Raw genomic sequence first — 137,034 nt, 5'->3', positions numbered from 1 at the left:
CTTGCGCTGTCCCTGCCCCATGCCTGCCAGGGGCCCCCGCCCTCCCTAGGAGCCCTGGGTCTGCTCAGCTGCGTCAGCCCGTATTCCTCCAAACCACCCCCTCGCTCTCCATCCCCAACAGCTGTTCTAGGGGCTTCCATGCCCAGTGCCCCGGCAGACAGTGGCTCTGGCGGCAAGGTCCACACCCACACCCCCTGCACGGACCGGCACAGTCGGTGTGAGGGAACTGTTCCCGAACCAAACAGAGTGAAGTTTCCGCACCTGCTGGGAACGGGCAGGGGTGGGCAGGGGAGCGCGGCAGGGTCAAGACCACCGCCAGGAGGGCAGGGGAGGGTGACAGGGGCAGGGCCAAGGCCGGGAGGGCAGAGGAGGGCAGGGGTGGGTACAGAAGAGTGGCACGTGCAGGGCTGCAGCCAGGAGGGCCAGGAGGCAGCAGGGGCGGCACCGGGACACTCACACGATGAACTCAGACAGGTGGCACCACTTCCAGACGTCCACTGTGTGCATCATGTCTGCGAAAGCCTGCCCGCACTGGGGCAGCTTCTCCAGCATGCGCGTCTCGTTGCAGCCCCCCACTCGGGGACACCCACCTAGAGAGGGGACAGTGTGGTCCTTCCACTGCTAGGAATGGTTTGCAAGGTGACCCTGGGGCCCTCCTGTGACATCCCCCCCACACCCCGCCCTGCAGGCAGCTGGGTCTTCCTCCCTCACCTGGCCTCCCGTGTGGCCCAAGGAGGTGGAAGCCAGTGCAAAAAGGGCTCCACATGGGTGTCACCAAGACAGGACCTCCCATGGCTGTGACCTCCCACAGGGTGGGGAGACAAGTCAAGGGAGGACAGGGGATGCACCTCCTGGGGGTCCAGGAGGCCGAGAACAGACAGGGGTGTGATGGGGGTGGGGAGTGGGTCCCACCAATCAGGGATGGCAGAGAGGCCCCACTGCAGCTCGAGGGTCAAGGGTGCCCAGAGCATGTCCCCAGAAAGATCCACAGGGTCTGCTGACCGTCCAAGACCATGAGGGCATCGGCAGGGGCCCTGCACATGTGAACCAGTGTCCTGGATTGCATGAGGCCCAGGGCCAACGTGACACAGGGACTCATGTTCCAAAAGCTGAGGCCAGATCTTTGGCCGCCCTCCCCCCAGGCTCCCCCAGGATTCCCAGCATACCCCTCCCCACCACCTCTGCCCCCAGATCCGATCCCTCCACCTCTACCTTCCCCCAGCTCATCTCCCCACCTACAGTGCCCACCTGTCTCCTTCAGGACCGGCCACCCTCCCTCCCCAGGCACCCTTCCAAGTGTCAGGCCCCCCTCATAAACTTCCCTCCCATGACCCCTGCAGTGTGTGTTCTGGGGTGTGTGCATACGTGTGCACGTGTATGTGTGTACACAGCCCTGCCACCTGTGTCCGGGTATCTGTGAGTGTATGTGTACATGCGTGTTTGTGTATGTGTGTGCTTGGACGGACGGCCCTGTCGTGTGTGTCCTGGCACAGGGTACTGTGTTGCAGGAGAAACCACGGGGAAGGAAACAGGAGAAAGGCCCACACCCAGAACCGGGCAGACCCACGCTCACACCCAGCATCACTGGTCACCAGCTCACCTCAGTTTCCCCATCTGTAAAGTGAGGGAAACAGGCCGTGCTGCACAAGGGGGCTGTGCTGACAGGTGTTAGTCATGTGCCCACAGAGGCTCCCGTCTTCACCATGTCATTACTATAGGTGTTTGATAATTGCCGGCTGCTCCCTCACTCCCCTAACCACCAGCGCCTCATTGGTATTCCGAAAAGACTTTTCGAGAGAACGAATGAATGAATGAATGATCAGGTCCTGAGGGCAGCAGCGCAAAGTTATGGTCACGTGTTCTACCGAGTGCTGCTCCCTCTAAGCGCAGGAAGTGCAAAAGAAATGTCTGTTACCAGGAAAGGCAGGTTCGGAACCACTCCGATTCTGCCCTGCAGGCCAGGTAGTCCCCACGGGAGGCCACAGTCCTCCTGATGCTCCCACCACACAGACCCAGAAGCCCTTGCCGGCTCAGGGAGGGGCTGTGTGTCATACAGAGGGTGGGCCCGTGACCACAAGGGCACTTCTGGGGGGACAGAGGAAGGGAAGAGTGAAGAGGACAAGGCAATGAGAAGTTTTTCTTAAAAATTAAGTCCAAAAGGAGACAGATGAAAAGAGAAGAGAAAAAGCACTGATGGTAAAAATGATAGATTTAAACCAAACCACGTCAATAGTCAGATTTAGAGTCGATGGTCTAGCCACTCCAATTGAGAAACAAAGATTGTTAAATGAGATCAATATACAAGCCCCGACCATAGCTGTTCACAAGCATCCTACTTTAAATAAAAAGACTCAAATACATTCAAAGGAAAAGGATGGGAGAAGACATATGCTGCTACTAATCCAAAGAAAGGTGGGGTGGTTATATGAGTATTGAACGAAGTGTCTTTCAGAGCAAAGAATATCACCAGAGATAAGGAGGGGCTTTCATAATGATAAATGGTTCGATTCACCAAAAAGACACAGCAATGCTAAACATGTATGCACCTAATAACAGCATCAAAACACAGGAGGCAAAAATGGACACAACTGCAAGGGGAAAAATGAGAAATCCACAATTATAGCTGGGAATTTGATACTCCTCTCTCAACAATTTACAGAACAAATGAATAGACCAAAAAATCAGTAAGAACAGTGGGAAAGTGCCTAGTATAGATAGGAGGCCATGAAGTCAGAAGGCACTGTGCTTAGGGGGTGGGCGTCCGTGGTTCTTAGGGGTGAAAGAGAGGCAGTGTGGTTGGAAAGGTGGCTCCCAAGCCAGACTGGTGTGCAGGCCTCCCAGGGCAGTTTTCTCTTTATTTTAATGTTTATTTATTTTGAGAGAGAACACGCAGGTGCAAGTGAAGGAGGGGCAGAGGGAGAGAGGGAGAATCCCAGGCAGGCTCCACACTGTCAGCACAGAGCCTGATGCAGGGCTTGATCTCACAAACTGTGAGATCATGACCTGAGCAGAAATCAAGAGTTGGACACTTAACCAACTGAGCCTCCTAGACACCCCAAGTTTTCAACCCCAGTGCTCTCCCCCTGAACCCAACCTCAGAGACTTTGCATCACAGGGTCCCAGGCAAGCAGCAGCCAAGACCCAGGCTTACGTGCCTTCAAGAGGAGCCTCGCCATCTCCACAGAGTGCCCTGTCCTGTCAGGTCTCCCTCTCAGAGGCACTTAAAGACAGAGTCACCACGCGGGGAAGGGCACCCACCTGCCCAGTAACACGATGGGGAGTCCAGCCCAAGCCACCTACCTGCAGAGCTGCCCCCAGGGGCATGTCACACCAGCCTGGACTTGACACCCTCATGCCAACCCCATCCTTGGTTTGCCTGAGGAACAGCATCATGCCTGCTGCCCCCATCCCCCCGGTTTAAAGACCCAAAGGAGGGGCGCCTGGGTGGGCCCAGTCAGTTAATCGTCTGGCTTCGACTCAGGTCATGATCTCATGGTTCGTGAGTTCAAGCCCCGCGACAGGCTCTGTGCTGACAGCTCAGAGCCTGGAGTCTGCTTTAGATTCTCTCTCTCTCTCTCTCTCAAAAATAAATAAACATAAAAAAACAATATGCTAAATATCTCTATGTAAAAAAAAAAAAAAGGCCACAGGAAAAGTGACGTTCTCACAGCCAAGTGCAGTCAACATGAGCCAGGGTGTGCAGAACGGGCCTCCCCCCACCCTGCCCAGCTGCATTTGCCCAGCCTTCTGGCAGGAAGGCAGCCCCGGGTCCAGGGCCACGTAGGCCAGGTGTTAGTGACTCTGGGGAGTGCAGGCCCCCAGGGGCCACGCGGCGGGGACAATGATGAAGCCAGCCTGTGTTCCTGTCTCCCATTGCCGCCCTATTCCAAAGGCACCTTTCTCTGCAGCTCCCCAGTGGGTGTCCCACCATGGGTGCTGGAAGCCCACCAGCATTCCCCACACCCGGTGCTTGGAGCCATCCCTGGGCCTGGCCTTTCCCTCGTGAGATCATCTCAGCATCCCATCCAAGTCTCCCACACGGGTCCATGCCGTCACCTCCTGCCAGCCACTGCCACACCTCCCAACAAGAGCTTGCCTGGACTGGACCCCGACACCAGGACCTGCTCCTCTGGACCCCCTTGTCCCCAGGACCTGGACCCGGAGCCCCTAAGCCTGGAGCCCCTGGACCCCCCAGCGTGCCCTAACCACCTGCTGTCAAACCACTAAGACCCAGCTCAGCGCTTCCTCCCTCTTGTTCTCCTCTTCCCCCTGCCCTTGGGCCCCCTTTCTTCCCTCCCTCCTCCTCCTCCTTCCTGGATCAGAGTCTCCATACCCCACAGCAGCAGGAGCTTGGGCAGGGCTGGTCGGAAACGTGCCATTAAGGACCGCAGGCGCGCTGTGCAGGTGCCAGGACAGCGCCACCCCTGGGCCTGCACGAGGCGGGCACCGCGGGACACCTGCTGGACCAGCCAGAAGTGTCCTGGGTGAGGGAGGGGGCGCTCTGGCATCATTTCTGGTGCACAACCTGGGCTCCCGGAGAAACCCAACAGCCCAGCCAGGGTTATAACAGAAGGTAGAGACGCAGCCTCCTGCCAGGGAGCCGCCGGCTGCATCAGTGGCGGGCTTAGGAATTCAAATGAAACACAAAACTGCTTCCAATGGTCCGTCGGGGAAACAAAGAGAAGACAGGTCTGTGCTCCTTCTGTCTCAGGGTCTCCCGGGCTCCAGGAAACGAGAAGCAGCCTAAAGGATGTGTTTCCCGGAGGAAGGCCTTTTACGCCACTTGGAAATGAAATATGGGAGCCCTTCATGCTCCCTAGGTGCCCATAGCTTCTGGAAGGTTCTGCCCCTGCCCCTGCAGTCTGGGCAGGGCCCTCCTCATCCCAGGCCTCGGTTTCATATCTACAAAACGAGGAGTGGGCTCAGGAGACCTGCAAGGCACCTCTCGGCCACCATGTCTGCGCGGTCACTGTGTCCCAGGGGTACCTGGGCCCAGCTGAGTCCTTACAAGTCAGAGTGACAGGAGAGGACGGGCATGAGGACACCATGACTCTTACCACCGGCAAATGTTCGGTGCTATGTTCACACCGTCTGGGGGTGCCGTGAGCCCCTGGAGCCATAGCCGCTGCCCGACTCCGCCTCCCACGGTGCGTGAGCCAGGCGCTGCCAAGTGCTCTCCCCGGTCTATGCCCAAGCCCCCCTACTCAGGCACGGGGTATGGGGACTAAACCGACAGACTCCAACTGAAGGTCACAATAGTCCTTCCCAGGTTCCTCTTTCTGTATCCACACTGCACCAGGGGAAACTGAGGCGGTAAGTGCCTTACGATCTTGAGGTTAAGCAGCTGCAGAGAAGCCCTGGGATTCGCACTCGGACCAAAGAGCGCAATCGGGGACTGGGCGCAGGGGCGAGCCCCAGCCAAGTGGGCCCAGCTGGGCGTCACCACCACCACACTAGCTGCCATGTCTGAATGGAGTTCTGGAATTTGCCCAAGAAACCCGAATTCACCTTCCTCGCCCAGCCCTTCACGGCCAGTGCCGGATGGGCCTCCGCCGGCAAGAACCGGCCCCCCAGCTGGACCTGCTCCCTGGATGGCCGGGCTCCCACTCCACAGAGATGTCGCAGCCCTGGGACCCTCCTTCCCGATGCAGCACCATCCAGAGCTCAGCCCCACCTCTGACACACGGCATGTGACCATGAGCGGGCATCTCGCCCGCCCAGCAGCCACTTCCCAAGACCCTGGCTCTGGCAGGACCAGCACTGGGCTGGGTCTGCAGGGAGGCTGGCCTGGCCCCACCCTGGCGGGGGAGGGAGGCCCCGGACCCACCCCGGACGGGCCAGGTGGCCCTCCAGACACGAGCCCCGTGTTGGTAACGCGGATGTGTGTAGGGTCTGGGTCTGGTCCTTCATGATCCCATGCTGAAAGCAGGTTCTGGGAATAAAGCAAGGGTTCCCTTCCCTGGAGGAGCCAAAGCTCCAGTCCAGGGGGCTCACTTTTAGGCTTCCTGCAACCCCAAGTCAACGTGCTCCCGATGTCCTGAAGCCGCCACGCACCAGGCTCTTGCCTTCAGCCAGAAATCCACCTGACCCCAGGCTCTCACCCTGCGATGTGAGGCGAAGCCACAGTCCCTCCACCCAGACATCTTGGGGAGGGGGGGGGGACAGCCCAGAGACTGGGAAGCCGAGGGGCTCACCGGTCCTTTCTCACAGCTGCAGCCAGTTCCAAACCAGCAAAGCCGACAACGACTCCACACAGGCTCAACTTGGCGTCTCACAGCCAGGGCGATGCGCCAGAGAGGGCAAGGCTGATGCCCCAAAGGACCCAGGGGACAGTGGTCCCTCAGAGGGGCCCTGGGCCCCCGGCCCCGGGGTCAGGCTGCCCACCTCACCTCAGCAGCCTGCCCAGCAAGCCTCTGCAAACAAGCCCTCCCCAAAAGCACACACACCCTCTTACTTGATCTTGGATCATCTCTCTACTAAAATTTTCCTAAGCCAGCTTTTCATTCAATCCATTCCTGATTCGTAAACAATGTATCCTCCCTGGAGCCCCATTTTCTTGCTGGAGAAGGGATCTTGAGGGAAGCCTCAGAGAGCCGCCCCCTTCCCTGTCCCGCTCACACACTGAAGGGCTGTCCTCCGGGGAAGGGACGAGCCCTACGGGGTCTGGATTCCTCTCACCCACGCCCTGAGAGTGGTGTGCACGCGAAAGCCCCAGGACGGGGAGCTCTCTACCCAACAGGGAAGCGGCAGCCGACCGCCTCTGCTCACTCGGTGTCGCGACGGCAGGCCGTCCCCAGCCCTCTGGCGGCGATTCCAGGGACATCGCAGCTGCGAGGAGCCGACCGGGCAGATCCTGCAGGACCCCCCGCGCCTCCCTTCCCAGCGCCGGTCGGTCGCTTTCGGCTCCTCCGGGGAGAGCGGACAGGACCCTCCCGCGGAGGCTGGGGACGGCGCCGGGGTCTCCCCTCGCCCCTCCGGAGCCGGGCGCACCGGGCAGGCCGGGATCCGTGCAGGGCAAAGGCGCGGCCAGGCGCGGGTGCTGGAAGTCGAAGCCCGCGGGTCCCCGTGGCCCCGGAGGGGGTCGGGGCGTCCCGGAGCCGGACCCCGCGTCCCCTTACCGCACAGCAGCTGCAGAAGCAGCGGCAGCAGAAACCGCGGGCGCCGCCGCTCTCGCGTCTCCATGGCCGATGGCTGCGGCGCGCGGTCGGCTCGGTCCCGGCTGGGTGCGTGGGGGGCGCCCGGGGACGCGGTCGAGGGTGGGGCCGCCGAAAGCCCGCCCCTAGCTGCGCCCTCCCCCTCGGGGACGCGCCCACCCCCTGGGGACACTCCTTCCAGAACGCGCGCTCGCCCAGGACGCGCGCTACCCCCCTCCAGCACGCCCTCCCTCCAACAGGACTCGCCCCCTATCCCGGACGCACAGCCCCAAGACACTGCCTCGCACCCCGGGTGTGATCCCCGGCCCTCCTGTTCTGGAGGTGCTGCCCCCGCGAGCGCGTGGGTTAACAGGCCGGGGGCAGGCTGGGGGCGGGGGCTGGCGGGGTGATGGGGGGCGGCCTCTGGGAGCGCGCCTGGGCGGAAAGGTGTAGGCAGGTGTCGGGCGGGAGTGCTGTGCTCAGAGTCTGAGAGGCTCTGCAGGGCTGGTGGCGCGAGGGCGGCTCCAGCCCGAGGAAAGCCTGCAGGCGGAGGGGCGGGGAGCTCAGTGCGCTGGTGCGGGAAGGGGCCACCGGAGTGCAGCGGCTGATCCCCGAGTCCTTGTTGGCCCCAGGCCTCCAGGATCCTTTTCTGGGGGCTTCCCTGTGCCTTTGCACGTCTCTGTGGGGTGGAGAGGCATGGGGACCTGGGCAGGTGCAGTGGGCGTGCCTACACACACACACACACACACACACACACACACACACACCTGCCACCAGTGGCTGGAAGCCTATCCTCAGTTCCTGGCCTCCGTCCTGTGACCGCTGGGAGACCTCAAAGGACAAAATGAGGGCCAGGAAAGTGACTGGCTAACCCAGAGGACCTGACGGCAAGGAGTGTGTCATGGGCCTGGAGTGGGGGAGGGGGGACTCATCTGGTTTGGTCACCTCTGTCACCTTCAGTCCCTAGCACAGATCCTGGTCCCAGTGGACACCTAGTCACGTTGTCACAGGTCGCTGTCACTCCTGAGCACCTTGCAGGGAGGGCCCTCCTGTGCCCACAGTCCAGCCCAGGGAGTATGTACTGGTGCAGGGGCTCACAGAGCGGGGCCAGGATGTCGGGGTGCATCCCAGGTCAGGGGTACCGAACCAGTGGGCTCCTCCTCCCCAGACAAGCCTCTGGGGAGTGATAACACCTCATGGGGTCAGCCCACGGTCCAGGTTGTGGTGGCAATAACAGCACTCCTGGCCCTGTGAGCGGATTGGACCTTCCTGTGTGAGGAAGCCGCTCAGTAAGGGATCGAAGCTTCCTGTGCCTTTTCTGGCAGAAGCCAGAATTATTTCGACAGAGGCTTAAAGCTAATTAAAATTGATCAGCCTTCCTGCCAGCCTGCTCCCAGAGGCGGTGGGGCGAGCAGGTACCGGAACAGCCCAGAACCTCCCATGACCCAGGCCTTCAGCTCACTCAGAGGGGCTGCGGGCTGGGCTCAGCCGCGTGCCTGTCACCCCCTCTCAAACGCCCCGCATCAACCCAGACAAAGCAAGAGGACAGTACAGATGCCCCCCAACAGCATCCCAGGGGGCTGCGGGCTCACCAGGGCACGTCCCTCCCCGGGAGAGGGTCAGCCGGACCCCAGAGACCCCCGCGCTCCCACACAGGCAGCGGGCTACGACAGCAGGATGGGCCATGAGAAGAGGGACAAGCCTAACAGCACCCAGAAGCCTGTGCCAGAATGGTAGCTGGGGCTCAGCGTGATGGGACTGGGGCCCGGGGCCAGGCAGGGCTGCAGCGGCAGAGGGTACCGGTGCCCAGCGACCCGTATGCCCCACCTTGGACTCAGACGAAGTTGCTCACCTGTCGGGAAGTTCTCCCCTCCCCCATTCTGATGTTCCATCCACCCTGCACACTCAGGAGCTTGTGCTCCAAAGAATGTCCCTTGTCACCACTAGGGGCAGACCCTGAGAGGCAGGGCCCAGGCTTCTGACCACCGCACCCCCCCACCCCCGCCCCCGCCCTTCCCCCAGTGCTCCAGTGCCCAACACAGCAGGGGTTTGCTGGAGGGGGGCTTGCATGAGTGAGAAAGGGTGAGGAGAGGCCCAGAGGCCCTCCCGCCTCCCCCTGACTCCTGTCCTGGCACCCTCAGAGCATGCTGACCCCTCCTGTGCTGAGCTGTTTCCCTGCTGCTGGCTCACTGCTCCTCTCCTGACCAGAGGGGTGGACCAACGGTCATGGGAGCGGCCGCCACCCTGCTCGGACCCAGGCTGGCATCAGTGCCTGCCGGGACCCCTGGATCATGGCAGAAGGACATCCTGAGACCTGGAGGCTGGGACGTGAGAGATTGGCGGCTCTCCCTCTGGGCTGCCTAGAGCTGCTTCGCACGGACAAGGCGCGGCTGTGTGGGCATCGCTAGGACCAGAGCTCACCACGTTCCAGCCACGGGGGGTCGGGCTGAGTCGGTGCCCGGGCAACCTCAATGCACCCCGAGCAGGGCGGCCTCCCAGTGCAGCCCGGACCATGGGAATGGATGCCCACTGGCTGGGTAAGCCATGTGTAAGGGTGTCCCCTTACCCAGACAGGTGGCTTGAGGTCAGTGCTCATGACAGCGGGTGCTGGCTGACCTGGGGGCTGTCTGAGGATGGCGCGTGTTGAGTCCACAAGCAATCAGAGGGGCTGCAGCCTGGATGCCTCCAGGGATAGAAGCCCCCACCCCACAGGACAGCCCACTCCTAGAGCCAAGCCGACATGGGATCCCTCCGAGGTCTCAGAGGCCAGCTGCAGCCCCCAAGCCTCAGGGCAGAGAGGACAGATCATGCTCAGCACTGATGCTGGTACCCTCCCAGAGCTCACAAGCTGCGCCTCCCCCCAGGGCCGTCTCCTCGCCACAGAGAGGATCTGCCCCTGCCCCTGGGCCAACTTATCCCCAGGCCTAGACCCCGCTTCTTCTCTCTTCCTGCCCATCCACAGAGACACTCAGAGTTGTTTCTGCCGAGCCGCCAGACCACCCTGACCCCCCCGCCACCCACTTCCTGGACACCCTCCACCGTGGATCCTCCTGCCTGCCTGGTGCCTCTCCTCTCCTCTCCCTGCGTGGGCGCCACAGCCCCGTCCAGGGCCGTCAGTGGGCATCTGAGCAGGAGCACCACTCTCGTTCTTGCCTGCCTCAGCTCCAGAAGGTGCATCCCTGCAGCACAGCCAGCCCTCCCCGGTCCCTCCCCAGTCCCCTGTTACTCCTGCCCTCTAGGAGGACAATGCCACGCTTGGGTGAGTTTCATGCCTCCCCAGCTGCCCACGGCTCAGCCTGCACACCCTTGAGAACAGGTCCAATCAGCTCTTAGAGGGACCTACCCCGAGCTCCCAAAACTCCCTCTGGAAATGACTTGCTCACTCCTCCTTCGAGAGGCTTGAACTAATCTCATCCACTTCTCTGTTAGACGCCCCCCCAGGCCCGGCCCCCTCCCCACATGGTGTCCAGATCAGCAGCTCTGCTCCAGGTTTTAGAGCAAAGGCTGGGGGGGGGGGGGGGCGGGAGACGTACATCCAGCCAAGCTCCATTGTCCTCTAAGCACAAGACCCTCACAGTTTCCATCTGAACCTGGAGAAAAGAACCACCCTGCCTCCTTCCTGGATTACAGGTGAGGACGAAGGCCAAGGGAGCCCCTCCATGATGAGACACATGGGCACAGGGGAGTGGAGGGGGAGGAGGGGGAGGAGAGGCGGGAGGAGGAGAAGGTGGGGAGAGGAGAAGGGGGAGGGGGAGGGAGAAGGAGGGGGAAGAGGAGGAGGAGGGACGGGGAGAAGGGGAGAGGGAGGAGGAGGAAGAGGAGGGGGAGGGGGAGGAGGAGAGGGGAGGAGGGGAAGAGGAGAAAGCATGTGGGGGGGTGGACAGAGAGGGCTGGCACAGGCCTCCAGCCGCTGTCCTTGCTGGTGGCCCCATGGGTCCCCTGCAGCCCTGTGACCCTGCACAGGTGACTTCCCCATCACAGAATTGAGGCCATCAGATCCACCGTCCTCCCTCAGGTCTGCAGGCACTCCCTGAGCATCCCATCCGTCTCCTTACCCCTCCTTCCACCACAGGCCACCAGAGGGAAGGTGAGCATGTGGTCTCTTCAGGGAGGGGTCTTTCCAGGCCCCGGACCCTGAGCCAGGTCCTCTGGGAAAGAGACAGGCACAGGCGAGCCTGAGCCCCCTGGGTGGGCCAGGTGCCTGCCCCGAGGGCAGGGGCCACAGGCCCCATGGAGGCAGCCAAGCCCTGGAGGGTGACCCCGGGTGGTCGTGCTCCCCTGTGCGCAGCCTGGCAGCCCAACAAGGCACAGGCTGGGAAGGGGGAGATCCCACGGCCCCAGGGGAGGGGCGGGGCCACTGCGGCCACGTGGCTGTGACCGTGAACGAGGGTCGGGGCGCTCATCTGGTGGGGTGGGTGCTCCAGTGCAGTCCTGCTCCCACCCGGCTCGGCTCACGTCGCGCTCTCCCCGACTCCTGAGCCAGTCCCGGTGGCTCCTCTTGCTTAGGCCGGCCCGGACTGACAGGCTAATACCACGATATTTACTCCGTAATTTTTCTTACTTTTACACAGGGTTTGAAAAATTTGTTTGACCCCAACGTGACCTCTTCTCCAAGGGGAGGGCTGTGACCGGTGCCATCCGAGAACCGTCCCAGTGTGTGAGGGTCTCGCGTGTGCACCAGTGTGGGAGGGCCCGGGGTCGGCAGACCCCCCATGGTTCCGGGAGCTTCCCCCCCCTCCCCCCCCCCCCCCCCCCAGCCCGCAAAGCCCAGGCCTGAGAGGCCACAGTAGCCCGCAGGTGCATGGGGGCTCGCAGGTGCATGGGGGCTTGGCGCCCTCTGCCGGCGGACTGTGGCCACTGCACCTCCATCGTCCTCAGTGAGGGGGCCCCCACAGCCCAGGGTTAGGGAGGGGGCACCCTCAGCCACTTCCCAGCTGCCCCAGGACCCAGGGGTCTGGGTCCCATCATCATCATCATCATCATCATCATCAATAGCACAGGGCCCCCGCCTCGCCACCTTCGCGCTCCAGTGGCAGTGAGCACATCCACACTGTGTGTGGCCACCACCACCGTCCATGCCTGGACCTTTTCCATCCACACGGAGGCTCTGTCCCCATTAGACACCAACCCCATGTCCTCTCTGTCTCTGTGGGCTGGACCCCTCTCCAGACCCCACGGAAGTGGACCCCTCCAGCGCGTGTCCTTCTGTGTCTGGCTCCTTCCACTCGGTGTCAAATTCTCCAGAGTCAGAGCGTCCTTTCCTGTCAAGGCTGACAATGCTCACACATTCGTGATCACACACACACTCTCTCTCCACATTGCCTTCACCCCTTGTTTGTGCACATGGCTTCCTCCCCTGTCAAGGCTGACGGTGCTCTGCTGTCCGGATGTACATGTGATGTGTGTGTGTAGGGGCATGATGTGTATATGGTGCATGTACGTGTGATGTACATGTGGTGCTGTGCTATACAGATGGACCACATTCTATTTGTTCACCATCACCCACTTTCTCTTTAAGTGAACGAAGCAATTTTACTTTCATTTGATTTTAATTTTGTAAAATCCACCCGACAATGTTTTGAGGAGAATACGCCACAGTGTTATTCCTGGTCATTTCTGGATCTGGAGGGATTTGGAGTGATTTTTAATGTATGTTCCTTTCAGTTCGTTCTCTCATTTTCCTGCAGGGCCACAAATGGCATTTACAGGGCTGTTTTGTGTCATGTGTTGTGAGTGTGTGTTGTGAGTGTGTGTGTGCCTGAGCGGGCATGTGGTGCTCTTGCCCCTGTGCTGTGTGAACCATCAGCCTGTGCAGTCACGCAGACCCTCACTCCGGACGTCTCCTGGGACTGATGAGGGGACAGCCCCACATACTGCTGGATGCCCTGCCCCTACTGAGAACCCACCACCCCTCTTCAGGGGCACCCAGGGCTGGGGCGCAGCTGTCCAGCCACAAATGGTGTCCTTGTGGCTGTGATCCTTGGCCAGCTGGTGACGGAGCTGTCCTGAGGCCACGGCCGGAGGAGGGGGAGGCAGGAGCGTGTGCGGAGTCTGGGTCATTCACTCGTGCATGTGCCTGTACCTTCCGGGTTTGCTCAAGCCCGAGTATGTGAGTGTGTGTGTGTGTGTGTGTGTGTGCATATGCATGTGTCTGATGTATTGTGCATATGCATGTGTGTACGTGCACATGTGTGCTTGTCTGTTGTGCACATGTGTGTAAGTCTATGTGCACGTGTGTGTGTACCTTCTGGGTTTGCTCGAGCCCGAGTGTGTGTGTACATATGTGTGTGTTTCATGTATTGTGCACATGCATGTGTGTATGTGTGTGCATGTGTGTGCATGCGTGTGGTGTTTGTGCATGTGTGCATGCACATGTATGCTTATGTCTTGTGCACGTGTGTGTGCACATTTATGCATATGCATGTGTGTGTGTGTGCATGTGTGTGTATTTATGTGTGTGGTGTGTGCATGTGCATGTGAACTTGTATGGTGTGCACGTGCGTGTGCACATATGCATATGTGCGTGCATATGTGTGCATGTGTATTTGTGTGTGTGGTGTGTGTCTGTGTGCACATGTGTGTCTTGTGCACACACCCCTAGATCTGATGACAAACCGTGCTGACGGTGCATCCATGAGGGGCACTTCAGGAGGAGAGACCGGGTCAGCGGGCCACTCCCTTTGCCTGACCAGGGCTGGGTCCCCACCAGGTCCCGGGGGCAGATGAGCCACGGTTCCCGCGAGAAAAGGAGGGCCTGCGGAGGGACAGAGTGTGCTCCAGCCCTTCGGAGGTCTGGGCTGCGACCCCCTCTGACAGGGGAGACCCTGCCCCGCACCCCCATCACTGAAGGACGGCGAGCACCCCGGGGTCTGCAGGGTTGGGGCTCAGGGGGAAGCTCGATGCACGGGGCCCACCGGCCACAAAGCCGGGGAAGGGGGGCTCTGGGGAAGGGTCGGGTACCTGGCTCCGCACCAGGCATGCAGGCCTCACTGTGAACTTCATTTCCCCCGCTCTCCGGGAGTCGGGGTTCAGTACCAGGTGCTGAGGACACGTGGGGGGCAACAGGTGCGTCGTGACCACCGGCCACCACTGCCACCACCGCAGCGCCACCGGACGCGCCCTCGAAGGTGCGCAGGGCAGCCCGGCGCGGGCAGGGGGCCTCTGAGCACCAGCCCTCCGGGCGACCCTGGGGCTCCGGCCCAGAGGAAGGCATGACCCCCCCAGAGCGGGAGGACGGCAAGGTGCCCCTGCTGTGGGCCTGAGGGAAGCCCCTGACACACTCCCCAACCGTGCTTCCAGACACCTGGCTGCAGGCCACTGCTTAGTTGAGCAACTACAGTTCAGTGAGCTTGGAATCCAGCTCCCCTCCGCACCCCTCCCCACCCCTCCGCCTCCGTACCCCTCCCCCTCTGCAGACATTCCAGATGCCTGGCCTGGATGACCAGGGAGCAGCCTGCACAAGCCGAGGCGGGGCGGGGGGGGGGGGTGTCCAGGCCCAGCAGGCCATTGCAAATGAGCTGAGACAGCCCAGAGACGGGGCAGAGACCCCTCCCAGTGACGGCACAGAGACACTTTCCAGAGACAACCCAGAGACAGCCTAGACATGCCCCAGAGACTCCAGAGACCCCCCCCAAGACACACCCCAGAGACACCCATAAGGACACCCCAGAGACATCTCACCAAAACATTCACAGAGACACCTTCCAGAGATAACCCAGAGACACCTCAGAGACACCCCCAAAGACACCCCTGAGACAGCACGGAGAGAGTACAGAGACAGCACAGAGACACTTCCCAGAGATAACCCAGTGATACCCCCGAGACAGCCCCAGAGACACCCCTGAGGCAGCCCAGAGAAAGCCTAGGGACACCCCCAGAAGTGCTCAGACACCCCAGAGGAATGCCTGGTGGTCTGTGGAGCAGCGGGAATTGGGGGGTCCCCACAGCTGGGAGAGCACACGCTGGACCAGAAGACAGGGTTCAGGGGGCCCAGAGGACCTGGAGATCAGCACCCACACACACACACCAAGCCCTCTGAGCGCCTGGCAACCTCCCTGGGATGAGGGGGAGGGGAGGGAGAAATAACCATGTCCCCAGGAGCATTGGCGGGGGGCTGTCTGTCCAAACCTGCTGAGACAGGGGCCTGGCACCCACAGCCCCAGGGACAAGCTGGTCCCGGTGGTCCCATGCCCAGATGCGAAGGGGCCAGTGGAGACCATCACGTCTGTGACTAGACTCGCCTCGCCGTCGGCACGCACAGCTCTGGTTGCGGGTTGACCTCCCATATGGCTCTGCGGGCTGACCACGCTGACCATCCGGAGCCCAGACATTGGTCCGTTCCCATACGACTGCTCCGTGTCTAGGTCAGCAAGCGTCCCCCCCCTGGGAAATAGACTCACTGTTCCTGTTCACAAAATAGCATTTCTTGGCCGGGAGGCGTAACCCTAAAGTGCCTCCAAGGTATCATCACCGGTGCCTCCTGTAAGTCACACTTGACCTTGCGGTCGACCCGCCCCTGAGAAGCAGACTTCCAGCCACCAACGTGCCCAACGTTTGTGGGACATGCCATGGCCCCGGGCAGTCTCTGTGTCATCCCAGCGAGACTTGCCATAAGCTGTACCTGGAACAGGGCAGAATACTTCCACTCGTGTCCAATATTAGAATTTGTCATAAGGGAATGACTGTATTCGAAGCTGGACACCTTGTGTCGGCCCCTAACTCCCGGGTCTGTTACGAAGCCTCTCTAAGCCTGGCTGCTCAGTGCAGAGAGCAGACGAGCCCCTTGTGGGGCTGCCGCAGGGCTCGAACAGCGCAAGGCTCCCGTTGGCGCCGACTCAATGGGTCGCTGTGCATTCAGCATTGGCCCTGGAGGGGTCAGGGCTGCACGGACCAGGCCCTGTGAGACCCAGGACACCGGGCTCCACTCTGGGAGCTGGCAGGGCAAAGCTGAGCACCGGGCAGGGAGGAGAGAGAAAAGCGGGGCGAAGGACCGTCTGAATGCCTATAAATACTGCACATTTCAGAAAAGATCAAGTCGGCTTCAAACCTCCAGCCCCCAAGGCACGTAGGAAGGAGATTCTGCCAACACCAGGAGCTGCTGAGTGGAGTCTTGCTGACATGGGCCACCGGGCCTCTCGGAGAGACACTTCCCATCGCCAGGGGGACTTTCGAGGGGTTTCTGCTGGGACCCGCGGCACGACAAGGCAGTGTGGACCCCTCCCGAGGTGCCAGGCTGAGGGTCGCGTTTGGGGAACAGGCCCCCTTTTGAAAACAGGAGGCAGGAGCATGCGTCCCTCATTGAAGAACAAAAACCAGTTAACGTCGCAAATGTGGCCAAACAAGGCTCCCGTCGCTCATGTCTCCCTGGGCAAAAACAACGTGGCATCCAGCCACGGACAACAGTGATTTCGAGGGGCCATGGGTTCCAGCCCAGAGATGGTGAAACCCCATTGCAGTCCAACACCGAGGGGAGCGGAGTGGGTGGCCGAGGTCCCGGCGACCAAGCAGGAAACCGCCCGCTCCCCCTAGGGCTTTGTGTCTGTCACCAGCACCAAACTCCCAGGGACGTGGGAGGCATCCCACCCACGTCTGCCTCGGCCCAGGGCACCCCAGCATTCTGCATCACACACGCGTGTGTGCACACATCCACATGCACGTGCACACACACACATGCACGCACACACACACACACACCATGGCCACCACCAGCGCACATCCCCAAGCTCCCACTGCCGCAGAGAGAGCTTTTGCAGACAGCCAGTGACGTACCCAGAAGCCAGCCCGAATCTGCGGGCCGGGGACCCCCTGGGAAAACAAATGGGAGGCGGTCGGCACATGGCTTGAAGTGGCAGGACAGAGAAAGCGTGTACGCCTAAGAATTCTGTGTCAGGAGGCAACAAGGATTGTGGAGGGGGTGTCCATGGGTCTGAGAAAGCCTCAGCGGGAACAAAACTTCAAAGAACATGAAGAATCAAGGAGACACAACACCACACAAAACTCACAATTTTCCCAACTCAAAACACACCCGATAAACTCAAAACACAGGCGTTATGTCCAGACCACCGCAAAAAAGTGTAGATCACGGTAAAGCAAGTCAAATGAATCTTTTCGTTTCTCAGTGGGTAGAAAAGTTGTGCTTAGGGGCACCTGAGGGGCTCAGTCGGTTAAGCGTCCAACTTCGACTCAGGTCACAATCTTGTGGTTCATGGGTTGGAGCCCCGCGTCGGGCTCTGTGATGACAGCTCGGAGCCTGGAGCCTGCTTCAGATCCTGTGTGTGTCTCTCTCTCTGCCCCTCACTGCTTATTCTCTCTCTCTCTCTCTCTCTCTCTCTCAAAAATAAATAAAACATCTTTTTAATTTTTTTAAATAAAATACTTTATTGCAGGTTGCCCGGGTGGCTCAGTCAGTTGAGCGCCCGACTCTTGATTTTGGCTCAGGTCATGATCCCAGGGTCGTGGCACCGGGCCCCATGCCAGGCTCCACCCTGAGCATGGAGACTGCTTAAGAGTCTCTCTCTATCTCTCTCTGCCCCTCTCCCCTGCCCTCACAGTGTCTCTCTCTAAAATTAAAACAACTGTTAAAAGCACTTTATGGCTAAAATGTGCTAACCATCCTCTGAGCTTCCGGTAAGTCATCATCTTTTTGCTGGCGGGGGGTCTGCCCGAGGCTGGTGGCTGCCGACCTATCAGGGTGGTGGCAGCTGAAGGCCGGGGTGGCCGTGGCCACTGCTCAGAATAAGACAACAGGGAAGTTCGCTGCACTGATGGTCTCTTCCTTTCACCAAAGTTTTCTCTTTGGCGTGTGGTGCCGTTTGACAGCGTTTTACCCACAGAACTTCTTTCAAAATTGCTCAGACCCTGCTGCAGCCCCCTCCACGAAGTCCACATGATATCCTGGGTCCTCTGTTGTCATTCCCACAATCATCACGACCCTGGATTTGAACTATACTTTAGATCACATGGACCCGACAGACACGTACAGGACATCCATCCAACAGCAGCACAACAGCATTCTTCTTGAGAGCACATGGAGCTTCCTGCAGAATGGATCACACGTCAGATAACAACACAAGTCTTAGCAAGTTTATGATTTGAAGTGTACCACCTGTCTTTTCTGACCACGGCGGTACGAAACTAGAAATCAGTAACAGGAGGAAAACTGTCTCACTCACAAATAAGAAGAAATTACACAAAACACCCATGAGCAACCAATGGGCTAGAGAAGAAATCAAAAGGGCAAGAAAAAAACATTTAAAGCAAATAAAAATGAAAACACAACACACCAGAACTTATGGGATGCAACAAAAGCCATTCTAAAAGAGAAGTTTCGGGTCTCCCTGGGGGGCTCAGTCGGTTAAGCGTCCGACTTCGGCTCAGGTCACGATCTCATGGTTCGTGGGTTCCAGCCCCACGTCGGGCTCTGTGCTGAGAGCTCGGAGCCTGGAGCCTGCTTCGGATTCTGTGTCTCCCTCTCTCTCTGCCCCTCTCCTGCTCACGCTGTGTCTCTCTCTCAAGAATAAATAAAAACATTAAAAATTATATGACCATCTCAATAGATGCAGAAAAAGTAGGGGCACCTGGGTGGCTCAGTCAGTTGGGCATCCGACTTCGGCTCAGGTCATGATCTCGCGGTCCATGAGTTCAAGCCCCGCGTCGGTCTCTGTGCTGACAGCTCAGAGCCTGGAGCCTGTTTCAGATTCTGTGTCTCCCTCTCTCTCTGACCTTCCCCCATTCATGCTCTGTCTCTCTCTGTCTCAAAAATGAATAAATGTTAAAAAAAATTTTTTTTAAGTATTTGGCAAAGTACAGTACCCTTTCATTATAAAAACACTCAACAAAAGTGGGTATAGAATGAACATACTTCAACATAATAAAGGCCACATATGACAAGCCCACAGCTAACCTCATACTCACCAGTGAAAGGTGAAGACTTTTCCTCTAAGATCAGGAACAAGAGACAGACAACCACTCTCACCACTTGTATCCAACACGGTACTGGAATTTCTAGCCAAAGCAATTAGGCAAGAAAAAAAAAAGACATCCAAATCAGAAAGCAAAAAGTGAAATTTCCTGTTTACAGATGATATTATCTTATATATAGAAAATTCCACCCAAAATAGGTCATAGGGGGCAGCCTGAGGAAGGGCCCAGGGGATCTCTCTGGATCAAAAATAACAAGTTGAAAATGTAATTTGAAAAAAATAAATAAACAAAACTTTAATGAAAAACTTTAAAGACCTAAAAATATGTGTTTATGGATTGAAAAATTCAATTATCGTGGGTGTTAATTGCTCCCAAATTGATTTCCAGAGTCAGCGCAACCCCAGTGAAAATCCCGAGGTTAACCCTGAGTCTCAGGGGAGAGGAGAGTCCTGACAGTCTTGAAGGACTCCCAAGCTTTTAGGCGTCCTGGGCCTTCCAGGAAAGCCTGTGGCATAGGAGCACAGGGCACAGCGGATCGTGGCTGGGGGCCCGTCTGCAGCACCGGCTCCCCCATGCCCTCCTGCTCCCAGAAGGGGAACTGCTGTCCTGTGGGCTGCCTTCTCGCCGTGTGGATGGTCTCCCTCACCGTGCAGAAGCTTTCTGTTCAGTGCAGCGAATTTCTGCTTCGGTTGCTGGTGCTTTCATGTCACAACCAAAACATTGCCAGGGCGCTCGCCAAGGAATTTTTCTCCTATCTATGTTTTCTGCTAGGAATTTTACAGTCTCAGGTCCCATGTTTAAGTGTCTAACCCATGTTCAGTGATTTTTTTTTTAATTAAAAAAATTTTTTTTTTAATTTATGTATTTTTGAGAGACAGAGCGTGAGCAGGAGAGGGACAGAGAGAGAGGGAGACACAGAATCTAAAGCAGGCTCCGGGCTTGAAGCTGTTAGCACAGAGCACAACGCGGGGCTCAAACTCACAAACTATGAGATCATGACCTGAGCCAAAACTATGAGATCATGACCTGAGATCAGGACGCTCAACCAACTAAGCCGCCCAGGCGCCCCCACACAGGATACTTCTAAGAAATCCTTTTTCTTTTAATGTCTATTTTTTAGAGAGAGACAGAGACAGAGTGCGAGTGGGGGAGGGGCAGAGAGAGAGGGAGACAGAGAATCCAAAGCAGGCTCCAGGCTCAGAGCTGTCAGCACAGAGCCCAAAACAGGACTCGAACCCACAAGCCATGAGATCATGACCTGGGCCGAAGTCAGACACTCAACCGACTGAGCCACCCAGGCGCCCATAAAGTGTTACAGTTTTCAGTATAAAACTTTTTCACCTCCTTGGGTAAATGTATTCCTGAGTGATTTATTGCTTTGGATGCTATTGTAAATGGGATTGTTCTGTTTATTTGTCAGACATTTCGTGCTTAGCATATAGAAACACAACTGACTTCTCTATGTTGACTGTGTATCCTGCACTTTTACTGAAGTCGCTGATTAGTCCCAATAGTTTTAGGGGGCAGTCTCGTTCCAGCACCATCAGCTGAAAAGATCCCCCTTCCTTCCACGGAACTGGTTTCACACTTTTGTCAAAGGGTCGGTTGGCCGTGTCTGTGCGGGGCTACCCATGCATGCTGTGTTCTGTCTACCGTCCATATGTCTGTCCCTTGGTCCATCCACACCATCCCAACTGCTACAGCTGCAGGCATCCTCGAGCAGGTAGACAGCTTCCTCCCTCTGGATTCTTTCCCAAAACTGTTGTTGCTATTCGGGTCATTTTGCCTTCCAATGGAAAATTTTAGACGGACCTTGTCTATGACTTCCAAATATCCTTCTGGGATTCTGACAGGAATTGTGTGATAAATGTTATCAAGTCCAGGAAGTTCTCTTCTATTCTTAACTTTCCGAGAGTTTCCATCCCAATTTTTCTTCTTTACTCTGTTAATACAGTAGATTACACGGATTGGTTTTCACACCCTGAAACAGCCTGGGGTCCCTGGAACACACCCCACTCGCTCCTGGTGTGTAATTCTCTGCACACAGTGAGGAAGGAAACACAGGCAAGAGAAATGCAGCTTCAATGAAACCTCACAGCTCACCGCCCACTGCCGGACACGTGACACATGCAGAGGGTCACCTTCCCAGACACCTGATGCATGCAGAGGGTCACCTTCCTGGAGGAACGCACGACGCCCCCGGTGCCTTAACGTTTTTGTCTCATTAAAGACTGGAAGTAACCTTATCTTCGCGGCACCAGCCCCTCGAGGTCCTTCCTGGAAGCCTTGCTTTCGATTCCTCAGAGACGGACTTTAAGTCTACCCCCCTCCCTCCACTAACTTAAAAGTATGTAATCTGCCTCCCCTCACAACCCAGCGCAGCTCTCTCTGCCCGTGGGTCCTGCGTCCGTGCTGTAATAAAGTCACCTTTTTGCATCAAAAACGTCTCAAGAATTCTTGCTTAGCCATTGGCTCACGAACCCCACTTCATAATCTCATCATTTTGGCACCTGAATGCAGAGCGTCGAGTATTTTCATCTGCACTCAGTGTCGGTGCAAACTCGGTGAGTAATTCCTCTCTCTCCCTTTACTTTCTTTCCAGGGTATTTTCAGGGAGTGTGGTCTTATTGGCACACTTTCCTGTCAAGCCCTCCAGATGCAGTCCTTGAGCCCGTGGCTACTCCATGGGGAGGAGAAAGCCTGACTTTTGGCTGGAAGTTAGTGCCCTGGCTGGAATGGTAATAAGACCCAGGAACTCGATGCCCTCTCTTTATTCCTGTCCTTCTACAGAGTTGTCTGTCTTGGGCATGGGACAGCCACCGAAGTCACCAGGACAGCTGCCAATCTTAAGACTCCTGTGTGAGGTTTCGTCGTCATTGGTTTCACATGATCCCCCACCCCGGCCCCCACATCTGGTCTAGACACTTCTGGCTGCAGGACCTCCACTGGGAGCCGGCCGAAACCAGTGCCGGATTGAAGTAAAACCCAACCGGGGATGGTTTCCTAGGAAGTCGGCTGTAGAGTCTCCATGTGCGGGAATGTCACTTAGATCATGATGGATTTCTGTCTTCGGTTTCTCATCGGTGTCCCTTACTGACTACTACAGTTACAAAATTGGGTAAGTTCCTCTTGTAAAGCTTTTCTAGTGTTTTCCATGAGTTAAAAAAGGCAAGACAAGGCACAGTTTTTCGGTCCCTATGCCGGTGCCCATCTGGAGTCTAGAATGCTATTGGGAAGATGGGGGATGCTAGCATCTCTTCTCTGGGGCCTTAATGGCTGGTCAGAGATTGTAGCAACTTCATTTGAGGGACGCTTTGGGTCATTTTTGTAACAGGACCAAGGTTCGCACAGAGAGTTGTGACACCGAGACATTTCTTTCCAGGAAGCAACGTTATTCATGCTGGCGTGGCTCCACCGGGTTCGTACCCGAAGAGCTGAGCCCCGAGCACAGTGAGGTGTAGCGTTTTGTGCATTTCCTACTTCTTTGCCACACGTGGGGAAGGTGTAGACATACAGTGTGAATGGGTCTCATGTTACAGGGGCAGGCGGGATGTCAGGTACAGACAGAGTCGTGAGGAATGTCACGTAGGCACACAGCCAGGTTGCCTTCCCTTATCTTGAGGCCTTTTCTCACCACATTCCTTAGGGAGGAGACCCTACCACATCTGACACCAGGAACCTCTGACGTATCCCACATGAGATGCCACCCGGGAGTCAGGGAGGATTCTGGGTAAAAATTCTTGGCCTTCTCTACTCTTCCAGGAACATGGGATCTTCTTCAGTCCCCAAGGACTCTCCTTCGAGATGCTTTTGAACCCACTGGAATCAATTCGGATTGCAAGATCTAAGAAAGAAGAAAACAATCTTCTTTTGTAACACTGCCTGGCCTCAGCACTCCTTAGGAGATGAGGAAAAATGGCCCATTAACGGGACGTTAAACTTTAATACAATCTGTCAGTTAGATCTCTTCAGTTAGAAACAGGGCAAATGGACTGAGGTGCACTGTGTCCAGACCTTCGTGCCTCTAAATCGGGATCCAGACCCGAAGGCCTCTTGTACAGAGTGTCTAAGCACCAACCAGCTTAACAAACCCGCTCTGGACATATCGGATGATGGCTCTAGATAGACTCATTCCTCCTGACAGGCCCGGGCCACTGGAGGAATCGCCAGCCAGTCCAGACCGAGGACCCCTGGCTCTGTCACTCTCCCTCCTCCTTACAGACCCCAAGACCCCTCTGCTCCCGGCCCTCCTGGACTAACCAGGAGCCAGACTCCGGGCCCGCAGGTTTGGATGGCGCCCTTAGGGAGGTGGCTGATGGAGAAACAGGCACAAGTAGGGTCCCTGTCCTGTTCTCCGCAGCAGACCGGGCTCAGATCACACAGCAGTCAGGACGATGTTCCGAAAACCCTTCCCAATCTACTGAGGGCTTTCAACAAGTGCGTACTGTGTTTGATCTGACCTGGCAAGATGTGCACACCACGTTGTTGCACACTGAGGAGAAGAACCGTCTCCGGGCAGCGGCCAGGAGTTTGCTGACGAACCAGCCACAGGAGGCCGGGGACATCATCCGACAGGGCGCTGCTGTCCCGAACACCGAGCCACACTGGAGTCACCAAGAGGGGAGACAGGGAAGGGAAAGACGAGATCATAGGGTCGCTTGTTGAATAGAAGGAATGGGAAAAGGTTTCCCTAAACCTGCAAATTTCGATAAAATTCAGGGAAGTTACTCAAGGGGCTGGTAAGAATCCAGCTGTATTTCAGGGCCATTTAATAGATGCCATCTGTAAACACACAGATCGGGACCCCGCCTCACCTGAGGGGAAACTACACTGAGCGGGCATTTTGTAAGTCCGTCAGCACCTGGCATCCACCGAAAATGGACTGAGATGGCTGTAGGCCCCCTACCCCTACCCAGCGCCTCCTAAAGGTTCGACCGGAGTCTTTGGTAATAGAGGTGCAGTCTTAGAGCTAGAACAGGACAGGACAGCTAAATTGCAGGGTAAGAATCAGGCTGAAATACTGGTTGCTGCCACAGCGGAGTCTCCACGACAGCAGACTAGCCAGGGGCCAAAGAAATAGCCAGAATCAGACAAAGAATCAGGTAAGTCCCTACGCTGCAGCAGAGGCCAGACCGGACCTTGGAGCAAAGGAGTTCCACACAAAAGATCTCCTCCAGGACCATGTCCCATCCGTAAAACAAGGGGGACATTGGAAGAGAGACATCCTCACTCCAGAGGGGGCGGGGGGCAGGAAGTCACCTTCCCGCCCAAAAGCAGAAACCAGAAGATCTGGCATGATGGGGCCCGGAGGCTGGTCCCACTCCCTTTGACATCAGGTTGACTGAGCCCTGGCTACCCCGGACTCGGGAAGTAAGCTTATCCAGCACTCTGGCCCTACTGTCTTTCTGGCCATAAAAATGTTGGCATAGAACGGGGACCAAAATGTGCCACCAGACAATGCTTTTATCTTGTAAATATAACCGTCAATTCGTCACCCATGTTTTTCTGGTCCTTCTGTCTCATCCCACTCGATTACATGGATGAGACCTCGTGCCTAAGCCTGGAAGCGGCTTCGCTCCGGTTAAACAAGTCGCCTTGTGCTCTTTGACCTCGAGAGGGTGCCCGTGCGACTTGTTGGTTGAGCGGCCAGCTCTTGGTTTCAGCTCAGGTCATGATCTCGCGGTTGGTGAGTTTGAGTCCCGCGTCGGACTCTGTGCTGAAAGTTCGGGGCCTGCTTGGGATTCTCGCTCTGCCCTTCCCCTGCTCTATCTCTCTAAAAATAAATATTAACTTTAAAAAGAAAACGTTACCCCTTCTAACATCGGGAAGTAAGGATATCCTCAGGTCTGGGATTGTGATGTCCCAGGACAGGCTCCTAAAGCCCAGCCAGTTAAAGCGACCTTAAATTAGGACCCAGTCACTACGCCTCATCAAAGACAACATCCCTTAAATCCCAAGGCAAAAGCTGGGTTACAAACACTTACTGACAAGTTTCTCCAACGTGGTCATTTTAAAGCCTTGTCTATCTCCTTATAACACTCCAGTTTTGCCGATAAAAAAGCCAAATGGAGAATACTGAATGGTGCAAGACTTAAGAGCCATAAATAAGGTGGTGGTGCCTATCCGTCCCACAGTGCCAAATCCGTTTGCCGTTGTCACCCAGGTCCCCGATGATGTCAACTGGCTTACAGTACTTGATGTAAGAGACACCTTCTTCGGGCGCCAGTGGGGGACTCAGTCGGTTAAGCGTCAGAGTTTGGCTCAGATCATGATCTCTCACGGTCCAGGAGTTCGAGCCCCATGTCGGGCTCTGTGCCGACAGCTCGGAGCCTGGAGCCTGCTTCGGATTCTGTGTCTCCCTCTCTCTCTGCCCTCCCCCACTCGTGCTCTGCCTCTCTCAAAAATAAATGAACATTAAAAAAAAAAAAGCCAACCATCACTCCCCCCAGCTAGTCTTCCCAATTTAAAGCAAAGATGGAAACAATCTGCCTTTCATTGGTATGATCATTTAGCGCCCATCTTCACTCCACCTGCACGCTTCGAAAGCATGATTTGGCATGTGGAAGCCGTAGTAAGTACACCGTAAAGGCACTCAGTGACTCAGAAGCCAGCTCCCCCTTACTCAGGGCTGAGGGCATACAAATGCACAAAACAGTTCTACCAGATAGAATGGCTTCAGGTGTTTCACAGCAGCACAAGGTGGTCTGTGCACCATTATTAAAACAGAACGCTGTGTGCACATCCCAGATTATCACGAAAATGTCTCAGGACTATTGAAAGGGACGAATCCTCCAATTGAGGCTGTACAAGATCTTTCTCTTTCTCTTAACGACTGGCTGAGCTCCTGGGGCGGGGGAGGACCGTGGTCAACTACGAAGGTCTCTTCTTTGGGCTTCTCATTCTTACGGCCGGGCCGATCGTCTTACCTTGTGTCTTCCCATGTCCCTCGGCTTGGGCTGAGGCTCCATCACTACAATAGCTGCACTTTGACAAGCAATCCCTCCCACTTGAGGAGATGCATACACGTGGTCCACCTTGGATTCCACTGCCTCTGCCTTTGGAACTCCTCCGTCCCGAACTGACCAATGCTGGCCCAGAGGTAGGGACATCTCTATGCCCCTACTCAGCAAGAAGAAGCCACAGAAGAGAAGACCTTCCTCCCTCAGCAACTTTAAGATCAAAGGATCAGAATTGTTCAGGGGGAAAATGATGAGGAAAAGAATGCAAGGGAAATGCAACTTCAATGAAGCCTCACGGCTCACCGCCCACTGCCGGACACATGACACATGCAGAGGGTCACCTTCCCAGACACCTGATGCGTGCAGAGGGTCACCTTCCTGGAGGAACGCACGGTGCCCCCAGTGCCTTAATGTTTTGTCTCATTAAAGACTGGAAGTAACCTTATCTTCGCGGCACCAGCCCTTCAAGGTCCTGGAAGACTTGCTTCCGATTCCTCAGAGACTGACTTTAAGTCTACCCCCCTCCCTCCACTAACTTAAAAGTATGTAATCTGCCTCCCCTCACAACCCCAGCACAGCTCTCTCTGCCCGTGGGCCCTGCGTCCGTGCTGTAATAAAGTCACCTTTTTGCATGAAAAATGTCTCAAGAATTCTTGCTTAGCCGTTGGCTCACGAATCCCACTTCATAAACTCATCAGTAGTGCTGGGTTCCACTTGCTTGTTGCTCGTTGAGGACTTCTGTGTGTGTGTGTGCCTATGCGTCTGTGTGTCTGCATTTGTGTATCCGTGTATGTGTGTGTCTGGGGGGGGGGGGTATCTGTGTGTATCTGTGTCTATGTTTGTGTTGGGGTGTGTGTGTGTAGGGATGTGTGTAGGGGTGTGTGTGCAGGGGTGTGTGTGTGCTCTCCCCTCTCTGTCAGATCCGGATGGAGTCAGTATGCTGCTGGCCACAGGAAGGAGTTGGGCCGTCCTGTTCCATTTTCTAGAACTGACTGTAGGATACCAGTCTTAATTCTACTTTATTGTTTTATGTCATTTTAGAGAGAGGGAGAGAGCGTCTGTGAGCGAGGGGGAGAGGGGCAGAGGGAGGGAGAGAGCCCGAACTGGGGCTCGATCACAAGAACCATGAGATCATGACCTGAGCCAAAATCGTGGGTCGGGTGTGGAAGTGGCTGAGCGGCCCAGACGCCCCCGCCTTGATCCTCCCTTAAATGTTTGGAGCGAAGCCCCCTGGGCTGGAAACTGCTTTTGCGGGAGCCGCGGTTTACAAGCTGGACCCCTGGACTGTCTCCTCCAGGTGCCTCGCAGTCCGCACAGTGGTCCACGATGAGCAACGGAGAGCCGCCTGCAGGATTCCCTCACCGCCCCTCCAGCGCCCCATCCCTGGTTTCCGAACACACGTGCTCACCTGTCCTTCTTTTTCTCTGACCCTCTTGCCAACGTTTGCCAATATGATTGATCTTTCCAAGAACCAGAGTTTGTGGGGGGTTTGCTCCATATATTTTTCTGTATTTTCCATTTCCTTCCTGTGGCTGGCTTGGGCTAGCGTTGCTCTGCTCCCAACCCCTCTGGGGGCGGGGGGGGGGGGGGGGGTGGCGAGACCACTGACCTGGGACTCACCCTGCTTCTCACAGCCGTCACCGCACCTCCAGGCTGCAACATGCCACATCCTCCATGGTTCTTCTGCCTCCTGCGGCCCTTCCTTCTGCCCTGGGCTATTTGGAAGGTGTTGCTTACTTACCAAGACTTGGTAACTTTCCTGTAACTAATTTCCACTTTAAATCCCCTGTGCTCCCAGAAGACAGGGCCACGACACGGCCCTCCTTTGTCCGCAGGCACTTGGACAGCAGGTGTGCTTTGCCGTTGGCGGATGGACAGTTCTGTCACTGCCAAAGGGGTCCTGTTGGACTCAGCTGGTGCTGAGTTTGTCACGTCCTTGCTGATTGTCCGAGCAGCCATTCTGTCACGTGTCGAGAGAGACGTACTGGTGTTGTCCTCTTTAACGCGGGCTGCAGGGGAGGTAGCCAGGTCCCTGAGGCAGGCTCCCCAGGCGGCCCCGTGCCCCGAGCCCACCGTCCACCGTCCGCCTCCCGCCTCATGGGCCAGCTTTTCTCTTCGCTCCAATCAGGAAGGGGCCCCGACCATCCCTTCTCCGGGGCCCAGACCTGCACAGAGAGAGGGCCCAGCCCAACCCCTGTCCACTCCAGCTCTCTGCCTGCCCCTCAGAGGGACACCGCCCAGTTGCAACCTGCTCACCACGTGGTCCTGAGGTCTGCGGAGATCAGATGACCGTGGAGTCGTTTGTGTTGCTGAGAAGCTGTCTGCCCTTCTCGCATGCCCCTAGGTCACACTTCTCATAGGCACTAGAGACAGCGCACTGGGAATTTGTGTTTAGAATTCCCTCATTCTAGGGGGTCCCTAAACCTGGCTTTGCGTGAGTTTCTGGAATTGTAGAAGTCCCGACCCAGATGTCCCAAGGAGGGTCACAGAGAACAGCCGTGACCTGTGTGGTTAATTCCCAAGGGCGGTCCCGCACTTGGAAATGGCTGACACAGAGACAAGCATGTACTTTTAACACTAAACATCCTGCGTATGTCAGTCGGATAAACATCCAACTTCAGCTCAGGTCATGATCTCGCAGTTTGTGAGTTCAAGCCCCAGAGTGTCAGGCTCTGTGCTGACAGCTCAGAGCCTGGATCTTGCTTCGGATTCTGTGTCTCCCTCTCTGCCCCTCCCCTGCTCACGCTCTGTCTCTCTCTCTCTCCCCCCGCTCTCTCTCTTTCAAGGATAAATAAACTTTTAAAAAATAAGTCTCCGTTTGCAGACACCCTGCAGGCCTGGGGTTGCAGGTGAACAGCTGGATGCCCGAGCCCGGCTGTCCCAGCAGTGGTCTGTGGGTGGGGGTGGGGGGGTGAGGGGCGGGGGTCAGGGGACCCCAAGGCAGCCCTGAGCTGACACACCCGAAGTCACTTTCCCGTGGCAGTCCCTCAACCCCGAGTGGGGCCACATAGCTCAGAGCACTGTGGTGTAGATCCCAGACCCACCTGTATGCTGTGTCAAACCCATTCAGCACCTCCTGCAGGAAGGAGAGCCCGGTGCCAGCTGTGCACCCCAGGGACCCCCAGAGACTGCAGTCCTCTGGCAGTCCTGAGCCCAGAGGCAGCGTCCAGACCCTTCCTGGGGGCTACTGCAGACAGAAGTAACTCACTGATCATTCTGGAAAGTGCACGGAACATGGGAAGCCTCGAGGCAAAGGGGCCACACATATCCACAGGTGCACACGTACAGGTGTGAGCAGTGCACGTGTGAGTGTGCATGTGCACATGTCAATGTCCACATACACGTCCATATGCACACGTATGGATACACACATACACCCTTGTCACACGGGGCCACAATAACCGCAGGTGCACGTACAGGTGTGAGCAGTGCATGTGTAAGTGTGCATGTCCACGCACATGTAGAGGGACACATGTGCACGTGTCCATGGCCAGATACACGTCCATATGCACAAGTAGAGATACACACATACTTATGTCACATGGACACCCCACTTCTCCTTAGGCCCCCCAGATCCATAGGCCCACAGTCCCCACCAGCACCAGAGGTGCTGACACAGCCTTGAGAGACTCTGCGTAGGAGAGAACTTTCCAGAGAGGAGCGACAGGCAGGAGGTGCAGCCGCTGTGCACAAGGGCGAGGCTCAGTGAGACGGGTGTGGAAAGGTCCTCGCGCCGTGAGAGCCCCGATGCAGAGGGCTGAGGACAGGACCCTCACCCCGGGGTCATAACACCTGGTGACAGGGATGTGACCCTGACCCTGGGATTGTGACACCAGTGATGGGAACAGGACCCCCATTCAGGGGCCGGGACGGTCCCCACTGAGAGGGGCAAGTGGAGAGAATGGTGTGGCCGCCCTGACCCAACCTTGACCTGGAGAACTGGAGGAAACCCCAGCCCACCAACCCCATAGGACCAGTGGGGGCCTCTGTGCTTTGCCCACTAAGTCCATGATGCCCCAGGTGATCACAGATGGGCCCGTTTCCCCACCTGTCCTGGCTTTCAGGAGCTGCTGGGAAGCAGGAAGGCATGTCTGTCTCGGAAGAAGACGGGCTGAGGCTCGGCCCACGGGGCCAGCAAACATCCCCAGGCCAAGAAGAACCCCACATCCCTGTCCTGGGGCCGCAGAGCTCAAGGCGACATCCTTCCTGGAACCCCTGGCTTCTCCACCTGCCCTCGGGGCTGTGACCGCAGAGGTGAACCTGCCCCCATGCTTCTCCTGCCAACACCTCTGGCCCCTGCCCCCCCATCCCTGTGGGCTGTGCACCCCTCCTGGCCACAGTTCCTGACCTCCATGCCCCCCACAGGAGACCCCGAGCTCAGGCAGAAGTGTGGCCCAGCCACAGTGCTTAAAAGCCTCCCTTCCAAGGCAAGGAAATGGTTTAAATGATGGCAGCCCACAGGTGAAGTGTCACACTCCACAGCCACTGGCCACACAGTGCTTCCTGCTTTCCAGAAGTCTTGAGGGTACAGGGAATGCTCCAAGTATAATGTGCCTGTACGCGCACCTGCAGCATGACCCCAGTGACCGCGATTGGGGTGGGGGGGAGTATCTATGTATATGGGGGGGGGGGACAGGAGATAGATAGATAGACACATAGATAGATGATTGATTGATAGATGATAGACGACAGAAATGTCTGCACAGGGAACACCTGGATGACATGGAACCAGACCGGTAACGAGAGACCCCCAGGATGTGGATCTTGTGAGTTTTGTTTCCTTCTGTTTTTCTGGATTGTCCGAGCTTCCTGCAATGCATGTGTTGTTTATCTGATGGGAAATATTGGAGGTTGTCTCCTCCACAACCTGAATCGCATCACAGAAACTCTCCAGATTTGGTGGCACCTTTGGTACCAGTGGCCTCGTGCAGTCCTGAGGACCCAGGAGAGCCCAGGAGAGCAGGGAAAGGTCCTCCGGGATGAGGGCAGAGCCCGACCCCCCTGCATACCCCCTCCGGGTGCTCTGGGCAGCAGGTGGGCCGGGAGGCGCCACCACCCACCGCAGGGAGGAAGCATGAGCTGCTGTAGGCCCGCACCTGGCAGAGCTGGGGACCCACATGAGCACAGGGGCTCAAACGTCCCTCTCAGGAGGGACCCTCGTGCCACACCCCTGCTTGGACTCCACCCCCCAGGGGAGAGGGTCGCCTAAGGTGTGAGGTCACTGGCCACTGCATGGGCAACCGTCTGGGAGGGAGGCCTGATGTAGTCCCCTCCCCATGGGAGCCCAGACTGGGGACACACTGATCAGGGGGATGGACATGAGCCCTGACACAGGGGGTTCATTCTGGAGGAACAGACACCCAAGGAGTAGCCAGGACCAGTCACAGTGTGTCAAGGAAGTGCCAGAAGCCTGAGAGCCTTTAAGCTGCTTCCAGAGGGGAGGCTCCTTTGCCTGTGCTGGGAGGGGTGAGGCCAAGTCAGCAGGGCTGGGCAGGGGACCCCAGTGGGGAAGCAGCAGTTGTTGGGGGGTCCTGGCTGGGGGAGAAGTGAGGAGGGGGAGAGAAGAGGGTGGGGCTGGGGGGGAGAGGAGGGGGGGAGAGGGAAAGGGAGGGGGAATAGGGGAGGAGCTGGGGGTGAGGGGAGGACTAGAGGAGGGAAGGAGAGGGGAGGGAAAAGGAGAGAGAAGGGAGGGAAGGGGGAGAGGAGAGGAGGGGAGTGGGGGAGAGGATGGGGAAGGGAGGGACAGGAGGGGGAGGGCATGGGGAGGGAAGGCAAAGGGATGGGGAAGGGCAGATGGGGTGGGGAACGGGAGGGAAGGGGTGGGGAGGGGGGAGGGGAGGAAGCAGGGGAGGAGGAAGGGAAGGGGAAGGGAGGGGAGAGGAGGGAGAGGTCCAATGCAGGACAGCACAGCTCAGAAGCTGTGAGCGGTCCTGGAGAAAGGGACTTGTGCCCACAGGTCCCACAGGCAGCAGGCCATGTCCTGGGGAGCGGGGGGCAGGTGCACTCAGCCTGGCCTCAGACCCAGCATCCAGGCAAAGGTGCAGAGAACAGGCAGAAGGGCCAGCAGAGGGCCCTCCAGTGAGTGACAGTGGCCTCCCCACACTCTCCTCCTGGGCTTGGTCTTCTGACTCAGGCCTGTCTGCTGCCTCCTTCCTGGGCTCTGGTGCGGAAACATCCCATGAACTGCCAGCCTGGAAAAGCAGAGAGGCTGCAATTCACTGTCGCTGGCCAGGATCCCAGGGGTGATCCACCTGGGCTGGGCCTGGGCTGAGGCCCCAGGACTCGGCCGAGAGGGTGCTCCGGGGGCCGGGTGGACACAGCTGGGGGCCCGAGTGGAAGTCTCTGGACCAAAGCATCTGGAAATGCACGCAGCACAGGCTAAGGGCCCCAGGGGAGTGCCGTCCAAGGTGGAGGCCCCCGGCCAGGCGGCCAGGTCGAGGAGTGCGGCCTAGACCAGGCAGCCCTAGCCCACAGTCACCTTGGGGCCCCCTCCCTACCCACCCTGGGGCCCCCTTCCTGCCCAGGTCCTCAGGGAAGAATGGAGGAGGAGTCTCACCCTGACACCTTCTGGGAAAAGCCCTTCCCAGTGACCGCCCTGCACAGAAACAGCACGCTGCTCCTAGAAAGGTCCAGAAGGGATGAAAGGCACCACAAGAGAGACAGAATGTCCCCCGAGGCTGCCCCGCCACAGCTGCCCCCCCCCCCCCCCCCCCCCCCCGCTCTGAGTACAGGACAGGCAGGTCTTCCGGGGCCCTGCAGGGCCGTCCGGGACGGGGAAGATGTGTGCCATCCGTCCTCTGCCCTGCACTTCTTTGTTCTGTTTTACCTTCTTCTTAGTTGGTATCGTCATCCACAAGAGGATATTGGTTTCGGGTGACTGATGTTTGCAAACCTTGGGAAGTGATCCCCACAATGTCTCATTACCTCCGTCACCTCCTGACAAACACTCCTTTCTTGCGATGAGAATGTTCAAGATGTACTGTCCAAGTGACCCCCCCCAAACGCAACATGGTCTTGTGAACTGCGAAGACCACCCATCACGCCCTTCTGCCCCCCTCCCTGGTCAGTCCTTTGCTTGATCCTGGCTATGAACTGGCAGTGCTTTCACAAGAGAGTGGAATCACCCACCTTATCAGGAACTTTTCTATGTTTTAAAACGTGACCCTGACGCAGTGGCTGTCCAGCCTGGTGCCCCTCCAAGTAGGAAGCCCCATGGCGGCTGGGCGGGCACCAGCCTCTCCTCCCCCACAGCTCCTCCCACTGCCTCCTTTAAAGTGGGGCCGGGGCCACTGGCCACCATCCACCATGGCCTGCCACTGGCCACCATGCACTGTCTTGCCAGCCTGGCCCTGGTCCTGCTCGCCCTGGAGGCTGCCGTGGCCCTGGCCGCGGCCCCGGCCTTCACTGTGCCAGGCAGGCCTCAGCTACCGCCACAGGGGGCACCCAGGAGGGCCCTCTGACCTCCCTGTCTCTGAGGCGCTTCCCTGACATGCACCAGGACCGGAGGAGCAGAGCAGAGGAGGCAGAAGAGCAGGGCAGGGCCCTGCCCGGAGACCCCCATGCGGCAGGGCCCAGGCCACTGTGAGACAGCTAGCTGAGCGTGGGGGGGCCTGTCCTTGGCCCCCTGGGTCTTAACCCCACCTGCTGTCGCGGGCCTGGGGCAGGCATGTCACGCTCCGGCAGATTCTTTTCCTTACAAGAAACGGTGTGTCAGGGTGCTAGGTTCCTATCCTGGGAGCGGCGCCCACCCACCTGCCTGTCCCGTGTGCAGGGCAGGCCATGTGCCCGGAGCTCAGCTCCTCGGAGGAGGACTCCTGCGTCGTCTCCTGCAGCACCGATGATGACTGCCCCCAAGGCATCAGATGCTGCCCCGGGAGCCCCTGCAGCCGCTCCTGCGTGTTCCCCGTCATGGGTAACAGTCACCCCCGTGCCCACGCCAGACCCTGTCTGGTGGAGGGAGGAACCATCCACACCCCCTCTCAGTGGCCTGCCCCACAGCCCCCTAAACTCCACCAGGCAGTGACCCCACCCACCTGCTGGCTCAGCCACAGGGCTCCACTCAGGGTCCCCTCCCTGAGGGCTCGGCTGCCGTCCAGGGTGCCGCACAGTGGTGTGGGGGCCCCCACCGGGACCCAGCAGCAGGGTGGACCACTAGGACCTGAAGGGCTGGCCCATGTCTCCACAGCACCTTTGCAAAAGGCTGGCCGCTGCCCCCGGGTACCCGTCCCGCTGGCCCCCGAGCCCTGCTCAGAGAGCACCGAGTGCTCTGTGGACAGCCAGTGTGCAGGGAGCAGGAAGTGTTGTTTCAGCACGTGCGCCATGCGGTGTCTGGACCCTGCGACAGGTGAGCGCCCCAGACCCGCCCCGAGGACACAGCCGCTGGCCCCTGGGGCTGCCGGGCAGACAAAGGCGGCTCAGAGACCTGGCTGGCAGGACTTGGGCCGGCCACCCGAGCGGGGTCTGTGCCTTGGCCACTTAATCTTGCAAGGAGACCTGGCTCGGGAGCTGGGAAATTGCTTCCTGGCTACCTGTGACCCCACCTTCCTGCCAGTGGGCTCTGGTGAGGGCCGGGGAGGGGTGGGTGTGGAGAGCTCTCTGGCCCACCTGCACACAGCGTCCCTCCCTCCCCTGCCCCCACCCTGCACCTCTGAGGCCTCCGTGTCCCCTGCAGAGGACCCCCTTCAGTGACGGGCTTCCCCAGGAGTCCCTGGCTGCCCGGAGTGACCCACCTGAGCCTGCCTGGCGAAAGCCTTCTCTCTCGGATCCAGAAAGCTCAAGATGTTTCCTACCTGCTGCTAATAAAAACCCACTCAGCTTCATGTCTCTCTGTTGTCTGTCTGTCACATGTCCCGGGCACCTCTGGGCGGGGGCGGCAGACAAAGCACACAGGCCTCTGGGAGCACCGGGCTGTCCACCGGCACTCAGGGCTCTGGCCCTCTGGGGTCTGGCCCCTTTGAGAGGCGTTGCTGGCGTGGGGACAGGAGGAGAGTGGAGTCTGCAGGGAGGGCTGGGGCTTGGAGGTTGCCACGGCCTCTCTCCACAGCTTGTGTGTGGCCCCCACCCACTTGGCAGTGTGTGCTTATGGGGAGCACAGACACTGCTCCCAGGAAGCCCTGTTTAGGACCTGCAGTGAAGCACGTGCACCCCACCCAACACCCAGCGGGCACCCCGGAGACCCCTGCGGTTCTGATGCTAGGCCCCCCCCAAGTTCCCACCAGGCTGCCAGCACCGCAGACACCTGCCCTGCACCCTGACTCACTTAGCTACCAGCCCTGGGGTCCAACGAACCCCAAGCTACCAGTCCGGGGATCCCACAAACCCCAAGCTACCAGTCCCGGGGGAGGGGGGTCCCACGAATCCCAAACTACCAGTCCTGGGGGTCCCACGAACCCCAAGCTACCAGTCTTGGGGGTCCCATGAACCCCACAGCTCCCATAAGTTGTGATAATGACCCACAGGACTCTGAAGGCACAACACTTCGGATCACACCCTGTGATAAAGGACACAGACCAGCAAAGCCAAATAAAGGCCACACATGGAAGGTGGGAGCAGAGATGCAGGAGCCTTTGTCCCCACTGGGCTGGGGCGTGCCACCTCCCAGCACGTCCACATGTCACCAACCAGGAAGCTCCCTGAGGTTTTCTCAAAGCTCCATTAGTAGGCATTTTGATGAAGCCGTTGTTGACCAGCTCAGTCCCCACATAACCACATGGTTGGCTCCAGGCCACCAGCCTGTCCTGTGCCATGAGGGACCCCTACCCCAGAGTCACCGCATCTGTTTAAACTCAGGCGTGAGAAAGGAGTCCTTGCAAACAACACACGACACTTGCATCAGCCAGGAAACCACAAGGTGTTGAAGCGCTGCTCCAGGAAGGGGACAGAGAGAGACCAGAGTTCCTCACCTTGCCCCCATGCACAGCCAGCCCAGGGGAGCACTTTCCCCCAGCCTGGCCCCAGGTCGCGCACGCTGAAGCCACCTGTCACATGCCAGACAACATGTCAGGAGCCAGGGAGACAGGACGGATCGTCCCAAATAAAAAGGGCTTTCACCAGTGGCTGAATTTTGTTCCTGGACCATTCTCCAGCAAAAGGAAGCAGGACTCCTTGGAGACGCCATTGAGGGAACAAAGAACAAGGCCGTGGGGGACACCATGTGTCAGAAAGCGGGAGCCAACCTGCAGCCACCCCCAGACAACCTTGCCCCTCCCCCCAGCGCCACCAGCATACAGAGGAGAGGAGGCTCTTCTTAGCTGAAAATGCCAGTCAACACATCAGGGGGGGAGAGAAAGACTAGAAACCCACCATTCCCAACTCCAAAGTAATCGTTCCTCCAGCCAAGCATCACCAGACGACCCAGATGACCAGAAACCCCTGCAGAAACATCACAGTCTCAAAGCAGCCCCGCTATTCCCAAGGGGGAGCTCCTCCCACAGCAGAGAGCTGGCCCCTAATTGAACCAAGGGATCAAACCCGGCATCCTAGGACCCACCATGGCTGTGCGTCCCCGTGCAACCCAAAGGGGTGGCCGTGCCAGAGATATGCACCAACGGTCTTCACGAGGATGCCGTCAGATGACCGCAGCTTCCATTCAGGGTTCCAGAAGGGGGGTGGGGGCGGCCTGAGCCCAGCCTGGGCAGCTGGAACCACCCAGCTCACCCTTCCTCAAGCTCAGAGTGAACCACCCCCATCCTGGAGGACTCCTCCCCTGCAGAGAACGCCCATCCCCTCCATCCCTGCGTTAGCCCTACATCCAGCTTCTGTAAGCCTGGTGCCCTAACATCTGCCCCGCAGGCATACTAGACACTGATGTCATGTTTGAGTCAACTTACCCACCCCACCCCCACCTCCCCCACAACTGCCCCAGGACTCCTCTCCTCCCATGGGGTAAGGGGAACACTTTTCAAATGCAAATCAAAGGATACAGAGCCCATGCCCCAACCCCCTTCTCTCTGGGGTCTTACCATCCAGGCCACTATCCCCAGCCCTCCTCCCCTCCCAGGGGCAGCTGGGGGCAGCCCTCCCACAGCAGAGCATGCTAATTATTCACACTAGCCAGTCCTAAGCCCACCTGCCCTCCCTTGTCTGGTGCTCCCCACAGAAACCACAGCAGAGGTCTGTACCACAGTGACCCCACCCCCGCCTCCTGACCAACACAGTGCTTCCCTGTGTGACCCTGAGAGGCATAGGCTGCCCTTGTCCCTGAAAACTGTGACTCGTACATTAGAGTCAACGGCAGTCCTTTCCTGATCTGTTGGCCTCACCAGACCCAGGACTTTCTGTTAATAAAGATATTTTAAAGACAATCGCTTTCAGGGACTGGAGGTCCATCTCAGAGAGGACCCGGGGGCGTGGGGAATTGTCTCCCCCCTCCACCATCTCCCACCACGTGCTTACGGCAGCCAAGCCCAGAGCTCCTGGGCCCTACTAGGCTGATCTCCTGCCCAGGCCACTAAGCTCCATCCCCCCGAAGTGGACAAGGTAGAGGAATGGACAAGGAAAAATGGAGGAGGAGTGATGATGGAGGAGGAGAAGGGATGATGGAGGAGGGATAATGGAGGGGGAAGAGGGATGATGAAGGATGATGGAGAAGAGATGATGGAGGAGGAGGAGGGATGATGCAGGAGGAGGGATGGAGGAGGAGGAGGGGTGATGCAGGAGAAGGGAAAGACAAAGAAGGGGGGATGTATCAGTCTGTGGGTTTTGGGGACCTGGCTGCTGGCAGGATTTGGGGTTTGGGAGGGCAGAGGGCTCATCATCCTTCCCCAGTTGGGAGGGAGACTCCAGGCAGGATGGAGAGGCACTGGGAGTTCAGATGTCTGTAGGAACCCTGGGTGCTCACTCTCCAGGTGCCCTTGGGCAGTCCCCTCCCCGCCCTCTCTGGCCTCAGTTTTCCATACATGAAGAGCGTGTGAGGGACAGGTTCATGTGCTGGGCAGAGCTGGGGCCAGGCTGACCAGCTCTGATTCCTCTTCTTCAGGGGTCCATGCAGGCCCTGAGGGAGGATCTTTCCCTGAAAGAGGAAAGCCCTTTGGTGGAGAGTCCCCAAGACTGTCCCCAGGCTCTGTGATTCTGCAAAGCTAAGACTTCTTACAGCAGGAGGAGAGAAGAGGAACGGGGGGGGGGGGGGGGGGGGGAGGATTCTGGAGGAGGGCAGGCAGGAGCTTCCAGACATCTCTCGGGAACAGTCGCCCAGGAGGCGATGAGTTCCACAGTAACACAAGTGATGTGTCTGCCAGGAGGGGCTCAGTGCCCAGGGTTCCCCCCCAGGGCTGGGCTGGATGCGCTCCACCCAGAGTGTGCCAAAACCCAGCCCCGCAGAGGGCAAGCAGGTGCAGGACGGCCCCACGTCCCCAGGGAGGCCCAGGAAGGCCGCATCGTGTATGGCACCTCTAAGCAGTCGTGTCTCCAGACGCCAGCCAACCCTAATGCCCCTGACCACCATCCGTTCGTCAGCAAGTGTGTTGGACGGAAGGACTGAGGTCTTCCCAGCAATCCCTCCTCTCCCTCAAGGGGAGACAAACCCATCTCAACCAGTGCTCCTGTGAGCCTGGTGCTGGGCCCGCCAGGCTGGGAGGGGGCACCAGAAACGGTGGGTGGTAGGAGGTAAGGAGGAGGAACACGGAGGGGCTCTAACAGAGCAGAATCGGGAGGGAGACAAGAATGAACAAAACTGCCACTTCTTCCCCACATCCCCACATCTCCACATCCGATCCATCCGGCCTACTGCCTCTGGTGGCCCAGGCAATGCCACGCTTGAAGCTCAGGAACATGTTTGAACACATCCCGCAAAGTAAGATCCTCTCCACAGGCCCGCAAAACGGAGCCGCTCCATTTCCCCACCCCCCACCTAAGCCAGGAGCTCCTCTCTGCAGAGTGTGGCCAAGGCATCTGGCCTGACCAAGAGTCTCAGAGCGTGGGGCTACCCTGCCAAAACCTGACCGTGGCCGCTCTAAATTAGCCCCTAGGTCCGACACTGCTCCCCCGAGAGTGAGGTCAGAGGCGGAGCTGAGACCACCTCTAGGGACCTCCTGTTTGCTCACTCATGGGAGAGGCTGCCATGTGGCACAGGGGCTCTCGGCGGGGATCTCCGGCCCCCAGCCGTTGCAGGGGAGGTGCCCCCCTCACATCCTCCACTAGCAACAGCGACAGGAACCCCGACAGAGGAAAGGTACGTGCGTTCAAGCCTGAGACTGTCTGTTCCCCCACCCAGCCATCCTCCCCCCATCAGGTTCCCCAAACGTCGGCAGCTCTGGCCCAAGAGGAAAGAACTAACAAGATGGCAACTGTAGGTTCCCTAAAAACAGCCTGACGGCGAGGTTCACTGCCAGCAAGTCCTCTTAATGGCCCGCCACTTTTTTTTAAGGTACCAGCTTTACTGAGATACAACTCAGATGACGGATATTTACCCCTTAACGTGTAGAACCCAGCGGCTCCCCATATCTTCACAGTTAATCGTGCAACCACCCAATCCCAGAATATTTCCAGCACCCCAAACAAATCCCAGACCCATTCGTCACTCCCCATCTTACCCAACGTCCACAGCCCCCTGGAAACCACTAATCGACCTCCAGCTCTGTGGACTTGCCTCTCGGGGACACTGCACACAAATGGAATCACACAGGGAGTAGGCCGTCTGGATTCCTTCATCAAGTGTAATGTTTTCAGGGTTCTTCTAGGTTAACTTGGGCTGACTGATATCCCACGGTGGATATACCGCATCGTGTTTGTTCACGCATCTATCGGTTAGCATTTGGATTGTGCCTGTTTTTTGACTTTTATGAAAAACGCTTCTGTGAACATTTGCGTACAAGTTTTTGCACCGACGTGTTTTCAGTTATCTGCGGTATACACCTAAGTGACACACAGTAATTCTCTGACAAGAAACTGCTAAGCTGTCTTCCAAAGCAGCCATGCCATTTCACATGCCCCCCAACACTGCCTCAGCGTTCTGATCTCTCTACATCATCGCCATCGCTTGGTATTTTTTGGGCTTTCCTGTTGTTCTAATTGCAGCCATCCAAAGTGGGTGTGAAGGGGCCCCTCATCATGGTTCTGATTTGCATCTTCCTGATGGATAGGGATGCTGAGCAGTGTCCACGTGCTCCCCGGACTTCCGTGTATCTTCTTTGGAGAAACGTCTACTCAGATTCTTTGAGCGGTTCTTACCTGGGCAATTGCCTTCTACTGTCACATCGTAAGGGTTCTTTCCTCAACACCATCGTTTTGAGACTCACCCATGTCCTTGCCAGCACAGGTGTTCATCACTTTTTCTTTTTTCTTTTAATTTTTTTTTAACGCTTATTCATTTTTTGAGAGACAGTGCGAGCAGGGGAGGGGCAGAGAGAGAGAGGGAGACCCAGAATCCAAAGCAGGCTCCAGGCTCTGAGCTGTCAGCAGAGCCCGAGATGGGGCTTGAACCCACAAACTGTGAGATCATGACCTGAGCTGAAGTCAGACACTCAACTGACTAAGCCACCCAGGCACCCCTCATTGCTTTTTCTTAATATTCATTTTTTTAGAGCAATTTTAGGTTCACAGCAAAACTGAGTGCAAAATACAGTGAAATCTACCTCTTGTCCCCTCCGCACACCTAGTCTCAACATCCCCCACCAAAAGTACATTTGCTGTGATCCATGAACCCATCATGACTCATCACGACCACCAAACCCCACAATTCACATTACGGTTCACTCTTGGAGTATACATTCTATGGGTTTGGACAAAGCTGTAATAGCCCATCCATCACAGTATCACGTGAATAGTTTCATTGCCCCAAAAACCCTCTGTGCTCAGCCCATTCATCCTTCCCCATTCATCCTTCCCATCCTTCCTAACCCTTGGCAACCGCTGGCCTCTCTACTGTCTCCACAGCTTTGCCTTTTCCAGAATGTCATGTCCTTGGAATCACCCAGTGCACAACCTTTTCAAATTGGCTTCTATCACTTAGTAACATGCATTTAAGGTTCCTCCATGTCCTTTCATGGCTTGATGGTGCCTTTCTTTTCGCCACTAAATAATATCCCATCATCTGGACGCACCACAGCTCATTTATCCATCCGCCTCCTGAAGGACACCTTGGTTGCTTCCAAGTCCTGGGAATTATGACTGAAGCTGCTGTAAACACCGTGTACAGGCTTCTGTGTGGATATGTTTTCACCTCCCCCAGGTGAACCACGGATCAAGGTTGCCGGACTGCACGGTATCCTTTCAGACTGCAGTCACAAAATACCATAAACTTTGTGACTTACAAACAACAGAAACCTGTTTTTCACACTTCTGGAGGCTGGAACTCTGAGGTCAGGGTGCCGGCACGGTGGAGGGGGGCTGTCTGTCCTGTAGTATAGACTTCTCGCTGGGTTCTCACGTGGTGGAACAGCCAGGGGCTCTCTGGGGTTTCTTCTGAAGCCTCCACTCTCATGACCCAGTGACCTCCCAAACACCCCACCTCCTAGCACTGTCATTAGGTTCCACGTATGAACCTGGAGGACAGAAACATTCAGCCCATTGGACAGTAAGAGTATGCTTAGTTTTGTAAAAAAACAAACAAAACAAAAACTAGTAAACTTCAAAAGTGACGGCACCATGTTGCAGTTCCAGCCAGCACAGATGAGAGCTCCTTCTCCGCCACCCTTACATCTGAGAACAGAAACCAAAACAGTACGAACAATAACAGCAAGAGGAAAAAAATAACAGCAAGTAAACAGGGAGAAGAAAAACTCAGGGGGGAAACCCCTATCATCGAAATCCTTACAGGGGTTAAGACAAAAGATCGCAATAGTGGAAAAAAAAAAAAAAAAACTGTAAAAAGGAACATTCAGAAGCCAAAAAAGGAGCTCTTGGTAAAGAAACACGTGTTGACAGGAACCTTCAGGAGAAGAGCCGGAAGCTAAGGAGGAAATACTTGAAGGTCGAGCAAAGAAATAATGAAAGAATAACAAAGACAGGATGGGAAAACCAGGGAAAACCAGAAATTGGTGTACAAGAGCCAGTATTCAAACGTGGGCATTTTGGAAAGCCAGATTAGAGGAAATGGAAGAAAGGGAATACGAATAAACAACAACGAACTCCGGCCCAAAGACAAGTGCTTTTAGGTTGAGGGCCCATCAGGCGCTCAGGATGGAGACTTGCATCATTGAGAAATATCAGAAATCATGACAAGACACAAGCTTTTAGAAATTAAAAACAAAACAAATTAAAAAGAAGAAGGAAGGAAGGGAGGGAGAGAAGGAGGGAGGAAGGAGGGAAGGAAGGGAGGGAAGGAAGGAGGGAAAGAGAGAGGTCACTCAGCCTGTTTCAAGGACTTGTCCACAGGCAGTAAGGGAATTTGATTTTTCACTTGCCTTTGTTTCCCAAATCAATAAACACGTGGAATCTTAATCCAACAACAGAAAACAAAGCAATTACTAATTCAGAGAAAGTGAAAAAGCGTGGCAGGAAGGGAGATCAAGCCCGCACACGGACTGCAGGTGCCTCGTGTGCTTGGCTTACCCGCACTTTTTTTCAAAATTAAACGTCAACACTCTCAAAAATCAGAAGATTGCACATAAAATTCCATATAAAAAAAAAAATCCGGCAAGATGTGCGCAAACTGCCTGCAGGACCTCAGGCCGCCGTCCACCCCAGAGCCACCCCACACGCTGGGGTGCAGGCCGGAGGGCGCCGAGCCTCCGCCCGCCGCTAACGGGGATCCTTGTTCCCCTCCCCTCACCCCACCCCCACCCCCACCCCCCCATTGCCCAACGCTCTCCTCTCCGCTCCCCGTCGCCTACTGCGCGCCCTCAGCAAAGACGGCACCCGTCCGGAAAGGAACAGGCAGCGCGACTTCCAGCCGGCTGCGTGCCCTCAGCAAAGATGGCATCCAACTGGAAAGGGTAGCGGCGTGACTTCCGGCCGGGCGGAGCAAGGCGAGGCTCGCTTCCGGCGGCGCCCCGAGTGACGTGACGAGCGCGCCGCGCGGCGTGGTCCGAGGACAGTGCGGGCGCGCATGGAGGTCAGCGGCGGCCCTCGCGGCGGCAGCTCAGGTCTCCCGGCGGCGGGGAAGAGGCTGCGGGGCGTGGATGCCGAGGGCCGGAGGGCGTGGCCGGCTGGAGGAGACCGGACAGGCGCTCCGGGACGCGGGGGGTCAGGGGGCTGGGCTGGCGGGGTGGAGGCGGGGGGGGGGGGGGCCGGGGCGCGGCGCGAGGTGGGGGAAGGAGCGGCTCTCGCCCGTGTGCGCACGCGCACCTCCACCGCGGTCCCGCATGGTGACCCGCGAGCGGCGCGCTGACCCTAGCGTCTCAGCGCGCAGGCCCCCGCGCCTTGGTGCGGGTGCGGGGTCTGCATCTGCGGCCGGAGCTTCGGGGCCGGTGTAGCCCAGTTGCGCTCCTGGACCGCAGCTCGCTCCCCAGGTCGTGGGATCGACCGGTCGGATTGTTTCCGGCTTCCCTCTGACCGGGCTCAGCGGGTGCGGGCTGTTACCTTGGGGCCGGTGTTCTTCCTGAGCCTCTTATACTGTGTAATTAGACTAAGCGTTTTACAGCGGCTATAATGCGGTGGCCACTACCGGGTTCCGGGAAACCGAAGGTCGAACACGCTACGCTCTCTGCTTTGGCAGGCGCGCGGACCCCATCACTTGATCGCAGAGGCAGGCAGAACTGAACAGTATCGGGATATGTGACACACCCCTGGAGAAGGTAACGTCTTGCCTGGATGTGGAGAGGTGATGGGTGATTTTGTGGGTGCTGTGCTGGGGGTGGGGGGCAGTCGCCCTGGCTGGGTCTATTGAAGGTGCAGGGCCTGTCGGGATGAGGGATGTAAACCCAGGAGGTCATTCTGAGCCACGTTGTGAGGCTGCGGGATGTGGGTCATACGTTCAGGGCTTTCCAGGAGCAGTCTGATGTGAAATATCGTCTTGTGCTTCTGGAAGTCCATCATTCTTGATCCTGGGTTACTTTTAAAGTAAATGAAAGGACACTGTCCGATCCTGCGGAGACTCCCACCTAGGAACCCGGGGCTGAACCTGGGGATCTGAATGGTTGAACCACCCCGTAGACAATTGTGCTCTCCAGCCCTAGCTGTAATGCTCCTGGGGTTGGCATTTGGTTCCATCCTACAGCGAAACAAAAAGCCTCTGTGCCCCAGGTATGGGGCAGGCAGAAAGCAGAGGTTCCGGCTAGTGTGGAGAGTGGCCGCAACGTTGTGTCACCTGCCGTGTTCTCGGATCTCTGACTCAGAAGCTGCTCCTGCATCACCCCTTTCTCTCCTTTTCCTCTTTAGGGCTTTGGACCTGGACCTGTTCACTAGGAAGCTGCCCTCCCTGCCACCCAGGCCATCATGGCAGCCCGCCTGGTGAAGCGATGCGCATGCCTCCTGAGAGAGGCCACCCTTCTGGCCCCTGTGGTGGCTCCGGTAGGCCGACTGAGGCTTGCCAGCGTGGCGCATAGGACTCTGACTTTCTCAGCCACCTGCCCCAGTTCCCACTTCCCAGGCCCCTTGTCGGGGCTTGTGGAGAAGGAACAACTGTCTGCCCCCTGTCCAGAGCACCAGGAGGTGGAGCGGCTCATTGAGAAGGCCACCCGGCCAGAGGAGCTCCTGGAGCTGCTCAGTGACAGTCGCTGCCTGCAAGAGAACCATGCGGCCCTCATGCTTATCCAGCTTTCTCGTCTGCTGTCTGACAAGCCGGAAGACAGAGCCTTGCTCGTGCAGGATCCCCGCTTTCAGCAGCTTCTCCATCTCGTTGACAGCCAGGTGGGTTTCTAAAATGTTCTCTCAGGGTTCCCCATGCAGAAAACAATGGCACCAGAGTCCAAAGCAGCCAGTCACTTTGCAGGTATAGACGGGAACTGTGCTGCCTTGCTTAGTTCTCTCCGTCCTGTGAGAAGTTTTTGTTGTATAGAGTCTAGGCTACTTTTGCTTGCTGTTCCCCACTGATCACAGAGCGGTCCCGTTAGGTGAACATTGCCATCCTTCCACTGTCCTTTCAGCAGCACACGGGACGCAGAAGCACAGGAAGCCGCACTGGTTCCACCCGGTTCCTTGGGTGCTCGTCCCCTTGCCAGGCGGTGCTGACTTGCATGACCCTGCCGCAGTGTCTGGCCAACTGTGGGCGCACTCCTATGGCTGCAGGGGATGTGGGGTGACTGACGGGGAATCCCAGGCAGCTGGGCGGGGTGGTCAGACCTCAGGCCCTCTCTGGGCTGGCTGAGGAAGGACTCCCTTCAGCCAGGCTGTTCGCTCCGGTGCCAGGGGCCCGTGGCACTGACTGCGTCGGCCCTCACTCCCTGCCTTGGTCCGTGCTACCGGGAAGAATCTGTGCTTCCGATACTGAGCAGGGGACTCTGTGTCCAGTTGTCCGAGAGGATGGGGAGGAGAGGCACGGATCGGGGTGGCGGTTGCACTAACAGTGTTTTCCAAACCAGAGGCTGTGAGAGTAGTGGATGTGGCCGGCTGGTTTTAATGAGATAGGGTAATGGAGAAAATGCCAGAATGCGTGCGTGGTAAGGGGAGCATGGCATCCTGGAACGTCTTGCTTCAGTTAGAGGTGTGTGCTGGGGTCAGGGCACCAGTTTGCTTCCTGGTGATGCCATAGCTGGTGACGGTTCACTGAGTCCCTTCTTGTTCCGAGGCTGTAAGCCTGTAATTGTCAGTGCACATTTCACACACACACACGGAACCGAAGCAAGTTCTGGGAGACAAGAGTGAACCTTGTAACAGAGTCGTAAGCCGAAAGCAAGTGGGGACCAGAGTATGGGTAATGCGGATGGTGGCCAGGCTCTCTTATTTGAAAGTATCCCTGCTGTCATGGAGCATGCATGTCTCCAGCTGCCCAGCCCCTCCACGCCACCTTCCCTGTTTGCACTCAGCCCCCCCACACCCCCTAACGGGCAGAGGCTGCGTGCTGCAGGTGGAGCCGCACCTGGACCGCGGGGTCCTGCACCAGACTGTGACACTGAGAACAGGGGGCCCCCTTGTTCAGAAACAGGCAGGCCCCCAGGAAGAGGGAAGCTCTGCCGTGTGCACTGGGGCTTTGGGGACGTCGTGGAGCCCGGCGTGAAGCCTCACGGCGTGCCGGTGTCTGACACGGTGCCGGTGGCAGCAGGTGGCTGGCCAGCCACTCCCCCCCGCCCCACTCCTCGCTGGTGCCAGGGAGTGTGGGGTAGGCAGGACTCTGTGACACCTGGCCTCTCTCTGCCCGCATATCAAGCGCTTTTTCACGTAGCTTCACGTGCCAGGGGCATCCCCGCGTGCTGGCTGGTGTCAGCAGCAGCCCTGGAAGGTGGGGGTTGGCGGGGTGCTGATGCCTGGGCATGCTCTGTAGGGATGTCACCTTTGCTGTCCTCGGTGGTTGCATTCCTAAGAAACTACGTTCCCGGAAACCTTAGGACTGCTTTGTGGGAGAAAAGAGGTTCAGGGTTCGGGGTTTGTCAGATGCGATGTGGCCGCTGCTTCTGAAGAAGGGCCGGTGGGTCTGTAACACCTAAAAACTGTTACCGTCGCTACAAGCAACAGAACGAGCGGGTTGACAAAACTCTTAGTTCAGAGTCTGTCCCACACGCTTCCCCCTGGCTTCTGGACTCCACGGTTTTGCTTGGGTTTGGGCACACGGAGCCACAGCGGGTGTCTGTGGTCTCCCCTCAAGGGAAATCTTCTGACTCGCACAGGGGTCCTTGCTCACGGGTGACCCTGCACGGCTGACCAGGTGGCGCGGGAGGTAGACTTGGTGGTGGGCTGCAGACCAGCCCAGGGCAGGTGGGGTCCCGGCTGTGACTGCCCCGTGTGTGTCCCCTTCCCCCCCCAACCCCCACCAGATAAGTGCTGTGTGGCACGGGACCCTTGTGAAACTGCTCCGCAGCCTGTATGCGCTGGCGCTGCCCGCGGCCTGCAGGGAGCTGCGCTCAGTGGAGCAGGAGGTCCGCTGGCGCCTGCGTAGGCTCAAGTACAGGCAGCTGGCCTTCCTGGCCGAGTCCAGCGCCACACACATGCGGGAGTCCCCGGAGCTGCTGGCTGAGCTGCTGCTGCACTTAGAGCGGCGCTGGACGGAGATTGATGATGGCCGCACTGCGGTGGCCCTGATGGCGAAGACGGGGCACCTCTCTGAGCCGCTGATGAACCGCCTGGAGGACAAGGTACTGCGGCAGGAGCCCCGGGCAGCTGCAGGCGCGCCCCGTGGCCACACAGTGGACCTAGCTGGCGGTGGACCTAGCTAGCAGGCTGCCAGCTCTCCTCCTCTCCGTGGAGGGCCTCGGGGGTAGGGCAGAGCCTAAGCCGCGCTTACAAGGGGGCTCCACTTAACGCTTCTGGTGATGTGCCACAAGCCCCCGGCAGTCAAGTCAAATTCGGCCCCCGCTCCTGTTGTAGCGAGAGCTGGCCCAGATGGCTGCCACAGGAAGCTCGCAGCTCATGGGCTCCGGGTCCCCTGCCCTGGGACCTGGGGATAAGTTTGGCTGCAGACAGGCCACTTCGGGCCCACGGGTGCCCCAGCTGAGAACCGAGTAGGCCCACACGGCAGGGTACTGGATTACTGAGCTCAGGTCCAGTCGCTGTCCCGCAGGGGCGGTGCTGCATGGGATCCCCGGCCTGGGCCGCCGAGCTGACCCTGAGGGCTGTGGTTGACAGTGCCTGGAGTTGGTGGAGCGCTTCGGCCCCGACGAGCTGCGGAAGGTGCTGGTGACGCTGGCGGCTCAGAACCGGCGTTCAGTGCCCTTGTTGCGCGCCGTCTCTTACCACCTGGTCCAGAAGCCATTCCCGCTAACAAAAGGCATGCTCCTGGATCTGGCCTATGCCTACGGTGAGCCTTCCCCATGGGGAGCGGTGGGAAGGGAGGCGGGCTGGCCGCAGCCATGTCAAATTCGGTGCCCGCCCACCTGTGGCAGGCGCCGGCCCAAGAGGCTGCCACAGGAACACCGTGGCTCATGGGCCCTGATCCTCTGTGCTGGGCCTCAGGGATAAATTCGGTCACGGACACCAAGCCCCTGGAGCTCCAGGCCAGGCAGTGGGGGCGGAGGGAGGGCAGAGCAGCCTGCCCACCCTCACCAGGTGAACCCTGGGGTCGCTCTGTCCCGAAGGCAAACTTGGCTTCCACCAGACCCAGGTGCTCCAGCGCCTGGCTGCCGACCTGCTGCCCCACGTGCCCAGCCTGACGTCCGGCGAGGTGGCCCGTGGCGCCAAGTCCTTCGCCCTCCTCAAGTGGCTCAGCCCTCCCCTGTTCGAGGCCTTGGCCCAGGTGAGCCGGGCAGACCCTGCTTGTTCCACCGGGGAGGCATGGCCGCCCCGGACACTCCCCAGTTACGAACAGGGGCTTCCTACCCGGCTCACTCGTAGAGGCGCGGCCTCTGTGGGCAGTGGAGAATGGTGGGTGAGGACGGTGTCCTCCGTCGTGTCACTGGGCTCTGGAGGAGTTTCCATCCGTCTTCGGGTGGCTATAGCAGGACGTAGTGTGGACCGTGAGGCTCGGAATTTGCTCAGGGCTCTAAACTTCATCCCCTGAAACAGGGAGGAGAGACACTTAACTTTACCTGCAGCGGCTTGAGGCTGCGCAGACCACCCAGGGCGTTTGTGACACTACCACCGGTCTCTGGGTGGGGGCAATGAGCAGGGGGAGGTCTGGCCCGCCACCCTGTCCAGGTGGCCCCCGGGCAGCTGGGGGCTCGTGGGCCCTGTGGGAGGGCCCCTCTCATTCTGTCCTCCACCCCGTGTGGCCGGCCCAGCACGTCGTAGACCGAGCCCACACCGTCACCGTGCCGCACCTGTGCAACGTGCTTCTGGCCTTCGCACACCTGAACTTCCGTCCCGAGCGAGAGGACAAGTTCTTCGGCCTGGTATGGTCTGTGCACCTGTTCACCCACCCTGGGTGTGGAGGCAAGAGAGGGGAGCCCTGACCCGGGGGCTTCAGGGGTGAGAGGGGTGCTGGAGCCCCGTGTCACAGGGATGGTTTGGGGACAAAAGATGTGAGGTTCTCTACATGCCTGCTGTGCGGCCGTGTGCACAGGTTGGGAGGTGTTGGCCGGCTCACTCGCCGCAGTCAGGGCTAGGGGGCCACTGGTTTTCTTTTACTGTCCTGCTGGTGCTCTGAACCCTTGGCACACCACCATGCAAAGCAGGCCCGAGCAGGCCCACTCAGGCATGACACATCTCGCGTGTGCACCTGGGCCTCCACGGGGACACTGCCCTCCTTGTACTCTCCAAGTTCTCCCAGGGCCAGAAATCCATCCCTGTCCCCAGGGGCCTGTGATTTTGTGCCACAGGCCCTTGCTGCTGGGAGGGGCAGCAGGAAAGTCCTGCTGCATGTTGTGCTGTCCGTTAGTCCCGGGTGAGGAAGAAGGTTTCTGGTACTTTCTACTGGGGGAAGGGGGGGGCTCCAAGCCTGGCCAAGAACGTCAGCCAGGATTGCTCCCAGTAGTTGTTCTAGCCTCAGCGCAGCCAAGCCATTCCAGCATTCCGACTGCCTCCGGCCCAGGAGGTATGCGGCTGCTGAGCAGAGCCCCCCCGCCCCGCCCCTGTCTAGGTTCACGAGAAGCTGGGGCCCAAGCTGCGGAGCCTGCACCCGGCCCTGCAGGTGGATGTGGTGTGGGCGCTGTGCGTGCTGCAGCAGGTGCAGGGGGAGGCGCTGCGAGCGGTGCTCTGCCCTGAACTGCATGCCCGGTTCCTGGGTGAGTGCTGGGGCTTCCCCTCCCCTCCCTGACTCCAGGGGTCTGGGGGCCTCAGGCCTGGCAGGGAGGGGGCTCCAGAGCAGCGAGATGGTGCCCAGAGCTCACCTGGCTGGCATCTGTTCCTCCATTCCTCTGCCTCTCCATGTGCGTCGCCCTTATGATCTTGTCTCTGCCCCTGATGATGCCAAGTTCAGAGTCAGTTGGGATCGAGGGTGTCACTGTCCCCTGCCTGGCCCCCCTCTTTCTCTGGCCCAGCGTCGGCCTCGGCTCACCCTCCCTTCTCGTTCTGCCTCAGGCAGCGAGTCCCCAAAGGACCAGAGCACCTTCCAGAAGCTGCTGCACATCAGCGCCACCGCCCAGCTGGAGCACCCTGAGTACACGGGCCCCCTCCTGCCGGCCTCAGACTGGGTGCCCTGGCTCTTGGCCTGTGATGGGAAGGCCACACCCCTGCAGAAGGAACTGCGGGACACCCTGCGGGGGCTGCTGGGGAGCCCCAGCAGGGGCAGCTTCGCAGTGGCCACGCAGTACGGCTGGGTTCTGGGTGAGGCCCTCTCTGCACTACCCTGGTGGTGGGCACGGGGCTTGTTCTGTCCAGGACAAGGTCTCTGTGCCCCAGGGACAGTCCCTTCCATGTCCACCCGTGCCCCTCCCTAGACGCCGAGGTGCTGCTGGACACGGACGGCCAGTTCCTGCCCCTGAGAGACTTTGTAGCCCCGCATCTCACTCCTCCCTCCGGGACCCAGCCGCTGCCCCCTGGGGCCAAGAGGTAGGTGGCCTGTGGCCGGCCCTGGACTCTGGCTCTTCTCTGGTGCCCTCCTCCTCCTTCCCCCTCCCCCGGGAGGATGCCTAGCGCTCTGCCCCTCCCCCACCAGGCTGGCGTTCCTGCGCTGGGAGTTCCCCAACTTCAGCAGCCGGAGCAGAGACCTGCTGGGGCGCTTCGCCCTGGCCCGGCGTCACGTGCGGGCCGCCGGCTTCCTGGTGGTGGACGTGAGTACCGCCAGTCCAGTGGGCCCCTTTGTGTGGGACGAAGGGAGGCCCGGAACCTCGTAGATTCCCTGTGGCCGCGGCCCTAACGCGTCTGCTCAGGGCTCTTAGAGCAGGTCTGTGCCCCACGAGTGCCTGGCCCGGGGCCACTGACCCCTTCCACAGCAGACAGTCCTATATGGGCTGGGGAACCCAGGAGCGCCAGACACCGTGTGAGGGTTTTGTCACATTTACTTCTTGTGGTAGTTTTGGTATCTCAATGGGCTTTTGTTTTTCACTTCAAAAATGAAAAAGTTGTCATCAGGTGCCACAGATTCTCAGATCCCTGGCCCCGGGGGCTCAGGCCCCGGCAGCTTCTTCCACAGCCACACTCGGCAGCTTCGTGGGCTTGGAGGGTGGGGAGGCCAGGTGTGGAGCAGCGGGCAGAGCACAGGTGCCCCTGCCCCCTGCAGGTCCCCTACTACGAGTGGCTGGAGCTCAAGTCTGAGTGGCAGAAAGGCGCCTACCTCAAGGACAAGATGCGAAAAGCAGTGGCGGAGGAGCTGGCCAAGTGACCCAGCCCATAGCCTGGACTGCACCCTGGGGGCCCTGGCCAAGTGACCTGGACTGCGCCCTGGGGGACCCGGCTCATAGCCTGGACTGCACTGTGGGGGAGCTGGCCGGCAGCTCCTGCTCTCTTGTGGGCAATAAACAGTGAATTCCAGTGTCCACACCAGGAGGTGTCCCAGACTTTGTCACCATTGCCACCACCCACCCTGCTCTCATGGCGGCCTGTCTGTCCCGGCTTCTCTGCCTCCCCAGGTCCCCTTGTCCCACATGTTCACACGGAGCCGCCTGCTGTTCACACCGTGCGGTCCACACCCAAGGTCCTGGGATTCCAGCGTTTGGGCTGCGAGGACTTCCTGGGTCAGGCCTTGTAGGGTTTTGAGGACACGGCTTGGGGTTCTGATCTTGGTGTGGGCACTGACCACAGGCGTCCTGGGCGTCCCTGCCTGCCTGTGCTGTGGTCTCAGATGAGTGAAGGACCCCCAAGGACCCAAGCTGACCAGTGTCACTGGCTCTGGAACAAGGGACAGGTGCAGTCCGCTGACAGGATGCAGCTACCATCACCTCCAGACCAGGGGGATGTGCCCTGTCCCTGAGTGGCCCGAGCCTCATCCCTGCCCCACCCAGTAGTCTGTCCCTTCTCCAAGCCTCTGCTGCAAAAGCAGGATGACCACCACATGCTGCCATTTGCCCCCAGCAGCTCAGAGCGGGGCAGGGAGAAGGGCCATCTCCAAAGTGGTCCCTCTGGAAGAGCTAATCCAGTCTCCCAAAACCGTGCAGCTCCCACAGACGTTGGGGTACGGGTGGAGGGGGGCCTCTGGCACTTGTCATTTGCACAGGCCAGAGGGAGGAGCAGCTGAGAGGACTCTGAAGCCGGTGTCCCCGAGCGTAGGCAAGATGTGGGAGCAGGGATGACATCATGCAGTGAAGAACGGGCATAGATGAGGGTTGGGGCGTGGAGCTGGTCCTGTCCACTCAGGACCACAGGCTTTCACTGGAGACTCTCAGGTCCCTTTGCAGTCTTGAGACATCACAGTGGTCCCTGTGTCCTCTATTACTCTTGGTGATGACATCTACAACTGGTATGTGTCACCAGGACACCGGGAATAGGAATCCACGTGTAGGGCTACTCCCTCCATGCAGGGGCCCCTCCTGCCACCCTTCACACCCACACCTCCCCCTGCTGGTGGCCACCAGCCTGACCTTCATCTCCACTCTTGTTTCCAGAGCTTTCTGTAGAGGAGTCTGCACAGCCCTCAGGCTGGATCTGCCTGGGCTCTCTTGGGAGACTCGTCAGGGGGTCCATGCCCTGCTTCCGTGTTCCTGCAGGTGACCGGTCACCCCACACTCGGGGTGGAGGGAGCCTCGCTCTCCGGGATAGATGCCCGCCATGTGCATTTATGTGGGAGTTTGAGCTGCCCAGCCCTTCCAGAGTCACTATGCCATCCTGTGCATTCCAGAAGGTGGTACGTCTTCCCTTGGCCGGTGCCAGGGAGCGCCCACGCCAAGTTCTCTGTACACTCAGAACTCAGTTCCCATCAGGAAATGGTTTGTGAATGTTTTCTCCCGTTTCATGGGTTCCGTCTTCACTTTCTCAGTGGTGGCCCTCAGGCAGCAAGCTTCCTGTTCTGGCAACATCCACCATATCTTCTTGATTTGCCTGTGCTCTTGGCATCCTGTCCCAGAGTCCTTTGGTGAATCAAGGTCATGGAAATAACACCTGTTTACTTCCGAGAATTTGATTACTTAATTTTGCCCTTACAGATTTCTCCACTTCGAGTGAATGTTTGTATTTGGTGTGCAGTCAGCTCCACTCTGCACATGACTCTTAAGCTGCCCCAGTGCCGTCACCAAGAAGATCATTCTGTCTTCTGTTCTTGGCACCTTTGTTGAAACTCTGCTGGCCACGGGTGTCTGGGGTTAACTCTGGGTGCTCGGTAGCTGTCTCTTGATTGTTGCTTTGCAGGACATTTTGAAACTAGAAAGCGTGAGTCCTGGATTACATCAGAATAGCTTCTGCACAGTGAAGGAAACCACCAACAAAACTAAAAGTCAGCCTCCTGAACGGGAGGAGAGATTAGTACCCAAAGAATACAAAGAACTTATTCAGCTTAACACCAAAAGTGAAATAATCCACTTAAAAATGGGCAGAACAGGGCACCTGGGTGGTGAGGTAGTTAAGCGTCCAGTTCATTTTGGCTCAGGTCATGATCTCATGGTTCAGGTGTTCAAGCCCCACATCAGGCTCTGCACTAACAGCAAGGAGCCTGCTTGGAAGTCTCTATCCCTCCCCCAATGTGCACTTTTCTCTCTCAAAATAAATAAACTTAATTTTTTAATGTTTATTTTTGAGAGACAGAGGTGAGCAGGAAGGGGCAGAGAGGGAGACACAGAGTCCCAAGCAGGCTCTGAACTGTCAGCACGGAGCCTGATGTGGGGCCCAAACCCACAAACTGCAAGATCATGACCTGAGCCAAAGTCAGACGCTTAACTGACTGAGCCACCCCGGCACCCCAAACTTTATTTTTTAAGGTTTGTTTATTTTTGAGGGAGAGAGCACAGTGAAGGAGGGGCAGGGGGAGGGGGAGTGGACAGAGCATCCAAAGCAGGCTCCGTGCTGATCCGGCTCAACCTCAAATGGTGAGATCATGACCTGAGTCAACATCAAATGCTCAACCAGCTGAGCCACCCAGGCACCCCTAACAAAATAAACTTGAAGAAAAGATGTGGAAAATGGGCACAACACATGAACGTTTTTCCAAAGAAGAGCTCCAGGTGCCTAACAGACACATGAAAAGATGCTCCACATCGCTCCTCAGGGAAATAACAAACCGAAACCAGGATGAGATCACCTCACACCTGTCAGTGGCTAAAATCAACACAGGAAACGAGTTGTCAAGGACTTGGAGGAAGGGGGCCCTCCCGCACCACCGGTAGGGATACAGACTGGTGCAGCCGCTCTGGACAACAGTATGGAGGGTCCTCAAAAAGTTAAAAACTACCCTACAATCTAGCAATTTCGCTACTAGGTTATTTACTCATATAATATAAAAACGTGAACTCAAAGGGATCTGTGCACCCCAGTGTTTACAGCAACATTATCTACAACTCCAAACTCGAAACAGCCAGGCCATCAACTGATGAATGGATAAAGGAAGACATGTACAGACAGACGCACACACGCACTGGAATATCAGCCATCAGAATGAAGTCTTGCCATTTGCAGAGACATGAATGGACCTAGAGAGTATTAGCTAAGTGAGAGAAGTCAGAGAAAGACCTACCATATGATGTCGCTCATTCACTGAAGAAATAAATGAACAAAGGAAAAAAGACAAACCAGAAAACAGACTCTTAACTGAGGGGCAGGGTGAGGATTGGGTAAGGGAAACAGGTGAAGGGGGTTAAGCATGCTTTTCTTTTTTCTTTTTTCTTTTTTTTTTTTTTTTTTTTTTTTTTGCTTATTTTTGAGAGAGAGCACAAGTGGGGGAAGGGCAGAGAGAGAGGGAGACAATCGGAAGCAGGCTTCAGGATCTGAGCTGTCAGCACAGCCCGATGCGGGGCTTGAACTGCGAGATCATGACCTGAAACCAACTGAGCCACGCAGCCACCCATACACTTGAGCACTGAATGATCTGCGAAGTGTTGAATGACTATACTGTACCCCCAAAACTAATACAACACTGTATGTTAACTACACTGGATTTTTAAAAAGTGTGAGTCCTGCTTTATTCTCTATTTTCCAGGTAAATGGTTTTGGCTATTCTGGGGCCCTTGCAATTCCATATAAATTTTAGAAGTAGCCTGTTGGGGCACCTGGGTGGCTCCGTTGGTTAAGTGTCCATTTCTTGGTTTCGATTCAGGTCAAGGTCCCACAGTTCACGAGTTCAAGCCCTGCTTTGGGCTCTGCGCCCATCATAGTGCTGAGCCTGTTTGGGATTCTCGGCCTCTCCCCGCTTGTGCGTGTGCTCGTTCTCTGTCTAAATAAATTTAAAAAAAAAAAGCAGAGCCTATCAATTCTTACAAAGAAGTAGTTCAGATTATGGTGGGGATTGCAAGGAAGCCTTAGATCAGTTTGGGGAGTATCTTAACGTGATGCCTTCTGATCCGTGAACGTGGGATGTTTATTTAGGTATTCCTTAATTTTGACAGTTTTGTAATTTTCAGAGTATAAATTTTGAGTTTCTTTGGCTAAACTGATTCCTAAGTACTTTATTCTTTTTGGTGCCATTATGAATGGGATTTTCTTTAATTTTGGATTGTTTATTGCAAGTTTATAGAAATACAATTGATTTTCTCTCTTTTTTTAAATTTTTTTTTAACATTCAGTTTTGAGAGGCAGACAGAGCATGAGTGGGGGAGGGGCAGAGAGAGAGGGAGACACAGAATCCAAACAGGCTCCAGGCTCCGAGCTGTCAGCACAGAGCCCGATGCGGGGCTTGAACTCACAAACCGTGAGATCATGACCTGAGCTGAAGTCAGACGCCCAACCAACCGAGCCATCCAGGCACCCCATCTCTCTCTCTTTTTTAAGAGAGAGCATGACAGCAAGGGAGAGGGGCAGGGTGGGAGAAAGAGACAGGAGAATCTCAAGCAGACTCCACACTCGACTCAGAGTCCGATCCCACAACCCTGGGATCATGACTGAGCTGAAATCAAAGTCAGATGCTCAACTGACAGCCATTCAGGCACCCCATAATTAACTTTTCCTAATGGAAGTATAACACACACGATGAAATCACATACAGTATTTTTACATGTGAAATGATCCCCATAAGTCCAGTTACCATCTGTCACCAAAGTTATTGAAATATTATTGACAGTAGTCTTCATGCTCTGTGTTAACATATGTGACCTATTTGTTTTGTGACTGAAATGTTTGCACCCTCTTAATCTCCTTTATCTGTTTACCACTCCAACCCCTCCCTCCTGTGGTAACCAACAGTTGCTTTATCTACAAATGTGCTTCCATTTGGTGTGGGTTTTTTAGATTTATTTGTAATTTATTTTATAATTTTGGGGGGAACCTGCATACCGTTTTCCAGCAGTGGCACCAACTTACATTCCCACCAACAGTGCGTGAGGGGCCCCTTTTCTCCACATCTTCACCAACACTGGTCATTTTTTTCTTTTTGATACTAGCCATCCTGACAGGTGAGAGTCGTGTCTTCCCGGGGCTCTGACTTGCGTTTCCTGGATGACGACGGTGTGGCACTGTTCACACATCTGTTGGCCATCTCCAGGTGTTTGGAGAAATGTCTACTCGAGTCCTCAGCCCTTTTATTTGTTTAATTTTTTTTTTAATCTATTTTTGAGAGAGCACAAGCAGGGGAGGGACAGAGAGAGAGGGAGGCACAGAATCCGAAGCAGGCTCCAGGCTCTGAGCTGTCTGCACAGAGCCCGACGCGGGGCTCGAACTCATGAACCGTGAGATCGTGACCTGAGCCAAAGTCAGACGCTCAACTGACTGAGCCCACCGAGGTGCCCCCTCGGCCCATTTTTTAATAGGGTTATTTGTCGTTTATATTAAGGTGTGTAAGTCCTTTATATAGTTGAATGTTAACCCTTTATCTGTTGTATGATTGGCAAATGCCTTCTCCCACTCAGTAGTTCTCTCTGTTTCCAGCTTGAAGCAACCCCACCTTCTCTCGCCCTTGCCTGAAGAGACTGGTCCACAAAACCATTGCCGAGACCAGAGTCAGAGAACTTACTGCCCATGTGCTTCTCTAGGATTCTTAAGGTTTCAGGTCTCACACTGAGGTCTTTGATCCATTTGGAGTTCATGTTTGTGCGTGGTTTAAGAAGGGTCCAGGTTCCCTCCCTCTGCCTGCAGCTGTCCAGTTCTCCCAGCACCACTTGCTGAAGAGATGGACTTTTTCCCTATGCATATATTTGCCTTCTTCGTCATAGATTCATCGGGGCACCTGGGCGGCTCAGTAGGTTAGGCATCTGACTCTTGGTTTCAGCTCAGGTCCTGATCTCACAGTTTGTGAGTTCGAGCCCCATGTCGGGCTCCACAATGCACAGCCTGCTTGGGATTCTCTCTCCCTCTCTCTGCTCCTCCCCCACTTGCATGAGCTCTCCTGCTCTCTCAAAGCAAATAAATAAAATAAAATCTTAAAAAAATAGGTTCATTGACCCTATAAATGTGGATTTATTTCTGGGCTCTCTGTTCAATTCTGTTAATCTGTGCATCCTGCCAGTACCGACTGTTTTGATTACTTATTTGCTTGGCAGTATAGTTTGAAATCTGGGAGTGTGATGCCTCCAGTTCTGTTCTTTTTCAAGATTGCTTTGGTTATTTGAGGTCAACAGGTTTTTTTGTTGTTGTTGTTGTTATTTGCTAGGAGGGGGAGCACAAGTGGGGAGAGACAGAGAAAGAATCCCAAGGGGGCTCCACGCTGTCAGCACAGATTTTTATATCCTGATCTTGAATCCTCCAGCCTTGCTGAACCAATGTTATCATTCCTAATGATTTTTGCTGCTTTTAAAAAGATTTTGTCTTTGACTTTACACACTTTTATATGATACGCGTGTTTGTGGGTCTGTCCACATCCACCCTGCCTGGGGTCCATCGAGCCCCCTCAGTGTGTGGGAGGGTTTTGTTTGCAGCTTGGGAAGTCTGCAGCTGTGCCTTCTTTGGATGCTGTCCTCCTCCTGGTACCCCGGTCCGTGTGCAGTCTGCATGTGCTGGTGCGGTTAATGTGTTCCACACCTCTCGGAGGCTCTGTGCGTTTTTCTGTTCTCTTCTCCAGCTCGCATAATCTCCTGTGATCTGTCTTCAAGTTCACTAGTTCTCCTCCCAGTTCAGATCTTCTGCTCAGCCCCTAAAGTGAATCTCGTCATTTCTGTCCCTTGTGGATATTCTCTACTTGCTGCTACCTCATCATCGTACCTTCCTTTGCTTTAACCATGCTCTCCTTTAGCAGTGAGCATAACTTACAACAACCACCTTCACATCTTTCTCTGTGACATACGGCATCCGGTCGCTCTTGTAGGCAGTTTGTGTTGCCTGCTTTCTTGCCAGTACATGGGTCATACTTCCTATCTGTGCCTGGTAATGTTTTGTTGGCAACTGGGCATTTAAAAAAAATTTTTTTAGGGGCACCTGGGTGGCTCAGTCGGTTAAGCATCCGACTTCAGCTCAGGTCACGATCTCACGGTCCGGGAATTCGAGCCCCGCGTCGGGCTCTGGGCTGATGGCTCAGAGCCTGGAGCCTGCTTCCGATTCTGTGTCTCCCTCTCTCTCTGCCCCTCCCCCGTTCATGCTGTGTCTCTCTCTGTCTCAAAAATAAACGTTAAAAAAAATTTTTTTTATTTTTTTTAATGTTAATTTATTTTTGAGAGTGAGAGACACAGAGCGTGCGTGAGTGGGGGAGGAGCAGAGAGAGGGAGACACAGACTCTGAAGCAGGCTCCAGGCTCTGAGCAGTCAGCACAGAACCCGACGCGGGGTTGGAACCCACAAGCTGTGAGATCATGACCCAAGCCAAAGTCGGACACTCAACTGACTGAGCCACCAGGTGCCCTGGCAACTGGGCATTTTAAATAAAATATTGTAACAACTCTGGGTTCTGGCCCAACACCCCCTCTCCTCTGGGGCTTGTTACTGTCGTTACTTGCCCGTTTGCTTGGTGATGGGTTAGATGATTTGGGGGAAGCCCGCTCCTCTTCCCCTGCAGGGCCCTGGGGCTTTTTCTCAGTGAGGTGCGTGGCTGCGCCCCCAGTCACCCCAGCCCGCTGTCTAGGCTGCGTCTTCACTGGCTCAGTGTGTCTTCTCCCAAAGGCCTTTGACCACAACCTCCATAATCCTGAGGTGGCGCTCAGCTTCACACTACCCCCTGCTCAGTTGCAAGTGAAGCCAGATCCTGTGGGAAGAAACTGGGAGCCACCCACTTCACAGCCCGGCCAAATCTCAGCCGGGGCAGGCAGGCTTGGGAGAGATGCCCTCAGTGTGGGAGCTGAGCCCTCAGCGGACGGGGGACGGCAGCCTCTTGTGGTGTGGAACCACGGTCTCGAGGGGCTGCCGGGCCCAAGGGAGGGTCTCCCTCCCACACGCGGAGGCTAAAGGGAGGAGGGGCCACCTAGGTCACACTGGCCTGGGACTCCTGCCCCCACCCCTGCAGCAGGTGGCGCCTCTGGCCAGGAAGTGCTGGGGGACTGGGGGCCCTGTGCTCCTCGGCCAGGTCAGGTGCATTCTCTGCCTTGGAGAGCAGAAGCTCGCGCCCCTCGGTTCCACTCCACTCGCGCCCCACTGAGGACTTGGCACTCAGTGTCTTGAACAGCTATTTCATTTGCGCATCAGACCCTTTCTGGGAGCTTTAACTGTTGGTCATAAGATCTCCACCGGTGTCACGGGGAGGTTGGCCGGTGGAGCCCCTCGTGCTTCCGTTCTGGAAGTCTGTCTGCTTTGCCTTCTTCTTTTGCCCCGTTGCGGGGTTAGGATCTGCGGCCTCGTGTTGAAAACGGGCACAGCAGCGGAGGCCCTTGTCCCGGCCCGGCCTTAGCGTTCAGTCTTCCGGCTCCCGGGCCGGCATTGGCTTAAGATTTTTGCATATGATTTTTATGGAGGTAATTTTAACCTGCTGATAAATCTTTTACAATCGCAATGGCTGTCGGATTATGCGATTGACACAATCGCATAATTTCTCCAGCTTGTGGGCTTGACGGGTTCCGCTGAATGATTCTCACGTGCTGAGCCGCCCGTGCACACCTGGTCAGAGGTGTGTGATTGTTCTGTACATTGTTGGATTGGATTTGCCAATATTTGATTGAGAATTTTTGTGCCTAAGTTCATGGGAGAGATTGGGCTGTAGTTTTTTTGTTTGTTTGTTTGTTTTTTAACGTTTATTTATTTTTGAGACAGAGAGAGACAGAGCATGAACGGGGTGGGTCAGAGAGAGAGGGAGACACAGAATCGGAAACAGGCTCCAGGCTCGGAGCTGTCAGCCCAGAGCCTGACGCGGGGCTCGAACTCACTGGATGCGAGATCGTGACCTGAGCTGAAGTGGGACGCCCAGCCCACTGAGCCACCCAGGCGCCCCTGGGCTGTAGTTTTTTGTTTGTATTTGGTGCTGTCCTTGCCTTGCTTTGGTAACAGTATTTAACTCTGTCTCGTGGTACACCTGGGTGGCTCAGTCTTTAAGTGTCTGACTCTTGATTTGGGCTCAGGTCATGACCCCAGGGTTGTGATCGAGCCCCACGTCGGGCTCCATGCTCAGCATGGAGCCTGCTTAATATTCTCCGCCTTTCCCCCCCGCCTCTCTCCCTCTCTGCCCTTGTCCCCAGCTCATTCTTTCTCTCTCACAAATAAAAATAATAATAAAATAAATTTGTCTCAGGAAACGAGTTAAGAGGCATTCCCTCCTCTTCTGTTTTCTGGCAGAAATTGCTTTATTATTTTTTTTAATTTTTAGTTTATTTTTTGAGAGAGAGAGAAAGAGAGAGCAGGGGATGGGGCAGAGAGAGAGGGAGAGAGAGAATCCCAGGCAAGCGCTGCACCATCAGCACAGAGCCCAATGTGGGGCTCCAACCCACAAACCATGAGATCATGACCTGTGCCGAATGAAGAGTCAGATGCTTAACCGACTGAGACACCGAGGCGTCCTGGGCAGAGATTGCTTTAAGTTGATGTTAATTCTACTTTAGGGGTGCCTGGGGGGCTCAGTCAGGTAAGCATCTGACTTCATCTCAGGTCACGATCTCACGGTCTGTGAGTTCAAGTCCCATGTTGGTCTCTATGCTGACAGCTCAGATCCTGGAGCCTGCTTCAGATTCTGTGTCTCCCTCTCTTTCTGCCCCTCCCCTGCTCACATTCTGCCCCCCTCTCTCTCTGAAAAATAAACATTAAAAAAATTTTTTTAAGACTTGGTAGAATTCCCCTGAAATCATCTCAGCCTGAAAGTTTCTTTGGGTGAACTTTTAAATTAAAAAGTAATTTCTTTCATGGTTACAGGACTGTTCAGATTATCCATTTCATCTTGCTTGCTCGAATTTGGTGGATTTTAATGTTTCTCATGCCTCCGGGATTTCATGCGTCACTCTGGCGCTCCCAGAAGAGTATCTCACCTGCCACCCGGGCTTCCTGCGGCCCCCTCGGGCTGACATGGAACTAACCATCCAGCCCCCGGTGTGCTCCTGGCCCTGGTCATCTGTGTCTGCTCTTTTAATGTTGGCAGCCTCGCTAGAGGTTTATCTAACCAATTCTTCAAAGAACCTTTTCTTGGTGTCATTGATGCCCTCTCTTTTCCTGTTTTCCATTTCACTGATTTCTGCTCCTGACTTTATTATTTCCTTCTTTCTGCTTGTTTTGGTTTTATTTTGCTCTTTCTTCCCAAGTTTCACAAGGTAGGACCTACGATGACTTTGAGGCCTTGATGACTCTTGGCACTCGCAGACCACACACTTTGATGTTCCGTATTTTTATTTTTATCCTGTTGAGTTCTGTGTTTTTTTAATTTTTTTGACGTTTATTTATTTTTGAGACAGACACATGCACGCAGAATCTGAAGCAGACTCCAGGCTCTGAGCTGTTAGCATAGAGCCTGACTCTGGGCTCGATCCCATGAACCATGAGATTATGACCTGAGCCGAAGTCAGATGCTTAACCAGTTCTGTGTTTTTAAAAATGCCCTGGAGCACTTGCAGTTTGAGCAGGATCATTTATGAGTGTGGTTTTCTTCCCAGTGTTTGGAGATTTTCCTCTTGCTGATTGACTTTGTGGGAGTCCATTGCAGTCTGAGTACAAACCCTGTGATTTCAGGTATTTTAGACATGTTGACGTTTGCCTTACGGTCTGGGGTTTGATCTCTCTTGGGGAACGTTTCCCATGTTGAACACAGGGTCACTCTGCGCTGCTGGGGGTACCACCCTGCAGACCGCTGCGGGCGGGTGACGTGACTCCCTTACATCCGGCTGCTTTTCTGTCTAGAGGTCCTGACGGTCAAGTCCAGTCCTCCACCGTTCCTGCAGACCCACCCCCTCCTCTCAGCTCGGTCAGCCTCGGCCTCATGTGTTCCGAGGTTCCGAGAGCCGGCGCGTGTGGCTCCATTACCCATAACGTGGGTCAGTCTGTCGCCGCCTACCCCTTTACCCCAAAGTGCACTTTCTCACATATTGACCTAGCCACCCTGCTTGTGGTTGTGTGCTGTGTGTGTTTAGTTACTATTCATGTCATTTTCTGTTATTTTCTTCCAGCACAGCTGTCACTGGACTTGAAGTGAGTTTATTATAAACAGCATGTAGTTGTCTGGCTTTTTTTAATGATTATTTAACTTGAGAGAGAGAGAGAGCGCGTGCGCACAAACGCACACACAAGTGGGGGAGGGGCAGAGAGAGGTAGACACAGTCCCCAGCAGGCTCCACGCTGTCAGCACAGAGCCCACATAGGGCTCAGTCTCACCAACCCTGAGATCATGACCCGAGCCGAAATCGAGAGCTGGCCGCTTAACCAGCTGAGCCCCAGGCACCCCCAGTCTTGCTTTTCTATCCACTCTGCAAATCTTTGCCTCCTGATTTGTGAATTTATTTTTATTTATTTATTTATTTATTTATTTGAGAAAGAGCACAAGGAGGGGAAGGGCAGAGTGAGAGGGAGAGAAGAGAATCCCAAGCAGGCTCCACACTCAGTACTCGGTACAGAGCCCCACTCAGGGCTCAGTCTCACTAACGCGGTGAGATCATGACCTGAGCCGAAACCGGGTCAAAACGAAGTCTTGGACGGACGCCTAACCGACTGGGCCACCCCGGAGGCAGGAGGGTTCTCAAGCGTTGAAAGAAAGTGTCACTGGAGAAGGAAGGCGCTTTGGCCACAGGTACACACCCCACCTGCCTGGAAAAGCATGCCTGTTGACAAAGGAAGGACAGGACAAGTGAGCACCTGGAGGGAGGAGGGGTGGGGCCTGGGAAAGGCAGAAATGCTGCATGACAGGGGCTGGCTTGAGGGGAGAAGTGCACGGGGGGGGGGGGTCTCTTCGGTGCTCCCTTGGGTCTCTCAGCCACTTCCCTGATTTTGTCTTCAGCGCTAGACATCACAGGTCAGGCGTCCCGATGTGGGTTGCCTTAGGGTTTGAGATTTGCTCAGCTGCTTGAAGATATGTTTCTATTCTTTGCCTACAAGCTTCAGCTATCATTTCTTTGAATACTCTTTTTCCTTAATTTTTATTTTATTTTTTTCTTATTTATTTTTGAGAGAGAGACAGGGCACGGGCAGGGGAGGGGCAGAGAGAGAGGGAGACACAGAATCCGAAGCAGGTTCCAGGCTCCGAGCTGTCAGCACAGAGCCTGACACAGGGCTAGAACTCATGGACCGTGAGATCATGACCTGAGCCAAAGCTGGACACTCAACCGACTGAGCCACCCAGGTGACCCCTCCCTCTTTTTTTAATGTTTTTTATTTTGAGAGAGAAAGAGAATCTCAAGCAGGCTCTGCACTATCAGTGCAGAGCCCGACGTGGGGCTTGAGATCATGACCTGAGTGGAGATCAAGAGTTGGTCACTTAAGTGACCGTGCTGCCCAGGCGCCCCTGTTTTGGTTGTCTCTTATTTCCTGCATTTCTTGTTAGATTAGTCAGGAGGAACGGAGAGACCAGCCTATGTCCAGACTGGAAGCCCCTCGGGACTGCTGAAGGACTTTGGGTTTCTGGAAAATCTGTGTTGTCCAGATGGTAGGGGGTCTGCAGGGCAGTGGGAGCTAGGAGGGGGTCTGCCAAGGCAAAGGGTGAAGGGCCCTAGAAGGAGGCAACTTAGGAAAGCCTGGGAGGTGTGGATGAAGGGTGTGGGGGAGGAGAGGAAGAGAAGGGGAGCCCATGGGGGGGGGAGAGGGAGGGGGACGAGGGGACGGGTCGCCGGCATTGCCAGCAGGTGACAGGGTGCAGGACGCAGAGAGCCAGCCCCACGCTGCGTCTGGGGTCGCGCCAGCAGCAGACAAGGTGGGGGACACTCCCCCCACCCCCACCCGCGACAACTGCTGCTCTGATTCCCTGCCTGCACCCAGCTCAGGGGTGGTGACAATGGTCATCTGTGTCCCCGGGCCGGAGCCTGGCACTGGGCGGGTGCGAGCGCGGGAGGGCCTGGGTGGGAGTGAGGGCACAGATCAGGGAGGCTCGAGAGCGCTGTCGCCCCTGGGGTGTGGCCCGGGCGGCCTCCGGGGCGAGGAAGGCGTGTCTCCTCTTCCTCCGCCCGAGAGCCCAGCGGCGGGGGGCACGGAGACCGGGGCGGGAACTGGGGTTGGCCGCGGCTCCCCCTCCCCCGGGGCCGCCCGCCCCGCGGCGCTCCCACCGGTTTCCCTGCCCTCCGGTTTCCATGGAGCCGAGAGGCGGTTGCCACGGAGACCGACGGCGAGGACCAGCCAATCAGCGTGGAGCTGCGGTTCCAGCTCACCTCCGGGATGGAGGCAAGGGGTGGGGGGCGCAGGAGGCCGGGCACCAGGACTGCGCCGCCGCCTCCCCCAGAGCGCCCAGGCCCCCCGCAGCCCGAGTTCTGGCTACCGTCCCGCCCCCGCCCCCGCCCCTGCCAGTTCCCGGCTTAGGGGTGATGCTCCATGGGGTCGGGCTCCTCCCGTTAAAGACGGAGATGCTGCGGGAAAGGCGGGGCCGCGCGGCGCGGAAGGAGGGCGCAGCCTGGGTCGGGGAAGGGAGGGAGGCTGCACCCCCACCCGGCGCCTCCCCCCAGCACGGCCCTCCGCAGTGCTCGGAGCGCACGCGCACGCTCACTCGGGGCGCCAGCGGGCGGGGCGCCTCTGACATCATCCGCTGACCCCCACCCCCCGGCCGAGGGGCGGTGGCCGCGCAGGCTCGGCCTGACGGACACACGGACAGACCGGGCACGGAGGGAAGGGCGCGCGGTCAGGCCATGCCCGGGGAAGCTGCCCGCGCCGAGTTGCTGCTGCCGGAGGCGGGCGGGCCCGGGCCCCGCACAGGTGAGGTCTCGCTCCTGCGTGCGTCTCGGCCGCCCTCCGCCTCTCCCTGCCTGTCCCTCTCCGCCCTTCTCTAGCCAGCCCCCTCCCCGTCCCCTCCCGGGTCCTTTTGGCGTCCTGCCCTTTCGAGCACCTGAATCCTGACACCCCCCCCCCCCCCGCCGCCACCCAATGCCCCGCAAGTCCCAACTCAGGACTGCGGGGAAGGGCGGGGGGGGGGGGGACCCCGGTGTCCTCCAGGAGCCAGAAGAGACTCGAGGGGCCTCGTGGGGATCATCCCCCAGCTCTGGGGCTCGCGGGCCCACCGCCCGCCCTCTGGGCCGCCGCCCCATTGTCTTCGAGGACCCCAGGGTCAGGCAGTCCTGGGCGGCTCAGGTCTCAGCTGAACCCTCAGATGCCTGAAGGCCGCCCCAGCGCCGGTGACTGGTTGGGCCTGGGTCTGCGGAGCAGGACTGGAGCTGGAGCCTGGGGAAGGCAGAGGGGCCGCTGTGAGCCGGGGTGCCCTGGGGGAGCAGAGTCTGGGGAACTAGGGCCAGGGCGCAGGCCCACATCCTCGGAGAGGCCGGGCCAGCACTGCTGGTGGAGGCTGAGGGGGTCTGCCTGGGTCTGGGAGGACCAGCCAGGGTGACCAGCCGGAGGTCAGCCATGTGTGGGTCCTGGAGGGCCATGGGCACCTTGCTGTGGATAGAAGTCACCCAGCAATGTGACCAGTCCTGGGCCCAGGGGCCCGGTCTCCTTCTGGGGTCCCGTAAAGTGGATGGAGGCTAGGACTCCCCAGACCCAGGGTCTCAGGCTGGCTCTGCTCAGGCCGCTTGATGACCTTGATGGTTACAAAAACCTTTGACCTTTGGCTTCCCTTCCCCTCCCCCCTTGGCCCAGCTCTGCCCTCTCCCTGCCCCAGTGCAGGTTGGTAAGGGCACCACACTGGCTCGGTGCCAAGAGCCCCGACTCCACCCGACCCCACCCACCACACCCACCTCCAGGCCCTGGGTGTCTGTCACACTGCAGCCAGCTCATGGACCCGCTTCTCAGGGTCCCCCCCCACCTGAGAATCCCAGTGGTGTGGCCCAAGGGCCCCAGGCTCAGCCACGGCTGCAGGCCCACGGGTAGGCCCGGGAGGGGGCTGCCCCTTCGTGAAAGTTTCCTCTCTAGTCCTGGCAGTTACTCTACTTTGCAGACAGAAAGCCAGGGCACAGAGGTACTTGGGGGGTGATCACAGGTGAGCGTCATAGAGCAGGACCCCCAGAGGCAGCCTCCCTAACACCACCAGGGGACCCACTCGTGTGTTCCTGGGCGGGGGGGGAGCCCTTCCAGCCCCCCGTGACCCCCCAGGGCCCGTCCCCACTGCGGCGCTGCCTCCACTGTGTGCTCCAGCCCAGGGCCTGTCCCGTCAGCTCTGGGAGCAGGTACGGGGCGGGGCCGGCTACAAGCAGGCAGGCTGGCCTCAGGTGCCCACGGGGCAGCGAGGAGAGGGATGAGGAAGAGGGCCCGGGCCCCCGCGTCACAGGAGCTGTGAGGCCTTCATTGTCCCAGGGCAGTTGAATGCGGAGGCCTCTCCCTAGAGGTCACGAGAGGTCACAGACTGAGGGCAGGGGGCCAGCCAGCCAGCACCCAAGGAGACGGGTACCAGCCTCACCCCTGCGGAGCCTCAGAGAGAAGCCCATTAGTGTGTTCGGCTGACCTCCTGCCACTCCCCATCCCCCCGTCGCTGCTGCGCTGTGCCCCACACCCCATGCCAGATGGTGCGGCCCCAGGTCACTCTCCCGCCTGCCCTGCACTCCACACCCTGTACCCTCCTCACGCCCTTCTCTTCCCACAGAGTCATCCTGTGATGTGGCCTCGGCCTCCACCCCTAGAGGGGACCGGCTGGAGCACTGTGCCCTGAGCCCGGGTCCTGGCGGCCTGGCCCTCGAGTTCCTACCCAGCAAGCCAGGTGCCCGGCCCCCGCCGGAGGGAGCCAGCTGGGATGCGGGGCCGCGCGGCACCCCCTCGGCCTGGGCGGTCCCCGCAGAAGGCAGCCCCAGCCCTGGGCCACCCGAAGCCCGGCCTGCCGGGGGTCCCCCTCCAGCCACCCTGGAGCCCCGGATCGTGATGGGCGAGGAGACCCGCCGGGTGCCCCCGCCACCCAGGGCAGCCCTGCCAGAGCTCAGGGACCGGGAAGGTGGGCATCCCAGCCTGAACCCACCCTCCGAGTTGTGTTCTCAGGGTGACCCTCCTGTGCCTTGCCCTGCCCCAGACCCCGACTCCTACTTCACGCCTCCCTCCACCCCCACCGAGACCACCTGTGCCCTGCTCCTCGGCGCGGGGCCCCGCAGGGACGCCCGGGACACCCAGGCTGAGCTGGGGGACTCGCCGCCAGCCTCGCCCTCGGGCTCTTACATCACAGCGGACGGCGACAGCTGGGCCTCGTCCCCGTCCTGTTCCCTGAGCCTGCTGGTCCCGGCCGAAGGGCTGGACGTCCCCTCAGGCTGGGGCTTCTCCCCGCCGGGGTCTGTGGCGGACGAGCAGGAGCCGTCCCCTGCCGGGCCCCCAGGGCCCCCATCCCCGGAGTCCAGCATCTCGGCAGACAGCAGCTCTTCCTGGGGCCAGGATGGCCACTTCTTCGAGCTGGACTTCCTGGCCAACGACCCAATGATCCCCGCCTCCCTCCTGCCTTTCCGGGGCAGCCTCCTCTTCCAGGTGGAGGCTGTGGAGGTGACGCCGAGGGCCCCTGAGGAGGAGGAAGAGGAGGAGGAAGAGGAGGAGGAAGAGGAGGAGGACGGCCGGGACTCTGCAGGGGACCCAGCCGGGGAGGGCGAGGACGACAGCACGTTCGCCTCCTCCCTGCAGTCACTGTCCGACCTCTCCATCACCGAGGGCATGGACGAGGCCTTCGCCTTCCGGGACGACACCTCAGCGGCCTCGTCTGACCCCGACTCTGCCTCCTACGCGGGGGCAGACGACGAGAGGCTGTACAGCGGGGAGCCCCATGCGCAGCCCACCGCCCTGCTCCAGGATGGCCCTGGGGGGCCGCCCGCTCCTGGGATCTCTGAGGGAGAGGCCGGCCGGGCCATGGAGGGCCACGAACCGGGTGCCCAGGAGACAGGGGCGGTCCCTGCTCCTGCCCTGCAGGAAGCCCCAGGCCGCCCCTGGGTGACCTTGCAGGCCTGGGGGGAGGAGGCGGGCTCCGTCCTGGGCCCAGCGCCTGTTGCCACAGACACACTTCAGCCCCTGCAGTTGGAGGACGGCGCTGCCGTAGGCCTGGCCCCTTGCACTGCCCTGGAAGAGGGGGACCTCACACCAAGCCCAGACTCTCCGCAGACCCTGAAGCAAGAAGCAGGCCAGGACCCTGACTCTGTGGCCCCAGCCCGGCCCCCACAGGACACAGGCTTCCCCTTGGGCCGGGGGCCTGCCGCTGCGGCCAGGCTTCAGAAGCTGCACGTACACACCCCAAGGATCAAGCCTGTGGTCACCGCAGCCCAGCAGGAAGGACAAACAACCTTGGAACCGAGGCCGGCACCTGAGGAGAGGGACACAAGACACGCTGGAGACCCGGAGCCTTCGGCCTGGAACCAAGCCCAGCTGGAAGGCGTGGAGCCAGCTGCAGACACTGGTACACTCTGGGCCTCAAGGGGAACTGCAGGCACCCCCAAGTCTGCCACGGAGGCTACACAACCCCCACAGCCTGCCACGAAGACCCCAGAATGCCCCAAGGTTGCCACGGAAGCCCTGGAGCACCCCAAGACTACCACAGAGGCCCCAGAACACCCTGAGCCTGTCCGAGAGGCCCCAGAACACCCTGAGCCTGTCACTGAGACCCCGGGACACCCTGAGTCTGTCCCAGAGGCCCCAGAACACCCTGAGCCTGCCATGGAGACCCCAGAACATCCTGGGCTTGCCACAGAAGCCCCAGAACATCCTGGGTTTGTCATGGAGACCCCAGAACACCCTGAGTCTGTCACTGAGACCTCAGAACACCCTGAGTCTGTCACAGAGGCCCCAGGACACTCTGAGCCTGCCACAGAGGCCCCAGAACATCCTGGGTCTGCCACGGAGACCTCAGAACACCCTGAGTCTGTTACTGAGACCCCAGAACACCCTGAGCCTGCCACAGAGACCCCAGAACAGCCTGGTTCTGTCACGGAGATCCCAGAACACCCTGAGGCTGTCACAGAGGCCCCAGAACAGCCTGAGCCTGCCACAGAGGCCCCGGAACATCCTGGGTCTGCCATGGAGACCCCAGAACACCCTGAGTCTGTCACTGAGACCCCAGAACACCCTGAGCCTGTCACAGAGGCCCCAGAACACCCTGAGCCTGTCCCAGAGGCCCCAGAACATCCTGGATCTGCCATGGAGACCCCAGAACACCCTGAGTCTGTCACTGAGACCCCAGGACACCCTGAGTCTGTCCCAGAGGCCCCAGAACACCCTGAGCCTACCATGGAGACCCCAGAACATCCTGGGCCTGCCAAAGAGTCCCCAGAACATCCTGGGCCTGCCACAGAAGCCCCAGAACATCCTGGGTCTGTCACGGAGACCCCAGGACACCCTGAGTCTGTCACAGAGGCCCCAGAACATCCTGGGCCTGTCACTGAGACCCCAGGACACCCTGAGTCTGTCACAGAGGCTCCGGGACATCCTGGGCCCATCACCGAGACCCCAGAACACTCTGAGCCTGTCACAGAGGCTCTGGAACATTCTGAGCCTGTCATAGAGGCCCCAGAACGCTCTGAGCTTGCCACAGAAGCCCCAGAACACTCTGAGCCTGTCACAGAGGCTCCAGAACACCCTGAGCCTGTCACAGAGGCCCCAGAACATGCTGGGCCTGTCACCGAGAGCCCAGACCACTCTGAGCCTGTCACAGATCCCCTGGAACATTCTGAGCCTGTCACAGAGATCCTGGAACACCCTGGGCCTGCCATGGAGGCCCCAGAATACCCTGAGGCTGTCACAGAGGCCCTGGAACATCCTGGGCCTGTCAGCAAGACCCCAGAACACTCTGAGCCTGTCACCGAGGCCCTGGAACATTCTGAGCCTGCCACAGAGGCTCTAGAACTTCCTGAACCTGCTATGGAGGCCCTGGAACACCCCAAGACTACCACAGAGGCCCCAGAACACCCTGAGTCCATCCCAGAGACCCCGGAACATCCTGGGCCTGCCACAGAGGCCCTAGAACATTCTGAGCCTGCCACGGAGACCACAGAATGCCCTGAGGCTGCAACTGAGACCCAGGAACAGTCTGAGCGTGCCACGGAGGCCCCGGAACACCCAGAGCCTGCCACGGAGGCCCCGGAACACCCAGAGCCTGCCACGGAGGCCCCAGAACACCCAGAGCCTGCCAGGGAGGCCCCAGAACACCCAGAGCCTGCCAGGGAGGCCCCAGAACACTCAGAGCCTGCTATGGAGGCTCTGGAGCACCCCAAGACTACCACAGAGGCCCCAGAACACCCTGAGTCCATCCCAGAGACCCCGGACCATCCTGGGCCTGCCACGGAGGCCCCAGAATACCCAGAGCCTACCACAGAGGCCCTGGAACATTCTGAGCCTACCACAGAGACCACAGAATGCCCTGAGGCTGCAACTGAGACCCGGGAACAGCCTGAGCTTGCCACGGAGGCCCCGGAACAGCCTGAGTCTGGCACGGAGGCCCCAGAACAGCCTGAGCCTGGCATGGAGGCCCTGGAACAGCCTGAGCCTGCCACGGAGGCCCCGGAACACACTGAGCCTGACACAGAGGCCCCGAAACACCCTGAGCCTACCAAGGAGGCCCCGAAACACCCAGAGCCTGCCACGGAGGCATCGGAACACCCCGAGCCTGCCAAGGAGGCCCCGAAACACCCAGAGCCTGCTACGGAAGCCCCGGAACACCCTGAGCCTGCCACGGAGGCCCCGGAACACACTGAGCCTGCCAAGGAGGCCCCGGAACACCCAGAGCCTGTCACAGAGGCCCCGGAACACCCTGAGCCTGACACAGAGGCCCCAGAACACCCTGAGCCTGCCAAGGAGGCCCCGAAACACCCAGAGCCTGCCACGGAGGCATCGGAACACCCTGAGCCTGCCAAGGAGGCCCCGAAACACCCAGAGCCTGCTACGGAGGCCCCGGAACACCCTGAGCCTGCCACGGAGGCCCCGGAACACCCTGAGCCTGCCAAGGAGGCCCCGGAACACCCAGAGCCTGTCACGGAGGCCCCGGAACACACTGAGCCTGCCACGGAGGCCCCGGAACACCCTGAGCCTGCCAAGGAGGCCCCGGAACACCCAGAGCCTGCCATGGAGGCCCTGGAACATGCTGAGCCTGCCACAGAGGCCCTAGAACACCCTGAGCCTGCCAAGGAGGCCCCGGAACACCCAGAGCCTGCCACGGAGGCCCCGGAACACCCTGAGCCTGCCACGGAGGCCCCGGAACACGCTGAGCCTGCCACGGAGGCCCTAGAACACCCTGAGCCTGCCAAGGAGGCCCCGGAACACCCAGAGCCTGCCACGGAGGCCCCGGAACACCCTGAGCCTGCCACGGAGGCCCCGGAACACGCTGAGCCTGCCACGGAGGCCCCGGAACACCCTGAGCCTGCCAAGGAGGCCCCGGAACACACTGAGCCTGCCACGGAGGCCCCGGAACACACTGAGCCTGCCACGGAGGCCCTGGAACACCCTGAGCCTGCCACGGAGGCCCCGGAACACCAAGAGCCTGCCACGGAGGCCCCGGAACACCCTGAGCCTGCCACGGAGGCCCCGGAACACCCAGAGCCTGCCACGGAGGCTCTGGAACATTCTGAGCCTGCCACGGAGGTCCTGGAACTCCCTCGGCCTATCGTAGCAGCCCCAGAACCTCCAGAACCTGCCAGAGAGGCCCTAGAACACCCTGAGCCTGCCGGGGAGGCCATGGCCCCACCCACTCCTGTCTCTGCTGGAGAGGAAGCAGTGGTGGTCCTGTTGGCACCTGAGCAGAGAACCCATCCCGGGGCCCGTGTGCGCACTGGCCACATAGCTGGGCCCTGCTCAGCCCCGAAGGAGGCCCTAGGGGGTGAGAATTGCCGGGCTGGGGGCCTTGAGCCAGCACCCCAGGGGGCTAGGAGGGCACATCCTGCGGCTCACCCTGAGGTAGGCCAAAGAGCAAACCAGGGGCTTGGGTTTCCCCTTGCTGTGACCTCAGAGGCTGGGCCGGGCTCCCGTGCTGAGTCCCCACTGAGGTCCGCACCCAGGCCAGGCAGGGGCTGCCCCAAAGAGCCTACCCCACACGCACCAGCACCCTGTCTGCAGCGGGAGCCCGTGCCTGGACCGGGAAGTGGAACGTGGGCGCAGGTGGCACCAGGAGCCCCCAGCTCGTCCCCAGCACAGTCCCTGGAGAGCCCTGCCAGAGGCCCGCCCAGCGTGCCCCAGGACAGGGTCCTCGGCCCCGAGCCCTCTGCTCCCCGTGTCCCCACAGAGGCACTCCTTGCTCCCTGCCCTTGCCAGGGCCCCAGGGAAGACTCAGTGGAGGGCAAGGAACCCTCGGGCTCTCTGGGCCTCCAGCCACCACGGGCAGGAGCCCAGCGGGCAGCAGCTGCCTTCTCAGGAACCACAAAGCCTCCAGGGGCCGGGCATCGTGTAGGCCTCCCGCCCCACTCCCCCCTCCTCAGCCCCAAAACGGCCCCTGTGGGGGACACCCATGCCAAAGACCAGGCCTGGAGGCTCTCGCCCCCCCGCCAAGTGCCTCCTGGCCCTCGAGGGCTCCCAGCCGCCGAGCAGCAGGATGACCAGGACAGCCTGGAGGAAGGTGAGTGGGGGGCAGGGGAGGACATGGCAGGAGCGCAGTCCTGAGCGGGGCACCAGAGTGGGTGGGTGGGCGGGCCATGGGGCCAAGTCAGAAGGCAGAGGCCTTCTTCACACCTACCCCCTCCCCAGACTCGCCACCCAGGGCCCCGGGATCCGGCCAGGGATCAGCCCAGCACTCCGACAGCCATGGGGAGTCGTCGGCAGAACCAGAGGAGCAGGAACTGTCGGGAGCGCAGGGCGCACAGTGCCCGGCTCAGGTGCCCGGCCAGGGGGGAGGGCGCACCCCTGGAAGGGCACCCCCCAGTCAGGGGCTCAGACCCTGTCCTCCCCAGGCCCCGGCCAGCGGTGGCAGCGAGGAGACCGTCGCCAAAGCCAAGCAGAGTCGCAGTGAGAAGAAGGCCCGAAAGGTGGGTGGGGGAGCCGGCCACTTAAGGGGACCCCTCAGAGCCAATGGCCGACGAGCCGTCGAGTAAACGCAGTCCCGGACACCGGTGCGCAGCTGGGGCCCCATGTACGCCCGGGTCAGGGTGGGCCCAAAGCCCACAGAGGGTCCCCCAGAGTCGGCAGCAGAGCCCCCCTTCCCCCGTCGGCGTGCCGCCCCCCGACCCCAGCCTGGGACCCCCCCCAGCTGATGCCTGGGTCTGAGCCCACTGTGCCCGCAGGCGATGTCCAAGCTGGGCCTGCGGCAAATCCAGGGGGTCACCAGGATCACCATCCAGAAGTCCAAGAACATCCTCTTTGTCATCGCCAAGCCTGACGTCTTCAAGAGCCCGGCCTCGGACACCTACGTTGTCTTCGGGGAAGCCAAGGTCTGGCCGGCCCGGGGTGGGGGCGGGGACTCGGGGCGGGGGCCTGGCTGACAGCCGTGCCCCCTACTGCAGATCGAGGACCTGTCCCAGCAGGTGCACAGAGCCGCCGCCGAGAAGTTCAAAGTGCCCACGGAGCCTTCCGCCCTGGTTCCCGAGTCCACGCCGGGGCCGCTAGTGAGGCCCGAGTGTGAGGAGGAGGAGGAGGAGGAAGAGGAGGAGGAGGTGAGGCCCAGGGACACAGGGGGGCCAGGGGCTCTCGGGGCTCTTCCCGGGGAGGGGGCAGCCCTAGAACCTGCCTGCTCACCTCCCCCCACCCCGCCCAGGTGGACGAGGCAGGGCTGGAGCTCCGGGACATCGAGCTGGTGATGGCGCAGGCCAACGTGTCGAGGGCCAGGGCCGTGCGGGCCCTGAGGGACAACCAGAGTGACATCGTCAATGCCATCATGGTGAGCGGCTGGCCCCTTCCCAGACCCCTGTCGCTGGCCCTGCCGGGCACCTCCCCAGCCTGCCCTGTCTTTCTGCATTTCCCACAGGAGCTCACCATGTAGCCGCCGACCGCCACCCGCCCGCCACGGATCCATCCCCACCCCCAGCTGTGCTGCTCAATAAATGGGTGTCTCCTCAGAGCCTCTGCTCTTGCTCCAAAGTCCCGGGCAGGCTGCGGCCACATGGCATTTGTGAAGGGGAGACACTTCCTGGACCCATGCAGAGCCCCAGGAGAGGGGAGGGTCTCCCCTCCCAAGTCCTACAGGGTAGAGGTCTGTCCCCTGTGTTCGTAAAGGCTGGTGTGCCCACCCGCTCATGTCCCAGAAATGGTGGCCTCCCCGTGCCCCTGGAGGGTGGGTGTCCTCTCCCTCTGTCCCCAGAGGGCAGGGCTCTGTTCCCACATACCCCAGAAGGTGGGGGTCTTCCCCTCATGTCCCCAGAGGACAGGGATCTTTGCCTACACATCCCAGAGGACGGGGTCTATCCCTTATCCCCAGAGAATGAGGGTGCCGTGTCCCTAGAAGGTGGGGCTTTGTTTCTGTGTCCCGGAGGGAGGGGGTCCTCCCCCAGTGACCCAGAGATGGAGGTCTATCCCCTGTGTTCCTAAAGGGTGATGGTCCTACCTGCTCATGTCCCAGAGGTGGTGGCTTCCTTGTGTCCCTAGAGGGTGGGTGTCTTCTCCCTGTGTCCCCAGAGGTCAGGGCTCTGTTCCCACATGTCCCACAGAATGGGGGTCCTGTGTCCACCCCCAAGTGGGGCTCTGTCCCCATGTGTCTCTGGAGGGTGGGAGTCCTCCCCCGTCTCCCAGGGGGGAGGCCCATCTATGTCCAGGGTGCCTCACCTGCCCAGAGAATGTGGGCAGTCACGAAGGCGTGGGCCTGGGGATGGGAGTTTCGGGAAGGAACCCCCAGACCCAGGGGCTCTGGATGATCAGCTGCGGAAAGGCATTTGCTGGGGCAGTGGGTCCCCAAAGTCCTTGGCCCCTCACTGCGCCCGGAATGGCCATGCAGCCTCTCCACATTTTCTCCAAAGTCCAGGGACCCGCTGAGTGGGGCCACACGGGAGCAGGGCCCGCAGAGGGGAGGGAGCCGTTCCTCCCATCCACACAGGACACTTAGGCCAGGGCCTGTCATGTGGCCACCTCCCCCACCCCCGCTATGGCCACTCAGACCCATAGTGGGCTGGGGAGAGGCTGGCCCCGACTGGATGTCCCCTTAGCTCTGCCTGCCCAGGCCCACGACCAGCTCCCAGACAGCCCAGGCCAGAGCCAAGAATGAGACCCCTCTTCGCATCCCAACATGCTGCTGGGACCCCTGCCTCCCTGGAAGCTGAGGGCCCTCTCCTCCCTCCTTGGGGACCCAGCACCCACCCAGCTCAGCCTGGAGCTTCTTGCACATGCTGCCAGGGGTCTCCCCGGGCAGAGGCATCTCCTGGGTGAGGAGGGGCTCTCCACCTGACCCTCCTGCACTACAATCTCCAGGCCCCGACCCCAGGGTGGGTCACCCCTGCTGCCTCCCCATGTGCCAAGGGCACAGGAGGGGCCCAGCCAAGAAAGACCTAGGACGCAGTGCCGATGGCCCCCTGAAAACCAGGACCCTGGGCTCTCAGGGTGGAGAAAGGGGGACAGGTTTGGGGTGGGACCACCTGTGACAGCAGGGAGACCAAGGAACCAGGGACTCAGGTGAGGGGTCACACCAGCACCTGCTGCCCCAAGAGCCAAAGGGCGGCCACCCCAGGCCCCCAGCCCCCCACCCACCAGATCACAAGCACACCAAGACCACGGATGAATCGTTCACATCGCAGTAAACTTCTTTGAAGGTCTCTGAGGGTTTCGACAGGAACGTCGTGTGCAAAACCGAAGGGACCCCCAGGATCCCTCCAGGGACAGGCCCGTGCACCGGCGCCCCAGGGCGCGTCCTTCACAGTAGAGGGTCAGGCCGAGTCCCGGTCCATGCTGCAGCCCAGAGCCTCGATGTCGTTGCTGATGTCCGAAATCATGCGGTCCCACTCGTCCCCTTCCGAGGGCGCAGACTGGTCGTCCGAGCTGCCCGTGGCCCTGTTCCCAGGGCAGGTGCAGGTGGAGGTGGAGCTCAGCGCCCGCCGGTACCTGCCAAAGCTGTCGGTGATGATGCCCCGGCCATCCTTCACCCCGATGGTCTCGAGAAAGTTCTCGAAGTGCTGGCTGTCCTTCTCCGGGATAAAGGGCCGCAAACCTGTGGACACAGGGTTCACCTGAGGCTCCTGCCCCGCGTCCAGCCCCGCCCCCCCGGCCCAACAGACGCAGGGGGAGCGCCGGCAGGTCCTGGCTCTGCAGCAGGTGGCTGGCTTCCCATCCCTGCCTGGTTCTGGCTGCGGCTGCTCACAGGCCTCTGAGTGCAGAAGAGAGAGGGTGGGCGGGCCTCCCCTGGCACCACCCACTCCTCTGTGCGAGGACCAGACACAAAGGAACATGGGGGCGGGGGGGCGAGGGGTGCGGGTAACTGACCCCGGCGGGGAGGCTGGGGGTCGGCAAGAGCTCGGGCTGGATGTGCCAGGTGGCAGCCTGAACAAGTGCACCCTCCCTGGACAGTGGGGGGCAGAGCCCACATCACCGGCTGCCTTCTCCAGGCTCAGGGTTCAGAAGACACAGCTGAGGCCATCATCCCACAGGGTGTGCATAGTAGGCGTGTAGGGCCACATGTCACCCACCCACCGCCTGAGCTCAGGGCCAGCGTCTCAACAAAGGCAGGTCCCTCTACCTGGAAGTGGTGCCTTCGCTTCTCCGCCCAGCGAACTCCTAGTCACCCGCCAAAACCCACTCAAGTGCCACCTTCTTGGAGGAAGCCCCCCCACCCCCAGCAGTTGCTCTGACCGCGCACACAGTCCCGGCTTCCTCAGTCTGGCTCCCGTGGGCAGGTCCTGCCAGTCAACGGAAAGAGCCCTCCGGGCCGACCCACCCTGAGCCCATCCTCAATGGAGCCTCCCACACTCCAGCCGCACCCCTGCGGGACTCACCCAGCAATAGGAACTTGCGGCTGTCCCCATACAGCTGACGCAGATTGATGCAGAACTCATGCACTGAGGCCCCATCCCGGTACTCGTGCAGCAGTGCCGCGAACTGCTGGATCTCCTGCGAGGACAGCTTGGTGCGCAGCTGCCGGGGGAGGGGGGCGGGGATGAGCGGCACCGCCACAAACCCCGCAGCCCCTTTCCCTCCACACTCGGCCGCGATCCTCCCACACACAAGGCCATGGTCCTCCCCCCTGCAGTCGCCATCCTCCCACACACACGGCTGTGATCCACACACACAGCCGCGATCCTCCCCCACGCAGCCACGATCCTCCCCAGCACACGGCCACGGTCCTTCCCCTGTAGCCGCTGTCACCCCACACTCGGCTGTGCTCCTCCCCACAGCAGCCACTGTCCTCTCTCACACATAGCTGCAGTCCTCCCCCCTACAGCCGTGATCCTCCCTCCCACACCCACAATCCTCCCCACACACACGGCTGACTTCCTCCACACAGCCGCGGTCCTACCCCACACATAGCTGTGGTCGTCCCACACACACATGACCGCATTCCTCCCCCCTGCAGCCTCTGTCCTCCCACACTCAGCTGCGGTCCTCCTCCCTGCAGCCACTATCCTCCCCCACAGTCATGGTCCTCCCCCCTGCAGCCTCTGTCCCCCCCCACACACACAGCCGTGGTTCTCCCCCTCTGCAGCTGCTCTCCTTCACCCCCCCTGCAGCCAATGTCCACCCCCGCAGCCACTGTCCTCCCCCCCCGCCCCCGCAGCTGCTGATCCTCCCCCCTGCCCCGCAGCTGCCGTCCTCCTACAGGGAGGGGAACGCTGACTGACACCCACGAGGAGCCCACCCGGCAGCCCTCCTCTGACCATGAGCGCACCCTAAGGGTGCGGGCACACAGAGAAGCACACGAGGTCACCAGCAGGGTCCCCTGTCCCTGCTCCCCGCATCCCCCCCCGCTCCCTTAGGCGCACCGTGAGCATGTAGTCCTGCAGCAGCTCGGTGGCAGTGGCGCTCAGCTCGCTCTCACTGACCGTCTTGGAGTGGGGCGCCGTCTGCATACAGAAGGACAAGGGCGACACGCCGCCTGCGTGCGCGCACTCGGGGAAGGAGCTGCAAGGACAGGGGCCATGGGCATGTGGCTCCCTGCCTCTGCCCTGCCGCGCCCCACGGGGGTCCAATGACGGCCAGGGGGCGCCCAGCATGGCAATCCGGGCAGCTGATAGGAGCGAGGGGCAGTGGGCGGGGTACTCACAACGTGCTGACTTCCGTCTCATACGGCTCCTTCACATCCACCTTGGTGGAAGAGTCATCTGCAGGGAGTGCGGAAGAGGCTGCCGGTTACATGGGGAGGGGGCACGGAGACCGGCGGCCCAGCACCTGGCAGAAGACGCGGGCCCCTCCTGGGGGGTCCTGAGCCACACCACCTGCTGCAGGTCTGGGCCTGAGCGCAAGGCTCTGGCCTCAGAGGACGCACCAAGCGGGCGCCTGAAGAGTGCTCCCCAGTGGCCAAGGATAAGGGAAACACAACTTGGGGGCGCCAGCAGTGTCCTCGAGGCTGTGTTGCCCCCTTTGGATGAGGAATTGAATCCCAGAGGTCGGATGACCTGCCCCACATCTCACGGCCGCGGTGGCGGGGGGGGGGGGGGGGGGAGGGGTGCAGAAGCCACAATCAGAGGTGGGTCTGACCCTCAGCCTGGACCCAGGGAGCTCCATGTGGGGACAGCTACTCGCCGAGGACAGAGGCGGCCCCCGGGGGCCTAAGACCCTCACACCGGCAGAGCCTGGTGCACAGCAGCTCCTCGGGAAACACTGGACAGATGACCTCAGGTCCGTGTGATGCAGATCATGAGGAACACGGACACCATTGTGTGCAGCTGGTGAGCTCTGAGAGGGGCGGGTGGGACAAGCAAGGGGCATCCCTGGCAGTGGGAACCAATGGACACCCTTGGTGTGCAAAACACAGATATAGTGAGCCAGCCGTGTGCAGGTGAAGCCCGTCCCGTGTTCTAGCGCACCTGAAAATGCTCCACAGATACCAGAGGACGTGGTGGCTTCCAAGTGCCCACCACCCAGGCAGCCTTGGTCTTGGAAGAAGCCCTCACCCCGAGAGCAGCAAGGCCTGGGGGTCCTGCCCCATACCCACCCTCCAGCCCCCTGTGCTCCGAGCCCCTCCTGGCCCTCTGTTCAGAGGTCAGTGAAGCAACTGGCTGAGAGAGCGTTCCCTGGCCCCCAGTCATGCAGGATGCCACCAGGCTAGCCAAGGCGGGGGCCCTGGCTGCCTTGTCAGGCCACGGATCAACGACCGACGGCATGGCTGTTCACCTAGGCCCACGTACCGCTGTGGAGAGACAGGTGGTGGGTGGGTGTCGAGGCCCCGTCAAATATGGCTCGGTCCAGAAAGTCGATGGTAGACTCTGTGTACACAATCTGGAAGACCTGCCCGAGCAGGGAGCACAGCTCCTCAGCAGCGACCTGCAACAAAGCTGGACCCTCCTGGGCGGCTTGCCAGGCACCTGCTTCTCGGGCCCTGGGCCCCCCACCTCTCAGCGGGTCCCCAAGGGGACCAGCCCACGTCCAGAAGGCTCTCTGGACCCGAGGGGCCAGGTGCGTCAGCCGCCAGCCCCCATCTGCTGCCCGGGGCTGCCCAGGTCCCCTCTGCTGCCCGGAGCTCGGGGAGAGCACACAGCTTCACAGGCATGTGGGTCCCATCGGGGGCAGTTCTGCCTCCGGTCACGGGGTGGTGTCTAGAGGGACCTGCAGTGGGGACAGGCCAGGGACACAGCCCCCTGAGAGCTGCCTGGCTGGAAGGCGGGCAGAGCTGAGGAAGGGCACTGATCAGAGGCTCCCGCGGCACCGCGGTCCCCACTAGTCTTACAGACATAAACTAAACTGATGACTACTAAAGAGCTCTCCTAGGCTGCCAGCCCTGAGGCAGCTGGGGGGCCCCAAGCCCGCACTCGCCCCTCTCAGGGCACAGCTTGGGGTATGGGAGACTACTGCCCCCATCGGTCTTAGAGAAAAAGGGGTGAGGCCCCTGAAATAAAAAAGCAGCACAGCCTGAAGGCACCAGACTCAGTGTAGCTGGCAGGAGCCTAAGCAGGGCAGTGCGCCAGCATGTGGGAGGAGCCTGGATTGGGATGTGGGAGGGGCCTGGGTCATGGATGTAGGCAGGTTGTGGGAGGGACCAGGGCAGGTTGTGGGAAGGGCGTGGGCCGGCATGTGGGAGAAGCCTGGATTGGGATGTGGGAGGGGCCTGGGTCATGGATGTAGGTAGGACCTGGGCAGGTTGTGGGAGGGGCCTGGGCCGGCACGTGGGAGGAGCCTGGGTCAGGGTGTGGGCGGGGTCTAGACAGGGGTATGAGCGGAATCTGGATCAGGGTGTGGGCGGACCCTAGGTTGCAGCGTGGTTAAGAGTCTAGGTCAGGGTGTGGGCAGAGCCTGCTCAGGGTGTGTGAGGAGCCCCCTGGGTCGGAGGAGTGTAGGAGAAGCCTGGGTCAGGGTGTGGGCAGGGCCTGGGTGGGGGACATCTGGGAGGAGCCTGGTTGGGGTGTGGGAAGGGTCAGAGTCTGGGTTGGGGGTTGGGGCGGGGCCTGGGTTGTGGGCGGGGCCTGGGCCAGCTCTAGGAGGCTTAGGGACCTGGTGGGGACGGGTCTGAGTGCCAGGGCCCATCCTCTACCCACCTTGCTCTCGGTCGCCAGGATGACCAGGCAGCACGCCTCCACAGGCCCCACTCCACTCTCTGACAGGGAGACTGCGGTGAGGCCTCTGGAACTTTCTGCACACAGACTCTGGCTGGGGGAGATGCCAGGGTCCTGGGCTGGGAAGCAACGTTGCAGCAGGTTAGGGCAGGTGTGGAAGCTCAAGAGCAGGCTCTGGGCAGCCCCTACCTGGCTCAGGTGAGGGACAGGCCTGCCCCGGGTATGCCCCTCCCTCACCCCCTCTAAACAAAGCGGGGAACAGGTGAGACGCGCCTTCACCCTGGGCCGTTGCTCGGCCGCTGCTCACTGAGAATCAGCACCCTGCAGGACCTCCTGGCATCCCCACTACCGATGACGCAAGCACCTTAGGCTGAGACACGAAATTGCCGATATTCGGCTGCTTTGGATCCACACAGAAGAAGGTATTCCCGGGGTTCCATTCACAGCATCACTGAACCATGGGCATGAACACAATTCCGACAGGAGACAGGGAAACTGAGGCACGGGGGCCGGAAGGGCCGGGCCCAAGGGCATGAGAGGAGCAGAGGCCAGGAGGGGGCCCGGCCCGCACACGCTCCCACCCACATTTCTAACACCCCACACAGCACCTCCCCAAAGGTGCCCTGGAGCAGACGCAGTGGGGAGGCCCCTGTTGGGCGGCCCAGGAGCAGGAATGGGAGGTGGAGCCTCCCTGATGCTGGGGTGTCTGGGGGCAAGCCCACCTCACCACAGAGGACACCCAAGACTCACACGTGGCCTGACACGGGAACCAGGCAGGAGCCACAGTCGGGACACCTGTGCCCACAGAGACCAGGGCCCAGTAGGGCGGGCAGCACCCCATGCGGGGCCAAGACCCACAAACGCCGCAGTGAGACCCCAGGGCTGCACAGCCCCACGTCGGCACCAGGCACTGCACATGTCCAATGTGACAAGTCCACCCTGTGGTGCGCACGGAGTGTGAACAACACACAGGGTCTCGGGAAGTACGGAGAAGAACACGTGATGTCTTAACGATGGTTGAACTGGTGACACGCCAGCACCACATCTGGGACACAAAGGACACCTATTTCCCTTGCTTGCTGTCACTGCTGTGACTACGAGGACAGTCTAAGTAGCTCCATGGCCGTTCCCAGGGACATAGGGTGTGCGGCCCCACAGTCAGGTCCAGTGCGCATGTGCGGTCTCCGACAAGCCCACATCCGGCCGCCACCAGCATCCCCACCAGCCGTCCCGCAGCTGCTGCCTCAGATCCCCACCCGCCCTCACACATCCACGGAAACCCCTCCATGAGACTGCGCAGTCCGCTCCAGCCCAGTGAGCCTGGACGTCTGGCCCCCGCCCTCCGAGCCGGGCCTGCCACGCGTGGAAGCCCCCACAGCCAGACGTGACCCCCACGCACCCCTCCCAGCACCTGCGAACCCTGGACCCAAAGAGGCATCCAGGGGCACTACACGCGGTAGGCACTTAACAAATGTCAGCTGCCCGTGCCAGCGTGCTGAGGGCCGCTCTGCTCAGGACCTCATACACAGCACGCCTGGCGCACACAGGAGCCTCGCGGACGTGCAGGCTCACAGTTTTGGGCCTTCGCTGCAGGGCCAGCCGCTAAAGTGACGAAGATGCCCGGGACACACGGACTCATTCTCTTCCTTCAACTCGAAAGCTCTCAAGTTTTCGTCTCACTTTGCCAAGTGTCTCCTATGGAGTTCGCTCTCTCCCTTTAGAAAAATCCATTCCCCATTTCCTAGCAATTGGCTCTAATGATGAACGCAGATGAATGTCCCGCAACACAAGAAACCAGGGGGGCCCGGCTGCCCACCCAGCAGGCTCAACACTGGCAGGCGCTGCTCAGAGGCCGGTCTTCCCACCGCTTGTTGTCCCTCAGGATGCCGCAGACCTCAGGGCTCCTGCGGGACTGTCTGTCCCCAGGCAGGGAAATGGGTGGCCACAGCGGCACCGGGCAACAGTGGCGGTAGCACTTCCAGCGCCATTTCCTAGGCCAGCCAGCCCCCCCATCTCCCCCCTGGCCCTCCGCCAGTCCCTCAACCTCTGTGCTCTGGTGGTTCATCTGTGAAGCGGGAGAACGGGACCTTCCTCACAGCTTATGTGGAGAGTGCATGAGATGATCCGGGGCGCACACTTTCTACTAGTTTGAGCCACACCAAACCGCCATTTTTATAAATTAAAATGGTTACGTATGGTAAGTTTTGCATCATTCAACCTGAAATAATGCCCATCATTAAACATCAGACGCTCAGCTAAGGCAAGAATAAGCAGATGACAGAGGGGACCTCGATGCACAGTGTGTCAGATCAGGGGTGTGAATATGAATGTGCCTGATGTGTGGGGTGTGTGGTGTGAACCTGTAAGGTGTCTGTGATATGTTTGGTGTGTGTGTGTCGTATGAACGTGTCTGGTGTGTGCGAGTATATGTAGTGTGTGAGTGTGTGGTGTAAACATGTCTGGTGTGAAGGTGTGTGACGTGAACATGGTATGTGTGGTGTGAACGTGTGTGGTATCTGCGGGAATGTCTGTGGTGTGGATGTGCATGGTGTGAATGTGTGTGGTGTGAACGTGTGCAGGAGTGTGTGGTGTGAATGTGTGGTGGGAACGTGTGTGATGTGCAGTGTGTGCAGGAGTGCTAAGCCACAGCCGCACAAGCAGAGGGCCTGTCTGTCACTCCCAGGGCAGCCCCCACAAGCCGCTACAGGTACCGTGTGGTGGCCCCACAGTAGGCCTCCTGGATTCATGGCGGTAACCTCCTGACTGTCCTCGAGAGCCGCCTACGCTCAGGGGCATGTGTGAGAAGCCTCACCAGGATCCGGTCTCTTAAGAAAATCTCTCAGATGCCCCACGAACCGCCAACCTCGGGCAGAAAAACAACGTTCTGCCCGCACTGCCTAAAGTGTGCTCTGGGTGAACCACCTGGCCCCCCGCAGGCCCTGCCCCCAGGCCCCCTGGAAATGAATGGCTTCAGGACCCCACCGGCCCCCAGAGCACCCAAAGGAGCCCAGGACATTGGTACCGCGGCGCCAACCTCAGATTTCCCCGAGGGGCACAGCTCAAGCAAGACCGTGACTTTTTCCTCATGTCTCAGGGACTGGGTACCAGGCAGAGGCTGCGGCCCCTGGTGGGCGGCCCATGGGGAGAGCCCAGCAGGCGACACTGGGTGCCCATCCCCAATAGAGGGGTGGGCTAGGTGCAGGGGGTGGGGGGCCCACCCCCTGGGGGCGGGTCTTAGGGCCCTCCTGACTCCTACAAGGACACGCGCAGAACGTCTCAAGGACCAGGAGCTCCATGACGGTGCGGTCTCACCTCTGCACCCAGCTTTGAGAAGCCATGGCCAAAGTCAGAGCCCAGATATTTGGAGGGCTGAGCTAAGGCGCACTTCGTGGCTGTACCACGCCTGCACACCTAGAGGACACTCCAGCGTCCCAGAGGGGGCAGCACCAGGCACAGGGGCAGGCCCACGGACCCCCAGGGAGAGGGGCCGGCTCAGCACCTCTTTCTCCTGGCCTCTCAGGTCACTGACCTCCGGCCAAGGCTGACCTCAGAGCTAGCAGGCCGGGCCGGAGCAGCGACCCGACGCTGGAGGCACTGTCTCCAGGGCTCCATCGGATTCCCAGACTCACTACCAAGGACCAGGCCGCGGGCTGCGCCTGACAAGGACCCCTTGGCCCCACCTCCCAGGTCCATACCTGTCTTCAGGACCACCAGGTGCGAGGCGTCGTCCCGCACGTAGGACACGGCGGCGATGTCATGGATGGGGACCCTGAGGATGGTGTCTTCCCCGTCCCGCCAGGCCAGCTTGACATTGTAGGCAGACAGGCTGATCACAGCGTCGTGCTCCTGGGTCAGGTGTCCGGGGAGCTGGTGGGCTCTCTGGAAGGTACCACAGCATCAGAAGCGCAGGCCCGGCCATGGCCCCGGGAGCCCCACAGCGTGTAGAGGCCGGGACTCGCCCTACGGCATAGCCACGCTTGCTCCAGGAGCTCTGTGGCTTCTGGAGCTGCCTGGGTTCAGACTACAGCGTGTGCTTTACCTATCTTGGAAACGTGATTTCCAGAAACAGCCCCAGGCCACAAGGAAGAATAAAGTTCATGTTTGGACAGAAACAGTCTTTATGGCCAAGAGCCAAGCGCACCCATAACATGACGGGACAGGACCATCGCTCACGGCCACGGAGGCCCAGTGTCAGAGGACCAAGAGCTAGTGTCACAGTATGAGGGTCAGAGGCCAGAGCTAGGAGCTGGAGCAGAGGGAGGGTCAGAGGTCAGGGTCAGGGGGATGGGGTTACCTTTGCATTGTCTATGAAATGCAGGATTTCGGTCCTACTGGAGGGATTCAGGTATCCTGGTATGGACGTTAACTGACCTAAGTACTGAGAGAAAGCGAGGAGAGAAGCCGCTGTGAGGAAGGGAAAGGAAGGGAAGATCAGCCGGCGTGGGTATGCAGAGGGCACAGCCCGGCCTCCGCCTTCCGCCACCAGGCCTGCTGGCCCGGCTCAGAGCGGAGGCCCCCCGAGGAAGCATAGTCTGAGCTCCTGGGGAAACCCTGTTGGCGGAGGAGACGCTCCCACACTCCCCGCCTCAGAACTCTGAGCAGAGCGTTCTGTTCTCCATGACAAGGGCCTTCCCACAAGGAGAACTCGCTTCCTAGCACCGGAGCCACCAGGGACGGGAACCCCCAACTCCGGCCCCCAGCCTTCTCTCCGGAAGAGGAAGCAAAGTGAGAGGCATGTGTGGCTGTGGCAGCACAGGGGCACAGGCTTGGGGGAGGGTGCAGGCAGACCAGCCACGGGATGAGAGTGCACCCCGCCCCCACACGTCGACCTCCAGCCAGATCAACACGCAACCTCACACGCATGGCGTGTCTACCTCCGTTCCTTCTACCTGATACATCCTGTCCAGCTTCCAACAAAAAGTCACAGGGCACGCTGAGAGGCAGAAACACTGTTTGAACAGACAGGGCAAGCATCAGAGCCAGATGCAGACGCACCAGGGCTGTTCTCAGGAACCGCCAGACCCAGAGCTCAAAGCAGCGTGCCTGGTACGCTAAGGGCTCCGACAGAAAAAGTGGACATCGCTCATCATGGGTGATGTGAAGCAGAGACACAGAAATTCCAAATATACATCAATGGGAAACACGGACGATCAAAAACACCACAACAGAGATGAGGACCAAAGAGCGCCTTTGACAGATGCGTCAGCAGGCTGGACACGGCCACGGGAAGAATCGGTGAGCATGGAGGCGTGTCAGCCAGAACGCAGAAAAAGAGGCCGAAGCATGAAGAAGATGGGACAGGATATCAAAAAACGGTACAAAAATGACAAGAGGTGCACCATACATGTCGCGGGACCACCAGGAGAAGAAGAGAAAGAAGAAGAAATATCTGATGCCGGAACGATCCCCACACCAAACCACGGACTCGGAAAGCTCAGGGAACACCAAGCAGGACGTAGAAGGAGAAGAGAGGAGCGAGAAAAAGGAAAAACCCTACACCTCGGCATTTCATATTCACCCCATAAAAAATCAAGGACAAAGAGAAGAACTTAAAGTAAGCCATGGGAGAACAGTACATCCCTACCGAGGAACAGGCCGAGGAAGGACATCAGACTTCTCCAGACACCAGGCCCACAAGAGAGGAATGAAACACTCAGGTGTGGAAAGAATACCATCAACCTGCAACTCTGTATCCACTGAGCCTGTCCCTTGAAGCAAAGGGGAAAAAAAAAACCTGTCTCCAACAAACAAAATTGGAGGGATGTAATGGTTACCTGGCAAGAGACGTTAAAAGAATGTATTCAGAGAGTTCAAATAAAATCAGAGAAGGCAGAAAAAGAAGGCCAAAAACCAAAACAGAGAAAAGAAGCAAAGAACAAGGGCAGTGAATATACACAGCTACAAATATGATAGACACGAATCCAAGTGTCTGAATCATCACTTTAAATGTGGCAGTTTGCATATACCGATTAAAAGACAAAGACTGTCAGACTCAATACAAAATTCAAGACCCAGGAATGCCTGGCTGGCTCCGTTGGTAGAGCATGTAACTCTTGATCTTGGGGTCGTGAGTTCAAGCCCCAACTGGACACAGAGCTTGCTAAAAATAAAATTTTAATTCAAGACCCAACTCTAAGTTGACTACAAGAAACCCCCTTTAAAGAGGGGCCTTAGGGGGTGCCTGGGTGGCTCAGTCAGTTGGGTGTCCGACTTCAGCTCAGGGTCATGATCTCGCGGTCTGGTCTGTGAGTTCAGGCCCTGCGTCGGGCTCTGTGCTGACAGCTCGGAGCCTGGAGCCTGCTTCTGATTCTGTGTCTCCCTCTCTCTCTGCCCCTCCCCTGCTCTCTGTCTCAAAAATAAACATTAAAAAAAAAAATTTTAAGAGGGGCCTTGGGGGGGCTTCTGGGTAGCTCAGTCAGTTAAGTGACCAACTTCAGCTTGAGTCATGATCTCACAGTACATGGGTTCAAGCCCCACATCAGGTTCTGTGCTGACAGCACAGAGTCTGCTTCACTCCTTCTCTCTCCCTCTCTCTCTGCCCCACCCCAGCTTGTGCTCTCTCAAAAAAAAAAAAAAAAAAAAAAAAGTAAAACACAAAGGGGCCTTGGGTGGCTCAGTTGGTTGGGCATCCAACACTTGATTTTGGCTCAGGTCACGATCCCAGGGTCATGGGATCAAGCTCCATGCCTTAAGATCCTCTCCCTGCCCACCCCCTACCCCCCACCACTCCTCTCCCTGGTTTGTGCGCACACAGTCTCTCTCTCTAAAAAAAAAAAAATTTTTTAAGTGGGGCCTTACATAATGAAAACAGTTCTCTAAGAAGATGTGGCAATCCTTAACATATACATACCCAACAACAGAGCATCAAAATATACAGGGCAAAAACTAATAGAACTGCAAGGAGAAATAAATGAATCTACAACTGTAACCAGAGGCTTCAACCCCCTCTCTATCAAAAATGGAAAGGGGCGCCTGGGTGGCTCAGTCGGTTAAGCATCCGACTTCGGCTCAGGTCACAATCTCACAGTCCGTGAGTTCGAGCCCCGCGTCGGGCTCTGGGCTGATGGCTCAGAGCCTGGAGCCTGCTTCCGATTCTGTGTCTCCTTCTCTCTCTGCCCCTCCCCCGTTCATGCTCTGTCTCTCTCTGTCTCAAAAATAAATAAAAACGTTAAAAAAAAATTAAAAAAAAATAATAATAAATAAAAAAAAAAAATGGAAAGACTCAGCAGGCAGAAAATCAGTGAGGACACAGGTGAACTCAACACCCTCAATCAACAGGATATAACTGGTATCTACAGACGACTTCAATGGACAGCTGTAGAGCACACATTTTTCTTAAGCTCACGTGAACATTCACCAAGGGGCAGCACATTCTGGGCCATCAAATACACCTTAAATTTAAAAGACTACAAACCGCACACAGTATGTTCTCAAATCACAATGAAATTCTTTGCAAGACCCAACTATCAAAATTCACATAAAGAAAAATGGATAATCTGAATAGGCATAATAGATCTATTACAGTAATTGATTCAATTTAAAACCTTCCAAAACAGAAAGCACCAGCCCCAGACACGTTCACGAGTGAATCCTAGCACACGCTGAAGGAAGAAATGATACCAACACTCTATAATCTCTTCCGGAAAATAAAACCAGAGAAAACATTTCCTAACCCATTCTATGAGGTGGCATTACCCTAGTATCAAAATCAAAGATCCTACAAGAAAAGAAAAACTACACATCAGTATTTCTCATAAACATAAATGCAAAAATCCTCAATAAAATATTAGCAAATTGAATCCAACAAGGCATAAAGATAATTATGCACAATGACTAAGTGGCATTTATCCAAGGTAGGCAAGGCTGATTCCAAATTCAGAAATAAATTAATGTAATCCATCACACATCAACAGACTAAAACAGAAAATCATATGATCTTATCAACAGACACCGAAAAAACCTTTGGCAACATCCAACACCCATTCGTGACAAAAACACTCATCAAAGGAGGAACAGAAAGAAACTTCCTCAACCTGATACAGAGCATCAACAAAAGCCCTACAGCTATCATCGTAACTAATGGTGACGTGCTTGAACATCACTTACATCAGGAAAAAGACACGGATGTCCCCTCTCACCACTGCTTTTCAACGCTGTATTGGAAGTCCTAGCTAAGGCAACGAGACAAGAAAAGGAAATTGGAGGTACAGACTGGGAAAGAAAAAATCAAACTGTGTTTATATGCAGAGCCCTCTCCGACTGGGGAACCGAGCAGGTAGGTTACTCTGAAGATCACCGAGCACGAGCAAGGTAAACACGGAGTCACTGAGCACGAGCAAGATAAACATGGAGGCTCAGGATGGTCTGCCCAGGGCTATGCCAGGCAATCACCTGCTCACCTCCCCTCGAGGAGGAAACTGGTGGAAATGCACACCGCACACAGCAGCAGGTGCAAGTCGAGCGGAATAAACTTCAGAAAAGCTGCTTTCAACAGCTGTCCGCGGGTGCCGGGCAGCTCTGCAGGGAGACACACACTCGTTCTAAAATGTTTTAGGGGAGACCGGGCAGCTCAGCCAGTTAAGGGTCCGACTTCGGCTCAGGTCATGATCTCACGGTTTGTGAGTTCGAGCCCCGCGTCGGGCTCTGTGCTGACAGCTCCAAGCCTGGAGCCTGCTTTGGATTCTGCCTCCTCTCTCTGCCCCTCCCCCACTCGTGCTCTGTCTCTCAAAAATAAACAAACATTAAAAAAAATTTAAAAACAAAACAAAACAATGCTGTGCTGGCAAGGACGTGCAGGACTGGAGCCCTGTGCACTGTTGGTGGGAAATGGTGTGGCTGCTGGGGAAAACTGTGTGTTGGCTCCTCAAGAAATGAAAAATCGAATCACAGTATTCCACTCCTGGGTCTACACCCACAAGACTGGAGAGCAGGATCTCAAAGAGATACGCACACCCACGTCCACAGTAGCACGAACCACAGAGCTTCAGGCTGGAAGCAACACGGGGTCTATCCACGCAACGGGAAGTGAGTTAGCCTAAGAAGGAAGGTGCACCCCGGGGCACCTGGAGGCTCGGTCAGTTAGCATCCGACTCGTTTTTGGCTCAGGTCATCATCTCAGGGTTTCGTGAGTTCGAGCCCCGTGTCAGACTTTGTGCTGACAGCGCAGGGCCTGCTTGGGATTCTCTGCCCCCCTCTCTCTCTGCCCCTCCCCTGATCATGCGCTCTCTCTCTCTCTCTCTCTCTCTCTCTCTCAAAAATAAATAAACAACAACAAAAGAAAACAAAACAAGGAAGGAAATCCTGCCATAAGGTGCAGGGTGGACTGTGAGGACACTACACCAGGTGACATAAGCCAGTCACAAAAAGACAAACGCTGTGTGATGCCACTTAGATGAGGCACTCAGAGCGGTCAGAACCACAGAGACAGAAGACACAACAGGGGCTCCCTGGGGCTGGGGCAGGGGAGCGGGGAGGTGTCGTGCGGGGACAGCTTCAGGTTTATGAGAGGACAGAGTGACGGAGCCGGACGGTGGCGGCAGCTGCGGAGCGGCGTGGACGTACTCAATCCTCTGAACTGTGTGCTCACAGACGGCTGAGGTGGGAGACTTCGTTATGTGCATTTTAACACAACGGAGCCACAGCAGAGACTTGAGCAGACATTTGTCCCCAAGTTCACAGCAGCGCTATTCACAACGGTCAGACGAGACGGACACCACCCACCGCCCTGCTGGATGAGGGGTAATAAGTAAAATGTGCGTATACATGCCGGCACGCACCTAGCCATGAGGAGAGACTCTGACACCTCCAACAACACAGCCACAACTGGGGGACGTGGCGCCAGGTGGACCGAGCCAGACACGGAGGGACACACACTGCATGGTTCCACGTGTCGGAGGTCCCACAGCAGAATGGGGGGTGCCGGGGGGCGGGACGCTGGGGTTCCATGGGGACGGAGCTTCAGTTTGGGGAGATGAGAATGTTCCGGACACAGACGGTGGCAGGGGCTGCACATAAACGTGAGTGTCCTTTGTGCCACCAAAACACACACTCAAACGTGGTTAATGTGACAAATTTTGTCGTGTATGTTTTACCAGGATAAAAAATGACCGTGTTAACTTTACTCACTTCATTTGCTAGAAATGTCTCGAATCACCATCAACATGATACTGGGTGTTAACTAGCACTCCTAGCTTCAGTGCTTGGCTGAAGTGAACGTGTCCCAGTTTCGCGTGTACGGGATATCGCGGGGACTGCCCTGCCTCCCTGCAGCCGCGGGGGGGGGGGGGGGGGGGGCGGCAAGGACAACGCTGCCCATATCCTCCCTTCCTCTTAGCGCCACCAAGCTTCAGACTCAGGCCAGCAGATCTCCAAAGAGAAGTCTACTTCCTTCCTAGGTGAGTCCTCATTCAAGATCTTCTTCGCGGTCGAGTGGGTCTTGGTGAAACAGGGTGGCCTGGCCACTTCTCACCACACCCTTCCCAAGGTCCTGTAAGGTCCCTGGCCACCCCTGCAGGCCCAGCAGCTGGCCCATACCCACAGCACGCCCAGGGTGCCACCCACAGCAGGGCCAAGATGATGAAGCGTGACAGACCGAGGGGACGTCTGACTGGCAGTCATGTGCCCGGTGGCCTGGCACCAACGAGGGGCAAGATGATAGAGCCAGGCCGTGTCAGGCACCGCTGACCCCACTGCCTTCCCACCGCCCTCACGGGGACTACAGCGGTGTGTGCTGGCAACCTCACGCTCCAGGCACAGAAGGTGCTTCCAAAACTCCCTGCTGACGGGACACAATACAAGTCCATTTGCAGCTGACCCCAGGCTGGCCTCTTGACAACGTCCACCCCGTGCGGGACTCGATCGGCAATACCCCATGGCAGGCGGGGCCGGCCTGGCAGGAGGGCAGGGCTTTCACACGGGGAGGGGGACACAGGGAGGTGCACGTGGGGACCTAAATGTCTTCTTGATGCCCCAGGCCTGCAGAAGTGGCCCATCCCCACTTGTCGGAAGACAGACAACCCCCGCCCCCCCCACACACACATGCACACACAGGCATGTACACACCCCTTGCTGGGCAACGACACTCAGGCCTCAAATGGGATGGGCACGTTTCACAACCCTTCACCCTCCCCGGGGTCTGGCCTCGGTCAGATCTCAACAGAACACGTCTGGAGACTGAACGCTGACGGGCTATGGGCCTCTCCCCACGGCACAAACGCCACTGGTCCGGCTGTCAGCAGCTCAGCAAGAGTGAGGGCTGCACTCAATAAAGGGTACATTGCACTGTGGCTGTGGTGGCCAGGGCCCCCTGTGTAAGAGGGACCTCCAGGCTGCTGCTATCCCCGCCCCTTGGGAGGGCCAGATGGACACCCAGCTTTGGAAGGTGCGCTGGAATAGAGGCAGCGGCACCACGAGGGGCTCCGTGAAGGTGCAGGTGACCGCATGAGACACCCCGGAGCGAGGGGACGACGGGACTCAGGGAGCAGAGTCAGACGGCACCGAGCAGCCGGGGATATAAAGCCGGGGCACCACCTAGCGCGCATGCACAGCACACAGACACGGACCACACAGAGGACGTGAGCCGCTTCCAGACCAGAAGCGGGGCCAGAGGAGACGCAGTCCCAGGAGAAGGCACCCACAGTACGGCAGACTCGCCACACCCCGGGGCACCCCGGGGCACCCTGGGGAATGGGAAACCCTTCACAGGTTTGGAAAGGCAGGTCTGGGACAACGCGCAGGGGCCAGGCCCAGGTGAGCACAGGGCGTGACCTCAGGGTCCAGACCCACGTCCCCTGTGCCGCGGGCAAGCATGAGCTGCTGGCACACAAATGGCCGCGTGGAAGCCCCTGGAATTCATCCCACAGCTGTCCCTGGCCACAGTACCAAAGCAAGAACAGGTCGCTGCCACTCGCAAAAGCAGAGAAGTGCTGCCCTCCAGGCCCTACATGGCTCCAGGATACCGGACCCCGCCTTGTGCCCAGCTCCTGCAAAACCACTGGTGCCTGGTACGTGGCTATGGCCGTGGCCCGCACGAGTGAACCGGACAGACTCTCTGTGAGAGCTGAGCCCAGCTCAGCACCAGCTGGCAGCTGCTCTTTGGGCAAACACATCCCATGCCCAAGCACGATCACGGTCTTACCGCAGAACCCCAGGACCCCATAGACGCGCGGGGCTCCCCTTAGCTCACCCTATGGCCTCGTGATGCCCGCATGGAGCTGACGGAAAGCGGAGGCTCTAGCTTGGCTCGAGTATCCGGGAACATGCCAGCACACAGCAGTCCTCATCACGGCAGCAGACTCTGTGGTCCCGAAAGGCGCCGTCCCGCGAGGGAGCCAAGTCAGCCCTGGCATGTGGCCCAGGGACAGGTTCATGTCAGCCGGCCCTGCCCGTTCCAAGTGACATTTCGTACATACAGGTGCGGGCTCGGGCTGTGGCTCCCTCGGAAAACTGAGCCAGCCCCTCGTCCCCTCACAAAGGAAGTTGTCCCCTTCATTCTTCCCGGGAGACACCATGTGGAACTGGTGTCGATTCTCCAAACGCCGGAGAGAGCACTCCAGGGAGAGCACGGGGGCCTGGAGGCTTCTGGATGGAAGGTTCTGGATGGGCCGCTGAGCATGGTCACTAGCTACAGCGCGATTCAAACCACCCTGTCCTCCTGCTACATGTGCCGGGGCTCAAGGAGGCGGTCCACCTGCTGGCCGCCATCTTTTCCACCTTGACCCTGGGCCCCGTGGCTGCTGTCCTCCGTTCTCCCTGTGGACAACATGGTCCTCCCCGTCCCTGCTCATCAGAAGTTCCCTGATGACGTGTGGGTGTGAACCACTCGTGCTGTGCTAGGCTTCTCAAATCTCTAGGTTTGTCTTTTGCCCCAAACAGCTTCTCGGCGCCCCCTCCAGAACTCTAACGACACCCACACTGGGAGTGTGCTCTGGTCCCACAGCGGCCATCCAGGGCGCTCCTCTTTCCCACTGGGCAATGAAGGACGCTCCGGCTCCCCCAGGGCCCCCAGACACCCTAGTATCCCCCGGGTTCATTGGGGGCGAAAGTCCCTGTTCCCAGGGAGGGCGTGGGCCCCCATTCACCCTTGTTCGGTGGTGGGGCAGAGCTGGGGCCTCAGGCTTTCCCACCATGTTTGTTCTTAGATATTGTCTGTCCTGCTAGACCATCGTCTTCCTGGTCTTCAGGCCAGAGGGAGCGGCTTCTGTTGGGGTGTGTCCGCACCCGTGGGTGTCTCTGCGTTGCCAGCCTCTTCGGCTCCAAGCCTGGGATTCAGGTGGAGAGAGAGATACCAGGGGCCTCCTGTCGGGCCCACAGGCCCCTGGGACTCTGCCCTCTGCCAACCTTGCAGAGCTTTCTTACTGTCACTGCACAGATGACGCCCAGGACTTCAGTCGTCATGGTAAGAGGGACAAGGACATGCGGCAGAAATCCCCAACCTTACTCTGTGGTTTAATGCAGGCCACCTTCCCCAGCACCTGCTCTGCCCTCCTCACGTGGCTCCAACTCTTCCCAGTTCTTCCTGCAACCACACAAAACCAGCCTGTCCCTTGTCCCGGTGTTGCCGCGGCCAGTCCACACATTCTCACAGGGGTCTGGGCTCCTGCCTGGGCTGGAGCCTAGGCTCTGGGCCCACATCTCCACCCTCACACTGTGTCCCCTCCCAACGGGGGCCCGTGTCCCATGAGGTCACACTGGTGGCTGGCACGGGTCCCACCTCACGGTCCGGAGGCCACCTCTCCTCCACCACACCTGATGGGCCTCCTGGACCGACCTCTCATCTCCTCTGGCTCCCTTTCCGTCTCCTGTTGACAAACTTCCTATCTCTTCATCTTCCCATTATTCTTTCCTGGTACCTCTCCTGATTTTCGTCCACAAGACACACACTGACATCCTTTTGTCCCAAAGGCTCTGGTCTTCAGCCCTTTATTTAAAAGTGGATCCTGTCGCCTCACAGTTCGCAGTATCTCCTCTTACCTCTTCCAGAACATTCCGCTTTCCCACTGTGTCCTGCACGGCTGCTGTCACATCCACGTTTGCTTGTGCCTGTCTCGGGCTCCATCTTGAGGTCACCTTTCCTCGAATGTATACGAACCTCAGAGCCCCTGACAGAAGCCGTGCATGGGCGGCGGGGCGGTAACCGGGTCAGCACGCAGACAGCAGGCCATGGGGACGCACCTTCCACTCTGTGCATAGGCCGGCTTGACTCCCCGTCTTCACTCTGGGTCACCCAAACCCTCCTCCATGCCAGGTGTCCCCACGTCTGAGCCTCCCCAGTCCCATGTGTCTGCCGGGGACACTGCCCACCTCCCTGGTCACCTGACGGCCCGGCCAGAGTGGAACCCCCTCTAGGGACACACGTTGGCCCAAGGCCTTTCTGACCTGGGGGTCAGGCTGGACCACCATGCATCCCCTCCGCACACCGTGCTCCCTCTCTGAGCACGGGGGCCATGGTCCTGGAGGAGCCCCCTCCACACCTCCCTGACCTTGAGGCCACGGCCCCCCTCTGGCTTGTGTCCACCCAGCGAGCACAGGATTTGACAAGGTTCAGGCCGTGACCATGACACACAGAACACGCATGACCGCCCGCCCTCAAGAGAAAGGAGGCGGCTGCTCTGGTGGAAAGAGCCGGAAATGGGGCCGGAAGGCAGGAGGCTGGAGCGTGGACACAGTCCCCACAGGCCACTGAGGCGGGACAGCAGGCAGAGCAGCGTGGTGTGAGCGCTGGGCAGCACGTCCTGTGGCCGGACTTACCTTCACCTCCTTCTCGATGTAGTCGCTCAGCAGTCTGTCAGGCTCCACGCGCTCAGGCAGGGACAGAGCCACAGTGTGCAGAGGGCGCCTCTCTGTCACCTTCTCATGGGCTTTCTTATCTCTACTCTTTTCACCTTTTAGGAATACTCGTTTAAACGGCGACACAATCCCGGGCTGCAGGCAGAAACGGCAAGGATTGGAGTTCGTTATTCCTGAAGGTTTTGCGTTGCCCCCACGGCTAACAAGCTGAAGCCACCAAGCACGGTCCCCACGCATAGGGGCCATCCTCGTGGGCCTGGAATGCACAGGCCGAGGGCCAGTGCACACCGGGGTGGGGGCCCATCCCTCACCCGCTCACAGACACGCAGGTGCACAGGGGGGCCATCCCTCATCCATCACAGACACGCAGGTGCACGCAGGCCCGTCCCTTACCCGCTCACAGACACCCAGAAGGACAAGGGCCCATTGTCCAGGCAAGTGACCTCATGGCTAAGAAGAGAACGGGAAGGGGGCCCCCCAGAAGACAGGAATGTAGTGCCACCCAACCCCCTGACACCAGCAGGTCACTTCACCCCAGGACCCCGAGCAGGTGTCATGGCCTCACAAAGGCTGCAGCACAACAGCTCCATGCCCGCCCTCCTCTTCTCGACACGTGCACTCTGCGTTCCCTTCCCTCGTCCAGGGCCTCGCTGACCCCGGGTACTGACCAGCACGGGGCGACCCACACGCCGATCGGGGTCTCCCCTGGAGCCCAACCCTACGACCAAAGTCAACCCACAGAGCATGAGCAAGGGGGGTGCGGCCAACAAGTCAGCCTGACCTGGCAGCCCCAGGAACAGGCCTGGGGTTCCCTCCATGTGACTCTGCAGGAAAGCCCCTCAACGCCTGGGCACAGATGCTCACACAGTCACTGTGTCCAGCCAGCCCGAAGGAACGCAAACCAGAGAAAACCCACGCACAGCCTCACTGGGAAGCAACGTCCCATCAGTCCAAGAGGGCAACTCGCCAGCCTATGCAGCCTGGTGCCCGAATGCAGCTGGGACCCAAGGCCCAGCCTAGACCCACACTCACGGAAACACCTGGAGGCCGACACCACAGAACATTCCTCACAAGCTCTTGCTTCTGTGTCCCCTGTGCACGGGATAGGGCCATAGGACAAATCCCACACAAATCTCACCACCATGACCTCTGAAGCTGTGAGGCTCCTCCCCAGCCTGTCAGCCTCACGGGCAAAGGTGAAGAGGGGCAAGGACCAACCCCCAGCAAAGGCAGGCAAGGCGTCGGTGCCTCTCAGCACACCTGCACCCACCAGCACATTCTGCTATACAGCCTCACCCCCTCCCTGGAGCACCTCCCCCTTGCCCTGGAGCACTCCCTCCCTGCCCTGGAGCACCTCCTCCTACCCCGGAGCACCCCCTCCCTGCTCCAGAGCACCTCCTCCTCCCCGGGAGCACCTCCCCCTGCCCTGAAGTACCCCCTCCCTGCCCTGGAGCACCTCCCCCCTGCCCTGGAGCACTTCCCCCTCCCCTGGAGCACCTCCTCCTCCCTTGGAGCATCCCCTCCATGCCCTGGAGCACCTCCCCCTCCCTTGGAGCACCTCCTCCCCTGGAGCACCTCCTTCCTGCCCTGGAACACCCCCTCCCTGCCCTGGAGCACCTCCTCCTACCCTGGAGCATCTCCTCCTACCCTGGAGCTCCTCTCCCCTGCCCTGGAGCACCTCCCCCTCCCCTGGAGCACCCGCTCCCTGCCCTGGAGCACGTCCTCCCTCCCTGGAGCACCTCCCCCCTGCCCTGGAGCACCTCCCCCCTCCCTTGGAACACCCCCTCCCCTGGAGCACCACCCCCCTGCCCTGGAACACCCCCTCCCCGCCCTGGAGCACCTCCCCCACACCCGGGAGCACCTCCCCCACACCCTGGAGCAACTCCTCCTCTCCTGAGCACCTCATCCCCCACCCTGGAGCACCTCCCCCCTGCCCTGGAGCAGCTTCTCCTCCCCTGGAGCATCTCCCCCCTGCCCTGGAGCACCCCTCTCCTCCCACTCCCCATGCCCCCTCCATGGAAGGCCTCAGCGCTCTTGCCAGGGGTGAGTAGAATAAGGAAGGAGGCCCACAGGGCTACCATGGAAGCTGGATGATGTCCACACAGAGCTTCACGTACTTGTCTCTACTCTCATCTATATTTCGAACCTTCCATCTCACTAAGTGTCTTACGTAAGGACAAGCACAGCTCCTGCCAGTGATTCAGCTGAGACAAGATAGATGCCTGGTGTCACCGGAACACGGCCACCACAGGCACATGACGGACTGAAAAGAGACAGAGCATCTCCCAGGAGCCCACCTGCCCCTGGGGTCTGGGCAGACCACAGGGGGTTCCAGCCCCGCACAGTTTTGGGGAGTGGCCGAGAGTGGGGGTGCTCTGGGTGAAAGCCTGGGGGCATCAGAGCAGGTGGGCACTGTGTGCAACTCCCACAGGGAACGGTGGGAAACAGTCACCCACAATTGGCCTGACACCAACAGTAAACTTCAAGTTGAAAACGACCCTGGAAATTTAGTAGAGCAAACACCACGTCTCACCAGCCCCACTCCAGGCGGGCCACACTGGACTGTGGCCACCGCCCTGGCCCTCACCCTCATCATCAGGGCCCTTCCTGATCACTGGCTTCTGAACACAGAGCACCTCCCAGGCCCTGTGACAGGTGTGCACTGCCCCAGGGCTGTGGAAAAACTGAGGCAGCACACAAAAACCTCAACCTTCTTGAAACCTACAATCTGCACAGATGCTGACGTCTGTCCCCATACCACCTCCACTTGGCAGCCCCACAGAGCTCACACTCCTGGATCACAACCAGCTGCGGCACCTGGGAACTGACCTTTGAGAGGAGAGGTTTGCCAAGGTCAGCTTCTCGCCACGAAGCCCAGGCCAGATCACCAGGTGCACTGATCACACGTGACCCGCAGTGTTACTTTCAGGTTGAGACACAGCTCATAGAGTTAGTCTGCACACACGGTCTGTGCTGCGAGGGACCCCGGGCCTCCCCCTGCAGCCAGCTCTCAGGGCAGGCCCTCTGCAGGCCGATAAACAGCACCTGTCTGGCCCCTGCAGGCAGAGGAAACCAGGACAGCCACCTCCTACTGCCCAGGGGCCACCGTCCCCCTACTGAGCCCCACACCATCAGCCTCTGCTGCACGGGACCCTGCACAGGATCTCAGCGCCTGGGGAAGCATAAAGTACTAGCTGGTGAACACTCAGTGCCTGTGCTGACCGGCCAACAGGCAGGCCCCATGGGTAGATGACACAATTCTTACATCGAGAAGGCGCAGTCAGGCAGGGGAGTCAGCCCAGAGCAGGTGAACAGGCATTAAATCCACAATAAAAAATGTATGCCTGCTGTGTATCTCTGACAGAACCAGGGGACAGTGGTCTCTACTGGGAACCTACGTTAATCTTAAGGCAACACATATCACCTGGCCGCGTGTGCACAACTCGGAGCTCAGTGTGCTCTGCACAAAGTCCCCAGCAGCTCCGGAAGGGAGGGGACGCGCTGAGAACCGGGGGCGCCTCCATGCAGGTGCAGGCATTCTCAAGGACATATTGTATTTAATCCTTTACCTAATGATACAGAACCCGCCCCAAGTGCAAGGCCATGGCATCCTTAAGTTCAGCACTGAGCAAATGTGTAATGAGTACCTCGTTCGTGCCCGGCACTGGGGCAGCTGTGCACGGTGGTAGGGGCCATGCGGGGCTGTGGTCGACACTGGAGGAGGCACTGCAGCCAGAGTGGGAGTCAGGCAGAAGGCCCCGAGGCTACACTTCCGTCCAGCTGGGCATGTCAGTGGCTCCTGCCCGATAGACTCACATCTGCCCCAGGCGCACGCGGCTGAGTGGAAACCCCCTGCAGTGAGCGTCCAGACACACACACACAGCACCTTCATCTCACACCTGTGCTGCAACACTGCTCATCTTTTTTTTTTTTTAAGATTTTATTTTTCAGCCCCAATGTGGGGCTCAAACTAATAACCCCGACAGCAAGAGCTGCCCACCCTTCCGACTGAGCCAGCTGGGCACCCCAACAGATAAGCTTTCTAAATCATCTTCAGTACTAAGTTCCCGCCATTAGGACACAGCCCATGCCCTCAGGCCTCCCGCAGGCCTGGGTCCCCATGGCTGCAGACATGCAGGCCACCCACGGACATCACCCACAAGATCCTGGCCGCACATGTACATGTGCTTTCTCTTCATCCTTTCCCTGATTCGCTTTCCAGCTCAGATCCTGGGTCCCAGCCGACCACCGTCCCCTGCACACAGGACACCTGAGGCCTCCTGCCTCTTGAGTTATGATGACGGCCCCTCCTCATCACTCACCATCCGCTACCAGCCACCACTTCTCAGACCCGGAAGCCACAAGAACCCTCCTCCCCTCTTCCCAAAGCAGGGGTGGGGGGGCCCAGGGCGGCCCAGGCCCAAGCCATCGTCCTCGCTGGCTCCAGCCCCACCGGGCTGACACCTACCTCGTTCTCCATGGGACACGGACCGGCCAGCAGGTGTGTCCAAACAGGGACTTCGGGGAGGAACTTTAGGGAGGGACTTGGGAAGAGCGCTGGTTCCTCCTTGCACTGGCCATTTGCTCCTCCCTCCTCTGCTCACTCCTGATCGTGATGAAAACACGCTCAGATGGCAGCCCTCCCCCCGAAAGACACATATGAGAAACAGGAAGATGGAGACCACAGCTTCCTTCTGCAAACCCACTGAAGCCATTCAGCTCCGTCAACAGCATGAGAGGTGGGCAGCACGTCTAAGTGCCTGCAAAGCCTGAGAACAGCCGCGGGCACAGACAGACGGGAGCGGAGCCACACCCTCACCGCCTCAGTGTGTCCAGCAGGGCACACGGGCAGCCTCCCCACGCTTCCAGCTGGGGCCGCAGCTCGACCGAACCGCATGACTGCAGTCCTGCACCAGCGCGAACAAGAGTGAGTGAGCAAACCCAGAGCCCCATGGGGCTCCCCCCTCCACTGCTGGGGGGTGCCTCCTGGCCCTCAGCCTCCCCGCCCCCTGGGCTCCTAAGCTGGGGCCCCCACTGTGACCCTGAAGAGCGTGTCTCTGAGCAAGTTCCCGTCAACGTCTTCGGGGTCAAAGCCGCTCATGTGGAAAAGCAGAAGCCCATGAGCTGCCGGTGAAGGCCCTTGCACAGAACATTCCAGAACAGCCTGCCGACAGGGAAGGCTAGCAACTAAGCGTCTGGTGAGAGCGAGCACGTATGCTCATTGGTCAACAAACTCAACAATTACAACAGGTTTGTTATTTTTTTTTTTAATTTTGTTTTTTCAACGTTTATTTATTTTTGGCACAGAGAGAGAGCATGAACGGGGGAGGGGCAGAGAGAGAGGGAGACACAGAATCGGAAACAGGCTCCAGGCTCTGAGCCATCAGCCCAGAGCCTGACGCGGGGCTTGAACTCACGGACCGCAAGATGGTGACCTGGCTGAAGTCAGACGCTTAACCGACTGCACCACCCAGGCGCCCCTACAACAGGTTTGTTATTAGCATGAGCCCAATCCACGTGCTGACTTTCAACAGCCTTTTGCTCATGAAAGTGGCCATTTCCTGTGATTCCATTTAGACTGTGGCAAAGTTCAGTACTTCCCAATTCCGAGAAGACCAAAGCTCCAAGGCGATCACTCTGTGCCTCAGTTACCACCCGTGCACCCCGGATGGAGAAGGTGCCATAGCACAGGAAGGCTGCCGGATCAGACTGGCTGGAAGAAGACCTGGTCCTGGCTGGAAGGAGACCCGGTCCTGGCTGGACTGTCCCTTTATCTCCTTAGGAACTTGCGGCCGCACGCTGCCTAACCTCGGATTTCTCCTTCTTCCTCAAAGCCGCCCCCGCGAAGCAGGACCTCGTGGCCCTGGTCCCCACCTGGCTGATGAGAGCAGATGCGGGCTGGCCCCCCGACCCAGGCACAACTCCAGGAAGCCCTGGGAAGTGCCTACCTGCCAGGTGGCCTGCTCCCACACATACCACGGTTGCCTGCTGGATGAGAAAGAAACAGGCCAGTGAACACCTAGCAGACGCTGCAGAGAGACAAGGACGGACACATGCCCCTTGCAGGTGTCTGGGGAGGGCGTGGATGGAACCAGCCCACTAGCGGACCGTCCGGCCAATGTGCCCATGGCGCTAACGCTGAACCCCAATTAAACACCACACACCAGGCCCCAAAACAATTCCATTCTCGGTAGGGCTGTGACACAAAAACACTGTACTCAACGATCTTTGTACTTTGAACTTCATCCGTGAAGATGTTGTGGGAATCCGTTCCCTCTCCATGTCCCTGATTTTCCCTCTTGGGCCACAAAACCGAACATACGCACTACCAGTCCCTTTTTACTGAAGTTTGCTTGCCCTGTCCTAGAACACAAAGCAAAACATGAAAAACAAGACAAGAAACACTACAGGCCACGGACGCCAGACCCATAGCCTGTAGGTGATCCAGGAGGGGACAAGGGTGAGCATAGGGTCAAGGGTGGGTATGGCGACCCAGGAGGGGTCGGGAGGGGCATGACAATCCAGGAGGGGTCAAGGGGGGGCAGACTGGAAGGGACTCAAATTCTGAAGACAGTGCTAAGACACTGGCTCTACAGACTTGGAAAAGACCTTGTACGAAGGCCGACTGGGACAGATGGACCCCAGACACGCAGACCCAGCACCATAAAACTGCAGGGCTCCAACAGGGGACTTAAAGTGTTCCGACAAGAAAACGTGGAAGGGCTTCCCGTTCTGGAAGTGGAGCTTCCGTGGAGCAATTATTTTGAAGGGCTTCCCGTTCTGGAAGTGGAGCTCCGTGGAGCAATTATTTTGAACCTAGAAGTTCATACGAGGTCAAACTGTCCATCAAGTTCAGGCAGAGCAAGGTCAAGTTCATATGTGCAGTGCTGGGGAATGTTTATACCCCAAAAACTCTTGGGGAGAGGAGGGGAGGGGGATGAGGAAAGGAGGGGATGAGGAGAGAAGGGGAAGGGAGGGGGAGGGGAGGGGAAGGGGGGAGGAGGAGGAGGAGGGGAGGGAAAAGGAGGGGAGGGGGAGGAGAGGATGAGGGGAGGGGGGAGGAGGAGGAGGGGAGGGGAAAGGAGGAGGGGAGGGGGATGAGGAGAGGAGGGGATGAGGAGAGAAGGGAATGAGGAGAGGAGGGGAAGGGAGGGGAGGGGAAGGGGGAGGAGGAGGAGGAGGACATGTGAGAGGAGGAAGGTGGACACCAATGTCTGACCAGGTCCTAGCACTTTGGGGCTCATCACAGCGACCATAGAGCACCTGGCGTACCCCCCCCTCCCCGCCCCCATGACAGAAGCTGAGCACAAAGCTAAAGGAAACAGGCTGCTCCAGAGTTTGCTCCGGTCATCCTCCCTTCTCTCTGGTCACAGCAGCCACAGCAATGCTGATCCTTTACCATCACCCAACGTAACTGAGGACAATCCATGGCCATCGCCTTGCGGATGCTCATGTAGCCCACCCTCTGGCCAGTGGCAGGGGACAGCTTGGGGGAGACCCTGGGGACAGCTCAGGGGATGGCTCAGGGGAGACTTAGGGGAGAGCTCAGGGGACAGCTTGGGGGGAGAGATCAGGGGAGAGCTTGGGGGACAGCTCAGGGAACAGCTCGGGGGACAGCTCGGGGGAGAGCTTGGGGGACAGCTTGGGGGATGGCTTGGGGGAGAGCTTGGGGGAGAACTCAGGGGACAGCTCAGGGGAGCAGCTTGGGGGACAGCTCAGGGGACAGCTCGGGGGATGGCTCAGGGACAGCTTGGTGGAGAGCTCAGGAGACAGCTTGGGGACAGCTTGGAGGACAGTTCGGAGCACAGTTCAGGGACAGCTCAGACCGGGGAGGAGCCACCAGGAGCACTACTGCCCCTGCAGGAAAGCACTGAGGTGTTTGCTGGCGCTCGTTCTGGGGACTTGGTGACAGAGAGCGAGGAGATGAGCTTTTTGCATTTAAAGACCTTAGGAGTTCAGAGTGACAGTTCCAAATCCATCTGGGATGACAGGGTCACGGATCAGCTTCCTGGGCAGGCTGTGCCCCAGCCTCCATGACGAGAGTCCACACGTAACGATGCGAATGCAAGCACACTGCCACTTTATCCTCAAACACACACAGCAGGTGCAAAATGACACCAGGGTTATTACCAATAAGACAATCATAGAAAACAACTTGTTTAGGGCTTTTTTTGTAGGTCTCGTCCTTGGTGCAGAGCCCACTGGGGGCATGCGTCAAATGTCCACGGTTTAATTACCTCAAATAACTCTTCCCTGAGGGGTTATCCTTTTTGTTGGTTTACACCCGTTTTTTTAAGTTTATTTATTTATTTATTTTGAGAGAAGGTGGGGGCAGAAAGACAGGGAGGGGCACAGAGACAGACAGAGAGAGACAGAGAGAGAGACGTCCCAAACAGGCTCTGCACTGCCAGCCCAGAGCACACAGGGCTCCATCCCACGAACCGTGAGACCACAACCTGAGCCAAAACCAAGAGTCAGACGCTTAACCGACTGAGCCACCCAGGTGCCCCTATATCATTTTTAATACACATTTTGCTTTTCGTTTCCAAGTGACATTTTAAGAAGCTTTTATTCAATTTGTAGTATTACAGAACATTGGATGGTTGTGGTCATGAGGCTTATGCTAAGCAGTCCCACTCTCCTTGCCTCCAGGTGACCACTTACAAACCATCAGAGTGAGTACACCCACACGCACGTCCTGGGGCCCGCTCACAGGGCTCTCTGGTCATGCCGCCCTGACAGCCGGCGTGTGGGCGCAGCGCGGTTTGGGGAACGCGCATCTACACGTGGCACATGGCCACGATGCACAGCTCAGGGCACAAACTGCTCTCCACTGCTGCCAGCAGGTCCCTGGGCGGTCCTCGGAAGTGGGATGCTGGCTCAGTCAATGCCACGGCGCCCTGTCAGCTGAGGGGTTTCCGCGGACCTGGGGGGGAGGGACTGATGGCCAGAGGTGCTCTCGGTTTGCATTTCTGTTCTAAGGAGTCTGAGCTGTGTCTTCACACATCAAAACCCTTTGGCGTTTCTCTTTCCATGAGCTGTCTGTTCCCACGTCTTGCCTGTTTCTCCTCTCAGCCCCGGGCCTCTGCTCTGCCTTCCATGTGTTATTTACGAGATGTTCACCTTCCCTGTTAGAAGTCACAGGTCTTGTCCTCTCCACCTGTTTGACTTTTTACTCTGCTTATGTGTATGTTACTGCTCAACTAGTTTGTTTCTCACTTCAGTCTCTGTCCATCTGCTGTTCGTCGGCACAGAGTACGAAGGACGCACGCGTTTTACCCTTCTGTGTGCGGCCCCGCGCCTGTGGCAACTCCTCGGGGGAGCGTGAAGTTGAGTCTTTGGGCTCCAGAGAAGAGACGGGTGGCATCTTCGCGGGGTCCCGGGGGGACCAACACACTCACGGGGCCGCCATCCCGTCCAATCACGAGACGGGTCCTGTTTCCGCCAGCGCTGGTCTGTTTCAGGAGTCTGTCTTGCGGACAATTTCGGCCAGGTCTGCTCTCAGCCCAGAGCACCCATGGGCAGGGCCCTCTCTATTACAGGCCAGCGGGCCGAGCAGAGCCAGCGACACAGGCTCCCCACCGCCCACAAGTGCCTGTGCTGACGTGAGCGCTGGTGCTGGGGTGCTTGGCAGACAAGGCTCAGGGCACCGATGCTGCCACGCAGTAAGGCCGTCACCCCTAGAGGGGCCAAGACACACGACAGAGCCCAAGTCGGGCAGAAGCCACGGTGCATGGAGCCCCCAAACGGCAGGGCTGTTGCCCCCACGCCACCCGGCTAAGTAACTGGGCCTGGACGTGCCGCCACCACTGCTGGCCCCTCATGCGCCCTCTGAGGAGGAGACAAGGAGCAGCCCGTCGCCGTCTGACCTCTCCATTGACTGCACGACGCCCGCACGTGCCAAGTGACGGTGGGCCTCATTCTGGGGGGAGTCCTGGCTGATTGATGACCTCCAGAGAGCACCACCTGCAAGGGTACCAGGTGTTTCTGCACTTCTGCCTAAAGGGCAGGTCGTGACAAAGGCGAAGGCAATGGCCCAGCTTCCCCAGATCACCCCGAGCCACCTGGACAGGACCACGGACAGCCCCACACAGGCGGGCCCCACAGCCACCAACAGCAGAGGGGACACCCAACATCGCACAGCCTCTCGGGAGACACAGGAGGCTTCGTCCACGTGTGGGTTTTCCACAGCTTCCTCCCAGTGTGGCTGGAGGCGAGCAGCTCCCCACCACCCACCAGGGACCAGTCCCCCCGTTTCTGCCCCCCTCGTTCCCTCCCTATGCGTGGCCCTCATGACCTCTTGTCTCTGCCCCTGATGATGCCAAGTTCAGGGTCACTTGGAGGCGAGGGTGTCACTGTCCCCTGCCTGATCCCCCTCTTTCTCTGGCCCGGCGTCAGCCTCGGCTCACCCTCCCTTCTCATTCTGCCTCAGGCAGCGAGTCCCCAAAGGACCAGAGCACCTTCCAGAAGCTGCTGCACATCAGCGCCACCGCCCAGCTGGAGCACCCTGAGTACACGGGCCCCCTCCTGCCGGCCTCAGACTGGGTGCCCGGGCTCTTGGCCTGTGATGGGAAGGCCACACCCCTGCAGAAGGAACTGCGGGACACCCTGCGGGGGCTGCTGGGGAGCCCCAGCAGGGGCAGCTTCGCGGTGGCCACGCAGTACGTCTGGGTTCTGGGTGAGGCCCTCTCCGCAATCCCCTGGTGGTGGGCACGGGGCTCGTTCTGTCCAGGACAAGGGACCAATAAGGGGTGCCACTCCTTCCGTGGCCAAACCCCAACAACGGATGAAGCAAAACAGGGGGTCAGACAACCATGTCCCACAGCTGAAGGCAGGCACTGGGGACACAAGGCGGGCCAGGCATCCAGGACCTCCCTGCAAAAGTCAAATCATGCCCCTTCCAAAATGCTGTGCCACTGAGGAGATAAGCACGAGTTTCTTATGATGTGTAGGATCCAGACACTCAGGAAGAGCTCTGGAAATGAGGGTTCCCAAGCAGGATGCTCCGGGAGATCCATGGCTGTCGCATGGTGTCTTCTCTGCATGCCCCAGGTGATAAAACACCGCTGACAGGGTGTGCTGCAACCGGGTTTTCTCCCTCTGGTAATTACAGCAAAATTTCAGCTATAGGAGCAAATTTACGATAACGCTTCACACAGACGCAGAAGGGTCACCCCAGAAATAGGGTCCGCGGATGTCTCTTTGTAATAGGCATTAAAACACAACAGAATCTTCAAGGGATGCCCACAACCAGTTACCCTGATGCCTCCACCTTCTTCCAGGACAAGTAACTCCTCACAGGTGAGCTCCACCTCCTGCTTGTCTCTACACAGGCCAGATGTAGCTACAGAAATCTGTGCTGGTCACCAAGGAGCAGCCTAGCAGGGGTAGGCAGGGTGGGCCCTACTTGTCCAGCAACAAGAGGACCACGTGACAAGGTGAAGATAGCAAGGAGATGGAAGAAGGGCCCTTCAGAGAATCCACTCATTTTGCAAAGTGCACATCCTGACCCACCGCCCTGTGCTCCTTCTAACAGCACTCACTCTCTCTATTTCATGGCACTAAAAGCTCCCCCAGCAGATGGTGAAGGAGTTCTGGGAAGGCAGTGACAGTTTCCCAGAAAGCCCTGCACTCAGTGAGCACTAAACCAGTGTTTGCAATGAATGAAACCAAAGAAATACAACTGTGCACAAACACAGAAAAGAACGCACATGTAAGAAAGCCACCTGAAAAGCCCTAATGGTTGTTTCTAGAAGATGGGATTTTTTTTCCATTTATTTCTTAAATACATTTTGCTACTTTTTCTCAGCTGTGCGTTTTTCATTTCATTTTGGAAAATAAATCCCCAAATTATTAGCAAATACCATTTCCACCTATCGGCTTGACAAGCATTCAACAGTCTGATCCAGAATCAAAACCTGTACTGCTGTAGGGAACAACTTACAGGTACCTACTAAAATTACAAATGTACGTAAGCCTTCCTGACGATTGCATTTTGGAGAACTAATCCATGGAGACAGTACACACGTGTGAAAGGTTAGTAGACAGCCAATCTCTGCATTTTCTGTTGGAGCAAAATGACAATGTAAAATTCTATAAATAGGCTACTGTTCAATTATGAATCCTATTAATCCAAGGGAAAATGCCACTGAGCCCCAAAGAGGAGTAACAAATGCATAATGAAAGCTCTCCAAAAATACGCTGTCAAGAAAAATAATCCACAAGAGGTTACTAGTCCCCTCATAGAAGTAACAACACCCCCACAGCAGTGAACACATCCACTGACCAGATCTTGGTTTCTAGAAACCACCTCCACTAAGAACAACCAGGCCCCTGGACAAATGTCTGGTTCTGGGCTGGGGCAGGAAAGCTGCAGATTAGCCCAGAACATCTTGTAGCAAATGTAAGCAAGAGCTCATAGAATACTGGGGACTGGTCAAAAGCCACCAGCCATGCAACAATGTGAACACACTTAACATGACCAGACTGGCGGGGCACGTGGATGGCACGGGCGGTTAAGTGTCTGTCTTCAGCTCAGATCATGATCTCACGGTTCTTGGGTTTGAGCCCTGTGTCAGGCTCTGAGCTGTCAGCACGGAGTCTGTTTGGGATTCTCTGTCTCATCTCTCTCTGCCCCTCCCCTGCTCATGCTCTCTCTTTCTCTCTCAAAAATAAATAAAGATTTAAAAAAATGGTTAGGGGGCGCCTGGGTGGCTCAGTTGAGCGTCCGACTTCAGGTCGGGTCATGATCTAATGAACAGTGGGTTCAAGTCCCGTGTCAGGCTCTGTGCTGACAGCTCGGAGCCTGGAGCCTGCTTCAGATTCTGTGTCTCCCTCTCTCTCTGTCCCTCTCCTGCTCTCACATTGTGTCTCTCTCAAAATTAAATAAAGATTTAAAAAAATTTAACAATAAGTAAATAAATAAATATACAAATAAAGTTAAAACGGTAAAAGGTAGGTGATGGGTTTTTTACCACAATTAAAACTAAAATGACACCAGGGGCACATGGGCGGCTCAGTCAGTTTAGTATCTGGCCTCTTGATTTCAGTTCAGGTCATGATCTCATGGTCTGTGGGCTCAAGCCCCGCATCAGACTCTGCACTGACAATGCGGAGTTCCTTTGGATTCTCTCTCTCTCTCTCTCCCTCTCTCTCTCTGTCCCTCATGCTCTCTCTCGCTCTCAAATCCACAAACTTTGATAAATAAATAGACACCAGAGCCAGCCTAAAGTGGCTCCCTTTGGCTGAGTTTGGGACAATTTGAACTTAAAAGTAAATAATGATAATAAAAGATTATAGCCTTGTAAGTAAAATAAGAATAGACTTTAAGATGCAGAAACCTGGCAAGTGATGGGTCAGTGTCACCAGAGAGCAAATCAGCGTCAGTTAGCAAGTGTGGATGGGGTCTGAGAACCAGGCAGCAATACTGGACTGATGCTAATTTTCCTGATCACAACAGTCTGACTGACGCTGGAGGGTCCTTGCACCTGGGAAACACACATTGAGGGCAACAGGGTCATGGGGCATCACGTCGGCAATCAATTCTTAAACGATTTAGAAATGTTAACAGCCGGGGAGTTTGGGGGGAAGGTATACAGGGACTCTGTGTGCTAGTTATGCAATTTCACGCACAATTAAAATTATTTCAATATAAAAAAGCAAAAAACAATTGTTTTGTTTTTAATTTTTTTTAACATTTATTTATTTTTGAGCGACAAAGAGAGACAGAGCATGAATGGAGGAGGGGCAGAGAGAGAAGGAGACACAGAATCCAAAGCAGGCTCCAGGCTCCGAGCTGTCAGCGCAGAGCCTGACACAGGGCTCTATCCCACAAATCGCGACACCATGACCTGAGCCAAAATCAAGAGTTGGATGCTCAACCAACTGAACCACCCAGGCACCCTGAAAAAAATCAATTGTTTAAAGCAAAAATGATAATGCTGGCTTTACAACACGTACAGGAATAAATCAGGAGCTAGACTGTTGACAGTCTCCCGCAGCAGGACAAGAAAGAACATGGCAGGGCGCCTGGGGGCTTGGTCGGTCAAGCATCTGCTGCTTGATCTCAGCTCAGGTCTCAACCTCAGGGTCATGAGTTCAAGTCCTGTGTTGGGCTTCACGCCAGGCAAGAAGCCCACTTAAAAAAGGGGGGGGAGCATGGCAGTGATTTGTGGCTGTCTGTGCACCCTACAGCCCCCACAGCAGGCCAAACTAGAGTGGTTAGCAATACAACAGAACCCTAAAAATACTCGATCCCAAAGACTAGAAGGGAGGATCAAAGCACAGAAGAGAAACAGGAAATGAACAGTGAAATGGCTATCAATAATTACATTACCTGTGAAGGCAAAATTAAAAGGCACACGTTGTTAGACTAGATTAAAAAGGCGTAACAACCACACAAGCAGTACGTGGATTATAACAGATGCAGTTTAGATACAAAGCTATAGACACACTGGGGGACACAGTATGCCCACGTGCAGTCGAAGAAAGCTGGTGTGGTTCAACAGCACAGAACATGAAAAGTTTATGACAGTGCTTTCCAACTGCACATTGTGACTAGCCATTAGGAGACCACCATTTGTTGAGTTTTGGTATAGTATCGATAACAAGCCAGGGCACCTGGGGGGCTCAGTCAGTTATGTGTCCGACTCTTGATTTCAGCTCAGGTCATGATCTCACAGTTCATGAGTTTGAGCCCCACCTGGGGCTCTGTGCTGACAGCTCAGAGCCTGCTTGGAATTCTCTCTCTCCCTCTCTCTGCCCCTCTCCCACTTGCTGTCTCTCAAAAATAAGTAAACATATTTATAAAAAAAAAAAAAAAAAAAAAAAAAGGAAAAACCACCACTGGGGCACCTGGCTGGCTCACTCAGTAGAGCATATGACTCTTGATCCTACGAGCTGGAGTTCGAGCCCAACCCTGGGTGTGGAGCCCTTTAAAAAACTAATAAAGCAATGATTTTTTAAAAAAATCAAAAAAATTAAAAAAAAAAAAAAGAATCCACCATTATCTGAAAAGGCTATTAAAATATTTCTTCCTTTTCCAGCTACATATCCGTGTGAGGCCAGATTTTCTTCATACTTTTCATCCAAAACCACATATAGCAACAGACTGAATGCAGAAGCAGATATGAGAATCTAGCACCCTTCTATTTACCTAGACAATAAAGAGATTTTCAGAAACGCAAAAAAAAACAAAAACAAAAAAAAAAAAAAAAAAAACCAAGCTGGTGTGCCTATATTAACATCAGGCAAAGTAGATTTCAAAACGAGAAATAATACCAGAAATAAAGATGGTTGTTTCACAATGAAAAAGAGTCATTTCCACGACACAATGATCCTGAATGTGTACGTCCTTTAGAAAAAAGATTGAAGCCAAAATGAACGGAACTACAGAAAACAAACCCAGGATGATCGCCCGAGATCTGAGCGCCCAGTCTCGCAGTAGCTGCCACAATTAGGTTACAAAGATACTGGGAAGCCGTGGGGCAGTGTCTCAAAGTTAAAACGTGGTTACCATATACTTGGCAATGCCAGCATTTGGTATTTGCCCAAAAGAAACGACAAGATACAACCACGCACTGACTTGCTCGCAAACGTTCTGAGCTCCTCCTAAGAGCCTGAAGCTGGAACGGACCCGAAGGGCCGGCGGCAGACGAACGCATCAACATGCTGTGCTCTCTGCGCACAACAGAGCGCCACTCGACACAATGGATGAGTCTCAGAGCCGTGATGCTGAGTAACGGGGTCCAAGCACACAAGAACGTGTACTGCGTGAACCCACGTGTGAGGTTTGAGAACAGAAAGTAACCCCGCAGAACTCTTCCAGAGTGGACACGATTGGCACGGTACCCGCCCCAGGGATGGCACGAGGGACTTTTCTGAGTGAGGGAAACGGCCTACATCTTGGCAGGGGTTTGGGCTGTATGTATGCACAACTGTCAAAATTTAGCTGACATGCACACTTCGCTCTATATCGGTTGCACAGAGAACTGCAAAAAAAAACTGTAAACAGCACTGAACTCTAGCTAATGATGTGCACGTTGCCATACTCAGATCGAAGCGAATGATGTCTCAAGTGTATCAGGAGGACAAAGTGAGTTGATGGGGGTCCAGACAGAAGCAGAGGAGTAGGTACGGGACAAGACAAGCACAGCAAACGTTCACGGTAGAATCTAGGGGGTGGGCGGACAGGTATTTACTGTAAAATCTTTCAACTTCAGTGTATTCAAAAACGTTCATAATAAAATACTGGGGGGCGGACTGTACACTCTCCCTCCACGGAGGGGGCTGAAGATTCAGTGCTGGGGGAAAGGAGCCTCGTAACAGGGCCAGAAATGGGTCTGACATCAGGGCACACAAGGGCAGATCGGCTCCGGCCACTGCTCCCCCGCCAAACGTGAACTGGTTAGAGCCATGTATGGTGACGTGTCTACTGGCACTTAGACCTGGGACGTTTCATGACATGTGACACACAGGATGACAGACCTGACACATAGGCATGAAATCAGTGAACTGTGTCCCCACCAGGTCTACAGCGAGGGATTCTGAACCACGCCTGAGCGCAGGGAGGCTGTAACAATACCCAGGAGGCATAGTGGATTTGGGGAAAGACACCGCGTGCAACTCTAACCATAGGACGGACCGTAAAGACTCAAAGACAGAAGTCTCCTTCTCAGAGTCACATGGGACAGCAGGTCGAGCAGTCCACCACGCACGAGTGCATGGTGCCACACCCGTCCACACCAGCCGCTCTTTGAGAAGTCCACTGTTCTTCCCGCCTCCCGAGTTACAGGACACCCAGCACCCTAAGCCTCAGACAAAAGCCCCAGTTCCGACTGCCTGCTGCACCTGGCGAAGGGGATGGTTTCCACTGCTCGGATCCAATGCCCACAATCAGGTGCCCCAGTTCTTGGCAGCCTGGCCAGAAACTGCTACTTTTACAGTGCCAAGAGGAAACAGTGTAACATTTCTGGCACTGGCTGGAGCTGGAGGGGGGGGATTTCCTTTTTATTTGTCCACTGACAAATCCAAAGCGGAGCTCCCTGCGGAACCATTAAAACCAAGCTGCCGTTCCTGGGCTGAGAGATGGGGAAGGGCAGAGACATGTACCTGTGCAGACCACGGGGCAGGACGAACACCCTCAGTCCGCCCCCCGCTGCAGACCTCCAGGCACCCAGCCTGTCATGGGCTACACATCCCGAGTGTGCGACACATCATCCTGCCACTGAGTGGCTCATCCGTGTCTGAGGGGTCAGTGGGGACAATCAGAACCCCTGGGCTACATTGAGACCACTCCCCCCCCAACAGAGTTCGAGCACAGACTCTGGCCACATCATCCTGACGTCTCGAATGGCCTTGACAAAGCACCAGACCAGGTGGCTCAGACAACACAGTTATTCTTTCCCAATCCTGCTCGTCCCAGATCCAGGCGCAGCCGGGCTGGTCCCTCCCGAGGCCTCTCCAGGGGGTGCAGATGGCCGTGTCATCTCCGTATCCTCACGTGGTTGTCCCTCTGTGCATGTCTGTGTCCCAGCTGTCTTTCTATAGGGACACCAGTCACATTGGAGTAGAACCCACATTCGTGACCTTGTTTTACCTCCATCACCTCCTCAAAGACCCGTCTGCACCTACACACCAGCTCTGGGGTGCTGGGGGTCCAGGCTTCCCCATGAGGACTGGGGGGCCCTGGTCCAGCCCATCACAGCTGGGGAACAGGCTGGATGAGGAGAAGACCAATGATGTTTGCACTCAGGGCACAGGAACTCTAGTACAAGATTGTCTCCATGCCTGCACCTGACGTCTTCATAACAACAGGGTCTTGCGCACACTCATCAAAGCTTCCTCCGACTTCACTCTCATCTGCCCTCTGAGCCACATCTCCAGCTCAGTGGCCACAGAGCTCATGTGTCCCCTAGCGTCCAGTCCAGCACATGGTCAGTTGCCAACAAACAGTTCTTAAAGGCGTACGAAAACCTCCGGGGTCTTCTGCTGCAGCTGGGACCCAAATCCCCCCGCTCCACTGGGCCCAGGCTGTCCCTGCACCTCCCCCGCTGCTGAGCGTCATGAACTGGTGCCCACGTGAGACAGGCTGCTGCCCACCGTGTCTCTCCCGACACAGTGGCACTGGCCCCCTCCTTCTCCAATGACGTGTGAGAGGTGATGGCCCCAACAAGTGCAGTGTCCTTAGCCCTTCTCCTCACTGCACGTGGCAGGTCAAAGGCGCTGGGATGAATGAACTGGAAGATGCTGTGTGTTAAACCTACAGTCTGACTCCCACCACAGAGCCGGGCTGCCGACAGAAATGAAGAAACGTGAGACCAGCGGTCACTGCAGTGACCAAGCGCACTGGGACAAAAGGCACTCGTCCCTGACCTCACGGGCAGAGGGCTGACGGCATTCTCACCTCAGAGCCGCGCCCATCACGGTACCGTTGCTGAAAGAGATGTTTTCCTCCACACGACATTCCTCCCGAATGATGCTCAGAGCAGTAACAGCCAAGCCCTGCAAGGTTCTGGCGCCTTCAGACTCTAAAGCACGGTGGCCAGTGGATCACGGAATCTGACTGAAGGTGGCAGGGATTCCACGTTCCTCATGTTGAAAATTAATAAATACAGGATACTATCTCAGGGCACCTGGGTAGCTCGGTGGGTTGAGGGCTGGACTCTTGACCCTCAGCTCAGGTCCTGATCTCATGGTCGGTCGTGAGTTCAAGCCCCGCGACAGGCTCCGCGCTGGGCGCGGAGCGTGTGTAACACTCTCCGATTCAGAGAGGAATGAGCCTCACAGTTGCTGGTCTCCCCGGACTCACCTACTGGCCGCCTGACCTACAGTCTCTGCCAGGCACGTCGTGCACTGCTCTTCCCGCCTCCTTGCTCAGGGCGCCACATGGTCACACAAGAATCACCATGAAAACCACCCGAGAGGAAAGATGAAACAAGGCATTCACCCCAAGTGCCTTTGGCTAATTCACCTCAGCAGTTCCGGCTGCGACAAGGCGTGACCGGCAGTTTTTTAATGGGAGGGAAGGGAGAACAGAATAAAAAAATCAGAGTGTATTGCTTATATTAAGCACCAAAAGTTTCATTTCAGGTATACAAACATTTGCACACACACACACACACACGCCCGTGGAGAAGGCTCTCTGACGGCTGGAGAGACGAACATATAAAGGCATTGGTCCAGGGGCACGTGGGCAGCTCAGTCAGTTAAGTGTCCAACTCTTGATTTCAGCTCAGGTCATGATCTCACAGTTCACGAGTTTGAGCCCTGCGTCAGGCTCTGTGCTGACAGCTCAGAGCCTGGAGCCTGTTTCAGATTCTCTGTCTCTCTCTCTCTCTCTCTCTCTCTTTCTCCCAAAAGAGTAAACATAAAAAAAAAATTTTTTTAATAAAAAAAAAAGAAAGGACAGGGCTGTACCTGGGGCCACTCTGTATGAAACCCACTCTGTTCTATTTATTCTCTGGCAGCTCACAGATTCCCATCCCGAGGAAATAAATAGGCCACGTTAGAACAAGCCTGAATAACTGCTTGACTGGGGTCTGAAGACCTGAAAAAGCCTATCAATCCATGTTTTTAAAGGTTAAATCTGGGGGTGCCTGGCTGGCTTGGCCAGTAGAACATGCAACTCGTGATCTCAGGGTCATGAGTTCAAGCCACGATGGGCCTAAGGGTTACCTTAAAAACCTTTAAATAAAAATTAAAAATAAGGGTCAAATCTGCATTTTTTGAGGGAGCTAACTTGAAGACAGAATTTATGTTAAATTTTTTAAACATTTACTCTTTTTTTCTTTTTTTTTAATTTTTTTTTTTAATGTTTTACTTATTTTTGAGACAGAGAGAGACAGCATGAGCAGGGGAGGGGCAGAGAGACAGGGAGTCACAGAATCGGAAGCAGGCTCCAGGCTCTGAGCTGTCAGCACAGAGCCCGATGCGGGGCTCGAACTCACAAACTGTGAGATCATGACCTGAGCCGAAGTCGGATGCTCAACCGACTGAGCCACCCAGGCGCCCCAAACATTTACTTTTAAGAAAGAGACAGAACACGAGCAGAGGAGGGCAGAGAGAAAAGGAGACACAGAATCCAAAGCAGGCTCCGGGCTTTGAGCTGTCAGCACAGAGCCCGATGCGGGGCTCGAACTCACAAACCGTGTGATCATGATCTGAGCCGAAGTTGGATGCTTAGCCGACAGAGCCACCCAGGCGCCCCTGAAGAGAGAATTTACATGCCCAAATTGTACTTTCATAAAATTAGCACTCGTCCCTGACCTCACGGGCAGAGGGCTGACGGCATTCTCACCTCAGAGCCGCGCCCATCACGGTACCATTGCTGAAAGAGATGTTTTCTGCTATTTTAGCTATTGAGTTCTGTGTATCAGGTTTTAATTTAATGTTTATTTACTTTTAAGAGAGAAAGAGAGACAGAGTGCGAGTGGGGGAGGGACAGAGAGGCAGACACAGAATTCAAAGCAGGCTCCAGGCTCCGAGCTGTCAGCACAGAGCTCGATGCGGGGCTTGAACTCACAAACCGTGAGATCAGGACCTGAGCTGAAGTCAGACTCTTAACCGGCTGAGCCACCCAGGTGCCCCACTTTGTGTATCAGTTTTAAAATAGATTAATCTGGTTAGTTTACCCCAATGAGAACAACATAAGCACCAAATTTCGTGAGTTGGAAGTGACCTCACACTGAATGGAGGAGCGGAGCAGTTATGCCTGGCAGACAGCAACAGAGAAAGTGTGCTAAGTGGTGGCCTGGATGGGAACTCGTGTCCCAGAGCCGGCTGGGACCGGCACCACCACCCCCACCCCTCCCCACCCCCTGCCCCCAAGGGAAAAAGAGGTAGGGCAGTGGCAGGATACAGAGAAACACTGAAGCCTGACTTGGACAACTATGTAACAAGAGATTATCTTCTCTAACAGAGACAATGAAATTCATCTTTAACCTTCTCTCTAGCCTGAATCTCTCTTGAGTTTTGCTGGCTTGTCACTTCTATTTCAAAAGCTCAGGAATGCCTCACTGATTTCCCGTCTCTCTCAACACTGCTGAATATTCTACTGTTTCTACCAAACCTGCTAGAAGGAAGGCTCTAGAAAGAATTCAGCCTACCCTATGCTTCCCCATCATAGACAGGTTAGCATCCATTCAAAGGGAGTGACTCTCCTTAGCCAGCACCATCTGGCCTGGGTGTGAAATATACCTGGAGGCCAAGACTGGTGCTGTGCTGGGACACAACTCCTCTGGCAGCCATGCACTGGGGACAGGCCCTGTCCTGGGCGTCCCGGCCCACCTGCTGCCTGCCTGCAGCAAAGCAGAATGGAGTGCACTGACTCTTCTGGAGCTTTCCCCCCAGGTGGGCAACCTCCCTCTGCAGTCTGGCGCTTGCAGGCTGAATTACTTTCTTGGGCTGTTTACCAGACTTAACCATCTCTGTAGGGAACTGCAAAACTGGAAGCGAGAGTGCTCACAACACAGTCCGGAGAGAAAGTGAGGACAAGCTGGGCACGACCCCCTGAAGACCCCCGCTACTGGACCTCAAATACAGCCTTTTTAAAACGGGGCGCCTGGTAAAGCACGGTGCTGCAGAGGGGTCATGGAAGGTCATGGCCGGGGCCAGCTCCCGCTGCGAAGCTCGGAGGACCCACCAAGGTCTGTGTTAAGCTCGCGCACGGAGTGCACACTAGCGAAACTCTGCAGAAGACAAATCCTTTAGCACTAAGACCCATTTTCCAGCTTACCCCGCTGAGCGTACCAACGACTCCAGCCTATAATTAAAGCCACACTTTTAAAACTGCAGGAACTAAGTACGGCGCCTCCTGAACTATGTCCGAGACACAACTGCCAAATGTAGCGTCACTGAAATCGTTCGGCTACACTCGGGCAGAGCAAACCTCGGCCGGCGAGCGGCTGCCCCGTGGGGTGCAGCCTCCGCTCCCACCCGGGTCCGCTGAGCAGCCCTTGTTGGGGCTGGCCGAACCCCCATTGTCCCCAGGGCTGCGGCCCCGGAAAACTTTGGGACCGGCTCCGCGGCAGCCCCCGGTCGCTGACCCGCGGGGATGGCCATGTGCAGAGCCCGGTTTGGGGGCGGGGGGGGGGTGCACTGGCCGGAAGGGGAGGAAAGGCGTGGCTCCTTCCTCCCCCGCCGCGCGGGCCGGGCCCAGGACCACCTAACCGCATTGTCCGGGGGCGCGCCGCCCACCCCCGGCCGCGCGCACCGACCCCCGCGGCCCTGTCCCGGGCCCGGCCGCGCGCGCTCCAGCTCCCGCCTGCCCGCCCGCCGACCGCGCTCCCCCCGACCTCTCCACGCCCGACCTCCAACCAGACCTCCCGAACCCCGCGCCGGCCGGCCGAAGCGCGACCCCGGGGGACCCTCCCAGTCCACCCCCGGCGCCGGCCCTTCCGCCCGGCCCCGGGGTCCAGCTCGCCCCCCGCTCGGCCCCCGGGGGGCGCGCGCCCGCGCACGCTCACCTTTTTGCCCTTCTTGCCCTCCTCGTCCATGTCGCCGCGAGCGGCCCCCGCGGCCCGGCCCGCCCCGGGAGCCCCGCGCCGCCCGTGGCCGCTACATGCTCTCCCGGCCCCGCGGCCGCCGCCGCCGCCGCTCCTGCGCCTCCCGCCCGCGCGGCCGCAGTTTCCGGCCGCGGCCGCCAGGGGACGTCCGCGCCCCGCACCCCGCACCCCGCACTTCCGGGCCGAGGCGCGGCCCCGCCCCGCGCCCCGCCCCGCCCCCACCCCTCGGGGCTGCCGGGGACGCTCCCGGCGCGCCCCGCCCCTTCGCGGCCGCGGGAGCGCGCCTGCCGCGCCCCTCTCCCGCCCCATTGCCCTTCGGGGGGGCTGAGAGCGCGCCTGCCCCGCCCCCAGCCCGGGCCCCGCCCCTCAGGGCCGCAGGAGTGGTTCCAACTTTTCAATTCTGCCGCCATCTTTAGGGCAGCCAATTTCCCGGCCTGCCTCGCGCTCGGGAAAGCCGCGCTCCGGCCCAATGGAAACAGGGGGCGGGGCCGGGGAAAGGGGAGGGGCTAGCCATAAGAGCAGGGTGTGGCTGGGGGAGGGGTCGGGCCTGCGAGAAGGGGCGGGCTACCAGGAGGAGGGCGGGCCGGTAGCAAGGTAAAGGCCAGGTGTGGAGAAGAGGCTGGCCTGGTGGGAGGAGCGGGGCTGTAGGGAAGGTGCGTAGCCGGTAGGAAAGTCGGGACGAGAAGGCAAAGGAGGTGGAGCTAGCAGGACGGGGAGGGCGTGGCCTGTGAGATGAAGCCGGGACAGGCGGGGATAGGAGGGGCTAGCTGGAAGGGGCGTGGCTTGCAGGAAGGTGAGAGCGGGGCCTGTAGGGAAGGGACGAGGCAAGAAAGTGGAGAGGGGGGAATGGGAAGGAGGCGGGGCTGGCACGAAGAGAAGGGTGGGGCCTATGAGATGGCGGCGAGGCCGGAGGGGTGGTGTGGGGCTAGCGGGAAGGGTGGGCGTGGCTGGCAGGAAGGCGGGGGCGGGCCATGTGAGTGAGTGCGAGCAGCCGGGTGGGGCGGGGCTAGCGGGGAGGGAGGGCGTGGCTGGCAGGAAGGGGCGAGGTCGGCCGGAAGGTGAGGACAGGAAGGGGAAGGGGGCAGGGCTGGTAGGATACCCAGGACTGGGCCTGCCGGATGGGTGGGCGGGGCCAACGGGAATAGGAAGGCGTGGCTGGCAGGAAGGGAGATTGGGGGCTGGGGGCGGGGCCATCGGAAGGCTTGGGCGGGGCCAGCGGGGCGAAACCGCTTCCTTTATCTTTCTCAATCTGCGCCTGAATTCGGTCTGCCTCAGCCGTGCCCTTTTCCGCGACTTCCTCTGCTGCAGTGCCTGTGTTGCTCAGACAAGCCCTCAGGAAGGTGGGGATGCAGTAACTAGCAACGGCTGGGTCCTATCAGAACAGTCACCGTAACAGTCAATGACCTTAAGGGTCACCAGGGTAACTGCCGCCTTTTATAGACGAGTCTGGAGAGTCTGGTGGTTTGCCCGCCACGCTGCAAGTGGGAGCCAGCAACAGGAGGACACTATTTTGCCACTAAGCCAAGCTGCTAGCAAGAAAGAGCCTTGCAGCACAGGGGTTCCTGGGTGGCTCTGTCAGTAAAGCGCCCAGCTTAGGCTCAGGTCATGATTTCACAGCTCGTGGGTGGCTCGTGGGTTACAGCTCCGGATCTGGCTGTGTGCTGCCAGCGTAGAACCTCTTTGGATCCTCTCTGTCCCTCCGAGCTCATGCCCTCTCTCAAAAATTTAAAAAAAAAATAGTTTAAAAAATGTTTTCAGAACCTTGCAGCACAGCTAGAATGTAAACTGATACCAAACAAACCATTACTTGTCTCCACTGATGTTTTACAATGTTGCTTGCTGCGCCGGTTGTCTGTGTGTTATCTCTAGCTCCGCGTTCACTCTCATTCCATGCACTGCAGGATGGAGCTGGGCCCTCTGAGCGCTCTTCCCCTGCCAGGTGGGCCATTGCCGAGGTGTGCCGGGGAAGAAACCCCCTGGAAGGCAGTGCGGGAGGAAGGGGCTTTGCTGCCCGGCTCCAGTGAGTTCCCTTGCCAGCTGCAGAACGAGAGGCCTCCCCGGAGCCCACCTCCCCGCACCAAGGACGGCTTCTTCTAGCTCCAGGTTCCGCGAGCACCCGACTCCGCGGTGCAGGCTGCCAGCACGCTGCTCCAGCTCCTGCCCTATAGCCGCAAAGGCGCGCCCCTGAACAGCTTTCCTGGCACTCCGGAGGGACTGCCAGACGTCCTGCCAGCGCTTCTCTGCCATTTGGTGAGCTGTAGCTAGGCTATCTCCAAGCAAGTTGGACCTCAGCCCTGGGGGTAAGGAGGTCTCTTCCCCCGGGGGCTTTATCCCAGCCCTCAGAATAGCGGCTCCTTCTTACCTCTACTATTCTCCCATTCTTCAGAGCTCTCTTTACTTTTACTGGCCTATCCCTTGGACCCTATTTGAGACAGATACCAAATAAATAGCTGGTCCCTAGTGCTCCCAAAGGTATTCCAGGCCCTTTGGCATATAGAGCAGAGGTGGGGGAAATGATCTTTCAGTCTTACATCTGCCTCGTTTGGCACCCACCCCCGCAAACATGAGCAGTGCAGCCCAGGGCTCCCACCCCAGCACAGAGGTCTGGTCTTCTGGGTCTCCCACTAACGTACCTTTTTCTATACTCTCAGTGGGTGGTGCAGCCCATAACACTACTACAGCTTGCGGTAGCCCATGTTTTAGGAAAAACCACTCTCCTCCTGTGTCTCCTTTACTCTTAACAGCTACTGCTCCTGCAGCGATTCTGACACCAGCTGTGTGACACCAGATCCTGACACCCAGCAATTCTGTGACATCAGCTGGGTATCCCACTGTAACTCACTCTGGCACCATCCACCTGGAGACGGCATCAGATCCACAGGTGGAGGGCTTCATCTTGCAAGACCCCCTACACTTCAGATGCCAATCGCGAGTCCAAAGTGGTATCTGTGCTTCTGACCAATTGGCTATGAATATGAATTGGGGTTCCCATGACCCTCCCTCAGGTGCAATTAACTTGTTAGAGCGGCTCACAGAACTCAGAGAAAGAGTTCACAGACTGTTTACCAACTTATTATAAAAGGATATGACAAAAGCTACAGGTAAGCCTCCAGATGAAAGAGATGTCTGGACCAAGGTATAGGGACGGACACACGGGGGTTCCATGTCTCTCCAGGTCACCAATCCACCAGCACCACCATGTGCTCACCAACCCAGGAGCTCTTTGAACCCAGGGAAATAATGAGGACCCACCAAATGAGAACAAGAAAAGGCTATTTGTTCAGAGCCTGCGATAGTGAGGGAGTCACTCCATCACCTGGCCTGGTAGAGGCCCAGAGGCAGCAAGGGAGGGGGAGAGCTTCATGGTGGAAAAGGGGGACTCAGGGGTGCCCTGATGGGGGCTGTGGGCCTGAGGGAGCCAGAGATGAACTCTAGAGAAGTGGGGCATCTCCTGTGTTCGATTTTCTCTGGTTGGTCCTGAGTTGGACCCGGGAACAAAAATTAGGTAAGATGTCAGTTATTGACCGAGTCCTGGCCATCTGGCTTATTTGGACTGTCAGAGGGTATTGTATGGCTTTCTGGGTTGTCACCAGAGCCAGCAGTCCGAATTGCCCCAAGTCTGACTTCGAGCAGCCGGCTTCCTGGGCGGGCTTCTGCAGAGAGGCATTGGTTTTGGGCGGGCTGCTGCAGACCGTGGGCCTATTTTCATAAATGGTCTGGCCACTGGCCTCTTGTATATTCAGTTTCTCATAATAGGCACTGATGAGCCAGTGCAGTGTTAACAGAAAACATTTCTCCCAAGGTCACAACTCAGCTGTGAAGTGTCCTGACAGCCTCTTCTTACCGGTAACCTCCATAGCCTGCTCTGTGGCCCCACCTCATGAACAAAAATACCTAAGACCCAGTTACTAAGAGGTCCACACTTCGTGACAGCAACCATCTGAAGATGGCCCTCACTTCCCCTCTCCCCTCCTCAGAATTATTCAGTGCAACCCAAAACCTTACAAAATTCCCTCTCCAGTCTCCTCATGAGACACAATGGAGAAATCTCTAGGGTTCTCTCTTTGCAACAGGTTAATAAACCAGACCTGGTCTATTAGGTTTATCCCTAGTGGACTTGACTGTTGGGCATTTTCACCCATCTTCTCCTCCACTCAATCTTTGGATGCAGTTTTTCCCTCCTCCAGCCCCAGAATACTTTGTGTGTCCTGGTGCTAGAGTTAATTAGCTAGAGTTAATGTTAGGACATTTCCTCTACTAGACTATAAGGCCCTTTAGAGACTGTGTGGGATTCCTCTTTGTGTCCGAGTTCTAATGAGACAAATGATGTGCACCTGGCCAGACAAAGATGGACACAGTCTCCCCTGGCTAAGCTCTCGAGTGTTCAAGAAAGCCCTGAACAAGTGAAGATTTATCTTCAACTGACCCTCTCAAAGACAGTTTTCTATGGACTCATGTCTTGGCTAGATTCCAGCTAATTGGTGTGGGTTTTGTTTGTTTGAAGTTTATTTATTTTGACAAAGAGAAAGAGCGTGTGCACACACACACACGCACACACATGCACACACGGCACTTGAGCAGGGGAGAAGCAGAGAGAGAGAGGGAGAGCGATAATCCCAAGCAGGCTCTGCACTGTCAGTGTAGAGCCCGACTGGGGGCTCAAACTCACAAACTGTTAGATTGTGACCTGAGCCAAAACCGAGAGTCAGATGCTCAACAGAGAGAGCCACCCAAGTGCCCCCCCTTTTTTTAAGTGAATCTTTTCACTGTTCTGAAGGCTGACTTCAGTGTTTTCTTTCTTGTCCCTCTCCCCCATCCAGGATCTCCCTCATGAGACTAAAGAGCACATAACTAACGAGAGGTCTCCAAGTTGTTCTTGGACACATGCACCTCATACCATGCTGTGCCCATGACAAATCCAGTGGGTTGATTTACTCAGCAAAGAAAAGAATTTCAACTCACTTCGAGTGAATTCTCTTTGTAATTTCAAGTTTCCAGGCCTGTAAATGATAAAGGACCAAACCAACTCTAGATTGTGACAGTCCCTGTGGAGTACAGCCACCCTGAGTGGCCTCCTGTGGAAGAGACCCCGCCAGCTCCCCGTTGACATTTCCTTGGCTGTAACTCCTTATGTATTCTTCCAGAGCCAAATTGGTAATATTCTTTTCCAGGCATATATCCCAGTTGGCTTGGAAGAATAGTGGAGTTATTCTTTGGAGATGTGGATTTGAAGAAAGTTCTTTTCGATAGTCTGTTAAGTCGTTAAAATGATGCTGAGAGGTCTGTCTCCCTTTGTGCCTGTCTCATGCACCCTCCCTGTACAACTCAAGTGAGCTTTGGTTCTATGGTATTTAATGTTTCAGCACCCTTTTTGTTTTAGGTGTATTTATTTATTTGGCGGGAGGCAGAGATAGAAAGAATCCCAAGTAGGCTTAGAGCCATCCGTGCAGAGCCCAATATGGGTCTCAAACTCACTAACTGCGAGGTCATGACCTGAACCGAAGTCAGATGCTTAACTGACTGAGCCACCCAGAAGCCACTGGCACTTTCTTATTCTTTGGAAAACAGTTTCCATAGAGCATCGTCTCCTCTCTAGTGAATTTTGTTATGATTTTAGAAAGAAGCTCTTCTCTTTCCGTCCTGGGGAGAGCCCACCTTTTTTGGTCACACATATACACCCACACCCTCACACCGTTTCTCTATCTCGTGGCAGACTCACGGAAGGCAAACAGCACCAAACTCTTGAGCTAGAAAAACCTAGCCTTCCAGGAGATCATGAGCAAGCCTCCTAACCTCTTTCGGTAAATGTTATTTTCCATGTGAGCAATCTGGAAGTAAAACTCCTGCCCCGTCTCATGAGATTTAATAAAATACATAATGGGATTCGTATACGCTGAAGTGCTTGAATGGAATTAGCAGGTGCCGTAAGTAAAATGAGTTTCGAGCACTGCTCAGCTCTTCTTTACTTACAGAACTCCGTTCTCGCCTTGCGAGCCTGATCCCTGATCCCACACCCCTGAACGTGCAGTCCGTGCCCCCGGTCCCCTCGGAGAAGGCCCTACAATCTCCGACCAGCCGCACCCTTTCCGGCTTCAGTACCTTCCCCGGCGCGGCCCTCCCAACCCAGTCAAGCGCTCCACAAAAGCAGAAGAGAAGGAAATACTTTTATTTCAGCGAAAGAATAGACCGGGACGGGCTGCGCACCACTGGCAAACCGCTCACGGGAGGCGACGACAAAGAAAGCGCTCTCGCGCTCAGCCCAGCGGGACCGGCCCTGCCCGCCGGCCGTGCGCCCTCCCCGCGCCGGGACCCCGGATCCCTGAGCCGTCAGGGACACCACTCGAGCGGAGAGGGCCGTGAGGCGGAAAGGGGGGGGTGCGCACCCCGACGGGAGCGGACAGGACGCGGGCCCCCCCACTCCACGCCCCCGCGGCCCCGGACAGCCGTTACCCGACTTCCGCCCGCGTCCTCCCGGTGGCCGACTTCCGGCGCGCTGCGTGACGTCATTGCGGCCGGCTTCCGGCGCGCTGACTTGTGCTCGGCGCTGCCATGTGTCGCTGGCGACGGGAGGCTGCTGGGCGGCCTGGGCATCCGAGGCCATCGCGGGTACCCGGCGGCGCTCGCGCCCTGCTAAGGCCAGAGGAGGATCGGCCGTGGGGGCAGCGCCGCGGGGATGGGGTCGCGGCCGGGGGCGGCGTCCCGGCGCCGGCTGACCGCGTGTCCTCCTCGCGGCGCTGCCTCGGGGAAGTGACGCCGCTCACGCCGCTGCTCCCCGGCCGACGGCGCCCGCCACCCCGCTTTCACCGGAAGCCCTTGCGGAATCCGCCGAGTGTGCCCGGGGGTCTCGGCCCGCCGTTCCGGAGACTGATCGCAGCTGGAGAGTACTTGCCGGGAAGACTGGCAGGAGGGCAGCTCTGGGTAATGACCGGTCGTACGGCTGTTTCTCTGTTCTTGGAAGTTGAGGGAGTTCCGCTCAGGAGCTCCAGGGTCGTGGGGGACAGCGTTGAAGGTAGCCCCTCCCGTCTGGTCTGCAGGCCGGGCCGGTGCCCCAGGCCTAGGGGCTTTCGGGCGGGTGAGCGGCAAGCCTCCAGCGTGCCTGGGTCTGAGGTGGCCCCGTGCATTCCTTCAGTGCTTGCAAGAACATTGGGAAACGGTTTGAGGCCTTGCCCTGCTCCATCCAGAGCAAGGTTATAGACATTTCGAACAGATGACCGCGTTTTTTCCATTTCTGATGTGCTGCACGTTGTAAACATCTGCAGTTGCCACGTGAGTTTAGAGGAAGTAAAGTTTCAAATCCGGGTTTTTATTCACTGCTCACCTGGCAGGTGCTCAGGAGACACACCTTTGGCAAGTGGCTACTGTTGGAGACCATGCAGCTCACAGAACGTTCACATCTACAGAAGTTATTGTGGATTTGGGGGTGTTTGCTGTGTTCACGCTCGCTGCAGATTTTATTTCATTGTCCTTAAAAGCCTTGCAAAAGTTGGAAATGAAGTTTAGGGGGAGTGGTAAAGGGGGAGCCTCCGGGAATGATGAGTGGAAAACAGTGCCAGGCGAGCCCGGTGGGATGGATGGATGGATGGATGGGATATCACAAGTTGTAGGAAAAAAACGGTGAAATTCTGCAGTGGGGCTGCTGGAGGGTGAAGCCAGCGTGTGCTCATCTTAAAGGAGGGCACCCCTGTTGGTCTTTGTTCTTCCCCCAGTTCAAATCCTTGGGGACCCCCGAGAGGTGGTCTTGGGTCCAATATGGAACAGGGGCCCACGTCCAGGGTTGCCCAGCCAGAAACTGGCAGATCGCGATTGCACAGCAGGCCTCTCCCACCCTACTTACTGTCTGCCCTTTTCCAGATGCCAGACCCAGAGGGAGGAGTGGAATCTGGAAGCGGGTGGGAAGCTTAGGTGGGAGGGGAATGCCCGGGGTGTCCTGGCCTTGGTGGAGGGCTGTTGGGTGCTGTCAGGGATCGGCCAGTGTGGTCATGGCAGGGCAGCATAGCTCCTCTGGGTGGCCGGGTCACACCACATCTCCTCTGAAGGTTGAGGCTTTCAGCAGACTTGGGATCTGCCTCTTCAGTCCACGTGCAGACGCTGACCACACTGGCCTCGAGGACACACTCAGTCTCATGTTTCTGCGGTCCTGTGAGCAAGGCGTTGACTGAACTCTGGCCCATCTTCAGATGTTCAAATAGCAGCCAGCTTTGGGACATACAAGGGAGTGCCTCCTTCTGGGGCAGAGAGCAGGTAAAAGGCTTGGCTTTCCTGTAACACGCAGCCCTCCCTGTGTGTGGGTGTCTTCCGGCTCCCCTGGTGGGAATTGGGGCTGGGGGAAGATGCCGACGCCCTGACTGCTGCTGCTGAGAAGGGTCAGCTCTGTAATCAAAGGGTCTTGTGTGTCCTACCAGCATGCTTGAAACGGGCGGGCCACCTTGTCACCCTGCCCAGCACATGACAGTACTGTCCGCGGTCCCCCAGTGTGTCAGCCACCGCAATCCCAAGACGCAAGAGCCCTGAGAAATGGCCTCGGTGGCTGCCAAGCCATTCCTGGCATCTGCAGTGGTGAGTGTGCTGGAGAGGTCTGTCTTCACTTCACCTCTACTAATTTCCCTGAGTTCCCTGAGTCCCCTGCCCGAGAAGTTCAAAACCATCAACTTATTCTGATCTTCCCATATTGAAAATCAGATGATGGAGTCCCAGAAAGATTAATTGCTTTCAAGCTCACGAGACTATTTTTGAACGATGGTGATCTAATACCTGGACTCCTCAGGCCCTGATTCTTTGGCACGGTGTTGATTGCCTTGGTGGTTTTGGATTCGACCTGCAGCCTTTTCCCCAGGAACCTCCGGGGTTGGTGGTGTGCTGGCCTGGGAAGGCCAGGCTGCTGCTGAGTCCCATCACAGGGCTGCTTAGCTCACGGTGTGGCCAGGGGTGTGGATCCTGGTCCAGTTCTGTCCCTGCCTCTATGGCAACTGACATTTGGGAGTCCCTGGCTGTGCTCAAGTTAATTTTTCACAGCAGGCCTCCAAGTCCCTCCTCCTCCTGCCTGAAGGTGTGACCTCACCACAGACATGCCCTTGTGCTGCTCCCATTCTCAAAGCAGGTGCGAGTCCTGGCATGCTCCCCTTCATGGAGGCAGCTGGAATTTTTTGTTTTCTGCCCAGCCTGGGGTCAGGGTGGCCTGGGGCCTGGTGTGCGACTCTAACTGGCGTTCTCTGATCTCAGGTTTGGATGCCGCTGCGCTGTCTGCTTCCAAAACAAGGCTCGTCGCTGTCATTGTGACCCCGGCCCCTCTGACAGCTCCTGTGTGGGAAGATGGGGATAGTTAATAAAATCTTTTCAGTGTGTGGTTCAGCCCGGAGGGGTCTCCTTTCTTGTCACTCCTGTCTTTGCAAATGGCTGTATAGGTGATGGGGCGCCAGCCCCCTACCATCAGGAGCTTTACCTGGAGCCTCAGAGCAGCCTCTGCTGCCTTGACGGACTTCCTTCTCTCTAGTCCCCACCAGCGCGGTGAGACCTGGGTGTGGGGCACATCTTCACACCTGCACACACATGCAGGTGGCCAGGCCCATGTGTGGGCTGACACTCAGTGTGAGCGATGCACACGCAGTTGACTTGTTGGAAAACTGACGCCGGCCCTCTGGTGGACTACACCTGCCCACTCCCAGGTTTAGGGGTTTATTTAGCTCACGTTGGTGAGGCTATTGGCAAGGAATGTCAGCAGGCCCGGCTTGCATCAGAAAACATGTGCGGTCATGCATGCGGTCAGTCTGTTAACTGATAGTGTGAATGCACAGTGCCCACAGGTGTAACTCCAGGCCACACCAGAAGTGTACTTTCTGGGAGGAAACCCCCGGGGTGGAGGGGGAAGAGTGGGCGGTGGCTGACAAGGTGCCCTCCCTGGTGGGGCCTTCCCTGCAGCAGCCTGCGGTTCGGTACGCCCTCCCCAGTCAGGTGGGTGTAAATCTTTTTTTTTTTTTTTAACGTTTATTCATTATTGAGAGACAGAGCATGAGTATGGGAGGGTCACAGAGAGGAGGAGACTGGGAATCTGAAGCAGGCTTCAGGCTCCGAGCTGTTAGCACAGAACCTGACACAGGGCTCAAGCTCACAAACCACGAGATCATGACCTGAGCCAGAAGTCGGACACTTAACCGACTGAGCCACCCAGACACCCCAGATGGACATAAATCTTGAGTGATCCGGGAACCTGCCAGGGAGAAACCAAAAAGATCAAGGGCATCAGCAGGGGCCAGGGTGGGGCCGGGAAGGAGAGGGACCTGGCTGAGGGAGGCATCTTGGAACTTCCGCTGACCCCATGAGGTCAGAAGAGTGAAACACCCCCTGTGCTCCTGCTCAGTGCCCCAGCTGAAATCCCACAAGGAGTTTGTTGTGCCCCCCAAGATGGGGAGGCAACCAGGAAGGGAAAGGACTTGGTGTGATGTCATCCCCATCTCCAGATAAGACTGGTTAGGCCCGAGGTCACACTGACAGCCCATAAAGCCCATAGCAAGCTCCGCCCAGGGGCCAAATCCCCAAGCTCAGGATGGTCTTGACATTTCTACCAGGAAAAACCCAAAGAGAACTATCCAGTGATGTGAAAATTGATTCCGTTCAGGTTTTTGTGTCCCTGGAATTTCAGACCTCACCTGAGTTCCTCTAGTGTTAATGCATGCCAGGGGACGGGGGACCCCATGGGTTGGAGATTGGGGAAGTGACATCCTGGGTCAAGATTCTCCTGAGTGCTGGTGTGGAAAAGCCCTTCAAAAGCACCAGGCCTGTCTTGATGGAAGGGCCAGGCCAACAGCTCCCAAGAGAAGAGGGTGTGCAAGGGTGCCTGCCCAGTTTAATCAGGCATTTGAATAAGCATTTCCCAGTCTTACTAGGTTGTATTCATCTTCATGAATTTGAGGGGCAAAAAAAAATCCCTTAACTTGCATGTCGGTTACTGCAGAGTTCAAAAAGTGGGTTCATTGAAAGGCAGTTATTAAACAGACTAGTTTTTGAGTACAGGCCCCCGAAAGCATCCCACGGATGACTCAATTTTGGCCGATACTCTGGCCTCCGCATGACCCAGCGGGTGGAGACAGAACTGTCCGCCTGGAGGATGCCATGGGGTCAAGGAGGCTGGAGACAAATCTGAGCCAGCCGGTCTGCCCATTGTAGAGAGCTCTCTACTATTCCTGATACTTACTACTGAAGGGATAGGCCGGGGGAGGGGGGGACAGGCTTCCTGTGGCACCTCAGCCTCAGCCTCAGCGTGAGGATCCCAGGCCACCAGCCCTGTGGTGTGGTGCAGTCTGACCTGGAGCAGGTGTGGCCTTGCACAATTACATCCTGGTGTGGCCTTGCACAATTACAAGAATGTTATTCTAGACCCCGGCCCCAAGCTCTGGGCCTCAGCATTCCCCACTCTTAATCAAGATACAAGGTACCCACCCTAAAACGCACCTAGTGTTGAGCTCTGAGAGTTCACACACATGGGGTTGGCAGCCATGACCACGTCAAGCCACACGAGTGACCCTCCCCCCTGCTTGGGCCAAGGCGTGGGCGTAGAGACCACAGAGGGTCCAAGCTTACTGAGGCAGTCAGCAGAAACCTTCCAGAGCCCCCAGTGCCTCCACCATCGGGAGACCGCCCTCTGGGTGGGGGAACCAGGAAGCAAGGGTGAAAGCCCCTCTCGGGAGGGAGTGGCAAGGGGGGAGGGCAGCCCCTCCCCAGGGCCAGAACCCACTTCCTCCTTTACCACACGCGCCCAGGGAGACAGGCCCGGAGGGCTGGGCCTGCTCCCAGCACCCTCCCCTCTGTCCCTCTGCACAGGAAGGTCGGGGCCACCTGGCCCGGGTGCCTCCCGCCAGCAGGATGGATGAGGAAGGCCCTGACTGCGGCAAAGCCGACTTTGTGCTTTTGGACCAAGTGACCATGGAGGACTTCATGGAAAACCTAAAGCTCAGGTGAACACAGGGCACCGGGCCCCCTCCCCCACCCCCAAGCTCCCTGGTCCCTGTCAGCCCAGGTTGGGGGGGTGGTGCTTACATACACACACACACACACACACACACACACACACACACACCCGGACCGCTGTCTGGGTGACTACAGGGGGACCTGGCCGGGCACGAAGGACAGTCCTCCCAGGGTGAGGATGGCCAGCCAGTGATGGGCCGGCTTCCCAGACCCCTGCCTTCCACACAGTCTGGCTGCCTTCTGCCCCCTCCTGCCCGGCAGGGACCGGGAGGGACCGGCAGGTGCCAGCCCCGACAGGGCACACAGTCTCTCTGGCTGTCCAGGGATCGTGCTGGGCCCTGCCCCCCCCTCCCCCCCCCCCCTGCCGAGGGAAGCGAGCAGGCCCTGTCCCGGGGTGTAGCTGAGATAATGCTCAGGGGGGCGCATGGGGTGCTGCAGGGCGTGGCTGCTAGAAGTGACATGGGGTCTGATTTGCCCTGCAGGAGCCAGGGGATAGGGAGATGGGGTGGCCGCCAGGACCCAGACAGCTGGACGGCCAGGGGGAACAGAAGGCGGCTGTGGAGCTGGGGGGCACCACCCGCCCGGCACACATTGTTGAAGGAGAAGGACAGGAGAAGAGCTATTTTGTCCAGGGCTAAGCATAACCTCACTTCATTCTGACAACCTAGCCCATGAGATGGGAGGGCATCCCCCGCTCCATTTTCACGATGGAGCACTGAACCCGGCCACATGGTTCGCAGGGGGCAGATCGGGCGACAAGAGGGTGTGTGGAGGGAGCTGAGCTGGGGGACTCCCTCTACTGAGGCAGCAGCAGAGGAAGAGGAACCCCTGACAGGGACGGGCCACAAGCTGCTGGGGCAGGGCGGGTCCCAGACCGCTGGGGAGCAGGCAGCCCCGGGTGCTTCCCAGGGCAGAAAGGTCAAGAGGGGGAGGGATGTAGGTCTTGGTGGGGGGTCCCGAAAGGAAGGGCTGAGAGGTCTGAGGACGTGCAGGGGGAGGGGCCGCAGCCCTAGGCCCCCTCCCTGCACTCCTCCCCAGTCCCAGCCATCTGGGTGGGGCTGGGCGGGGGCCTCAGGAAGGAAGCAGCCCGAGTCTCCTCCCACTGCCTCCCAGCCCCTTTCTCCTCTCCGACCTCGACCACCTGGCTCCACCTTTCCCAGTGTGGCCTTGGCAAATCGGCCTTTCGTGAAGTGGGTGGTCCTGATTCCTGGTACCCCCGTGGAGAGCAGCGTGGACCCCAACGTGACCCTGCAGCAGGGGTGGGGTTCCAGCAGGATGGCACCAGGAAGTCTCAGATCACCCCGCACCCGCTTCCCACTCTCAGCCCTGGGGTGGTCTAGGGCCCTTCCAAGGCTCCCCACAGCGGCCCACGGCCCCAGCACCTGGGTGTACAACCCCAGTCCTGAGCGCTGAGGCCCGGCCCCTCCTGTGCCAGGTTCGAGAAGGGCCGCATCTACACCTACATCGGCGAGGTGCTGGTGTCCGTGAACCCTTACCAGGAGCTGCCCCTGTACGGGCCTGAGGCCATCGCCAAGTACCAGGGCCGTGAGCTCTATGAGCGCCCGCCCCACCTCTACGCTGTGGCCAACGCCGCCTACAGGGCGATGAAGCGGCGGTCCAGGGACACCTGCATTGTTATCTCGGGTACGTGCCCCGTCACCAGGGCCCAGGTAGCCTAGCCTCCCCGGACCCGGTGGAGGGGGGTGCACAGGGAACCGGTCAAGGGGAGCAGCTGCTAATTCTGTCTGACTGTCCGTCTGCCCGGCAGGGGAGAGTGGGGCAGGGAAGACAGAGGCCAGCAAGCACATCATGCAGTACATCGCTGCCGTCACCAACCCCAGCCAGAGGGCAGAAGTGGAGAGGTGAGAGCAGGGAGAGCTGGCCAAGGGGTGGCTCTGGGTGTAATGCCTAGAGGGGAAGACCCATAAGAGTTCAGTGGGCTCATCTGTCAGGAGGGCTCCAGGTGACCCGCGCAGGCCCTCTCAACCCCGGGGGAGGCAGGCCCAGTGCCAGGGGGATCCACCGCCAGGAACATGAAGAGGCAAGGTGCACAGGGCCGACAGACAGGCGCTGGGCCCTCAGGCTGACCCCACAGAAGGGAGTAGTTGCCCAGACGGTCAGGAAGGGCCTGGCCCGGATGAGGGCCCGCCTGTCCACCTCCTTGCCCGCTGCTTACCGGCTGTGACTGGTGGGGCCACGTGGGAGCAGCTTCCTGTGTGAGAGCCCCAGTTCTTCCTGGGCCCTTCCTGTCGAGAGGGCCAAGGTGGAGTTCCGGGGGCTGGGGGCCCAGTGCTGGAAATTCTGGGCCACCCCGGGACTGGAGGTGCATGGAGGTGCAGGGCGGGGTGTGCTGTCCTCCCTGCAGGCTGCAGGTGCCTGGGAGGCAAGGAGGTGCACTTCCGAGAGCACCTGGCAGGTGGCCTTCCCAGCCCGCAAGATGGGAGGCGGCAGGCAGGGGTGCCGGGTCTGCGGCCTCCAGCCTGGCCCCCCTGCCCCGCCAGGGTCAAGGATGTGCTTCTCAAGTCCACGTGCGTGCTGGAGGCCTTCGGGAACGCACGCACCAACCGAAACAACAACTCCAGCCGCTTTGGCAAGTACATGGACATCAACTTCGACTTCAAAGGAGATCCTGTCGGGGGGCACATCCACAGCTACCTGCTGGAGAAGGTGGGCCCTGCTGCCTGGGGTCCAGGGGCAGGACGCACTTTCTGGGAGGTGCCAGGCTCTGAGGGGGCCCCCTCTGCACCAGGCGTGCCTCACCCACTCTGCCCGCACCACCCTGGGGGCTCTGGGAGGGGTCCCCTGCGTGGGGCCAGGGCCCAGCTGCCCTTCTCTCCTCAGTCTCGGGTCCTCAAGCAGCACGTGGGCGAACGGAACTTCCACGCCTTCTACCAGGTGAGCCAAAGCAGGGGTGTAGTGGCGCCCAGGAAGGCCTTCCGACTGCCCCACCCACAGCCCATTTCCCTCCCGGTCTCCCCTCTGCTGTGATACCGCCAGTTCCCTACCCACCCTGCGGCTGGGGAGCTCCCTGGACACCATCGGGACGGTGTCTACACTGGGTGAGGCCCCCTGGATAGGATCTTCCTGGACTCTGGTGGTGTTTATATCATGCCTGACTGCTGAAGCGGGATATTTCTGTACTCCCATGGTGTCTACAGCATGTCTGACCGCTGGACTCAGGCAGTGTCCACACTGTCAATGAACTCCCTCGGTTTTGTCTTCCTGCACGTTTGCGGGGGGAGTCCTTGGAGTTCGGAGGGCCTGACGAAGGGGTGTGCCTGACCTCCAGGTCCTGCGGGGCTGTGAGGACTCACAGCTGGAAGACTTGCACCTGCAGAGGAACCCCGCCCTGTACAGCTTCACCCGGCAGGGAGCGGGGCTCAATGTGAGTGGGGGTGGGGCTCCGCAGGAGCACCAGGGTGCCCAGGCTCCATGGCGCCAGGTGCCAGGGCACTGGGTATAGGCAGGCGGCAGGACCACAGAGGCCCCGATTTGACGGGGATCCAGGGGGAGGAATTGGGGGCTTTGTGTGGGGAGGGGTGCAGCAGGTGAGCAGGCAGGACAGGTCAGAGGCATCACGGGCTCAGCGTGGCACCGGGAGGCTGAGCCCCTCCGTCTGCAGCCCTTGGACAGTGACGAGAGGAGCCACCACCAGGCAGTGATGGAAGCCATGCGGGTGATCGGCTTCAGTCCCGAGGAGGTGGACTCTGTGCGCCGGATCCTGGCCGCCATTCTGCACCTGGTGAGCCCGGCTAGGGGCTGAGGGGCCGTGGTGTCCTAGGGCCACCCCTGGAGGAGGAGACTGGCCTCTGGCAGTCCAGCCCCATAGCCAGCCCTCTCCTGGAGGCCGCCCCAAGCTGGGGGTTTTGTGTGCCCACATACGGGTCAGGCCTGCAACATGCCACGTCCGTGTCTGGCAGGTGAGCCTGCACTCAGCAGGCTCAACAAAGCTGAGCATCCTGCGGATGCCTCTTGCACCTGTCATTTGAGGTCTGTGTGGCTTTAGGCAGTTACTCCACCCCTCTGAGCCTCTCTGTGAGGTGGCTTGAAGAGCAGGGGGCGCAGAGGGTGCAGGAGGACGCAGCAGGACCACGGATGTAATGTTCTGGGTGGGAAGCCTTGGAGAAGGCTCTACTGTGCGCTGTGGGCCACTCCCTCATCTGGGGCCACTCCCCTGGCAGAAGCCAGGCCCCCCCACACCCCTATCCCTGCCTGTCCTTTCTTCTCCCTGGGTAGAGGTGTGCAGGCAGGCTCCTCTGAGATCTGGGACGGGGAGCCTGACTGTCATGGCTCGCTATCACCAGGGAAACATCGAGTTTGTGGAGATGGAGGAGGGCGGGCTGGAGCAGGGGCATGTGGCCGTGGCCGAGGAGGTGTTGGTGGACCACGTGGCCGAGCTGACGGCAACGCCCCAGGAGTCGGTGATGCGCTGCCTCTTGTCTCGCACTGTGGCCTCAGGAGGCAGGGAGCTCATTGAGAAGGGGCACACGGCTGCAGAGGCCAGCTATGCCCGGGACGCTTGTGCCAAGGTACTCTGGGGGCAGGCTGTGGGGAGGGAGGCGGGGACACCCAGGAGGCCTTCCCAGAGGAGGCAAGGACAGACGCAGCTCAAAGCAGCTGGCTCCTGGCCTCCCCCCAGGCAGTGTACCAGCGGCTGTTTGAGTGGGTGGTGAACCGGATCAACTGTGTCATGGAACCCCGCGGCCGGGACCCCCGGCGTGACGGCAAGGACACAGTTATCGGCGTGCTGGACATCTATGGCTTCGAAGTGTTCCCTGTGAACAGGTGGGCGGCCCAACCACCGCATCCCACGCTCTGACCCCAATCTCTAGGGCCGCCTTAGTCCCACGGAGCTCCGCAGGGCTAGGGAGCAGCATGTGCGGCGTCTATTTCAGCTGGTCCCTAGCCCCAGGCTCATGCCCCCGAGTGTGCCTCAACTGTGCTTCCCATCCAGTGGTGCCCAAGAAGGCAAGATTTGGGGCTCACTTCCCCTGGCCATGACTCCCAAATCCACTCTGGAGCATTGGCGGGGGTGGGGGGGGTGATCTGGAGTGGAAGATGCTCCCCCACAGTGGGGCGCCTCGGGGGAACTTCAGGGGAGCTATTCCGGGAGGGGCCGCGTGGGTGCATGGGCTCTACACAGAGCAAACAGCCCCAGACGGGCCGGCAGGGCGAGTGCAGGGCGTAACCGCAGGCCCCTCCACTGCCCGCAGCTTCGAGCAGTTCTGCATCAACTATTGCAACGAGAAGCTGCAGCAACTGTTCATCCAGCTTATCCTGAAGCAGGAGCAGGAAGAGTACGAGCGGGAGGGCATTGCCTGGCAGAGCGTGAGTGCCGGCAAGGGTGTGTGGGGGCCATGGGGGGCGGTGCGCACGGGGGCCCTGGGGCACTGAGTGGCCCAGGCTCACGGGCACACTTGGAGACGCCAGCCGCTCTGCAGGTGGACTACTTCAACAACGCCACCATCGTGGACCTGGTGGAGCGGCCCCACCGTGGCGTGCTGGCCATGCTGGATGAGGCCTGCAGTGCCGCGGGCACCATCACTGACCGTATCTTCCTGCAGAGCCTGGACACGAACCACCGCCACCATGCACACTACACCAGCCGCCAGGTGCTCCTCTGCCCCCTGCGGCCGCCCCCGCCCCACCTGTCCCCAGCTGGTCCCTGTCTGAGCCCCACAGGCACCGTGCTGCCTGTCTTGGTGGGACCTTGGTGGCTGGGCCTCCCCTCAAGGACGATCTTCTGTGCCAACCCCTGCCCTGTGCCTTGACCCTGGCCCGCCCCCTCCCCAGCTCTGCCCCACAGACAAGACCATGGAGTTTGGCCGAGACTTCCGGATCAAGCACTATGCAGGGGATGTCACGTAAGGCCCTCTCACCATTTTCTTTTCTTTTTTTTTTTTTTTACTTTTTCTTAGTTTATTTATTTAGTTTGCGAGAGAGAGTACAGCAGGGGAGGGGCAGAGAGAAGGAGAGACACATTCCCAAGCAGGCTGTCAGCACAGAGCCAAGTGTGGAGCTTGAACTCATGAACCTTGAGATCATGGCCTGAGCTGAGATTGAGAGTCGGACACCTAACCGACTGAGCCACCCAGGCACCCCATCTCCCCTTCTTGCACACTTGAGACGTGCCTGTCAGGAGGTACATAAGTGAAACGCATGAAATGGAGGTTTTAAGATCAGAGCTCTCAGTCCTGCCTGCACCATAGAATCCTCTGGAAGCTTTAAAAGATGCTCTCATCTAGGCCCCACCCCATGCTGGTGCTGGGGGAGGGACACGCTATTATGGAGGCATCCTCCCTGGAGGTGCAGGTTGGGAGCTGGGGGTAGGGCGCAAAGGGGCCAAAGTCAGTGTTTCCAACAAGCTCAGTACCAATGCCCGCGGAGTCCTTCAGAAATCTCCGTGCTATTTTTACAAATTTACCTGTTGCTCACCTCATCCTGACTGGGACTTGAGGTGGCCCACAGGGAGAGGCACAAGTGTCTACTTGTCCCTCACAAGGACAAGAAGCGGAGAAGACAGTGCAGCCAGAGGTCAGACCCCATGCCCGCAGCCTTTGCCGGAGCCCCAGGTGGAGCCAAGAGTTTGGCCCTGAGCGATTTTTAGCCTTTGTCATCAAAGGGCAAGACAAGGAATCTGAGGTTCTTGGTGCCACAGTCAAAACAGACCAATGAGTCAGGAGTTCCTCATTTAATTGCTGCCACTGATACTTACAGAAACTCAGTAGGCGCTGTTCTGAGCATGTGATGTGTATCAGGGCACAGACGGGTTGTCACTGGTCCCAGGCCACACAGCACGTATGCACTAGAGCCAGGGTTCAGTGCCGTGGGCACAACCACCAACTCATATTCCTGGAGGGAGGCTCTCAGAGAGGGGAGTCTTATGTGGGTGTTGGAGGGGAGAAGGGGGGAGGCTGGTGGGGACTTCCTGGGGCTGTCAGAGGCCCCTCACCAGCCCTGCCTCTGCA

General features: G+C 57.9%; 6 protein-coding genes, 1 long non-coding RNA gene and 3 other non-coding genes across 31 annotated transcripts in view; 8 read left to right on the top strand and 2 right to left on the bottom strand.

Annotated features, from left to right (window-relative positions):
- Positions 1-7,261, bottom strand: part of RAMP3 (receptor activity modifying protein 3) — a 12,063-nt gene extending 4,802 nt beyond the window's left edge. The window contains exons 1-2 of the mRNA XM_047850864.1: positions 7,119-7,261; positions 458-590 (exon numbers count right to left, since the gene is read on the bottom strand). Coding sequence (XP_047706820.1) covers positions 458-590; positions 7,119-7,182 — 197 coding nt within the window. The 5' untranslated portion in view covers positions 7,183-7,261. The remainder of the gene's footprint in view (positions 1-457; positions 591-7,118) is intronic.
- Positions 7,262-33,249: 25,988 nt separating this feature from the next.
- Positions 33,250-36,264, top strand: LOC125153366 (whey acidic protein-like). Its single transcript, XM_047836449.1, has 5 exons — positions 33,250-33,427; positions 33,786-33,926; positions 34,200-34,358; positions 34,503-34,564; positions 36,100-36,264. Exons 1-5 carry the CDS (start codon positions 33,340-33,342, stop codon positions 36,262-36,264), a joined length of 615 nt encoding a protein of 204 aa, XP_047692405.1. The 5' UTR covers positions 33,250-33,339.
- Positions 36,265-42,941: 6,677 nt separating this feature from the next.
- On the top strand, positions 42,942-51,340 carry TBRG4 (transforming growth factor beta regulator 4). 6 transcript variants are annotated; one of them, XM_047849698.1, is made up of 12 exons: positions 42,942-43,035; positions 43,533-43,686; positions 44,270-44,740; positions 46,801-47,118; positions 47,609-47,780; positions 48,058-48,215; positions 48,700-48,810; positions 49,497-49,641; positions 49,937-50,182; positions 50,296-50,407; positions 50,514-50,628; positions 51,078-51,340. In XM_047849698.1, the coding sequence occupies exons 3-12, from the start codon at positions 44,327-44,329 to the stop codon at positions 51,177-51,179; spliced, it is 1,893 nt and encodes a 630-aa protein (XP_047705654.1). In that variant the 5' UTR covers positions 42,942-43,035; positions 43,533-43,686; positions 44,270-44,326; the 3' UTR covers positions 51,180-51,340. The 6 variants fall into 6 exon arrangements, 5 of the variants coding, with proteins under 5 accessions (XP_047705654.1, XP_047705653.1, XP_047705657.1 ...); XM_047849697.1 differs by having other exon boundaries at positions 42,947-43,035; positions 43,608-43,686; XM_047849701.1 differs by having other exon boundaries at positions 42,951-43,004; positions 43,608-43,686.
- On the top strand, positions 47,313-47,448 carry LOC125161394 (small nucleolar RNA SNORA5). The gene has a single exon (XR_007150598.1). It is a non-coding gene; the product is annotated as a small nucleolar RNA SNORA5 (small nucleolar RNA).
- On the top strand, positions 47,826-47,959 carry LOC125161393 (small nucleolar RNA SNORA5). Its single transcript, XR_007150597.1, has one exon. It is a non-coding gene; the product is annotated as a small nucleolar RNA SNORA5 (small nucleolar RNA).
- Positions 51,341-64,939: 13,599 nt separating the features above from the next.
- Positions 64,940-74,249, top strand: NACAD (NAC alpha domain containing). The gene is made up of 8 exons (XM_047836440.1): positions 64,940-65,088; positions 66,905-72,817; positions 72,946-73,073; positions 73,149-73,223; positions 73,479-73,625; positions 73,698-73,847; positions 73,949-74,071; positions 74,159-74,249. Exons 1-8 carry the CDS (start codon positions 65,022-65,024, stop codon positions 74,171-74,173), a joined length of 6,618 nt encoding a protein of 2,205 aa, XP_047692396.1. The 5' UTR covers positions 64,940-65,021; the 3' UTR covers positions 74,174-74,249.
- Positions 74,250-75,895: 1,646 nt separating this feature from the next.
- On the bottom strand, positions 75,896-118,212 carry CCM2 (CCM2 scaffold protein). Of its 13 annotated transcripts, none has more exons than XM_047850502.1 (12): positions 100,072-100,224; positions 99,251-99,440; positions 95,565-95,738; positions 93,001-93,156; positions 85,111-85,194; positions 84,512-84,695; positions 80,799-80,935; positions 79,455-79,590; positions 78,371-78,428; positions 78,090-78,228; positions 77,106-77,244; positions 75,896-76,324 (listed from the first exon to the last, which is right to left on the bottom strand). In XM_047850502.1, the coding sequence occupies exons 4-12, from the start codon at positions 93,073-93,075 to the stop codon at positions 76,044-76,046; spliced, it is 1,233 nt and encodes a 410-aa protein (XP_047706458.1). In that variant the 5' UTR covers positions 93,076-93,156; positions 95,565-95,738; positions 99,251-99,440; positions 100,072-100,224; the 3' UTR covers positions 75,896-76,043. The 13 variants fall into 13 exon arrangements, with proteins under 13 accessions (XP_047706458.1, XP_047706462.1, XP_047706461.1 ...); XM_047850506.1 differs by having other exon boundaries at positions 99,251-99,455; positions 100,072-100,213; XM_047850505.1 differs by lacking the exon at positions 100,072-100,224 and adding an exon at positions 99,764-99,888.
- A 1,241-nt stretch (positions 118,213-119,453) lies between these two features.
- LOC125160967 (uncharacterized) lies at positions 119,454-123,994 on the top strand. 3 transcript variants are annotated; one of them, XR_007150419.1, is made up of 3 exons: positions 119,454-120,405; positions 120,850-121,206; positions 122,926-123,994. It is a non-coding gene; the product is annotated as an uncharacterized LOC125160967 (long non-coding RNA). The 3 variants fall into 3 exon arrangements; XR_007150420.1 differs by lacking the exon at positions 122,926-123,994 and adding an exon at positions 121,908-122,201; XR_007150418.1 differs by lacking the exon at positions 122,926-123,994 and having other exon boundaries at positions 120,850-122,201.
- A 1,188-nt stretch (positions 123,995-125,182) lies between these two features.
- Positions 125,183-125,314, top strand: LOC125161400 (small nucleolar RNA SNORA9). The gene has a single exon (XR_007150603.1). It is a non-coding gene; the product is annotated as a small nucleolar RNA SNORA9 (small nucleolar RNA).
- A 4,028-nt stretch (positions 125,315-129,342) lies between these two features.
- MYO1G (myosin IG) overlaps positions 129,343-137,034 on the top strand; it is a 13,980-nt gene continuing 6,288 nt past the window's right edge. Inside the window, exons 1-12 of one of the 3 annotated variants that reach the window (XM_047850491.1) lie at positions 129,344-130,053; positions 131,502-131,710; positions 131,835-131,928; positions 132,568-132,733; positions 132,908-132,961; positions 133,356-133,451; positions 133,689-133,808; positions 134,371-134,595; positions 134,706-134,851; positions 135,280-135,394; positions 135,508-135,678; positions 135,860-135,930. In XM_047850491.1, coding sequence (XP_047706447.1) covers positions 129,962-130,053; positions 131,502-131,710; positions 131,835-131,928; positions 132,568-132,733; positions 132,908-132,961; positions 133,356-133,451; positions 133,689-133,808; positions 134,371-134,595; positions 134,706-134,851; positions 135,280-135,394; positions 135,508-135,678; positions 135,860-135,930 — 1,559 coding nt within the window. In that variant the 5' untranslated portion in view covers positions 129,344-129,961. Of the gene's footprint in view, positions 130,054-131,501; positions 131,711-131,834; positions 131,929-132,567; positions 132,734-132,907; positions 132,962-133,355; positions 133,452-133,688; positions 133,809-134,370; positions 134,596-134,705; positions 134,852-135,279; positions 135,395-135,507; positions 135,679-135,859; positions 135,931-137,034 lie in introns of all 3 variants that reach the window. The other 2 variants (XM_047850494.1, XM_047850492.1) reach the window with 2 other exon arrangements.

This window comes from Prionailurus viverrinus, chromosome A2 (genome assembly GCF_022837055.1).
Source record: "Prionailurus viverrinus isolate Anna chromosome A2, UM_Priviv_1.0, whole genome shotgun sequence".
NCBI lineage: Eukaryota > Metazoa > Chordata > Mammalia > Carnivora > Felidae > Prionailurus > Prionailurus viverrinus.
This window is presented reverse-complemented; position numbering and strand designations above follow the sequence as displayed.

Coding starts and splice junctions, on each gene's coding strand:
- LOC125153366 (XM_047836449.1), top strand. CDS start 33,340: ATGCACTGTCTTGCCAGCCTGGCCCTGGTCCTGCTCGCCCTGGAGGCT. Junction 33,927..34,199: donor CTGCGTGTTCCCCGTCATGG/GTAACAGTCACC, acceptor ATGTCTCCACAG/CACCTTTGCAAAAGGCTGGC. Junction 34,359..34,502: donor GTGTCTGGACCCTGCGACAG/GTGAGCGCCCCA, acceptor TAATCTTGCAAG/GAGACCTGGCTCGGGAGCTG.
- TBRG4 (XM_047849698.1), top strand. CDS start 44,327: ATGGCAGCCCGCCTGGTGAAGCGATGCGCATGCCTCCTGAGAGAGGCC. Junction 50,183..50,295: donor GCAGTACGGCTGGGTTCTGG/GTGAGGCCCTCT, acceptor GCCCCTCCCTAG/ACGCCGAGGTGCTGCTGGAC. Junction 50,408..50,513: donor CTGCCCCCTGGGGCCAAGAG/GTAGGTGGCCTG, acceptor CTCCCCCACCAG/GCTGGCGTTCCTGCGCTGGG.
- NACAD (XM_047836440.1), top strand. CDS start 65,022: ATGCCCGGGGAAGCTGCCCGCGCCGAGTTGCTGCTGCCGGAGGCGGGC. Junction 73,224..73,478: donor GTGAGAAGAAGGCCCGAAAG/GTGGGTGGGGGA, acceptor CTGTGCCCGCAG/GCGATGTCCAAGCTGGGCCT. Junction 73,848..73,948: donor AGGAGGAAGAGGAGGAGGAG/GTGAGGCCCAGG, acceptor CACCCCGCCCAG/GTGGACGAGGCAGGGCTGGA.
- CCM2 (XM_047850495.1), bottom strand. CDS start 118,096: ATGGACGAGGAGGGCAAGAAGGGCAAAAAG. Junction 85,195..95,564: donor ACATCGAGAAGGAGGTGAAG/GTAAGTCCGGCC, acceptor GCTTTCTCTCAG/TACTTAGGTCAGTTAACGTC. Junction 84,696..85,110: donor ATTTCATAGACAATGCAAAG/GTAACCCCATCC, acceptor GGTACCTTCCAG/AGAGCCCACCAGCTCCCCGG.